The sequence below is a fragment of the Anguilla rostrata genome, chromosome 1, assembly GCF_018555375.3.
Source record: "Anguilla rostrata isolate EN2019 chromosome 1, ASM1855537v3, whole genome shotgun sequence".
NCBI lineage: Eukaryota > Metazoa > Chordata > Actinopteri > Anguilliformes > Anguillidae > Anguilla > Anguilla rostrata.
The window spans coordinates 4,553,550-4,695,678 of record NC_057933.1 but is presented as its reverse complement, the minus strand read 5'-3'; the positions used below and the strand labels follow the sequence as shown (position 1 = coordinate 4,695,678).

The 142,129-nt window shown below is 45.1% G+C and overlaps 7 protein-coding genes across 29 annotated transcripts; 4 read left to right on the top strand and 3 right to left on the bottom strand.

Moving 5' to 3' along the window:
• Positions 1-5,936: 5,936 nt before the first annotated feature.
• LOC135239323 (uncharacterized) lies at positions 5,937-11,559 on the top strand. Its single transcript, XM_064307914.1, has 5 exons — positions 5,937-6,015; positions 6,780-7,139; positions 8,264-8,713; positions 10,696-10,920; positions 11,366-11,559. Exons 1-4 carry the CDS (start codon positions 5,937-5,939, stop codon positions 10,839-10,841), a joined length of 1,035 nt encoding a protein of 344 aa, XP_064163984.1. The 3' UTR covers positions 10,842-10,920; positions 11,366-11,559.
• A 2,463-nt stretch (positions 11,560-14,022) lies between these two features.
• LOC135233372 (free fatty acid receptor 3-like) lies at positions 14,023-22,616 on the bottom strand. Its single transcript, XM_064296876.1, has 2 exons — positions 21,237-22,616; positions 14,023-18,696 (listed from the first exon to the last, which is right to left on the bottom strand). The coding sequence occupies exon 2, from the start codon at positions 18,549-18,551 to the stop codon at positions 17,589-17,591; it is 963 nt and encodes a 320-aa protein (XP_064152946.1). The 5' UTR covers positions 18,552-18,696; positions 21,237-22,616; the 3' UTR covers positions 14,023-17,588.
• A 671-nt stretch (positions 22,617-23,287) lies between these two features.
• Positions 23,288-29,697, bottom strand: LOC135233265 (free fatty acid receptor 2-like). Of its 2 annotated transcripts, none has more exons than XM_064296663.1 (2): positions 29,561-29,697; positions 23,288-26,318 (listed from the first exon to the last, which is right to left on the bottom strand). In XM_064296663.1, the coding sequence occupies exon 2, from the start codon at positions 26,279-26,281 to the stop codon at positions 25,289-25,291; it is 993 nt and encodes a 330-aa protein (XP_064152733.1). In that variant the 5' UTR covers positions 26,282-26,318; positions 29,561-29,697; the 3' UTR covers positions 23,288-25,288. The 2 variants fall into 2 exon arrangements, with proteins under 2 accessions (XP_064152733.1, XP_064152818.1); XM_064296748.1 differs by lacking the exon at positions 29,561-29,697 and adding an exon at positions 27,740-27,942.
• Positions 29,698-39,494: 9,797 nt separating this feature from the next.
• Positions 39,495-50,810, bottom strand: si:dkeyp-97a10.3 (uncharacterized). Of its 2 annotated transcripts, none has more exons than XM_064296455.1 (9): positions 50,417-50,810; positions 50,106-50,164; positions 47,912-48,259; positions 45,451-45,717; positions 44,184-44,471; positions 43,732-43,836; positions 43,135-43,196; positions 40,551-42,512; positions 39,495-40,222 (listed from the first exon to the last, which is right to left on the bottom strand). In XM_064296455.1, exons 2-9 carry the CDS (start codon positions 50,143-50,145, stop codon positions 40,193-40,195), a joined length of 3,102 nt encoding a protein of 1,033 aa, XP_064152525.1. In that variant the 5' UTR covers positions 50,146-50,164; positions 50,417-50,810; the 3' UTR covers positions 39,495-40,192. The 2 variants fall into 2 exon arrangements, with proteins under 2 accessions (XP_064152525.1, XP_064152605.1); XM_064296535.1 differs by having other exon boundaries at positions 39,495-40,219.
• Positions 50,811-53,959: 3,149 nt separating this feature from the next.
• LOC135233929 (uncharacterized) lies at positions 53,960-77,653 on the top strand. 12 transcript variants are annotated; one of them, XM_064298402.1, is made up of 6 exons: positions 53,960-54,881; positions 61,531-61,646; positions 61,807-62,136; positions 62,755-62,985; positions 64,072-64,195; positions 64,337-64,636. In XM_064298402.1, the coding sequence occupies exons 2-6, from the start codon at positions 61,628-61,630 to the stop codon at positions 64,416-64,418; spliced, it is 786 nt and encodes a 261-aa protein (XP_064154472.1). In that variant the 5' UTR covers positions 53,960-54,881; positions 61,531-61,627; the 3' UTR covers positions 64,419-64,636. The 12 variants fall into 12 exon arrangements, 11 of the variants coding, with proteins under 11 accessions (XP_064154472.1, XP_064154202.1, XP_064154115.1 ...); XM_064298132.1 differs by having other exon boundaries at positions 53,966-54,806; positions 61,531-61,605; positions 64,337-64,630; XM_064298045.1 differs by having other exon boundaries at positions 53,966-54,881; positions 61,531-61,605; positions 64,337-64,629.
• A 10,507-nt stretch (positions 77,654-88,160) lies between these two features.
• Positions 88,161-95,035, top strand: LOC135234386 (uncharacterized). Its single transcript, XM_064298993.1, has 6 exons — positions 88,161-88,965; positions 89,211-89,273; positions 91,207-91,551; positions 91,871-92,107; positions 92,721-92,823; positions 94,384-95,035. The coding sequence occupies exons 2-6, from the start codon at positions 89,213-89,215 to the stop codon at positions 94,445-94,447; spliced, it is 810 nt and encodes a 269-aa protein (XP_064155063.1). The 5' UTR covers positions 88,161-88,965; positions 89,211-89,212; the 3' UTR covers positions 94,448-95,035.
• Positions 95,036-96,146: 1,111 nt separating this feature from the next.
• Positions 96,147-110,538, top strand: LOC135233509 (hemicentin-1-like). 10 transcript variants are annotated; one of them, XR_010323915.1, is made up of 12 exons: positions 96,147-96,353; positions 96,734-96,790; positions 99,356-99,736; positions 99,977-100,273; positions 100,555-100,821; positions 101,551-101,823; positions 102,649-102,915; positions 103,957-104,223; positions 105,791-105,893; positions 108,260-108,410; positions 109,297-109,405; positions 109,591-110,538. XR_010323915.1 is itself a non-coding variant. In XM_064297426.1 (11 exons), exons 2-11 carry the CDS (start codon positions 96,745-96,747, stop codon positions 109,345-109,347), a joined length of 2,103 nt encoding a protein of 700 aa, XP_064153496.1. In that variant the 5' UTR covers positions 96,147-96,353; positions 96,734-96,744; the 3' UTR covers positions 109,348-109,539. The 10 variants fall into 10 exon arrangements, 6 of the variants coding, with proteins under 6 accessions (XP_064153496.1, XP_064153414.1, XP_064153243.1 ...); XR_010323879.1 differs by having other exon boundaries at positions 96,148-96,353; positions 109,291-109,405; XR_010323875.1 differs by having other exon boundaries at positions 96,148-96,353; positions 109,291-109,436.
• The last annotated feature ends 31,591 nt before the right edge of the window (positions 110,539-142,129 follow it).

The window sequence follows — 142,129 nt, the reverse complement described above, 5'->3', positions numbered from 1 at the left end:
AGCCGTGGAGCGTGCAGGAGTCACGCAGAAAACGAACTAATGCGCATTAATCAAACCAAACCTCAAAACAGCAGGGCGCTTCTCAGCCAATCGCAAAACAGTCGGGAAGGTGGTGGGGGGGTGAGCCCCCTGTACACCTCCACCCCTACCCTCCTCCTCCTCCTCCTCCTCCTCCTCCCCCCTATGGCTGGGGTTGAGCACAGGGAGGGGCCCAATCAGAAAAATCCCCTCTCTCGGGCTAATTATAGTCCTGCCGGCGGGGGCTCGCAAATGAACAATGTTACTCAGGATTGTTGACAGTGTCAGTGTTGACTAATGGCCCCTCTAACAGTAGGGGGTATTTACATCTTAAGCCGTCCTGCGCCTCTGGGAGGAGAAGTCGTAGTGTAATGGTTAGAGCTAATGGCTTGTAACATAGTGGTTGCAGGTTCGATTCCCAGGGGAGTCAAACACCGTTGAGCAAATGTACTTAACCTGAATTCACTACATATCCAACTGAATACATAAGTGGGTACTGTGTAAAGTGTAAAACGCTCTGTAATACTTAATGCAGCACCAGCACCCACCGATTTCAGTACAGTTGCAGGTAATAAAAAGGTTATGAATCTCGCTGTTGATTGGTTCAAGACCTGAACTGGCCTATCTCTTATTCTTTGTTGATTGGTTCACACATTGTAAACCATTTCGTTTTATTTTTTAAAAATCGGGCAGAATACCCGGTTTTAGAACGTGGAATCTTGGGCTAAAAACACATGATATGCTGCTGGAATTCTCCCACAGCAGGTCGATGATTGCTCCCAATTAAACACGACCATTCCCCGATGTCTAAAAAATAAAGAAATGTTACCTACTTTAGCTTCACTGTAAGTAGGCCATTTGTGGTGTTTTAATTAGGCCCGGATATTACCTTTCATTAGTTACTTGTTTGCTCAGCAGACGACCTTGTCCTGCGGGATTTTCACATCTTATATATTTTTTGACACATTTTCCATGTTTATTTGCTGGATATTTACTCAGTCAACTGAAGCATCTTGGCGCCTTAGGGGGTACAGTGGCAGTGCTCAAAGCTGGGAGTTGAACCTGCAACCTCTGAGGAGGAGGTAGGGGGTACAAACGCCTCCTCTTTTGGGATTTGGGCCCAGACCCTTCTCGTACATTTCAGCATGAAGGAAGAAAGGACTACTTCTTCTCATGGTTAGTTATCTAGCAATTTGTTAACTTATTCTGAAATGTTAATAAAATGTCTCCAATGCGTTTTTGGTAATTGTCCATTCCAGTAAGTCTGATGAAGACACTCAAAAAATGCCTGAGCTGAGTTTTAATCAAAAAATAATTATTTTTTAAAATTTTATATTTTAAAAAATAAAAAGAATGAAGAATGTTTCGCAGGAAGGTGAGTCCTTGGACGTTGCCGTCCAACCCAAAGTGAAACGCTGAAATTTCTTCTAAATTCTTCGCCTTTCTTTATTTGAAATACGTTAAATTGAAGTAACTGATTTATTTTTCAAACTAAATGTAACTTATTTGAGGAAAATTCAAATTTTCAGATGTGACCAGTTGAAGAAGAATTTTGTTGAATTTCAACTTTTTTTTTCCAGTGCAGCCCATGACACTTCAGTGAGGGGAAGGCCCACCTGTGGTGCAGGTCTTCCGTCTCTTGCCCAGAAAACAAAAAAAGTGGCAGTTATAGCCTGCTGCTGGGGGCCAGCTTTAATCAAACCTGCACTATGGCGGTCCGCTAGCATCAGGAAGCCATTCATTCGCTAACTATCTGGCCTTATCTTAGCGGCTTATCCTAATCTCTGCGACTGTAGTGCCAACTTGTTAAAAAAAAAAAAAAAAAGGCTGAATCGACGGCTGTATCGATGGCAGGCTGCCACTGGGTTGCTGTATGCCAGCCCGGCTGAGTACACAGTTGACTAATGCTGTACACTTCCCGTTACGGCTGTGCGGTGGGACGTCGGTTTAAATGGGGCCAAAGGTAGAATCAAAATGGCGGAGGTTAATTTGTGACGCGGTGCTTTTGTGCGATGGGGCTCGCTCTCCTGCTGAGGGGACGGATGGTTTTTAGGCCTTCTCTCCCGGTAGAAGCGGGAGACTCACTGCTGCCTGGGAGCAGGTATTCCCAGGGGGCGGGAGCTAGGCCCAATATCAACCAAGGGAATGCTCTGTAGAAGTCCGGAGTGGTAAACAGGTACATAAATATGTAATCCTATGTATTCCCCTGTGTATTCTGTTCGTCTTGTAGCCATAGACCAGGGGTGTCTAATCTTAAGGGTTCCAGTGTGGGTGCGGGTTTTTGTTCTTGCCGAGCACTATGACACCTGATTCTTGATTGACTGATTACCATGACCATGATTAGTTAATGAGTTGTCAGGTCAGGTGTCTTAATAATGGGACCGAAACGAACACCTGCACCCACACCGGCTCTTTTTCGGATACGATTGGACACCCCTGCCTTAGACTGACCTGACCCCCTGATCTGATGGGCAGAGGAGACATTGCCTAATCTTTGCTATCATTCTTTTCTCTCTGTCCTGTGACCAATTGTGCGGACAGACGCAGCCACTTCAAGGCCCGACGAGGTCACCGGCGGAGAGTGGTGTTTGAAGATCACAGTGGTGAGAAGTGATTGGTGGATACATTCTGTGGGGCGTGCCCGACGCGCGGGGGGTTCTGATTGCGGCCAATAAAAAGATGGACGTATCAGTCAGTTCTCCAGAGTTCTCTTGGAGAAGCTCTACCCGTGTGCTCACATTAGTCAGTAAATGTCACTTATGGAACCTGCTGTTGCCGTCTAATCTTTAGGGTTCTTGAGTCTGTTTTTGGGGTGTTGGTCACCACATCACTTTGCAACGGGACAGAGAAGTCTGGCCCATAGAATATAGACCAGAGTGCCCCCACGTTGGATTTAAAAAAAAGAGGACGGGTCGACCATAATAGTAAGGCTGTTCGTTTGCTTACGTATGGACTATGGATCGGGCAAAATCTAACCGGCCATTTTGAGGAATTTAAAAATCCCACCTGGACTGATATTTTCGGTCCTGAAAAGAGGACGCGACGCACGCCGTGTGTTTATCATTAGGCGGCACTTGGCAGAAAGAACTGTGTGATTACGGCTCTATGTGGGCAAACCAGCAGCAAACAGCAGCTGCTGACGGTGGGCCAGTGGTGGGCCGACGCTGTGCCGACGGTAGGCCGGTTTCTGTGCCGACGGTGGGCCGCTTGCTGTGCTGATGATAGGCAGCTTGCTGTGCTGATGATAGGCAGCTTGCTGTGCTGATGATAGGCAGCTTCCTGTGCCAACGGTGGGCCGATGGTGGGCCGCTTGCTGTGCTGACTGTGGGCCGATGGTGGCCCGACGCTGTGCCGACGGTAGGCCGCTTTCTGTGCCGATGGTGGGCCGGTGGTGGGCTGGTTGCTGTGCCGACGGTGGGCTGGTTGCTGTGCCGACGGTGGGCTGGTTGCTGTGCCGACAGTGGGCTGGTTGCTGTGCCGACGGTGGGCGGCTTCCTGTGCCGACGGTGGGCTGGTTGCTGTGCCGACGGTGGGCTGGTTGCTGTGCCGACGGTGGGCTGGTTGCTGTGCCGACGGTGGGCGGCTTCCTGTGCTGACGGTGGGCCGATGCTGTGCCGACGCTGTGCCGACGGCGGAGCACTTGTTGTGCCGACAGCGACCCACTTACTGCGCTGACATTTCAGGTAGCTGAATATACATCCTAACCTGCACCAATTTTTTGCCAGTGCAGAGCAGCTGCGCACACGCAGTGTAGACCCTTTTTTTTAAAATTTCTGTATCCATCTTCGTTTCCTGTCTAGCAGAATCAATCTGGGGCAGCTGGTTTGCGGCGTAACCCCTAACAGGCTGTAGGCGTGTCGATCTGAGCTCAATCCCAGCTCGATGGGTCACGTTCCAGTTTTTTTTCGAAGAATGAAAACTTGCTCGTGCTCCAGAGTAAAAAAAAAAAATATATTTTCTTCGACCGAGCCGCTTAACCTTTCCACCCCGTGAGTCAGAACGCTAGCTGGCGTGGTTTATAATTTATCGTTTGTTCCTAGTGTGGTTTTTGTGGCATAATTAAGTGCGGGTTTTCGTCCTAGGTTATCTAATGGGACCTGGGCTGATGTGAGTTTGGACTCCGCACCACACGCCAGGAAGGCTTGGAACCGCGCGCCGCATGTTTATTTCTCTCACGGTGATACCATTTTGTCGACGTGCCGCTTTTTCGTTTCAGAGCGTCGTGGTCTCTGGGAGCTTTATGCCTGACCTCATCAGGCCCTTGTGTGGTTTCCATTGTCAGGATGTATTGCTTCACGTCTTGCGCAACGCCCTCGAGTACAAGCTTCGCGTCCCACCTTTCTGTGCCGATGACGATTGCCGATTCGTTTTTGGCTGTTTGTGAAGTTTATGAAGTTACGATCTCGGGTTATCTGGTGCCAATGGGGGCAGAGGTAAAAAAAAGACTGAGAAGAGAAAGACAGCAAAAGCAGGACCTCACCAAAAAAACCCCGCACCTCCCCTCCCTAGTCACAGTACAGGTCAGTACAGCCCCTATCCTGGGTGCTGTACTCCTCCTCAGGTCCCACAAAGCACTCGGGAGAAAAAAAAACAGAACTTTGCCTTTCTGCATTTTGTCGTAAGTCCCTGCCGCACGCCGTGGACGTGACTCAGGGCGTCGTGGGTAGAGACACGTACAGACTCCGTCGTACACACCGCGTCGTACATCACCGCCAATAACCGGGTTCCTGAGGACATTAGAACACTTCTCGCCTCTCCTCATCATTAGGTTCTGTTCTGTTCTGTTCTGTTCTGTTGTGTTTATGTCATGTTCCTTATTGATTCCTATATCAGTACGCGGTTTCCCAGACACTGGAGCGAGCGCTGTTCACACGGCCTCAGCCGATATCTTATCGTGCTTCGGCTGAAGGAAAACATTTGGTTAAGATTTTCATTCAAAGAAAAAAATTATTTAATCATTTAATTATTCAAACTTGAGTTTGCTTGGACAATAAGTGAAATCCTCTCCATAAGAAGTAAACGTCCTTTATGTTCCTTTATCAAACCTTCTACCCCTCATCTGCACTGTATATGCACAGCTCCTCCCACAGGGGGCGTGGCCGACAGAAGCTCCACCCACCAACCCGTAACATTACATTACATTTATTTGGCGGACGCTTTTATCCAAAGCGACGTACAAAAGTGCATAACATTGCATTCATTGACTTTATATAGTGCCTTTCATCTCAGAATCTTAAAGTGCTTTTCAGTGTTATTGGGGTGGTAGCTTCTTGTGTCAATCACCAGCAGTGTGTACCGTCCACCTGAGCGATGCAAAGCAGGTATCAGAGCACCAGGATCTCAATTCTAACTTCGCTGACTCAGGTTGCTTATGTCACCCCTCCCCCCCTCCCACCCCCCTGTCCCAAAGCTCTACCACCTGCCCCTAACAACAGAGCAGTTTAGCACCTTGTTCCGGGGGACTGCTGGTGCATGACCTCTGTCGCAGTCAGCATTTATGGAGGTCACGTACGCAGCGAGGGGCTTTTTTTTTTTTTTGCAACGATCACCCAGGATGCATTGCGATCGCGCCGCACCACGCCGGCGGAGTTTTTGCCGAAGAGCCGGATACTCGGCCCACACTCGGTTTTCCGCAGAGGAGACGCGTGAGGCGTGGCGTCAACACGGCCAGCCAATCACGAGGCTCGCAGGCCGTGCTCAACAGGCCAGCCAATCACGAGGCTTGCACGCTCATAAAACAGCGCGTCTGACCCAGAAACGAAGCGTTCCCCCACTAGCCCCCCCTCCACCCCATTATTTCCTGAAATAAAAAAACACAGGCTGCTGCCGCCTCTCTGCGCAAGCGGGCGGGTCTTTAAAAAGCTGTGCAGCGCAGGGCGGGGGACCCAGTGTGCTGCAGGGTTTTTCGGGGGCGCGACATGATGCCGCGTGCGTACCTCTCCTCCCCGGCTGTCGGCTACCTGTGCCTTCTCCTGTGGGACATCCAGCCAATGGCAGGTCAGTGCCACCCCCATACCCCCCCCCCCCACCCCTCCTTTGCTGCGTTCAAAAACACCACGGATATCAAAGGGTGTAATAGCTCTGGAGTGCAGTGCTTGGACCGTACTGGAATTCCGGGCTGTGATTGGTTGAGCTGATAGTTCAGTGAAACCATGGTTACTTTTGTAGAAGTTATATCATTTGTTTAGGTGCAGAAAGAAAAGCCTGACCACTTTGATATTGACGCTGTCGCATATAATTATTTGAAAGTGCCTGATATATCTATCTATCTATCTATCTATTTCTCTGTCTGCCTGTATCTAGAAGATGATCTGGTCCAACAAACAGTTTTTCTGTAACTGTCTTCCAACAGAAGAAAAAAAACAGACAGACTTTACTTCATTAAAAATACATGCCATAGTACATGTATCCTAACACTGCAAGAATCAAGTGGGTGATGTGCATTGACATTTTTCCATTTTTCGCAAGTGTTTAAACAAAAGTTATACAGTATTAATCAGACATATACGTGCATGCATGTAGTTATGTGTATGTTTACAATTTTATGCATACAAAATGTTATGGAAAATATGAGTTTTATAAGATTGCCATGGCATGATAGCGTGGATGAAAGTTTAACATGCAGGACAAATGAAGAGATTTGTTTGTTTTGTTTCTGTCATTTGAGTGATAGTCTGACCCATGCTGACCATACTGTGTGACCCCCCCCCCACCGCCCGCACCCCCACCCCCACCCTCACCCCTCACCCCCTCCCACGTAGTCATGGAAACGAGCGGCGGGGCGACCGTCAGCCGGCACCCCCCAGTGGTGACCGCCACCAGGGGAGGGTCCGTGGTCCTGCCCTGCCGTATCCCCAGGGAGTGGACCACCCAAAACTACGGGGTGCAGTGGTACAGGACCCCAGGCCCCGCCGGGGCGCGGGACGAGCCGCGCGGACGGGGGGGGGAGGCGGCCGCCATATCCTCCCCCGCTCTCCCGCCGCGGTTCTCCCTCGTGGAGGACGAGGCCTCGCTGCAGATCGCGCCGGTGGCGGCGGAGGACGCGGGCGTGTACTCCTGCGTCGCGAAAACCTTGGGACAGAGCCCGTACCAGGGGAACGTCACCGAACTTCGAGTCCTGGGTGAGAGGGGAACGGGCCCGGTTCCTGACTGTCTGCGCCTCCTCGGATTTCGTTTGAATTCTGGGTCACAGAAAATGTGACAATGACCTTCATGTAAAAACATAGAGTAGCAACAAAAAAAAACCAAGGTTTTTCTAAATCCTACAGACCTAACTTTGATCATATTAGAGAAGAAATATAATATATAGAGATATAGATATCATTTTTATACATACGTACAGTATTTGTGTGTGTGAGAGAGATATGTATATGTGTGCGTGTATCTGCAGACTATTCAAGAAGCAAATATTTTTTCCCTCAACAGTGGAAATAGGAAATAATTATAGTTACACCTAAATGAAAACCATGTGCTTTCCTGTAGCTGTGGGGGATTTCAGCATCAATGTGAATCATTATAGACAACCACCCTCTCAGTTTCCCTCTCTACCAATCATTACACACACACACACACACACGCATGCACATAGAACCTTGAGATAAAGCCTGATAATTCACTTACTGTTTGGTGCAGTACATTATTGATTTTCACAGGAAGTCATTTTCTGCCAATCCACAAACGTTCGTCATGTACGCATAGCATGACATGCTTTATCTGCCAAATAAATGTAATGTAATGTTCGTTCATATACACATAGAATAACATCCTTTATCTGACAGATAAATGTAATGTAATGTTCGTCATATACACATAGAATAGCATGCTTTATCTGACAAATATATGTAATGGAATGTAATAACAAGGCTAGAAATAATGGCAGCAGTCATATGTGGAGACTCTCTCTTAATTGTGAGACCCAGGCTTTGCTCCAGTATGCTGGTGATCAGTTTTACCGGTTGAATATGAACATTGATGTTGTGTAATTAAGGCATGTGACTGCCACTTCAGGCCAGGGATGAGGTCAAGTTTCTGGAGCTCAATTGAAATTGAATTCATTAATTGAAAAATCCTCAACAAATGTAATTATAAAAACATATTTTAATTTTTAAAAATGTACAATAAAGTTATTTTTTCTGGTTGACGATACAGTACAGTGATTTGTACAGTACAGTGACAGTACAGTAGTTTGTAGAAGGGAGAGTGTGATGTGTTTCTCTAACCTGGTGATCCGATCTCTGCTCTTCAGCGCCCCCTTCAGTCCCGCACCTCTTCCTGCAGGTGCCGCCAGACCTGTGGTCGGGACAGTGGAACCTGTTCTGCGTGACGGGGGGCTTCCACCCAAATCAGGTCAGACTCAGCTGGACGCAAAATGGCGCTGAGTCAGAACTGCAGGACTGCACGCCTGGGTCAGCTGATCCGGGGCCTGTCCAATCGAACGGCTCGGTTCGGCAGAACCTGACACTGGAGGAGAACGATGACTCCGCCCCCAAAGTGTGGCTTCCTGTCAGCCTGGTGATGGAAGTGAAGCCCCGCCCACATCAGCAGTGTATCTTCGTGACTGACAGCTCTGGCCGGGGGCCTTATCTTGTTAGTGTGCTGCCTCTCTCCCTTGGTCCTGCTGCCGGGGTCACCTACACCTGTACAGTCCGTGACCACCCAGCACTACCGACCGCACTGTCTGCCTCCCTCAACTGGGGTAAGTGTGTTAGTCTGGGGACTCAGTGTCAACAGTTTTAACTCCAGTCCTGGAGGGCCGCAGTGTCTGCTGGTTTAACTCCAGTCCTGGAGGGCCACAGTGTCTGCAGGTTTAACTCCAGTCCTGAAGGGCCTGCAGAGTGTCTGCAGGTTTAACTCCGGTCCTGGAGGGCCGCAGCGTCTGCAGGTTTAACTCCGGTCCTGGAGGGCCGCAGCGTCTGCAGGTTTTTTTCGCGGTTTCATTCATCAGCAGCCATTTAAGGCCATGAAAACAAGCTCTGCTTGCACAGCATGTTCAGTGTCAGTGTAACTCCAGCAGAGTTTATGAATCTGAACAAGAGCCGAAGGACTGTATCAGACTGAACAGGATGCATTGCTTTACTGTTTTCAGCCAACCACTGAAACACAAAAAACAGCAGACACTGCAGCTCTTCAGCACTGCATTTTCAGATGCCTGTTGTACGTGATTGCATTCCTTTGTAAGCAATTCCATATTCCAGTGGCTAGCACACAAGGAGTAAACTCCAGCTTATTTTTTTTTATCAATTAATCATGCCTTTTTATATAACAAATATTGCATGCATTTTTATCACAGCCATTAGAGTTTAAAAGTATTATGACTGTGACACATTTTTTTGTTGTTTTGGCTCCGTACTCCAGCACAATGGATTTGAAATTAAACATGAACGCTGTCAGCAGTGACATCATCAATAAAGGACAGTGAGCCAGTTCCAGTGGCAGCCATACATGCCCAAGCCATAACACTGCCCCCACCGTGTTTCACAGATGAGGCGGTGTGCGCTTTGAATTATGAGCAGTTCCTTTCTTTCTCCACACTTTCCTCTTTCCGTCACATTGGCGTATGTTTGGTCTTGCTTGTCTGCAAGGCTGTCTTCCAGAACTCAGTTTTCTGGAAGTGTAGTTCTCAGCTAACTCAAACCTGGCTGTTCTGGTCTTGAGGATTACCAGTGGTCTGTATCTTACAGTGACACCTCTGAGGTTATGCTGGTGTAGCTTTCTCTTTATGGTAGTCTCATCTGGGCCTACGTCTTGGAGGCTGTTCTTGATGTGTTGGACAGTTGAAAGGGGCTTTTTCCTTCACAACTGATAGTATTCATCGGTCATCCACTGCAGTGGTCTTTCATGGTCTACCAGGCTGTTTGCTATTGCTGAGCCCGCCAGTGTGTTCTTGCTTCTTGGCAATTTGGGAAACAGTTGATTTTGACACAATTTTTTGGCTATGTTTCTGATCAATTTAGTCTTATTTTTCACCCTTGTGATGACCTGCTTTACTGGCAATGACACTTACTTGTTCATCATGTTGAGAGATGAGTTTCTTCTGCATTAACTAATGATGTGACAACACGCAACTGGGCTAGAAACAGCTGAGCAGCCAATTAGCCAACTGTCCAATTACTTTTGGTTCCCCAACATGGGGGCTATGTATAGAAATGGCTGTAATTCCTACACAGTTCGCCCAGTATGGATGTGCATTCTCTGAAATCAAAGCCAACAATCTGCACTTTTAACCTCATATTTCATATCCAATGTGCGGGAATACTGAGCCAAAGCAACAAAAATAAACGTGTCCAAATACTTACGACCTGCTCCGTACATATATGCAATGTTTTGGGGCGTTGTTTAGTTTGTTTGAACACGCTTCCCCGTCGCTTTTGCAATTATGCAAGTGCACAATGTGCTTCTGAGTCAGTGCTCGATCTTACCGGAATTCTGCGTTGTTCTATGGGTGGGGGGGTCAACATTGTGCAAGAACACAGAGCAACGCCGCTTTTATATAACACCGTTGTGTACTCACGTGTGTGTGGTAACTCCTACGGAATTCCCGTCTCTTCGTGCAAAGCGGAGAAAAAAACCAAGTTTCCTGCCGGGAAATGTACTGTAGATTTGCTCCAGAAGGAAGCGTGTCGAACGGTGTCTCACACCACACGCTCGTCGTTGCTTGTGCGTGTTTAATACTTACAGAACCGCCGTCCGGCGATGCCGTCCGATGCCTGAACGTCATTAAAATTTGCGTCCTCGCCGGAGTCGCCTTGGGATTCGCCGTTGCAGGCGAGTACACTTCTGCGCGGGACATAATGGCGCGTGTACCGCGGGGCTGCTCAGATTAAATTCGTGATCATATTAAATGCCTTTCGCAGCTCTGAACTGGCTGCTTAAGAAGAGGGAGCCTTGTCACCTTTAAGACAGGTGAGCATGAAAATTCCATTCACTGAAGTGGGGGGAAAAAAACCTACCAATCCACCAAAACAAATACACGCAAACTCACAAAAATGCACACACACGTACACGCTCATGTACACACAAACCCACACACACGTACACGCTCATATACACAAACCCACACACACATACACACTCATATACTCACAAACTGCCACAAATACCACACAAACCCTTCTGTATAGACACACCCATACACTAATTTGTGTTCACATGGAAACACACATGCACATACAAACACACACACCCACACACAAACGCATGCACACACACACACACACACACACACACATAAACGCATACACACGCACACACACACACATGCACACAAGCTGAAAGTCTGTAAGGCTCTTGGTATCACATATTTGAAGATGCTCAACCTAGTGATCCATAAATCTAATCTGTTTTACAGAAAACTACATTTCAAGAGAGGAACGGACCCTTTAGAAGACCCTTAAGAAGCAGCAACATCCTCGACACTCAAAACGCCTGATTTTCAAGACCCGCAACATTGTTAAGCTCCTTAGCTCCCTCAGTTATACAGAAATATACACATTCTTGTTGCTTTTAGATATTACTATATATATATATTTTTTTTTTTTAAAACAAGCCATGAAATACATATTTTGAAATAAAAATTTTCGATGGATATTCAGCATGTTGACTTCATTAGAAGTTGTCTTCCTTGGGGGGTGGGGGTTTCCGGGCTTTACTCAGAGCAGTTATCCAACTAACTCAGTAATCCTGTGTTGTGAAATACCCCCCCAGGATTACTGAGTTAGCGGGATAACTGCGCTTAGTAAAAAAAAAAACCCAGAACCCTCCCAAATCTGGAACATGGACTGAGGTAACGAGAGTTGTTCCGGGTTTTTTACTCAGTGCAGACGTCCGGCTGACTCGGTAATCCTCCTTCCTGATACGGGCCCCTGATACGGGCCCCAGGAAGCGTCAGGTTGTGCTGACGCAGTCATTCAGCCCCGCCCCCCCGCCCTACTTCGGCGGAGTCGCCGCGTTCCACTCCCCCGCCTGGAGTAGCGGATCAGCAGTTTCCGCCGTCGCGGCCCGGCCCTCCCCGGGTCCTCCCGTCTGAATCGCAGCCGTCAACGTCACCGCCTGAATAAAGTTTAATGACAAAAGTCCGGCAATAACAATAACGTCTATCTGGGGCCAAACAAGGGGCGCGCATTTCTCATTGCGTTCACACGTGGGGAAAACAATATTGTCTGCACGTGCCTGTCGTAAAAAATTTTAAAAAAAGGCCAGATTACATCCTTAGTGCTACGGCTGCATTAGCCGGCGGGAGGCGGTCTGTGTGTTTGCTGTGGTCACAACAACAACAATCACACTACATCCGAGTAATATTAATATTACCTCTCTCTCTCTCTCTCTGTCTCTCTCTCTCTCTCCCCAGTGCCACGAACGTAGACGCTTCCGTGTCTGTACCCGTAATCAGTACCAATATCCCTTTGTAAATATTTAAATATTTGATTAGATACTAACTGGCAACAGGAAAGTCACACGGTTTTCCCCACTTCCTTCCTTAAAAACCGCCTCTGTATTTTTGAGTTTGTTACTTTCGTTTTAATTATCCAAATGGTGTTGAGAAGCAACAAAAAAAAAAAAGTCTCCTCCTTCATGGAGACTCACGGTGATGTGGAGTCACTGGAGCTGGCTTTACACTTAAGTTAATGTCAGCCTGCGCATAGAAGCCCTGGGTCAAATTCTTCACTTGAAATTCAGTTGAACTTTGACCTTTTTAGACACAAGTTAACTCCCTGCAGAGCACTGCCAGTTGGGGAACAAAAAGAAATGTTACATTCACCTGTTATTCGCCTGTGCTGAAGAGCAAATATCTCTCATTTCATGTTAGCATACATTCGGGTTGGTGATGATTTCATTGCAAAATTCTCAGGCGACTGTAGGGTTCTACAGGCATCTAAAGGCTTCAGGGTTTCAAAGTACGTCATATCCAACCCAGGTCTGATATGTTAGCCAACATTCTAGTAAATGGTCCCGTTGTCCTGGCAACGGGCTGCAGCGATGCTGTACATCGGTTCAGCGTATGACGCCTTTTTTTAGCGCTAAGTATAACAGCGAAGTAGAAATGACTAGTCAGAGCACCATAAGGGAACGTTTGTCTCTTGCATTGTGGTTGTGTTATGCTGAATACTCCGAGCACAAAGAGCCCATTAGCTACAGAAACCACGAGTACAACCTGCGTAGCGTGCGAACTGTTTGTGCATCATATCATCGTGATCAAGAAACAGATTACAAGTGCACATTATAAAGAGAGAGAAGCTGTTTGTCCAAGGGCAGTTTTCACACAAGATTTTATCTTCAGCTAAGAGTTACTGAGAGTACTAATCGGCACTAAAAGTCCCTAGCTAAGATTGACCTCTTAAGGCCTATTCACAAAGCTGCTGAGACCTAACTTTTTGCAAAGGAACGGTGAGAGCTCTTACGCCCAGAGAAAGGGGCGCGGTTGACCTTCTTTGCTTACTTACTGTACCCGCAGTGATTAGTCAATAAAAGATAAGTGTCTGTGTTGGCAAATTCATCATAGAAATGCTGTAGCGGTAAAAGAGGAAAAATCCTGTTGCCATATTCAAATACAGATTTATAAATAAAAACGTTGCTAAAATTTAGCTGATTTAACATGAAACCAAAAATAATGTACTGATGTAGGAGCTGGTTTTAACCCTAAAAAGCTTTGTGAACTATTCTTAGACCAATAACTTTTGAGTCAAACTTAGGACTGACAAGCTCATTATTTTATAGAGATTCTCCTAAATCGACAAGTTAGGAGCTACGGCTAGCCATGAGATTGTGAATACGGCCTCTGATTATTTCGCTTATGGTGTCATTCCCAGTCAAATCCTTTTTTAATTACCACTCATTATTCCAATAGGAAAAAAGTGCCAATTTTATGTGTTTACCTTGAATAAACAAACAGGATTGAGTATGATTATGATGATTACATTGGTCTAACAATTACTTTTTAAACTAGATTTTAAAAAATGTGCATTTCATGCTAATTGAAATAATGCTGGGAGGAAAGATAAACTTAAATACTTGTCATCAAAAGTTTACTCGATTATATAACAATCTTTATTAATAGAGGTAAGTTCATTACAAAAGAAACAAAATGAACGATCTGCCAGTCTTGCTTGAATTGTCACAGTGGTGCATTTCTGTGGCCACACAACTGGTCTAGTGCAGCTAAATATTATTCTATTATTATGAAGAAATTATGAAGATAGTGCATAATTTTCCTTTCACTCTCTCAGACACACACATAGACTCAGGTGCAACAGAATATCAGAATCAATATAAACACAATATAAAATTTAATCTTTCTAAAAACCACAAATTTGTGGATATATGTACAAAAAAAAAACAAGGGAAAGTTTTTTTTTCATTATTCACTATCTTTTCAATGGTCAGCTCAGGGGGGAAAAAACAATAAGCATCTGCTCCATGTGTGTTCGAGGGTGTATTGCGCATCGAGCAGAACATCTCTCATGGGGTCCAGCGTTAAATTCTTATTTACTTTTCCCCTGTAAACCTCCGCAGGTATTAATATATTTTAAACGATAATAAGCTAAACCATTGATCTCTCCGTTTTTTTAAAAAACACCCTGGTGCCTTTTGAGAACAATTTCTGCCACGCAACACAGACCTATTAGACCAGTTAAAAACAATATCGAAAAGGCGGATTGAATTTATCACCAGGTAACAAACATTCTCCCCTGTGGTTCTGCTGACTCAAGCAGTATTTTGTATTTTTTTTTGCTGAGCACAAATAAATCACTACAGTAAAGTACAACATGTTTTACAAGGACCTCTAAACACGTTTAACGTGGTTCCCTATCTTGGGTTATGAATTATGGGTTATTTAGTGGTCCTGTTATTATGGGTTATTTGGTTCATCATAATAGAACCCGGTTACTTTTTGGTAGAATCAATCATTTCACTGTCTGTCAGAAAACAATACACTTAAGTGCCTTATATTGTTTTTAATCACAGCAAATACAGGCTACTCTTTCCATAACTTTCTATTGCTTCTTGGAGCAGTTTTTTTTTTGTTAATTGGTTGCCTGTCGTTGCAAGAATATGTTTACTTATCTATTCACTGCAGTGACGTATGAAAAAGCTTAAGATCATTGTGTTGTTAATATATCCTCCCACAGCCAAAGAAAAGCAGCAGTGCATTTATTCTGTTGTATTCCGATTCACTTTAAAGGCATACTGTGCAGGGTTTCAGTCCTTGCTTCACTCCCTTGTTTACAATCAAAAAACGTCTCCTCCAACATTCTCAACCCCGCCCACACCCCCAGCATGATGAAGCTCGCGCGACAACAAAACCTACGCTTGAAACAAGCCTTGTGTAACCTAAACATAATACTTATAATTGATGTACTCTCAAAGTATGACAAGGGTTATGGCTGTTATTTTTCAAGGATTCATTATTAGTGCTTCATAATTCGTCCTTTAACAAAGTCTTAGTGAAAACAGAAACATGCTTAGACAGTGAGGCCTGAGCATTAACAGAGCATAACATGCAAACATCTGCGTGAAATCCCCATCATAAAGTTACTCGTGACAGACACTGCAATATGTCGTTACTCTTTTTTTCCTGGAACAGGAAATAAATAATTAACCTTCAGAGCTACAGACTCAGACTATGTGAAGAAGTGCGTCAGCTGTTTACAAACAGGCAATCTCAGTGAACCCCTGAAAGGGTTCCATTCAAAAATGACGTTCTAGAACAGTGGTCCTCGGGAGAGCTGCAGGGTCTGCTGGCTTTTGTTTTGTTTTTGTTTTTTACTCAGCACTTGAGTAGCACAACAGTTGATCACCTGCTTTTTTGTTGAAAGCAGACGTTTACACTGTTATAACTGAGGTCACACTGAGGTTTCTTGGGTCTGAATCGGTGGCGAAAGCAAGCACCGGCAGACTGTGCGGCTCTGCCGGGACCAGGACCGAGGGCGACTGTTTCTAGAAAACGAATAACTACATCACTTTCGGTACCACAGCCTGAGTCTCCATGGCATCACTAGTTTGTAATGAGGTAATAAGTAGGTACTGTTGACTCTGTATGAACTCATACTGCAGCTGTTTTCCTTTTGTCGATTCCCTGCATGTGTTTTTCCGCAACTGAGGGACTCACACGCTTTATTTCTAAACAGCAGGTGTAGACAAGGTGGGCCGTTCTGCATTTGTTCCAGTTTAACACTCTTTATGTTTTACCCCAGCAATTATTTACCTGAACACCAAGCTTAGCCATATTCCTAGATAAGCATGCAAATTGGTGTCTGATAGTAATTCTCGTGTCCCTACCACATGTGATTGTGCTATTATCCATTACAGTAGATGTGTGAGTTGCCACTGGTGACTGCAGTATAAAGTAATTTGATATTAATTTTAGCTCAAGAAAAAATAGTCAAACAGTCATCCCTGTCCCTGCATGCTAGCCTCTCCATGCATGGCACAGAGGTTCGGAGGCAGGAAACAGGGAGAGCGGGAGGTGTTTGGGTCAGCAGGGATGCAACGATGCTGCCTTTGAATGCCATCGATTTCCCCGGGAAAAGGCTACAGGGGAATTAAAAAATGAAGTCAATCATTCAGGCAGGTTATCCCAATGAGGTGTTCATTAGCACAGAGCTGAGCTGCGTTATCAGCCTACGTGTGTCACGGCTGGGCTTTTGTGCATCTGGGGGTGGCTTTTTTTTTAAAACTGCGTAGGGTGATTTCAATGTGGCTGCGTTGCTGCCTTTCCTGTTTGCTTCCCCTGCAGCTCATCGATGGGCCGTTACGAAGAAAGGAAACAAAAATTAGACGTAATTCTGCGTAAAACTCTCCGATGCACGGGCGCGAAAACCACAAGAGTGAAAAACATATATATTAAAAATAACAGGCAGAGAGGGTTGAACCACACGTCATGTGGTGTGAACACATTTAGGGATCCAGAAAGATGAACTAGAAAGACTAAGAACTGCGTGTCATCACCTGTGCACCGCAAAGATATTTAGGGAATCGACCGATGAGAACGACAAGACAAATAACCCAAGAACGGCATGCACAAATATAAACCACCACAGAGACAGAGTTTCTTCTCCGATATGTCCGCTAACGTGTTTCTCCTCCGATGTGTCCGCTAATGCATACGCTAACGTGTCCGCTAATGCATACGCTAACATGCACGCTAATGCATACGCTAGCATGTCCGCTAATGCATACACTAACATGCACGCTAATGCATACGCTAATGTGCACGCTAATGCATACGCTAACATGCACGCTAATGCATACGCTAGCATGTCTGCTAATGCATACACTAACATGCACGCTAATGCATACGCTAATGTGCCCGCTAATGCATACGCTAACGTGTCCGCTAATGCATACGCTAACGTGTCCGCTAATGCATACGCTAACGTGTCCGCTAATGCATACGCTAACATGCACGCTAATGCATACGCTAACATGCACGCTAATGCATACGCTAACGTGTCCGCTAATGCATACGCTAACGTGTCCGCTAATGCATACGCTAACGTGTCCGCTAATGCATACGCTAACATGCACGCTAATGCATACGCTAGCATGTCTGCTAAAGCCGCTAACGCCTGCTCTCAGAGGGCATTAGCTTGCGTCGGGCCGGGGTCCCTTCCCGCGTCCTTCCCCGGGCGTTCCACCGGGGGGCGGCAGCCAGTCAGCCGCAGCCTCTGCCGCAGCCCCTGCAGGAAGCAGCTGGACATGCCCCGCACCGCCGAGGAGGAGAAGTAGAAGATGAGCGGGTCCAGGCAGGCGTTGAAGGTGCTGAAGAGCAAGGCCACGTCGCGCCACCTGGGGCTCTCCTGCGTGACGAAGCCCACGACGTGCGAGGCGTTGTAGGGCCCGAAGCAGACGGCGAACACCACCAGGGTGCCCAGCGCCAGGCCGATGGCCCGCAGGCGCCTCTTGCGGCTGATGTTGGGCAGCCGGGACAGGATGCGGATGAAGTTGATGTAGCAGAAGCAGCAGACCAGGAAGGGGACGCAGAAGAGCACCACGCACAGCTCCAGGCGAACGGGCAGCAGGATGTGCAGCTGCTCGCGGGTGAAGTTCTCGTAGCACCTGTCGTGGCTGACGTTGCCGCCCGTGGGGTTGTAGAAGGGCATGATGTAGACGATGCTGAGCTGCGTGGAGGAGAAGACCCAGAAGAAGACGCTGGCCATCACCGAGTACACGGGCCTGCGGTTGAGGTTGTGCCAGATGGGGAAGGCCACGCCCAGGTAGCGCTCCACGCTGACGGCGGTCAGGAAGAAGGTGCTGTTGTAGATGGTGGTGTAGAACAGGAAGCCGGACAGCGGGCACAGGAAGTAGGGCATGTTCCACAGCATGTCGTCGGCCGCCTCCTTCATCTTGAAGGGGAGGAATGCGAGGAAGATGAGGTCGGACACGGTGAGGTTGAGGAGGAGGATGTCGATGGGCGTGGGCCTCCGGCGCACCTTGCGGCAGAAGGCGTAGAAGGCCAGCACGTTGGCGGGGAGGCCGGTCACGAAGGTGACGATGTAGACCAGGAGCATCAGCTCCGTCGGGAGTGACTGCATCATTGTCGTAGCAGCGGGGGGGGGGCAGGGGAGGGGGAACGGGAGGGGGCAGTGGGGTCCTCTCTCCCACCCACGTGACTGTTAGCGACCGCTGTACACCACAGCTGTGGAATCCATCACATCATGACTCTCCCTCTGCCATGGGACCCTGCAAAAGCACACCACAGCATGAGCAGTTATCCACAGCATAAGCGGTTCACCACTGCATTGGCAGTCAGCCACAGCATGAGCGGTTAACCACTGTATTAGCAGTTAGCCACAGCATGAGCGGTTAACCACTGTATTAGCAGTTAGCCACAGCATGAGTGGTTAACCACTGTATTAGCAGTTAGCCACAGTATGAGCGGTTAACCACTGCATTAGCAGTTAGCCACAGAATGAGCAGTTAGCCACAACATGAGCGGTTAACCACCGCATTAGCAGTTAGCCACAGAATGAGCAGTTATCCACAGCATGAGTGGTTAACCACTGCATTAGCAGTTAGCCACAGCATGAGCGATTAACCACTGTATTAGCAGTTATCCACAGAATGAGCAGTTATCCACAGCATGAGCGGTTAACCACTGTATTAGCAGTTATCCACAGTATGAGCAATTAGTGACCGTATGAGCATTTAGCAACAGTATAACAGTTGACCAAAGTATGAGCGGTTAGCCACAGTATGAGCAGTCAGTCCCCACAGATAACTGCCTAACACATCTCACTGTTCCCATGGCTAATGCAGGCCCTCGTAGTAAAATGGTCAGAGTTAAATCAGCTCTTAGAGAGTGCATACAGTCACAAATTGATTCATACGTACTCTGTTAGAGTTGAAGTAACACTGGACACATTACAGTGCTGTTTACTAGCACTTATGGAACTGGAATATATTGTAAAATATATTGAAATAAATATATTATGCATACATCACAACACTTCATAATGTATTGGCAAATATACTAATAATTGTCTTTAAATATCGTAATATATTACACCAAATAAATAAAGCCCTTAAGTGCAGAAATTAAACATAAACCAGCAGACACCACTCAGGTTTGAGGTTAAGATGGCTTCTCAACAGGCAGAAAATACAGAAGTGTTATTTCTTCTTGCGGTTTCTCCAAGACTGTGCATTTAGACTTAAGCAAAACAATCACAAAACAATCACCAAGATTATCTTGCCGAACCTGGTCTTGTGAAGAAAGGAAAAGAGAACTCTTGCATATATTTGTAAGTAAAGATTAAGGACTGAGTCCCGTTCTCTGTCTATTCCAGGTCAATCATTTGTGCCCACCTTTACCTGGCCAATGCAGGTGTGAGTCGGTGGCTCAATAACAGGTTGCCGGTTTCAGCTGACCAGAAGCCCCTTCCCACCTGTGTCACACCTTCTGGTGTACGGCATGGATATGAGTCACTGGCGCATGAATGTGCGCGATGGTGATCAGATAAATACACAGACTTTAGATACGGCATTCCCAGTATGGGTGTCGGGGGGGGATACCCCTACGCCAAAGTGAAACCATGGCTGATTATGGATGATTATGTTCCAAATGAGAAACATGTTAAATACCCCTCCTTACCCAAAATATTATTATTATTATTATTATTATTATTATTATTATTATTATTATTATTAATAATAATAATAATAAAACAAATCATGGTCTCATATATTTAACAGCACAGAAAACACATCATCTACGACTCTTGTTCCCTTAAAATAATGATTCTCTAGCCAGTGTCCTTTCCATGAACATATTAAGATTATATATTATTCCCTAATGGCTTCCATAAGCGATGCGGTTTTATCACAGTTTAATACGCAGTACACAAAGCCATTCCTGGAAAGGGACAAAAATAAACTGCTTTAAAGAGAAATGGTAATAAGAAAACTGAATTGTTACAAAATTTTCCATTGCACTCTTTAAAAAAAAAAAAAAAAAAGTTTAATCACGTCTCAGTTAAAACCAAGACCTTTCCACACACGAGCAGAAGAAATATGGATTGAAATAGTTAACAGTTAGGTCACTGACAAATTACCCAATTCACTGTGATTACATGTCTCAGCGTCCCCGAGTGTCAAAACCGTACATTTGCAATCAATCTTGTGTATGCAGTACAGAACACTACACCACCACGCGCTCCTGAGCCTGCTTCCCTTCCTGAAAAAATGGGAAATGGTCTAGATTTTTGGCCATAAATTAAATTACGGTCATAGTTTTTCTTCAAAATATGTATGTTTATTTGTGCAATTCTCCAAACAAAAACTTACTCATTTTCATCTGTAATACTACGATTTATTTTTCTTCTCTCTCTCTCTCTCTGACAGTTACCTTCCTCGGACCATGTGTAACCCTGGCCATTTGCCAACACAGGTACCCAGGTGAAATATTATATCAACAAAGAGTTTCAAATGGTCCTTAATCCTTAATAGCGCAATCGACGGATAAAGTAGAGCTTTTATGATAGCGTGTAATGTTCTAGCAGCGATCGGACGGCTGGAGGCTAGTTTAATTAGCCTACAACGAGACAATTACAGCGGATTGCCTCAGGCGCTGAGAAAATAAAACACCAACCGATTTTGAAGGAGTCGTTCAGAAATAATGCACTGTCCAACCCCTTATGGACGTCTTCTCGGAAGCGCGGCCCTCGCGTTCTGTACAGTATCCATATAAAATCCCTAACTTGGTCACGCAACGAATCGCTCACCCGACTGAATGTTAGGCCCCAGACTGCTGCTCATCACACTGCCTCCTCAACTTGTCGTCCCGCTGGCAAAATGACTGCCACACGGAGCCAAAGCGCCGCTCCTCGCTGTTTACCCAATCGCCTCGATATTCAGCGCAGATAACGAAAATTAATAAGATTCTGCCGTAATCTGTAGTCCCGGAGCTCTCCAAACAATGTCTCTTAGTAACCCGGTGACGCTCCGCAAACAGCACGGCAGCCGTTTGTCATAATCGTGAGGGGTTTGTCGCAGAGCTCGACCAAAACTGGGTTTCTTATTTATGCGAAGAATAAAACACGGTCTTATCTACGGTTCTCGCGCCTTGCAACGATGGCGTTCCTGAGTAATATAGCGAGAGAGGAATAGGAAAATAGTACAATCAATACAGGAAACCTATTTTATATGCCCCCTCCTCTACTTTGAAAACAGCACCTCCTCCGTATGGCCAATAAGCACACACCTGTAGAGTAAACCAAACACAGGGCCATTGTTGATCTTTCATATCTGTTATTATTTCCAGCATATTCCAGGTGTGTAAAAGTGATAAGGCAAAGTGCTTATGCACACAGCATTTACAGTAGAGTTCATTTTGTACTGTTCTTGCTGATAATCGTCAAGACTATTATAAACTTTTGGGTCAAAGGTAAGGAAACTCCAATTCTGCAGGGAGAAGTGTTGATTTAGCCAGTTTTGGCCTTACTTGTGAATACAATTACTAAGTGCAAAGGATCATGGGTGTTTTCAGTTTGGTTTCATTGCTGGAGGTAAGGGATATTTATATGGCGTATAGCATGTGATGTAGGCAAAATGTAGGCATGAAGATATAGCTGCACAGGCACCATTGAGCCAGGTTCCTTTTCAAATCCGAAAAAGCGAAAGCGTGTGATGAAATGTGCAGTGAAATGGTGAAAGCAATATGGGTGGGCCTTGTTGGTCTCAAGGGAAAATTCTTCACGGTTATGTCATTGAAACAGTGAACATGTTATTGCACTGCAGTTCAAACAGAGGGACAGGGGTGGTTGTTCAACTTTTAGACCATGTTACCATGGTAGTGATTCTGAACCTGGGTTCTGGGGACACTGTCAAATATTAATGCGTTCATATTACTTTCATTTTTCAGCGAATCGCTCATTTTCCACACAAAGTTAAGATACGTCCGTTGTCAGCATGGTATCGTTCAGACTTACGGTTTGAGAATTGTTTTGTGAAGGTACAGTATTTCAAAATGTAACATGTGGAAGTGTGTGTTAATAATGAAGTAACTAAGTTCTCAAAGATTAGGTAAGGAGGGGTTAATCTGCATTCTTGTCCATGGGACAGGTAGCCCAAAAAATCCATAACAGAATCGCCATGTCTCGTTACGCTTTCAGAAAAAAAAAAAAAACCTATTCTAGGTTCGGTTAAGAAGTGACTCAAGGACAACTGTTTTGAGGGGAAAAAGTGGGGGGGGGGGGATGCAGTTAAAATGTTTATTTTAGCATTGTCTAATGAACTCATTAATAACGCTTTCAATCCACAGTTCAGACACATTCACTACCAACACACGCCAAATCTGGCATAATTTGGATTTACAGTTCATAAGAAGTTATCTTTTGGAGTTTTTTTTTTTTTTAATGTCAAAATGGTGGCCAAAAATTACAGGGAAGTTTATTGGCCTTTGAGGCGAAAATATCAAGCATGAGGAGGTACACCGATGTACCAAGTTTGACAATTCTAGGCTGAACGGGACGGGGGGGGGGGGGAGGGGGGGGGCCCGAGGGTTTGAGTTTGGGTTTGACCTGATTACTGGCTAACTCATGCCATTTCTTTCAACAAAGTTACGCGTGGCCAGTGCTATCTGTGCGTCAGAATCGGCAAAATGTCACCAATGTTTGGCCAAGTTATTGGACAAAATAGTGGATGATGATGATGATGATGATGATGGCAATTTCAGCAAATATCCCGGCTTCTCAGTAGAACCATAATTGTTTTCAGTGTAGAGTACTGGCTTAAGCGATGCTTCAGAAACAACAATTAAACAAGATGCTAGACATACAAAACTTATTGCATATTTATTAAGTTATTATGACAACTCTTACACTAGGCAACATAAAGTGCATTGGCGTTGACGTGTAGATTCCTGAATACTTAAACAAATTTACATCAATAACGAAAATGTACAATGTTAGAAGAAGCAGCATACACTGTAAAACATGACAGACCAGAACTGTGTTTGCAGTCTGTCCTATCAAGCCCCACATCCTAGGTTTTTTTATTTAGTTTTTTGTCTTCTTGGGTGAAGTTTGAGATTCTTTATTGCTTAAAAAAAAGAAAAAAAAGGAAAATATCATACAACTATTGTGCTAATATGTTACATAATCCAGCAGCAACTATGAGTAATCGCTTAAATACCCAAAGTACCCCTCTGAAGAAGTGGGATCTCCTGGCAATAGGTGATAGATTATAAATTATATTATATTTCACAGTCATCAAAGCCCTTCAGCCAATCAGCACCTGAGATTCTGAAGCAAAGGATGACTGTGATTGGTCCAAAACATTCTTTGATCTGAGGATGAATCCCCCTGATACTAACTCAGGAAACAGTCAAATACACCAGGTTACCATTACAATGAAATGTCTATTTCCAAAAATGAAATAAGTTAAATACGGGCTATTACTATCAGACTTAAAGAACCCATTTACTTGGCTTAAATGTTTGACCTGCTGGTCACTGGTGACTTTTTACCTCAGACAGCGAATGCAAAAATGTAATATTTAACATCTGTATCTTTTTATGTTTTATGTTTTAGCTTCTCTAAAATAAGTATTCTCAACTAAATAACAAATAAGGTGCACTCCGTTCTATACCTTTAACGTTTCAAAATAACCAATTGCATCAATAGATTACAATGTTAAAGCCTGGACAGGTGGAATTAGCATCAATATATTAAAACCATGAGAGCACGTTCATTTTGTATACAAATATCTGTACGCGCATACATTACAGAACCTACAGCTTATGTACACATCACATTCTGTCCTTGTGTATAAAATTGTTTTATGCGCACTGTTAAATCTCTCCTGAGCAAGTGCCTTTGGAGGACGATAAAACGCACACAAATCCGACGAGCGTTGGACACAGCAGCCGCTTCGCGCAACGACGGCAAGGTCCTCGCGCAGATAAATCTGCGGCTCACAAGCCGTGATTTTACCGACGCTCGCAGGCCGTAAAAAAAACGAACCGCCTTTTCGGAGAGAGAGAGGCGGAAAAAGTGCTGAGAGCGGGGGGTTGTAGCCGGCTGCGGGCGGAGAACCACAACTCCACACCGACAACCCGGGAGGAGCACTGTCCGAAATAACGGAGCCGGTGGCGGAACATCTTTGTTCTTTCCGGAACAAGCTTTCCAAACGAGCTCTGAAATGTACGTTAATGCTCTTCGGGTGCTACTAATGGGCACCTGCTGCAAGCAAAAAAGAAAAGAAAAAAAAAGTACAAATGAATCTGTGGCAAACACGCCTGCCACAGGCCACCGAAGTGGCTTTCCTTGGGGCCCTCCAGCACAGAGACACAGGGAGATGATGTTAAAACAGTCCACATTTATTCCACGAGGGTTTGGCAAGATGGTATAGCCAAATGAGCAGATGTTAAACCCTGTCATGACAGAGAGCTGCCTGGTGTGGGTGGGGATGGCAGATTTAACCTGTGCGCAGTGATTACCTCACTACGCACAGGTGCAGCCACTCCTGTTCCTGGGTCCAATTAGCCTGGCCAATTATCTAATTCTTCACCAATTATCCAATTGGCCAGGTCTAATTAGCTTGACCCAGGGCAGGTGTGGCTGCTTAAACCAGCCATCCCCACACCACAGAATCATTTAAACCACATTGCTTGGAGGTACAGTTTCAGTGCACCAGTAGGGTACCGTCCCAGGGATGAGCGTTGTATCTTTTCAGTCACCTTTTTGCGTCTTTGAGTCTGAGGAGTGTGTAATGGACGGGGGGAGGGGTAACCAGAGCGTACCCCATTTTCCGGCACGGCGCCGCGGCGGCGGCCTCAGGACGTCTCGTTGGAGCACTGGGTGCTCTCCTCGGTGGCAGTGCAGACCATGTGGGGGTAGCAGCGCGCCTTGTCCCCCGCGCAGGACGGGCGGAGCCGCCCCGCCGCGCCCCGCAGGACGCTCCTGAGCATGCCCCGCACCGCCGAGGACGAGAAGTAGAAGATGAGCGGGTCCAGGCAGGCGTTGAAGGTGCTGAACAGGAGGGCGTAGACGCGCCAGGGGGGGCTCTCCCGGGAGGCGAAGCCCACCACGTGCGAGACGTTGTAGGGCCCGAAGCAGAGCGCGAAGACCAGCAGCGTGCCCAGCGCCATGCCGATGGCCCGCTGCCGCTTGGGCAGGCTGATGTTGGGCAGCCGGCACAGGATGCGGATGAAGTTGACGTAGCAGAAGGAGCAGACCAGGAAGGGGATGCAGAAGAGCACCAGGAAGAGCTCCAGGCGCACGGGCAGCAGCACCTCCAGCTGGGCCTCCGTGAACTCCACGTAGCAGGTGTTCCTCTCCTGCGGGGCGGGCTGCGAGCTGTTGCCGTGCTTGAAGTACTGCATGATGTAGACGATGCTGCAGTGGCACATGGAGACGACCCAGAAGACCACGCTGGCCACCACGGCGTACGCGGGCCGCCGCTTCAGCTTGTACTTGATGGGGAAGGCCACGCCCAGGTAGCGCTCCACGCTGACGGCGGTCAGGAAGAAGGTGCTGTTGTAGATGGTGGCGTAGAACAGGAAGCCGGACAGCGGGCACAGGAAGTAGGGCATGTTCCACTGCATGCCGTCGGCCGCCTCCTTCATCTTGAAGGGGAGGAGGGCGAGGAAGATGAGGTCGGACACGGTCAGGTTGAGGAGGAGGATGTCGATGGGCGTGGCCTTCTGGCGCACTTTTCGGGTGAAGGCAACCAGCGCCAGGAGGTTGGCGGGAACGCCGGCCACGAAGGTGACGATGTAGACGCCCAGCACCAGGTCCCTGTGCGGCCTATGTTCGGTCTTTTCCATTCCGCTTCGGTCTTCAGTTTTACCTCAACGACACAGGCTACGGGGAGAAGAAGCACAGGCCGTTAGAGAGCGTGACTCAGCTCGGGGTAGGCGGCGATGCCGTATAATGGGGAAGGAACTGGACTTATAACCTTGCAGGATCAATTCCCTGGTAGGACGCAGCTCATGCTACCCTTGAGCAAGGTACTTGACCTGACTTGCTTCAGGAAAATTAACCAGCTGTATAAGTGGATGCTATGTAAAAAATGCAAAAAAAAAATGAAATAAGAGCGTCTGCTAAATGCCAGTGATGTAATGGAATGGACTCAGAGCATGTGCGAGTAGTGTATCCAGCCAAGAATACCCTATTAGGAAATGCGCAGATAATAAGTTGCGTAGAGATATTTCCTCTTTCCGAAGCTGACAATAAAATGCGTGCTTTAATGCATTTCTCAACACATTGACAATTGCATCTATTCAATAACAGTGCAAGACGAACACGCAGCGTTTTTTACGTTTTAGATTTGCACTTCCTGCAGCACGCTGATCCGCTGCGGTGCAAATGGGTGCCAGAAACACCGTGTAGACCTTGCCCAAGGATTTACTGGGCCGTTCACTTTTATATGAAGTTAATCATGAACATTGGAAAGGAGAGGCTGCCTGTTGCAACGGCACAGAGAGGTCTGTTTGTCTGAAACGTCCAACAGCATTTCACTGCTAACCTCACATTATTACCACACACATGCAAAGATTCGAAAACCCCAGAGCTCATTTGTTTCTCACTGAACAGCGTGTCTCATTTCGAATTAAACAGATGGTTCCTCCACCACGGATCACGCCGGGAAAAGCTCTTTCCGAGAGATGGAACTGACGAGATCCCGTTAAAAGCATCCCGGGACACGGCATATTCCCAAGTTGCGTTCTCAACGACCCGTACGAGCCGCAGGATGTGCACCCATCCCGCCTGGATCTGTCTCAGAGCGATCTCAGAACCAAACAAACAGATATATGCTTTTGGGAGGTGCAGTTCTGTTCTGCCCCCTCCTCCCTCAGCCTCCTTCTGCATTTTAATAATGTCTGCCGCTCCAATGTTGCAATGATGATTTTTTTTTGAAATCACAAGAAATGTCTGCTTGGTTGTGTTGAACCCCAACGGCTCCGGAGTTAAAAGAGGCCTGCGGTCACAGATACGTGATTAGAATCTTCTTAGCTGAACATTCTAATGCTGATGTCACAATCACTACTCGTAACTGAATGGAGTTCTAGAACACTGACTCAGAATTCTGAAAATACTTTTTTCTGAATTGACTTTCCTCAAGTAGTCAAATAGAAATCGAATTGACCCCAATACTGAAATATTGGTGAAAATGAAGTGTTTCCTTTAAAAGATTCAGTAATCTGCAGGAATTATATGAGTATCTAAAGGGTCACGGAATTTAAAATAATGACCTGATCAGTGCAGTTGTGGATCTGACTTACCTCAGGAGGATCTCAAACAGTTTCTGCACCGCCCCTGGTCTTTGTGTTTTTAAGCCACAACTACCGTACTAACACACCTGTCTGAGTTACACTAGATGTGAGCACTTCCTGTTGGTCACTTCCTGTGTGACAGTGGCATGAGGATCATAAAAAAAAGTTCTTTAGGAGCAGGAAGTTAATTTAGGTGCAGCCTTAAAAAAAATAAAATCAGACAATGAAAGCAACCTTTCACCCAAATTAAACAGCCACTGCCAGGACAAGCGTGTGAAGAAGAGAGACTGTGTCAGATGTCCGCCACCCCCCCCCCCAAAAAAAAGAAACAAAAGGCTTTTATTGGCTCTGGCTGTTATCAGATGTTGCTTGGAAAGACTCAAGTGCGTATAAATCCACAAGGATAGGCCGAACTATCCAGAATAATAGTTTCCTTCCTCCTGCTACCTTCTGTAAAGGCTGTTGCAATGAATGAACTTTGGAAGGTAGTACATATTCAGATCTGAGGGAAAAAGTTATTTTTTTTTGTTTGTCTTTTCTGATTTCCCCTGTGTTTTTCTTAGATCGGTATCTTGTCTTTGGCACAGATGAGAGAATTGTATTAAATACATTTTTTAATGTTGCTGTCTCATTTCCTCTGGTGTTCTGCTTCTTCACTGTTTCTGTCAGGTGTAAATGGAGTTCCATGCACAATTTTGAAGCAGGGACCAACTTGATAGCACCCCCTAGTGGCAGACTGTAATCAATGGCCATGCTAATCAATGGCTAAACCAAGGTCTCACCAAGGATACGAAGGTACTCTAATCTTAAATAAGCACCAATCATGTCAGTACACACACACACACACACATATATACAGTATGTACAGTATCACAGTAAATTTTTAATTAAACTCTTATAGAGTTCATAGGGCCCCTATTGGACTCATATGTACTCTGTTAGAGTAGAATTAACACTGCACATTTTACTGCGATATATCAAACCATCATACTTTGTATCTTGCTTTGAAAAAGAGCAAAATGATGTTGAATAATTATCTGTGATAAGTCTGTGAGATTAGAATCATTAACACTATAAGCAAAAGACCAATGAGTTTTCACAGGAAATATATCAAGCAACTATCAAACTGCATGTTTTGGTCAAAACCAGGGTTTAAAAAAATGTTTTTTAATTAATCTAATCTCATATGTTTAGGCACATTAATTCCAGTTCTTTCCATGTAATAATGACTCACAGCAAATACGTAAGATCTACATTCAATCAGTTTCCAGCAGGAAAATTAATAATATCAGTTAATTCTCTCATTGAATTCATAAGTTTTCAGGCTATCCTTCCTGAATGTTGATGAGAAAAAAATACATCTTTTCTCTCTTCTTTTTTTTCCTGGTCAATTAACGAGCAATTCAAAAACTGATCCAAGTGTCTGATTAACAATCGCTTTGTTCAGAATTTAAATAATGGGATTTTCACTGTCTCCTCCCTGCATTTTATCACATCTTTACCCAGCCAAACAAAACAGGCAGACATTATGCTCCTGTTCGTCTGTACGTAAGACCATACATAAAAGCCCGGTTAGCAGCAAAATACTGTATTTGCTGTTGTCCCTTTAAATACACTGTAATTACAGCAGTAGTTGTGAATGCATTTGACGTATGTTAACGTTGCTGTAATTTGACTGGGTGGTCTAAATTAACAGAATGAGCAGTTTTCAAAGTTTGTTTATTCTTGCCTACTGGTTAATATGACATGTTTCCCAAGATTCTTTTGTGGAGTAAAATAAAATCACGTGTGTGATAATGTGGTATGAATGTTAAGGTCATTGTAACATACCTATCAGTGTCAGCTTGTCCCACTGTCTTCTCCTAAGACGAGGTCAGTCAGCCTGTCAGTCAGGGCGTTTATAACAGTGAGAATTACAGCCACGAATGACGATAATTACAGCCTCGAATCAACATCAGCGAGAAAAAAAACACACTTGACGAAGAAAGGGCGGAGCCAGAAAAATACTAAACCACTTCCTTTATTCTGTGGAAGGAAAAAAAAGAAGCACTTTCTTCATTTATTCTCTGCGTTGCATCAGCAAGCTACTGCTTCTAGTACCACGCTGGTTCTTAGCACCACAGGGGGACCGAGGGGTTAGTTTGTGTTTGAACAAAACACATGCTGCTTGATCTACTTTCAGTCCTCCAGACAGATGTGGAGACCTGGTCCATTTAAGAGTGCTTCAGCTTATCCTCTTCACTTAACAAGGCTGCGTATAGGGGTTTTCGTTTTGGGCCTACAATGCTAGGACACACGTCATTCAGTCAGGGAGGTTTATGACATACTTGCCGTGGGTGTGAACTCTGAATTTCTAATGATTCTTTTTGTTGTTCTACCTGTTTTTTTCTTTCTCTAAATAATGTATCCGATATGTCCTAATTTGTTCACTGTAATGTCTCATAAATTGTGTTTTGCAGAGAAAATGACACTGTATGTCCATTACATGACCTCGGTGTAAGTTTAATTCAGTTTGCAATGTCTGTGTGCTCTCATGTGCTTTACAGACCAGAAGGAGATGTATACTGATAGCTTAGTGATATACAGGTATTGTTCACAGTACAAGTAACAGCGCGCATTTACAAATACATGCATTTTTAAAATGCTATTTACAAATTCCCTGTACCATTCTTTTGCTGATTAAGCTACTGGTGTCTCCCATCCGGGCTGGTACAGTAAAGTCTGCCGTGTGCCAGAGCGCAGAAGAGCTCCAAAAATAGCCTGGACAGCCCGTATTTTCTGCAATTTCAAAAGGGAATCGCCCGGGATAAAAAAAAAAAGAGAGAAACTGCTTTCGCAGTGCGGGGAATAACCGCAGCTATCTGTCGTCCGCGAATTTAAAAAAAAGCCGGGCCCAGTTGCAGTTCTTCTTTTCTGTAAGGTTGTCAGTGCAACCGCGTACTTTTTTTTTTTTTTTTTGGGGGGGGGGGGGGGGGCAACAATTCAGGAAGAAGGCGCCGTGCTGCGGCTTCCCGTACATCGGCAGTGCCGGATGGCGGTTGCCGGGAGACGGCAGCATTCCGGCAGGTATGGCGGGACCTCGGCTCGGTCCTCGTTTCGGACCCGGATGTCTATCAGTCCCGATTCTGCAGTGCGCAGCCCGAGCGCACCGTGGCGACAGAGCTGAACTGGCCCTAAAAGTGACACAATGCCTCCCATTTGCTGCTGGCAGTCATCCAAACCTATTCCTCAATTCCTCAACAACCCGCCTCCCCCCCTCCCCACCCCAAACAAACAAACAAAAAAAAAGTACACAGTTGAGTAACATGAGACTTTCACACTTTCTTAACGCGTCCTCTTTGAATCACATTAGAGTATGAATCCAGAAAATTAGCTTTATAAAGTGAGCGTTCTCATTAACAGACACTTACAATGGTTGTTGTGGACCTATACTGATATATATATATATAGTATAAGTACTCCATAAATTTACATGTCTGGAAATACATCAGATACATACAGATCACAGTTCATGTTAACTTTTTGTATTCATTGATATACTGTATATTTCATAGATTTATTTGGGGGCATTAAACCTTGCGCAAGATATTTTTGAAAGCGAAGCTGCTGACCGGTGTCTAATCAGCAGGTACACAGGTCATGTGACCGCGGGTCCTCTGGGATTCCTGTGCATACGCACACACTGTGATGGATGAAGCCCTGCAACAATTAGAGCGCCCTGCTCTCCGTACCCTCCATAATTACCCACAAACCCACGCTGATCACCGAGCCAGGAAGCTACCTTTGTGTGTGAGTGTGTGAGTATGTGTGTGTATGTGTGTGGGTGTGCATTTACATTACATTACAGGCATTTGGCAGACGCTCTTATCCAGAGCGACGTACAACAAAGTGTATAACCATAACCAGGAACAAGTATGACGAAACCCCTAGAGAGAAGTACCGGTCCAAGTACAGGGAACAACCGCATAGTTCAACTTGGACCCTGATGGTTAAACTGATTAACACTAACAACGAGAACGGCAACAACGCAGTCTATGGAAAAATAAAAATAAATAAAAATACAAGTAGTCGTTAAGACAGGCGCATCAACTAAGTCACCTATGAAACAGCTGCCTAGTTACAACCCTAAGTTTAGTCATTTACAGGGGGGAAGGGAGGGATGGGGAGAGGTGCAGCCTGAAGAGGTGGGTCTTCAGTCGTCGTTTGAAATGGGTCACAGTCTCAGCTGTTCTGACCTCCACAGGGAGGTCATTCCACCATCGTGGGGCCAGAACAGACAGGAGATGTGTTCTGGAAGTGCAGGTGCGAAGAGGGGGAGGTGCTAGGCGTCCTGAGGTAGCAGAACGGAGGGATCTGGCTGGCATGCAGGGTTTGAATATCTTGTGAAGGTATGCTGGGGCTGATCCCTTGACTGCCTGGTATGCTAGGACCAATGTTTTGAATTTGATGCGAGCTATAACAGGCAGCCAGTGGAGGGTAGTGAGCAGGGGAGTTACGTGGGAGTGTCTGGGGAGGTTGAAGACCAGACGATCCGCAGCATTCTGAATGAGCTGCAGGTGGCAGATGCCGGTAGTCCAGCCAGAAGAGAGTTGCAGTAGTCCAGGCGGGATAGAACCATTGCTTGGACCAGGAGCTGGGTTGAGTAGGTGGTGAGAAAGGGGCGGATTCTGCGGATGTTGTATAGGAAAAATCTGCATGCCCGGGTTACTGCTGCAATGTTGTTGGAGAGGGACAGCCTGTTGTCCATCATCACTCGAGATTCTTGGCGCAGGGTGATGATGTCACTACGGTGTCCCTAAGGAAATGGAAAAGTCGAGAGGGGAGAGGTTAGAGCAGGAATAAAGATTAGCTCCGTCTTTCCCGGGTTGAGCTTCAGGTGGTGATTGTCCATCCAGCTCTGTATGTCCCTCAGGCAAGCGGAGATGCGGGCAGGGACCTGTGTGTCCGATGGGGAGAAGGAGAGAAAGAGTTGCGTGTCGTCGGCATAGAAATGATAGGACAAGCCATGGGCAGATATTACAGGGCCAAGGGATCTGGTGTACATGGAGAAGAGAAGGGGACCAAGGACTGAGCCCTGGGGAACTCCGGTGGTGAGGGGACGGGGTGGTGATACTACATTTCCTTACGCCGGGTGCGAGGTGCATAGTAGAGTGTAGTGTTTTTGTAAACATTTGTATTCTGACCATGTGTGGTAATGGCTCATTTTGTAAGTGTTCATTGTAGTTTTGGGATGGCTTTGTGTTGTGATGTTGGCTGAAGGCAAAGTTTGGTTTAGATGTAAGATTACATGGTTTTGAGTGGAGAGTTTGGTATTGACATGGAAGTTTGAAGTGTGTGAAGATGAGTGTGCAGTCATGCATTTGTGTTTATAGTCTTGAGAAATGGAGCATAATTTCAAGAAATGTGTCTTGACAATCAAAAAACTAGATTGTCTTGTGGCTATTCTGTCTTCCTGTTCTCTTCGTCTGAATTTTTTTTTTAAAGCCACAAAATGACTTGACTTCCTACATTTACCACAGACAAATTCTTCAGTACTAGCAAATCAGTTGGAAATCATCCAAGTACGTGTGTTTTGGCAGTGATGCACACATTGCAAATAGTCGTGAGAAAATAAATTATAGATTAAAGCCGCAAGCGGCGTTGAGAGGGGTCCAAGCATTGGCACTACTGTGCCCCCTATGGAGCGATTTTTAAATGGTTTTGTCCTCATGATCATACACCTTCACCCAACATATCTACTGAATATCATGATGATTGTACAAAATATTGATGATTTATGGCCAATTTTGTGCTAAGAGGAGCTGTCGGATTACTTAGTTGCGTCGCCATGGATGTGTCCTGGACGCTTGCTGTAAAGGCCTTTACTATGTCGTAACACTTAGATGGTCCGGCGTGTATGTAGAGCTGCAGCGCTTCCATGCCGCAACTAAAAAAGGCGTCACGCTAGTGTTGTCACGATACCAAAATTTTGACTTTGATACCGATACCAGGTTTAGTATCATGATACTCGATACTGAAACGATACTGATTCAATACTCGGTACCTAACGGTACTGAAATCACCTTAATAGATCAGAAACGTAATGTCCACGAGGGTTGACCTCATTTTCGAATTCACGGTTTATTAAAAACCTGGTTTATTAACAACCTTTAAGTTGAAGCCTGTTCAATAAGCATAGGCCTATAGTGTTACAACACTAAACAATAGAAAAATACATTAAATATATTTCAAAAATTAAACAGTTGTAAACTAAATAATCTTTAAACTGGTCTTTCACTTTTAAATAGATCTAAAAACAGCATACTTTAATAACAATACAGCATCTTCTATAATAAAAAAATATTTTCAAATTAGAACACGTATTGCTGCTGAAGTGAACTGAGTCGAAGCTTACACTGTATCAACGAGTGCACAAGCGCAACGTCACCTCACTTGGCAACCTTAGTTGCTACTGCCATCTAGCGAAGATTCTGACAAATTACACTTTTCATCCTCTCAATCAGTCATGTGGGAGAGACATTTCCCTGGCTTTTACATTTGACACAAAACTACCGCCACCTTCCACCAGCTTCGCTGCTTGGACCCCTAATAATAATAATCCTAACAGATGCAATAGGGTTCCACCAGCTTCGCTGCTTGGACCCCTAAAAAGGAGACTTTTCTTTTTATGTAAAATGTGCTGTCGCCCTCTAGTGGCAGTAATTGAGATTTGCAGCAAAGAAAATAAGTGTTTCATTAGCAGTATGTCTGAGAGTCTCTTCTGTGCTTCATTTTACACAGACAGGCTTATCATGCATGAGCACCACCATCCTGTTATTACTGTATAATGAGGATGTAGCTAGTTTCACACACTCACACGCACACCCACACACACATACACACACACATTCACAAACACACTCGCACACACACACACACATACACACACATTCACAAACACACTCGCACACACACACACACATAATCTACAGGTGTTCAGACCCAATTCTAAGCCCTGGGTGTGACTCACCAGAGCTCACATGTAATTAATTAATCAAATAATTTATCTCTTATAAATTTTAATTAATTTCACCAGAGTAAGAGAGGACCAGGAGGACCACATCTGTTTCTGGATTTCAAAACCAACTTCTGCTCTTAATGATTTAATTTGCTCAATCACATGCATTATCTGGAATTTTAAATGCTATTTTTATTTAATTTTTACATTTTTTGATAAGCTCATGAATCACAGATGATTCTTGCGTTCGGTTCTTGAGTCCCTGCCCGAAACGTTGTCCTGAGGTTAATCTGCAAGTGAACTAGAGCAGGCATTTGGAGCCAATTAGTTAATTGAGCCAGTTTAAATGGTGGAAGCAAAAAATCTGCACAAACATCAGCCCCTTCCCCAGGCACTGAACTGCCCACCCCTTGCAATAGAGTGTGGATTTTATATCATTTTACGATGCAATTAGCTAACGCATGCATTCCCAACTCGGACTATGGAGAACCCCAGTGCATGCTGGTCTTCTCTCCAACCTCAATTGCAATTCCTCACCTTAAAAATAGCTGTCGATTGCGTTTAATTAGAAACCCATGTGTCCAATGGGGGATGATTTACTCTTCAAATGTCACGTTACGTCAGAAAAGGACATAGAATGAATTTTTCATGTTAACTTCAGAGACTTCAGTCGGATCAGTTCTTCAGACCACTAACGCTTTCATTTCCTTATAATGTTCTGTGGCAAATGCGGCAAATGGCTCCTTTTGAAGGATGTCACGTTTTGTATTGCGTAACTGATTGACCTACGGCTGAAATCAGCTGAGCTTCTAAATGCTTAAATGTCCAGTCATGGAAGCAGAAAGCCACAGTGGAAAATGAAACGCTCAAAGAAAAAAACCATTCGGTAGCAGGCCAACCTCTGGAGGCAGGACATTACTGTACACGCTGATTCTCAGCTACTTTAAATGTCTTTTTTTTTTTTTTTTCGTTTTTTTGGCCGCTAACACCCAAATGAGCCTACACGATAGAGTCGGAAGGTCATTTAAAACTCTTGTAGGTAGAGACGGGTGACAAATTAAAGGAAAAAACTGAATAAAAAATGAGTGGAGAAACATAACGAACGCTGATGCTTCCGTGCAGGTATACTGCATGATACATTTAAGCAATTATAATCTTATCGTTCTCCGCAGGGTGTATAAAAATGCTGCACAGGCCTGGTTTTGTCTCAATTTTGGATCAAGATCAAGATGGAAAGGATTTAAGTGACTTCGAAAGCGGATTATTGAGATACCTGGTACTGAAGAAAGATAAGGGTTAAGAGCGGTTGTCTGGCAGTTGGAGGGTTGCCGGTTCGATCCCCCGCCCTGGCGTGTCGAAGTGTCCCTGAGCAAGACACCTAACCCCTATTCGCTCCCAACGAGCTGATTGGTGCCTTGCATGGCAGCCTTTCACCGTTTGTGTATGAGTGTGTGTGTGAATGGGTGAATGAGAGGCATCAATTGTAAAGCGCTATATAAATGCAGTCCATTCCATTTAAGAGCCAGGACCTTCTTGCTGTGAGGCGACAGTGCTACCCACTGCACCACCGTGCTGCCCACCACTTGTCCATTTAATAGTCAAGCTAGCTTAGTTGGCTATCGACAGCCAGAGACCTCATTTAGGTATGGCAAGCTGTGGTGCTCACCATACCTTGGACTCCTAGAGCCTGGAGGGGATCATGCGTTGTGCGCGTGTGTGTGTGTGTTTGTGCGTGTGTGTCTTTGTGTCCCTGTCTGCAGATAATCTCGCATACTACTGGGCCGATCAGCCTAATATCTGTTGTGCATGCTGACAGCAGGCCAAGGACCTGAATTCTCAAATATTTTGCTAATCGGTCAACGACAAGTGTTTTATTTGAATTAATTTCCATCATTGTCCATTGAAATAGATTGAGTGCTAACTCTACACTCCTCCTAACCGGCCGGTAGGGGCCGCAAGTGATCAATCAACTGCTTCCAAACGCACAGACACGCCTGGCGGAGATCTGCACCCTACTGAGTGCCCTCTTCTAGTTTGTTATTGATTCATAAATGTGGAGAAAAAAAAAGTGATATCCTTTTGACTTCAAATAAGGAGGAAGCATCGTCTGAAGCCTACGTGAAAACAGGGCCCCAGTGCCATTTATGGACAAAAAGTCACGGGTCAAAAGATTGCAATTTCTGAAAACCCAGGGGCCGGCTGAATTGGGCTTGTCTAGTCTTGTTTATAACGCATCAGTGAGTTGCATCGGACAGATTTTTGGCGATACGCCACGGCAGGGAAGCGGGTTGGGCCACAGTGCACTTCACATTACAGATTACATTACAGGCATTTTAGCAGACGCTCTTATCCAGATCTATTTAGATAGCATTTACATTGCATCCATTCATACAGTTGGATATGTACTGAAGCAATGCAGGTTAAGTACCTTGCTCTAGGGTACAACCTACTGGGGAATTGAACCTGCCAACTTTAGGTTACAAGGCCAACTCCTTAGCCATTATACTACACTGGCACCTAACTAGCCAATCAGGAATGCCGAGATAAGCATTCACTCGTGAGCGGTACGACAGCTGGCAACTTTGAACAAGGCGGCATTTTTGCAATATCTGATCCAGAGTGCATCTGGCCTTCCCCCCGACTGGGGCGCATGCAGTAACCTTCAGTGATAAGTCCACCCTCACCCTCACCACACCACCGCAACGCACTCTCAGAGGAATGTATTTTTCCCTGTTGGAGGTCGGTTACTATGGAAAGCTAATCTGTTTGTAGCATCATCGGTGATGCGCAACACCGCGCTAGTTTGCCAATGACAGCTCCTGGAAAAAAAAAAAAAAAAAAGGACAATGCACTTAAATTCACGAGAAGTCTTTAAGCTACAAGTAACTGCTAGAGAACCCGGTGTGTAACTCAGCTGGTTCGGAGCCTGCAGGTTCAATTCCCACTGGAGTCCTGCCACTGTACCCTTAAGCTAGACACTTAACTGGAATTGCATCAGCAATTATCCGGCTATAAATGGATTTTATTTAAGTCGCTCTGGATAAGAGCAGCTGCTAAATGCCTGAATGTAAATGTGGACCAGTTTGAGTTGGTGCTACAGTAGTTAATGGTAAGTGCACAGTGGCAAACCACATCAGTACTGTGCACACTTTATATTTACATTGCGGTAAAGGACGAACAAACAAAAGTAACCACCCTTCTGCCTTTCCCACACGCAAATACCCGGTAAGTCTTGAAACTGGTTCATTTCTGCAGTGAATTATGGGTAATATCCCCAGAAGATCTCTCTCTCACACACACACACACACAAATACTCACAGAACAGAGGTCTCGGTGGTCACACACACGCATACCAAGTGAGGACACCGCGCGTGTGTAAAACAGCCACAAGAGCTTTATTAATCGCGCTCGCCATTTTCAGTCTCCGCAAAAAGACACACACCCCTGTCAAAGAGATCACAGTCGCACACCACTGAGAGCAGAGATCGCAATCACCTCTGTACTGTTTTCCCTGCTCGAGATAAGAGTGGCAAACTTGGCTCCCTGGCTGCTCTCTTCGCTCGCAGGTCGGTGCTCGTCGGCACTGGAACACGTCGTGGGTTCGCGCTGTTGCGTTCGCATTTATTTAACGCAAGCTTTTAATCTACGCGTATCCGGTGAAGTCTGAACGTATCTAAATGTTTTCATTTAGCATAATAGGGACATGGGGGTTAGGTTCACGTAGAGCTAACGTATTTCGTGAATGGAAGAACCGATGAGGTTATTTTGGTCATCGTGTGGCTGGAACTGCTGGCGTACGCTGACACACAGCCAACCATCATTGAATGGAATTCTGCAGACGGAATACCACGCCACAATTCCGTGAGTGATGTGACAGCCCACCAGCATGGAATGGAACTCTGCAGATGGAATACTACGCCACAATTCCGTGAGTGATGTGACAGCCCACCAGCATGGAATGGAACTCTGCAGATGGAATACTACGCCACAATTCCGTGAGTGGTGTAACAAACTAACAATCAGTTGACGGAAGCGTGCAATGCTCTCTCTCTTGGCTGACCTTCCATCTTGGACATACATGCAGGCCACACATTTGTCACGTTGCCCCTACACCCTATTGAATTACTTTAAATTGGGGTAACACACACACACACACACACACACACACAGTACAATGACCAGTGTTAATTCAACCCTAACTGTTAATTCAACTCTAATTAACACAGGACATTTCACTGTGCACACACACACACACAGTATAATGACCAGTGTTAATTCAACTCTAATTAACACTGGACATTTTACTGAGCGCACACACACACACACACACACACACACACACAGTATAATGACCAGTGTTAATTCAACTCTAACTGTTAATTCAACTCTAATTAACACTGGACATTTTACTGAGCGCACACACACCACCGAAGGAAATGAAGAACTATACAGCACAGCAGTAAGCATTTTTTATTATTAAGTTATTGTACCTTGTACATGTCTGCAAAATCGTAGTACTTAGCAAAACCGTTAGCAAAAATCTTAGAAAACATTATTTTGTAGAAGGTCAAGTTTTTGGATTTAGACTTCCAGTTTGTCAAAATACTTTTCCTGAGTTAAAGTATTGGAAGTTACAAGAAAATCACAATTATCATGTAAACGATGATAAAAAAAATCATATTAAAAATATATTGCACATGTAGTGTTACTATACATACATATATATATATATAATGTATATATATATATAATGTATATATATATATATATGTATATATATATATATATATATATATATATATATATAAACCTAATACATATATTTCATTTATATTAAATTAACTCCCTTTTGGTTGAGAAAGTGCCAAGAACAGACCCAGTCCCAAAGCTGTACAATCCCTCGGAATATCCTCCATTTCCATAGAAATCTACAATGAGCGCGTGGCAGTGCAATTCTTTCAACAATTCCTCCGCGGGAACGCCCATTCAATCAGCTGGAAGCGTTTCACATTTCCATCTCTCCTTTGTGCGGGTCTATTGTCGAAGTCAAATATTTCCGCGGCGAAAACACAACGGGCAGTCCCGGGCTGTCTTTATCCCCGCGGTGCAAGTTGAAATACGCGGAACCCAGACGGAGCGCACGTCGCGCGCTCGTTTGTTCTAAACGAATTTCTTTCAAATTGCGACTTGACAGCTGGGACGCCTTTATAAATTTTTTTTTTTTTTTTAAACACCCTGGCCTTTCTTTCCGTTGTATTCCGACATTTAGTCTCACTGTCACTCGACAATAAAGCCGCGCCACGGAAGAAAAGCGGCGATCCAGGCGCACATCGTCTCCGATTTCCCAGCGGCTCCGGGAAAACTTCGATTCCCGTGACGCGTGCGTGCGTGCGTGCGTTAGCCGCCGGTCTTGATGCGGGAGACGGGTCGATGCTGCGCGCCGCCGTCCAATCCTCTCTTCTCTTTCAGCGTCTCGCTCTGCCCCCGGCGGCCTGCTGTGCGGGAGACAAACGACACGTTTAATTTACACGTTAAAAACAGCACGTGCCCGCCCGCCCCCACCGCTGCTCTCCCAAACAGCTGGCTGACACTTTTAAAGTGCTGCGCTTACGTGGGGGGAAGGAGGGGTGGGGGGGGGGCACTGTCAATCAACTACACGCTCTGCCTCATCTGTAACGAGGAAGACGCCGGGGCGCCGCGGCTACTGAGACAAAAGATGTGCGTTTGTGGACGGCTAGCCGCCGAGACGCTGCACTTCGCTGCGCCGCGGAGTGGCAGCTGCGGTCCCAGCCGAAGCGCCGCCTCGTTAGGCGGCTGACTCACCTGTCTGTGTGCGTTGGGGTGCCCGTGGGGGGGGTGCCCGTTGGGGGGGTGCCCGTGGGCGGGGTGCCCGTTGGGGGGGTGCCCATGGGCGGGGTGTCTGGGCGCGTTCGGGGGGTGCCTCTGTCGATTCGGTTGGGCGGGGTGCCTGTGTGGGGCAGCGGCGGGGACGGGGACAGGCTGGGGTCGAGCGGCAGGCACGGGGAGGTGCTTTTTGGGCAGGGCTTGGAACTGGGACAGGGGCATGACGGGAGGGAGCGTGGGGGGGCGGCGGTCTACGGCGGCCGCCTGCGGAGCGGTCGGAGGGGCGGGGCCGGCGTTCGGGGGGCGGGGCTGAGCAGGGGGCGGGGCAGCCCCCCCGGGGTTCCGCAGGGCGGCGGCCGTCTGCTGGTTGCGGCTGCGGAAGGGGTTGTTGCGGGTTTGAGCCGTGTGCGCCTGCAGGGCGGACTGCGTGAGGGAGTTGGAGTTCGGTGCCGCGGTGGGCGGAGCCTGGAGGACCTGCGCGGGAGCGGCGAGTTGTCTCGCCGGAGGTGCCTGGGCGCCGGGTCCGAGCGGCGCCCCCTGCTGCTGGTTTCCCTGGCGTTGTGGGCCTGTCTGCGGGTCTAAATTCCACGTCCCGGCACGCGCCGCCACGTCAGGGGTCTGCAACGTTTGCGGTCTCTGCTGCGGTGCATTGTGGGTAGCAGCCTGGCCGTGACCGGCGGGAAGCGGCTGGCCGATCGGCGTCCTCTGGACGTCCTCGCCCTGAGGGGCGAAGCGCGTGGGGCGCGCGGTTTGGTTCTGGGGGAGGACAGGGGCGTGAGGGCCTGCCTGGTTGTACGGAGGGGGCGGAGTCGAGGGGTCGGGCTTCAGGGTCACGGTTTTGGCACGTGACCTGGGGCTCCGCTCGGCGGTCCGGGTCTCCACGGGGGGCCTGCTCCGGTCGTTGGGGGCGGAGTCGGGCGGCGGCCTCCCGGGGTCCGAGCGGTCAGTCTTGCCCCGCCCACGGGGCTGGTATTCGTCGGTGGAGGTGTCCGAATCCCCCCGGAACCCGTCGTTGGGGTACGCCGGGGTGCCTCGCAAGCGGTCCCAGGGCATTTGGGAGCGGGCGGGGTCACGCGAGTCACGCGAAACGCCGCGGGTCCCCGCAGGGTCGCGGTCTCGCCCGGGCCTCGGGTTCGAGTCCCGCTGGTAGGTCTGCGTGTCGGCGTTCCTCCTGCTGGCAGGGGCGGGGTTGACCAGGTGCGAGTATCCGGTCTGAACCAGATCGCCGTGGCCCAGCGCGTCGTCGTCGCGGTCGCTCGCGCGGTTATGGGACGCTCTCCGAGATCGATCCGTGGGATGCGACACCCCGGTTTGTACAAGAGGAGCCCTGTCCGAATGCACGATCTGAGCCATGCTGTCCATGTTTTGATGGTTACTGTGTTGTAGCGTGTGATCAGTGTCCTGGTTATTGTGTTGCGGTGTGCGGTTATTGTGCTGGCTGGCGTGCGGTTGTGTATCGTTATTGTGTTGTAGCGAGTGTGGGTCCTGTTGGCCTCCGTTGGGATACGTATTTAGATTCACGTGGACAGTGTTGGGCTGTTGACCTGCGTTGGGCAGCGTGTTCAGGTTCACGTGGACTGCGGGGGGCAAGCCGCTGGGGTGCGTCTGCCCTGTCTGTATGAGAACGTTTGGGTTCTGTTGGCCATTTTGCGGGAACGCGTTTGGGTTCTGCCATCCATTTTGCCAGAACGCCACGCCGTTTGGCGGAAAGGCACCGCCGTTCGCCACGCCGTTTGGCGGAAAGGCGCCGGTGTTCAACTGGCCGTCGAGTTGAGGCACATTGCCGTTGCCTTGGTGATGATGCCGGCGTATGTCGACGCCGCGATAGCCGTCCGGTGGGAGCGCGTAGTCGCCGCGGTGGAGCGTGTCCAGACTGTGTAGCCGCTGGTCACCGGGGCGACCGTTACGAGGGTGAGGCAGGGCTGGCTGGAGAGGAGGGTCCTGAGAGAGAGAGAGAGGCAGAGGGAAAGAGAGGAGAGGGAGGGGAGAGAAGGGGAGAGAGAGAGAGAGAGGGATGGGGGAGGGAAAGAAAAAGAGAGGGGGAGAGGGGGAAAGAGAGGGAGAGAGAGATAAAAAGTTATTGAAAGGAATCCTTTCTGTTATTTACTGGTAGGGATCTTGGTGTGGTCTGACAGCTTGGAGGATGGCGTGTAGAACCAGTTTTTCTAGGCATTTCATTATTATTGAGGTGAGTGCAACGGGCCAGTAGTGATTGAGTTCTGAGGGGCGGGGTTTCTTGGGGACCGGTATGATGGTAGAGGTCTTCCATATTGAGGGTACTGTGGCAGTCCTAAGTGAGGACAGTAACTGGACAAAGTAATAACAACAAAAATAACAACGAGACTATACCAGACGATTGACTAGACTTCACTTCACACAGGTGCGAGGTGGACGAGAGTGCAAAACTGAGTCGTCGCAGCAGAGCATGCGCCGTGCCATTGAATTTTAGGCGAATTTAATTGAGAGAGCGAGAGAGAGCAAAGAAAGCCAGGCGTGAATGACAGAGACAGAGTAGAAGGGTGACACCGGATGACGGACATGGAGCGTAAAACACGTCTCTTACGTGGCGCTGAGGGTACCCGTCTGGTTTAGGATTTTCCGCAGCTTGTCTGAGCCTCCGATCAACTGTCACGTGACACAAGATATCAAGCATGTCAATGGCACTCTTTCATATAAATACCATCAAATATCACACACGTACACATGAGATATCCAGCATGGCAACGGCACTCTTTCATATCAATACCATCAAATATCACACACATACACATGAGATATCAAACATGTCAACGGCACTATTTCATATCAATACCATCAAATATCACACACATACACATGAGATATCAAGCATGTCAACTGCACTATTTCATATCAATACCATCAAATATCACACACGTACACATGATATCAAGCATGTCAACTGCACTCTTTCGTATAAATACCATCAAATATCACACACACACACACACGAGATATCAAGCATGTCAATAGCACTCTTTCATATAAATACCGTCAAATATCACACACACACACACACACACACACAAGATATCAAGCACTAGCATTCGAAAGCGCCGTTTCTCAAATCAATGGCACGAAATATGACGCACGTGAACACGGCGGTCTTAGCGACAGAAGGAGCGCCGGGCGCGTGGCCTACCTTTCCGCCAGCGCACCAGCAGGAAGATGGCGATGATGATTAAGATGAGCGCCAGAATGCAGCCAATCACGATCCCCGCCACAGCGCCGGCACTGAGGCACGTGGCTGCGGTGATGGAAAGAGAGGGGAAGTGAGAGGAAGAAGAGAGGGAGGGAGAGGGAAGGAGGGCAGAAGAGAGGAATGAGGAGATAGAGAGAGAGAGAGAGAGAGGACAGAGAGAGGGCAAGAGAAATAATGGAGAGGGGTGGGGGGAGAGGGAGGGGGCATGAAAGATAAAAACAGAAGGAAAAAACAGATAAAGAAATTTGCAAACGCTTTTCGCTTTTCACACAACCCGCTTAGCGGAGCAGCTCCTAAGGCACTCCCAGAGCTGAGCGCCGCTCTATTTCGTCATGGCAACAACGGAATCGATCGGCGGCAAGGAGCGCCGCGGGCGGGCGGCCATGACTCACTGACGATGACGACATCCGTCCCCTGCTGAGACGTCCCCCCCGTGACGGCGTTCCTGGCCGTGCAGACGTAGCGGCCGCTCTGATTGGTGGAGAAGGTCTGGATGCTCAGCACGCCGCTGTCCGGTTGGCCGGACGCCACCGGCACGCCGTTTTGTTGCCATGAGAACAGGGCGGGGGGCAGGGAGTCGGACGTGCAGGAGAGCCTCACCGTCTGGCCCACCAGCGCTTGTCCCCCACCGACGCAGTCCGCCTGCAGCCCCCGATCCAAAACAGGGGTGTCCGGACCATCTGAGGGGCGGGGGGGCGACCTCATCATCATCATCATCATCATCATCATCATCGGCATCATCATCATCATCATCGGCATCATCATCATCATCATCATCGGCATCATCGGCATCATCATCATCATCATCATCATCATCATCATCCCCCCTTCCCTCCCCCCCCACAAATGAAGGGAGGTCCTGGAGAATCTATGTGAACGCTTTCACGATGCAGTGAAAGCGTTTTCCCCAACGTAGTAAAGTCAAGTTAACGAAAGTGAGGGCAGAACAGGTGAAGATCAGGGGGGTGTGGGGTTGGTGAAGCCCGGGGGGGTGGGGTTGGTGAAGACTGGGGTGTGTGGGGTTGGTGAAGACTGGGGGGTGTGGGGTTGGTGAAGCTGGGGGGTGTGGGGTTGGTGAAGACCGTGGGGGTGTGGGGTTGGTGAAGACTGGGGGAGTGTGGGGTTGGTGAAGACTGGGGGGTGTGGGTTGGTGAAGACTGGTGGGGAGTGTGGGGTTGGTGAAGACTGGGGGAGTGTGGGGTTGGTGAAGACTGGGGGGTGTGGGGTTGGTGAAGACTGGGGGGAGTTGGGGTTGGTGGGGTGGGGGGTGTGGGGTTTGGGTTTGAAGACTGGGGGTGTGGGGTTGGTGAAGACAGGTGGGGTGTGGGGTTGGTGAAGCCGGGGGGTGTGGGGTTGGTGAAGCCCGGGGGGGTGTGGGGTTGGTGAAGACCGGGGGAGTGTGGGGTTGGTGAAGACTGGGGGAGTGTGGGGTTGGTGAAGCCGGGGGAGTGTGGGGTTGGTGAAGCCCAGGGGGGTGTGGGGTTGGTGAAGCCCGGGGGGGTGTGGGGTTGGTGAAGCCCGGTGGGGTGTGGGGTTGGTGAAGCCCGGGGGTGTGGGGTTGGTGAAGCCCGGGGGGTGTGGGGTTGGTGAAGCCCGGGGGGGTGGGGTTGGTGAAGCCCGGGGGGGTGTGGTCTGACGGGACGGTTTCTGGGCACTCACAGTAGACGGTGAGGCTGTTGGTGGCCGTTTGTGCGCTCACGAGGTTGCTGACGGTGCAGGAGTACTGCCCAGCATCCCCCCTCCGGGCGGGGTTTATCACCAGGAACCCCCCCGAAATCGTCACACGGGAGTCCGGGGTGAGGGCCGCGCCCCCCTTTCCCCAAATCACCCCGGTGTCCGTCCCCTGAGTCCAGGTGCACTGCAGGGTGACGTTACCCCCCTCCATGGCAACGGTGGGGACGAGGAGACGCACACCTACCACTGCATCTGAGAGAGAGAGAGAGAGAGAGAGAGAGAGAGAGAGAGAGAGAGAGAGGGAGGGATAGGGGAGAGAGGAGGGAGGAGGAGGAGAGGGGAGAGAGAGAGAGGGGGAGAGAGAGGGAGGGATAGAGGGAGGAGTGAGAGGGAGGGAGGGAGAGGGGGAGAGAGAGAGAGGGAGGGAGAGGGGGAGAGAGGGAGAGAGTGAGAGTGATGAAAGAGGGAGGGAGAGAGAGAGGGAGGGATGAAGGATAGAGGGAGGGAGGGGGGGATGAGAAACATGAGTTTATTTCAATTAATTTGTTTCATAATCATCACCACCATCGTCATCATCAATTGTACTGAATTTGTTGAACTGTTCTGAAACATGCTGCTGACTGAAATGAAACTGGAGTTAGACCTGTAGACACAGCGCCCCCTCCAGGACTGGAGTTAAACCTGTAGACACTGCAGCCCTCCAGGACTGGAGTTAAACCTGCAGACACTGTGGCCCTCCAGGACTGGAGTTAAACCTGCAGACACTATTGGTCCTTTTTTTTCCAAAAACATGCTTCATATCATCACTAGTTTTCCCCACCTCTTTTTCTTATCACTCTTTATCTTCTCTAGTCCCGTGTTCCCCACACTGGCTTAAATTCAATTGAATTTAATCCATTTTTTTCCATAACAGTTACAACGTACCTGCGGACTGTGGTTGCTGTCTAAAGCATAACAATTAGCTGAGCAAGCAGGCTTATTTACTGCTAGTGCTTCGCGAACAAGAGAAATCAGCAGGGTACCCTTTCGAGAGATTAGACAATTTGCAAGAAATTAAATGGCTGCTTGTGGCAATGATTAGTGGTTATTCAAAAACATAAATAATGGTTATAACGATAACGGCATCGAGGATTATTGCACGCAAATACGAGCAACGCTGTGAAAATTTACCATAACAATAACTCTTTAATAACCGTAATTACAGTACTCATTCGTTCACAATGCGCAGGCTTCGTCATTCAGTGTTTTCCTCAGTCTTTCACAGTTGGTTACGAGCAGCAGTGCCAGAAAAGGCGCTTCTTTCAGTCGAAAACCCGCGAATTGCCAGATGGGGGGCGCCGTGGGGGTTCGAACAAACGGACACGAGGCCGTCCCGGGAACGCGTTCAATTTAAACTCCGAAACGTATGTTTTCTTTTTTTTTCTGTTGTGTGTGTGTGTGTGTGTGTGTGTGCGCGTTGCTCAAAAGCGTTGGGTTCCCAACACACCATGGGTGTTAGAAACAGAAGTTGCTTCTAAACAGTCTGGATGATAGATACTGCTTATACTCCATTTCTAGTGTAACTGACACCTGTTTGGTGTTTAAAAAATTTTATTTTTAAAAGGTAGGACACCTATTGTGTAGCAGTGACACTGTATGAGCAGTAAAAACTAGTCCTTTCTTTAATTAAAAAAAAAAACTCTGTGTAACTGAATTTAGTTTAATCCATGCAGAGTACATACATAGCATATCTCTGTGTGCCAGTCTTTTGCTTCTCAATTTGAAAGGATTTCCCCTGATCTCTTGTGTTGTTTTTGTAGCGTGGAATTTGGCCTTGTCCTTGTCCTTGTCCTTGTCCTTGTCCCTAACCCTAACCCTAAGCCTAAGCCTAACCCTCCCTCCTAATAATAATAATAATAAGATGAATCATCATCATCATCATCATCATCATCATCATCATCATAATAGTGGCAGTGACACTATCAGTATTATAGCCCCTGCGATAGATTGGCGGCCTGTCCAGGGTGTATTCCTGCCTCTCGCCCAATGCACGCTGGGATACGCTCCAGCACCCCCTGCGAACCTGACCAGGAATAAGTGGGTATAGATAATGGCCGGATGGATGGATGATCTCTTTCCCTCCCTCTCTCTCACTCACTCTCTCCCTCTCTCTCTCTCTCCCTCCCTTGCTCTCTCTCTCTCCCCCTCCCTTGCTCTTGCTCTCTCTCTCTCTCTCCCTCTCCCTCTCTCCCTCCCTCGCACTCTCTCTCTCCCTCCCTCCCTCCTCCCTCCTCTCTCCCTCCCTCCCTCCCTCCTCCCTCTCTCCTCTCCCACCCTCTCTTTCTCTCTCCCTCCCCTCCCTTGCTCTCTCTCTCTCCTCTCTCCTCCCTCCCTCCCTCCCTCCCTCCCTTCCTTCCTTCTCTCTCTCTCCTCCCTGCCTCCCTCTCTCCCTCACTCACTCACTCACCGAACACCCTGAGCTGCACGGAGCGGGTGTTGGGGCCCAGCCCGGTGGTTGCCATGGGGTCGACGGTGACGGTGTAGTTCCCGGTGTCCCGCAGCTGGGTGGCGGCGATGCGCAGCTGGGTGGCGCTGATGGTGAGCCTGCCCTGGTACTGAGCCACCGGGTTAATCACCGAGCCGCTAGGCACCCACAGGCCCAGCGTCTCCCTTGCGGGGGACATCCAGGTCACGGACAGCACCTGCGACACCGTCACCACGGTCATCACCGCCTCCACGCCGGACGCCACCAGCACCGGGGCCGGCTGGAACTGGATCGGGACCGGGTCCTGGGACCGGACGACGGGGGGCAGCACTGGGGAGGGGGAGGGGGGGGGGGGAGCGGGACGGGGAGATGGCTGGTTAATGCAGGTCACAAGGCTGATTACATTACATTACATTTATTTAGCAGGCGCTTTTATCCAAAGCGACGTACAAAAGTGCATGTCAAGGTCATTGGAACAGCTACAAATCACAGGTTCGATAAGGTACAATGCTCATTTTGTACAGATTGGGCGGGAGGGGGGGGGGGTAGTGAGTGGTTAATACTGATCAGATTTTAGGCTGGAGGAGTGGTTAACATGGGTCACACGGTAGATTGGGGGAGTGGTTAATTCAGGTAACATGGCAGATTGGGGGAGTGGATAATACAGGTCACATGTTCGATTGGGGGAGTGGTTAATACAGGTCACATGTTCGATTGGGGGAGTGGTTAATTCAGGTCACATGTTCGATTGGGGGAGTGGTTAATACAGGTCACATGTTCGATTGGGGGAGTGGTTAATTCAGGTCACATGTTCGATTGGGGGAGTGGTTAATACAGGTCACATGTTCGATTGGGGGAGTGGTTAATTCAGGTCACATGTTCGATTGGGGGAGTGGTTAATTCAGGTAACATGGCAGATTGGGGGAGCAGTTAAACAGAGTACAGACTTGAGTTTTGTTCCACAGCTGTATTAAAATTAAGTATGAATAGCCAGTCTGGGAGCAGCAAAGTCCTGGCCATTGAGCTCGACCAATGGCCGATTATGGGGCCGGCCTTTCCTGACAGAGCCACAGTCATAAAACCCTGGAATATTAATAAGTGTGGTGTGCACTGTCTGTCTTCATGTACCGCCTCGAAGCACTTTCCCACAAAAGCCAGCTTTTTTTTGCTAAATAAACGGTGGTCTTTAGAATGCCTGGTTAAAGAAAGGTTTAGCATATCTACGAAGAGACAGAGGAAATACATTCCGATTGGACCAGTCGCAGTGCGCCATTTTGGATTCCTCCGATGTTTTTACGGACCGATTGATCCAACGGCATTAGGGCAAGGGTTCGGAAAGCTTCCGGAATGCCCAGCCTGCTCAACAAGTTTCGTACTCTGCCACATCAACTTCACTGATTCAAGTGCACGGAAAATATTAATCTATGAACCAAAAATAGGGAAAAAAGCTGATGGAAAGCCGTTGGAAGTGACTTTGAGGACTGGTTGTGGCCCGGGGCGTTTGAAAACACATGTCTCACCTCTCACCGGCGCTGCTTCAGCATACTAAACCTTTATTTACCCCCCAAGTCTGAAAGCTGAGGTTTATTTAGCGAAACTGTGACTTGGTGAGAAAGATGCGGCGTTTAAAAACAAACAGACCGTGCACAGCAATTTTCCCTCGGCGAGCTAATAAAACTGGACCTTGAGCTTTGAACGGGTTACTGGTTTCATAGAGCCAAAAAGAAAAAGAAAACATTGACACTATGCAGTAATGTATTGTAAAAAAATAAAGGAAATGCAATCATTTAAATTTTGCTCTCGGGTTTTTTTTTTGTTGTTGTTTTTTTTTAAACAAGGTGTCTGTCATGCCTGCTCTGACCCCGCCCCCCTCCGTATTTCTCACGCATACAGGTTTACCCACCCATCAGCCCAGAATCCAATGAATGTGGTCGTGCAACATATTAAAATTTTTTTGGTCTGTCCTGTTTTGCGCACTGTCATTCTCATCGCAGCTTTTTATTTTATTTTTTTTTCCTCTTTACTCTTTTAGGAAAACCTCCTGAGAACAACAAAACAACCGAAGCACTAACAATGACTGAACCCATGATCGGAAACCTCCTATCCATTCTGAGCACTTTTCAGGCAGGAAGACGGGGGGCAGGAGGGCAGGAAGAAGGGGGGGGGGGTGTCTTACCAGCGGACACAATCACGGCAACAACAGGAAGCAGGTTCATTTCCTCTGTTCAGGGAAGCCTGCGGAGAAATAAAATACAGGGAATAAAAATCACAACCTGAAGTCACGTAGATTATGGGAAAATGAGGCCGGACAGGCTGGAGATATGTAGTCCTGTTCAGCAGTGGTCATTGGAACACACAGGAAAACAGAAACGTTTTTGCTGGAACATACACACTCACAAGCAACCACACATTGGGACTTGTGTGTCCACAGCAATCTATTCAAGTCTATACATTCAACACACGTATATATTTATATAATACGCTTACCAGACAACTTCCTCTTTCTCCTCATTGTAGAGTTTTTGAGTAGTTTTTTTTTCCCCCCACTTGTTCGTTTCTGTATACTGAAGAAGGTTCTTTCTAGCCCTTTCTATGGGAAAGCGATTCTCCCCTCCACTTCCTTATTCTCTCCCATACACCTGTTCGTAGGTAATACCTGTCATCTTAAAAGGGCAACAACCCTAGTCTGGTCGTTTGTGAGCCCCACCCATGAGCTTGATGCGCTCTTAAAAGGGAAACAAATTAGCTCCTTTGATTTTTGTTGCAGTCTGAACTGCTGTTGTATATTACTTTAAATAGCATTTTTTTTAAGGCTATGGTGAGCGTGGGGCATAGTCTTTTTTGGATAAGAACTGTCTGAAAACCAGGGAGATGGTCATTCTACTACTACTTCGAAGATATTTCTGGAAGTTTTATCAGTGATGAGCATGCCCGGCACTCATTTAATTAATTTATAATATTACTAATATTTATATTATTTACTGATTTTCTTGGTAACACTTCCATTACAAATTTCGACTATTTATTTATTTGTTTGTTTGCTATGCGGCCAAAGTGGCAGGATTAACAGGAGATCCTCAGTGTGTTCTGTCTAACCGCGATCAATATGCTGACGGTGAACTTCTCTCGACAGAACCGGTTTGTCGGAAACGGCGACGCCCAGGAGCTGCCGAGCGACGGAATGTGCGCTCAGCTCCAGAATGTTTTGAAGATACCTTGCGGTCCTTCCTGCGTAAAAAAAGCTGGCACGCCCGGCGTGTGGCGGCCGTGGCGAAGACACGCCCTCCCCGGAGGTGGGACGGGCGCTCGACTGGCGAATCGACGGAGAACGCGGGACGCAGCGGTGACACATGGCCTAACGCCTCCCCCAGTGGAGTTTCCCCAAATTTTGTTTTCAATCGGCCCTTGAAAACGGGCAAATGTTTTAGTCCACTCCTAGGATATGGGAGGGGTGGGGGGCTGGGGAGGCGGGCCAAATTGATAGGGGGAACATTATTTCATCCTAGCCCAGAACTAAAACCCCAGTGACTCAACTAAGCTTTCTCGAAGGCGAAAATTTAGTTCATTAGTTAAAAATTGAGTGTGGCAGCACTGAGCTAGAACACAAACTTGGTGGCCACACGAACCCCTTTAAAGATAAAAAAAGGACACTCCTTGTAGTGGTTTCGTATTTTAAAACTGTAGCCACTTCTGACCTGGGATAGCCATTAAGTCTACAGGCATCCTTCCCAATGAAGAGTTCCGTCCCGAAAGTAAAATGAAACTATCATTTTATTGCTTTCTTTTAGTTTAAACAAACACAACGAAAAAATACCCTTTGTCCCGTGCAGGTGCATACGTGGTACGGTCGTGCGTTAGAAAACTTTTTTGCTTCCCCGGTCTTACCCCCTCCCACATCCGTAACCATTATCATCCACGTAAGATATACAGGTAAGCATGACGTAACCAGGCCAGGTAAGGTCTTTTGACGGGTAATTATAAGGCATAAATGCATATCATATAATAAATCAAAAGAATCCCAAAATCTAATGCTTACAGTTTCATAGTTCAGTAATTATTAATAATTTTCATTTACAATAACAAAAAACAAAAATAAAAATTCATAAACGGCTCCTACACTCCCATCCTGCATTCTCCCTGTGCAAACAGTTTATCTCTCTGAATCTCACAGCCTCAGCCCGTTCTGTACACAGTCCACACCTCCCTGCTCTGTGGAAAAGCAAGGGAGCCAGTGCTCAAATAGAGGCCGAAGACTTGGTAAATGGACTGCATTTATATAGCGCTTTTATCCAAAGCGCTGTATAATTGATGCCTCTCATTCACCAGAGCAATTAGGGGTTAGGCGTCTTGCTCAGGGACACTTCGACACGCCCAGGGCGGGGGATCGAACCGGCAACCCTCCGACTGCCCGACAACCGCTCTTACCTCCTGAGCTACGTCGCCCCCTCAGTCGAAGAAAATGTGTACGGCCAAAGGCACAACCGACCAAAAAAAAATTAAAATGGCGGAAGGCGTCACCAGCGGGACGGAGCCGTTACGTACAGCAACATCGCCCCGTCATAGAGGCCTGCAACCCGACCCGAGCTTGACGGGACGCCACAAAGCATCTGATTTTCGGGTCGGGTTTTTGGGTCGTTTTTCTTCCCCACCATGCATCTTCTGACCCATTGTCACTGACCCATTTCAAACGACGACTGAAGACTCACCTCTTCAGGCTGCACCTCTCCCCATCCCTCCCTACCCCCCTGTAAATGACTGTAAGCTTAGGGTTGTAACTAGGCAGCTGTTTCGTAGGTGACTTAGGTGCATTAACTGTCTTAACTACTGCTTGTATTTTTTCCATAGACTGCGTTGTTGCCGTTCTCGTTGTGTTAGTGTTAATCAGATTAACCTACAGGGTCCAAGTTAAACTATGCGGTTGTTCCCTGCACTTGGACTGGTACTTCTCTCTAGGGGTTTCGTCATACTTGTTCCTGGTTATGGTTATACACTTTGTTGTACGTCGCTCTGGATAAGAGCGTCTGCCAAATGCCTGTAATGTAATGTAATGTAATCAATAGCTGCCCCAAGCATACTGCTTCTTCTGATGCTTATATGGGTGGGCCGCACCCAGGGTAGCGGCGTTAATTCCTTTATTTATTATTATTATTATTATTATTATTATTATTATTTAAAGGCAAACAAGAACTGCGCCCCGAATGTGGAATGCTGCGTTATCGTCAGGATTCACGGAATAATCAGACGAGATCGCCCAGTATGAGCAGAAACCATGAATGGATACAAATTTTTGTGGCAAAAACGTAACAAAGTTCCAATAAGGTTTCAAAATGAAGAGAGGAGAAGAGGAAAAAATTCAAAGCAGCTTCCAAAAGAGGATAAAAGTGTCCTCAGTTTAAAAAAGGTCTGTGTGGCCTGGGCAACCTCAGTCTAATTCCACTGCAGATTGCAAGTGACAAAATGGAAGACTGTAAACCAATCAGCTGATGGCCTGATTTTAATGAATCAGGCCATAAATATTTTAATGTTAATAAACAAGCCCTTTTTTGGAGATGCTGCTTCTTTTTATTCAGTCTTTTTAATGTTTTTTTTTAAATTTTATTTTATTTTATTTTATTTTTTTAGCAGGCTGCAAATTTATTTGTAAACCGGTACTTAAACCAAGGCCGGATTTAACCTGCTATATTAGGGTGGGCTGGTAGAAATAACAGGTGTGTGGAGTTTGCAGAGAAAAACGACTGGCTTGGTTTTCAAGTGTGCAAAAACAACTTTATTCGAGCAGATGGCTCTGGAAAACATACAATCAGACTGCCACGTCAGGAAGCTCTCCTCTCCCTCGCTAAACCCCCGGCTTATCTCTACCTCCCGGCTGACACGTCACCTGTCAGGTGAGTCTGAGAACGTGGGCGTGTTGCCACAGGGGATTCTGCCTCTCTCCCCCCAGTGCTCACTACAGGTGGCCAATTTGGGCGTAGTTGCGGGCGGGGGGGGGGGGGGGGATATAATGTAGCTGGTCATTGCAGCAACTTCATTACATTGCATTATCATCACTTAGCAGATGCTCTGCTCCGGGTGCGGTTACTTCAGAATAAAAACAGCTGGCTGATATGATGGCAGACATTAAACAATAAGAAGCCAAAGGTTAAGGAGAGGCCATAAGGATAAGGAGAAGGATACGCCGATGGAGAGGGAGAAGCCGAAAGATGAAGAGAATGAGAATTAGAAGAAGGATGCCCCTAAGAAGGAGAAGCCTAAGAATAAGGGAGAAGAAACAAGGATAACGGGCTTTGTAAAAAAAAAAAAAACGGCAGAATTGACGTAGCCTACGCTTTGGCCACGCGCTCTGCCTCCCTAGGTGGAGTCACTTCATTTGCGGTGTCCTGTGAAGGACAGAAGGGCGGCTGACGGTGGCGCGGTGCGTAGCGCACTCGCCTCAGCTGTGCTAGCTGCCGCTCTGTAGGCTCCAGCACCTCCCGCGACCCTGCCCCCGGATGAGCGATAAGTGATATTAAAAAGAGATGACATGAGGAATGGAAAAGAGAAAGTAAAGGTCGCCATTTAGGCTATTTACTGGTTGGGAATGTAAGGTCTGGAGTGGAGAAAAGATCAAAAATAATTCCCCCTTACAGTTTTTATTTATTTATTTATTTATTTATTTATTTTGTCAAGATCACCCCCGCTATGTAACAGTATCGAATAGTCACTATACCCAAGAAACCAAGTGAAACAGAAAGCCAGTCGCAATCCCAATCGTACAGGAACGCTTCTCGTTTTCGTCCTGTTATGTAATATTTAAAACGTATACCTATGTCAGTAGTCTACTTATTTGCCTAGCTACCTGAAATCTGACACGCCAGGAAAGAGGAGTTCCTCGGAGGAGGTTGGTTCGCAGTATCTTAGAAACAGAGTTAGTGTAACAGCCTTATTCTCACCTGTGTGTTTTGTACCTCTTCAAGTAAGTGTGTTTAATTGTTGTCTTTAATTCTGGGCAATGACGCTTTAACACGTTAGTAAGTGTGTTACTAGGGTGTGCCGTGAAATGTTTTTAATTTGATATAATTTAATCTTGGTTGTTTAATTTCCGCCATTCGCTAGTGTTATAGCTAAAGTAGTAGCCTGATGTGGACAGTTTACTCGGTAAATTGGGTGGCCAGGCTTGGTTGAAGTTACATATGTAGGACAAGCCACACTGCATGCACTGAAATTAACTAAGATTTGGGAATTTTGTCGGAATTATTTTAAAAGATCAGACCCAGGGGTGACATTACAAGGGAAGGTATTAATTAATTAAACCACAATTTATTGTGTAAAATACAGCCACAAATTATGGAAACACTGCATTTATTAACAGAGTTTTACGATTGATCGGCTATAATACTTCGCAACCGTTTCTCTTTTTTGGCATAAGACACGTAGGCCAAATATCTAATAAATGTAATATCAACCCTGCTTAAAAATCCAGCTAAGACCGGCTGGGATTCTAACATGGTTGTCTCATTGCTTGTCTGTTGCTGGTCATACCGGGTTTGTGGCTGGTCAAAGCTGGTTACGATGCTAGCTTATATATATGCTGCTGGCTTTAAGCTCAGTGTGGCCATCGCCAATTTGCAGTGTGCTTTTGATGGTTTTCAGATGTCCCTCATAGATCATAAACTTCTTTAAAACACTGATAAAACAAAGTGTACCTATTTCTCAAAGACTAAACAAAAGGTTTCCCCCTATGTTGGTATTCACATTCTCCATGGTGCGCAAATTGAGACTCTTGATTCTTACGAATATTTAGGCTTTTGGCTGCATAGTACACTGTCCTTGAAGACACGTGTGGACAACCTTGCTCAGAAACTTGAAATTAAATTGGGATTCCTTTGTAAAAACAAAGCATGCCTTTCTCCTGCCAATAGGAAAACTATTATACAATCAACTGTTTTGTCTGTATTTGATTATGGGGATATTATCTATGGGCATGCTACTGCTACCACTTTAATACCTCTTGATGCTGTCTATCACAGTGCCTTGCGCTTTATTGCTGGGTATGGTTATCGTACTCACCACTGTTTACTTTGTGATAAAGTTGGATGGCTCTCCTTAACAAAAAGAAGAGAGTGGCACTGCATTTTGTTTATTTATAAGTCTCTTATCATGAAACTTCCCCCTTACCTCTCGACATTAATCACACTGAAGGTCAATAACTATTCCACAAGATCTGATTATTTGATTTTAGACACACCACATGCGAGAACCAAGTTTGGTCCGTCCTGTTTTAAATTCTTTGCCCCTTTTATCTGGAATTCTTTTCAAGACGCACAAGCGCATACACAAACTAACATTCTGTATGTAAATGTTTTGATTGATTGTATGCTGTCTGTTTGTTAATTGTAACATGTGCCTGAACTGTATCTGTCTGTTTCTATGCCTGTATGTGTTTCTTACGTATGTATATAGGTCTCACTTGAAAAAGAGATTCCAATCTCAATGTGATCTCCTATTTAAATAAAGGATTAATAATAAAAAAAGATGGTAGAGTAAGCAGGTGGCCAAACTGGTGGACTGGCTGATTATATAGGCCGGTCAGCCAGTAAACAGTTGGTTGACCAGCTAAAAGTGCCAAGACACTGTGAGGTGGTGGCACCTCTCACTCTGATTTCTGTGGGTTAATTGTCCCTGATGAGGGGCAGGTGTGTGAGTGATATAGTGAGGTGATGGCACCTCACAGGCATTGGCTCTGAGTTAATTGTCCCTGATGAGGGTCAGGTGTGGGAGCCCTATATCTAGCACCTGATTTCTGGGATTCTGTGCAGACTCATTGTTTGTCATGCTCTTGGTGTGTAAGAATCGGCAGAAGTTGCTGCATTGAGCCTATCTGCAAGATTCAATCACCATTTGGTTTCTTCTCTGAGTTGATTACCTCTTAGCGCTGTGGAGGACATTTTGCCCTCGTCTCTTTAGTCTTCCTTTTGTTTTCTACCCGCCAGGCTGCGAGTGTCATTTTGCTTTTGTAAGTTATTCCACTCTGTTTTTCTAGTGGGGTTGTACTTTCTGTGTAGCTACGCTGTGGCAGTGTTTAGTTTCTTTTAGTTTTCTGAGTCCACTGACAGAAGTTTCAGTGAGTGGAGGGAGTGATTATTTAGCTCTTTATTATTTGGTATTTCCCCTGTCCCTTTCTATCGCTCGGCGGTTTTGTGGTTACCCCTCGGGGTTTACTTTTAGATCCCCTCGGTCCGCAGTTGCGTCCCACCGTGACAGACACGTCTTAAATCACCTTATTTGAGTTGGAGTTTTCCGCAGGGAACATCAAACAAAAAATAATAAATAATTCGCATTTATGTTAAACAAATAATAATCACTACATCTTCTTGTATAGTAATTCATGCCTACATAATTGAGCAGTTTTATGTAGAGTATCTTGCAACTAGACATTTTATAATCATTTTTCTAAAAGTTTATTAACAATAATAATAATAATAATCTTGAACATATTTCTTTGTTCAGTATTTTTCTATATTCATGCAAATAAAACTCTTGGCTTTAAGAATTAATTTTAAATTACTGGTGGTCATTTACTTTTTTTTTTTCATTTACATTTATTTGGTCGACGATTTTATCTAAAGCGACGTACAATAGGTCTCTACTCGTGGTTAAGAAGGTAATAGTTCCGTATACATTTTTACAGGGCATAGATAAAACTTAATTGTACTAATCTTCTTCTTTAAATCCAATGTGTCCATAATTTGTCCCAGTACTGTTTAAGGATGTCTTGCATCGCTGAAAACCATCAGACTGTATGTAAAGTGAATAGTTTTGAAAGCGTGTGGAAAGAATGAGTTGAGATTTATCAAAGCAAGATAACAAACACTAAAACACCTTTTACATATTTTATTTAATGTTTTCAAGGCTCCGAGTAGTCACAATTGTTGCCCTGATATCAATGACTACACTGGAAACACTCATTGTGGGCTACGTTTTAACCGCGGGTCTTGGAGACCAGTCCCATTTCCGTTAATTGTGTTAACACTGTGAACACTCTTGAAAGTAAGTGTTTGGTTTACGATTCCAGACGAAACATCCACGCCACCACGGCCATATCGCCGTCTCCAGTAGACACGAAACGAGACAGACACAGTATTCGTCCACTTGTCTGAGCCTTCGTCAGTCAGGTAACTTTTTTAAACATTTAACATTGCCAGCGGAGAGTGGTTGTGCGCGTAATTGCGTTACACTTCGTTTAAATGCTGTAATAGGCTATGCGAATATCGCGGTTTGAATGGCGTGCGAATCGCAATGACCGGGAAATTCCGATCAGAACGTTTAGATGACAGTCGCTGTTGATGACCGTGCAAGCTGACTCTTTTACACGTAGGCCTATTTTAATTCTTCAGAGCCAAATCAAGTTATTCGGAAACGAGAGAGGCACTGCATTTTGGTCATTAAGGTTGAAATTGAATTTAAACTTTTCTAATTTATTTTTTATTATTTTTTTAAAATTTACTTTAACAACATTGAACAGAGACTGCAGCGCCTTTCACGGTATGGGTTTGTTTGAATCAATGAAGCTAACAAAATGCTGTTGCTTTAAATTTCTTTAAGTTTCTTTTCACCTGGGTAAACGAAACCGTGGTTACTACTCCACATTCCACTTGTCAAGGCTGCTGTTCCGCATACTTTTTGAGTTTTGGATAGTTTCTTAAGCACATCGCTAGGGAAGAATCATTCTACGTTCTCCTTAATGTGACGATGGGCACGCTGTGCACACACTTAAAGCCGGGCACCCACCGCACGCGTATCGACCGCGAGCGCACTACGCGCGTATTACGCGCGTAACTGAAGCGTAGTTGAAGTACTGTTATTACAACGGCAGCGGGCGACGTCGTCTCCACCAGATGCGAACGCGTCGCGTACCGGCTGCGAAGCTCGCGCGACACAAGCGAACTGAAGCGTAGTTTTTCGCTTCAGTTCTATTTTTTCGGCTTGTCGCGCGTCACGATGGCCTGTTTATACACAGAAATATGCTCTAAAATGCTAGGTATACATGCTCTGATTTATATTTCATCCTTATATTACTGGGGGTGTGTCCCTAGTTACATCCCAGATATTTTATAAGCAGCTAAATAAATACAAGCCTTTTCGTTTTGTAAAAATAAATAAATAACTGGAACCTGGGGAAAAGGCAAACTTAGTTTCGCTGTCTTATTTTGCGGAGGGGGTGGGGTAAATTTGAAAATACACCACAGAAAGACGTAGCCTATTGAATGACGTAGAAGTGAATGCACCGAGCAGCGGTTTGTTAGCTTGAGTGTTGGAAGGTAGTTTTTAACCAACCATTGCTCAGCCTATTTGACTTATCCGATGTCTTCGTTCGCCGTGCTTTCAAAAAGGGCTTGTTAATAAAAATCAGATAACCACAGAGCTTTAAAAAAAAATCAGATTATCAGAAAATGCACCTATTTTATAAATGAAGTTGTAAGCAAGCCTTTATTGCACTTGTACTTCAAAGCTTCCGGTGTTCATGGCGTTGTGGTGTTCATATCCCTTCAAGATTAAACTGTTACTGTCTTTTTCATGATTAGCTGATTTTACTAAATCTGATCCTATAAATGTTTTGACGTGAATGACAAGACAACACGGGAATTCCCAATGGTTGATTACAGATTATTTATTATTATGATCATTACATATTCTTCATGAAATTGGCACGCTTGTTAACCAAGCAAATAAATGAATACAGTTATACTATATTCCTAGTAGTTCTCGCAGTCTGCAGTGGGATTACATCGTGTATTTCACGTTTGTTCACGACTGTTGATTACGGGTTAAGTGAATACTTTGGTGAGAGACCCTTTTCAGTTTGTTAATTTGGTAATATTTCGTTAACTCGTAAATACGTGAGAAAGTAAACGCTTTCAAGAATTACCATAAACTTAAATCGCAACGTAGCCTGCATAACAATAAAACTCAAACTGTATTCATTTATTTGCTTGGTTAACAAGCGTGCCAATTTCATGAAGAATATGTAATGATCATAATAATAATAATAATAATAAATAATCCGTAATCAACCATTGAGAATTCCCGTGTTGTCTTGTCATTCACGTCAAAACATTTATAGGATCAGATTTAGTAAAATCAGCTAATCATGAAAAAGACAGTAACAGTTTAATCTTGAAGGGATATGAACACCACAACGCCATGAACACCGGAAGCTTTGAAGTACAAGTGCAATAAAGGCTTGCTTACAACTTCATTTATAAAATAGGTGCATTTTCATCGGCAAGACCACTAAATAATCTGATTTTTTTTTTTTTAAAGCTCTGTGGATTACCTGATTTTTATTAACAAGACCCTTTTGAAAGCACGGCGAATGAAGACATCGGAGAAGTCAAATAGGCTGAGCAATGGTTGGTTAAAAACTACATCCCAACACTCGAGCTAACAAACCCCTGCTCGGTGCATTCACTTCTACGTCATTCAATAGGCTACGTCTTTCTGTGGCGTCATTGAGTGGAATGTTGTTATTCTGAAGCTATTGTTAGACAATTGTTTACCTCTTGGTCATCCTCCTATATATTTTGGAACAATAGAACACAGTTACGCCCCATATCTTGGGGCTCCCCTTGGGTCCGGGGCAATTACTTATTTTGTACAGCCATTTCTAGCCGAACAATGAACACTATTCTGGTCTAACATCTGCAAAACCGACTAGGCAGAAGAATAAGCTACAGAGGCAGAAGAATAAGCTACAACAAGATTACCTGCAGGGTCCAAGTTAAACTATGAACAAAAAGCCTCGCAGGGCGAAATTCACAAACAAAAAATTCTCAAAAAATTCACAAGAAAACAAAAATACAAAAATACAAAAACGAGGGAAAACAGGGCGGGCGGGCAGCAAACCGAACAAACCAAACCAAAGCAAAAGATTCCAGCGCCTGAGTCGGCGAGAGGGAGACTTAAATAGAAAGACGGAGACGAGACACAGGAGGGCACGATGAACAATCAAGCCACAGAGAGGGAGGGGAACACGAGACAAAACGCAACTAATAATTAGATAACGAGAAACAATAAAACAATCAACTGAACACAAAACAGAGGTACCGCCATCTGGCGGGCCAACAGAGAACAACAAGGGGGAAGACAACAGAACCCTGACAGGTTTAGCCTCATATTGTAGCTTTATAAAGCACAAACACGTGTGATGTGTATTTTTTTTCTTCCGTAAAAGCAGTAAAAAAAATAAACAAGTTGTTTTGAACTTAAATGTGATAACCAATTTTTCAGTGTGCCTTCGTCCATCGCAGAGTGTGCATAATTAAATACTATTCAAAAATGTGAAGTCACATGACTGATTTTGTGTATGGTTGCTGAAAACAATGGGGTGAGTCAGCTTTTTCAGTGACTCGAATCGCTCAAATGCCCTCCGTTTCTGTTTCTACTTCAATAATACACAGAGGTGTTATTCATTTTAGTCATGTATTTAGAAACTTGTTCTGTAAGTTTTTTGTTGTTGTTTTTTTTTTTTTAAAGGTCATGTTACCGCAGCTTTACATTTCAGTGCAGAAGGACACGGAAAGGAGGTGTAACTATTGTAACAGCCATTTCTCTGGTCTTCTCAGGTGCATGAATGGAATTGCTCGTGAGGCGCTGGCATCTCGCTCCGGTGCTGGCACTGCTGCTGGTGCTGGTGCAATGTGAGTTCAGCTCTGTTCACAGATGTGTCTGACTGAAGGAAGTTAGGGCATAAAAAGATACAAGTTCATGGTGTAAACTTTAATCAGCCACATCTATAGTCACTCTTTATAGTCCATTTCTTAAATGGAACGTATCGCGAGGTGAAATTGTTGACGGTAGATGTTCTTATTGTTTTTTTGTTGTTTCTTAATTCTGCTCAGGGGCGTGGCCATGCGTCTGTTTGACGGTTGAATTTCCGAGTGAGCGGCCGCTCAGCGTGGCTTTGAGCCGGACCCTGGTTCTGAAGGCGACGATCAATAAGACAACAGTGGAGAAGGTGCGGGATCTGGCGTGGAACATAGTGGAAGGTCAGACTGGGTCAAAGTTCAGAGTTTACCCCCCCGCCCGGAATGCCCGTGTGTCCGTCGAACAGGACGGAGCAACACTGAGGGTGCTTAATCTCACCAAGGAGGACTTCGGAAATTACACCATAACCGTCACGGACGGCGATGGACATCAGACGTCCGCCCGTCGAACCGTGACAGAGAGCGGTGAGCTGGCGCCCGGTCGGCGGTAGAGTTTCGTCTTTTCGGCGACTCGCGGGGGGCCAAACGGCTTCTCCTGTCTCCAGCGCCAGTTACACCGCAGCTGCTGTGCGGCTCTGACAGCTTCTGATTCATGCTGTTTATCTCTCTCTCTCTCTCTCGCTCCCTCCTTCCCTCTCTCTTTCTCTCCCTCCCTCTCTCTCGCTCCCTCCTTCCCTCTCTCTTTCTCTCCCCTCTCTCTCCAGCCTATCGCTAGGCTGTCCTCACCGAGTCTATCGCTCTCTCTCTGCTGCTGTTCCCTCTGTCTCTCTACCTTTCTCTCACACACACTCTCTCTCTCTCTCTGTCTCCCTCCCTCTCTCTTTCTGTCTCATTCAAAATGACGATGGTCTGTTGGCTTGCTTTGTGAAGCAAATGAAGAACACTGACTAACACGCGATGAGTCAAATTTGAATGTGTTTTCTCTGTTTTACATGTTTTGTTTTCTCTCTGTCTCTCTCACTCACTGTACACACACCCACAAACACAAGTCCACACACACACACACACACACACATGCACGAACGCACTCACACAAACACTCACACACACCTATGTAAATATTTGTGCATATTTTATTTGCAGAAGTCGCACCCAGTGTGTCAATCCGTCTCCTCTGTGAGGTATCCCATGATTCTGAGCAGTGGGACATTCCCAAGTTTGTGTGGCTGGCGGACGGGGTTGAAGTGCCAAGCTCGACCCCCAATCTCTCGGCCAACGGCAGTAAGCTGTCTCCATTTGAGACCTGCGTGCGCAATTACACGTGCACCGTAAGCAGCAGTCTGGGGACCAGCTCAAACCACTTCTACAACACAGGTACGGCTCCTGATTTCCTCTCCACCAATCCGTACACCGCATTTACGTAAATACTCGGTGCACTTTTAAAATTTTTATTTGTTTATTTCAAAGGGACAATTGACGGTAACTTAGTAACTGCCCCAGAATGATCTTGATAGCTCAATTTTATATGAGGTAATGGAGGCAGCAAATTTAGGCAAGGTAAAAAGCAGGCAAATTTACAAAAAAAATATGTACAAGCAGCAATAACCAGTCCTTGGTGAAACTGAAATAGAAGAGTTGGCAATCTTACCTTCGCACCATCACTCAGCATTATATTACTTTAATGCAGCAGCGCCATTTATCCTGACGGACATACCACGCATCCACTTCAATTATATGGCCAATAGTATCAGGCCTGGCTAACAAGCGTGTGTATGTACGTCACTAAAGTGCTAAATATAAGTTAACTATGCTAACATAGAACTGTAGCACAGCTCATAAATACATACAGATGACACCCATTGTCTCATCCTGTCGTTGGACCACCCATTTTAATGAATTGATCTTGGTAAACATCCATGCCAGTTGTCCGATTAAAGTAATTGAATTAAATACTCTCATCTTTCAAATGCCATGTTATATGTATAGCCATGTATGTGAATTGCATGAATGCAGTGTAAGCAATTAATTTCAAATAAGTTTCAGTTGGGCTTTACTTATTTGTGAACCGGGCCGACAGTTGGCGCATGGGTGGTATATTCCAGATCCCAGATATCAACTGTAGTATCTTCTCAGTATAACTGATCTTCACATTGTCCCCGAATGTTCACTGAAAGGGTACATTTATCCACGAGATGAAATAATCTGTGGATATGGGCAAACAAATGGGAAAACATTTTGCCACGTCCTTGTTTAAGAAATCTGCAACCGAAGCCGGCGATTAAGAATAATTAAATATTGATTAGGACGTAAATTAATTGCTTGATTGCAGAGTCAGGAGGAAAAGAAAGGGAAACCGATGAGGGCAGTCATTTTAAAAGTCTGTCTGCTTTAGTCTCCTCTCACTGGGCATCACTGCTGTTGTTTTCAGGCTGCTCATGGTTTTTATCTGCTGTGCTCTAGGCTGTGATACAAATCCGGACAAACCGGAGAACGGAGGCCAGGATTGTACCACACTCCGGGTGCTTGTGGGAATTCTGTCTGCCATCCTGGTATCAGTCATCATTTACTGCGTTTGGAGAAAATGGTATTTGACTGGCTTCTTGTAATTTTGAAGGCATTTTTTTTTTTTTAAACATTTTTTTTTTCTGTTACTCATTTCTGTTACTCTGTTATTCTTAAATTTATACTGTCTTAAAATTGATCTCTCTTGCTGTTCACCTGTCAGTAGGCATAGAAACACTGACCCACCAGCTTCCATCCCGGATCAGGAACTGAAACTCCAGGGTGCCTCAGATGCGGACCGATGACACGAGGCTCGGCTTCGACTGAAATGGCCGTGGCGTTCCTCAAACAAAACGTTAAAAACGAGGAATGGTAAATGGTAAATGGACTGCATTTATATAGCGCTTTTATCCAAAGCGCTTTACAATTGATGCCTCATTCGCCAGAGCAGTTAGGGGTTAGGTGTCTTGCTCAAGGACACTTCGACATGCCCATGGCGGGGTTTGAACCGGCAACCCTCCGACTGCCAGACAATTGGTCTTACCTCCTGAGCTATGTCACTCCTGTGTCTGTGTCTGTGTCTGTGTCCTTCATTTGCTTCACAAAGCAAGCCAACAGACCATCGTCATTTTGAATGAGACAGAAAGAGAGAGGGAGGGAGACAGAGAGAGAGAGAGAGTGTGTGTGTGAGAGAAAGGTAGAGAGACAGAGGGAACAGCAGCAGAGAGAGAGTGTGTGTGTGAGAGAAAGGTAGAGAGACAGAGGAAGACTCCGCATGCTGCTCTTCAGCGCCCCCATTTACTCAGTGAAGTACAAACGGGCCTCTGGAGAGCAGATTAAGAGGGCGGGGCCAGTCCTGTATTTTTTTATAAAAGCTCAGGAACATTGCAGACCTCAAGATGCTCTAGTGATTGTAACTCAGGGTGGCGGCGTAGCATGATGGGTAAGGCGCTGGTCTTGTAAACTGAAGGTCACAGGTTTGATTCCCCGGTAGGACACAGCCATTGTACCCTTGGACAAGGTGCTTAACCTGCATTGCTTCAGTATGTATTCAGCTGTATAAATGGATGCAACGTATAATGCTGTGTAAATCACACTGGATTGGTAATATAATGCTTGTAGTGTAATGGAACTCTCTTGCTTTATTTTTATCTTGGCTTCTGGCGTTTCAGAATGCTGCCACCAGGCTCTAGCACAACAGAAAAGATGACATCACTCCTATTTTCGCCCCTTTTTGCATGGGCGAGGCGTGGGTTCGATTGCCAATAAGATGTAGGAGTGAATTTAAGATTTTACTGATCACTTCTTTAAAGTACTGCATTGGTTTAGCCGCTGTTTATGTTCCGAACCTTTTATCCCCCTGTGAGCCAGCCTGAGATCCTTAAGGCAGAGGCAAGGTGAAGGCAAGAACATTCTGGCTGTTCTAAAATCTAGACTGGAAAACAAACTGTGACTGGGCCCCTCACTGTTAAGGCCTCTGAACTCTGGAGCAGCTTGGGCGAGGTCAGGCCAGCCGAATCATCGTAACCGGGTTTAAGTTACTTCTTAAACCACATTCTTTTCAGAAAGGCTTCTTATTGATTGTTGTTTTTTTTTTGTTTTATGTGCAATTTGTTTATGTGTGAGAAGTATATCTGAAAAGACTATGAACTGCAATCTGATTACCTAAGACCTTCTACCACAAAGACGTCTACTCCAAATCAAATATTATCAAAATAAAATCTAAATGGTATGGATGGGACCCATTAATATTTGGTGCAAGCACAAGTGAATGCATGACTTATGCCATGCTCTACTAACACCTCTGGACATAGTATCCCTATGGTGTGGGGGAATACCATTGAGACACTAAGTCCAAGAGAGGTAGCAGAGCATGATATATGTGATGCTTTTCACCTGTACAAGCAATATGTACTAATAAACTGTACAAATTATCTTTGCCGTACCAGAGTAATAACAAGCCACATTTTCTTTCATGGCGTTTATTCAATTTAAGTTTAAGCTTAGTTGATGAATACTGAAAAACAAACTGGGGAAAAAGGGAAGACATTATTTACATGTCATTTTGGTAAAACTTTTTTTTTATTTTTACAGCTTTATGTCTTGAGTTTGTTAGCTGTCTTTTCACCTGTAATGTTTATCAAACAGGTATTCTACCTGATCGGCCCACGCTGGTGAGGGAGATTCTGCAGAGCCTGGGGCATTTGGTCAACAGTACCACCTACAGTCCTGCCCTAACTGACGCAGAGCCTGGGGCATTTGGCCAACAATGTAATTTATGCCCTAACTGCGATGGCCAAGCAGTTTGAGAGGATTCAGCACAATCCTGCTGGACTGCTGACTGGCATACCGTTCCTTTGGTAAAGGAGTAACCCAGATTGGGGTGACATAGCTCAGGAGGTAAGAGCGGTTGTCTGGCAGTCGGAGGGTTGCCGGTTTGATCCCCCGTTGTGCCGAAGTGTCAAAGTGTCCCTGAGCAAGACACCTAACCCCTAATTGCTCCCACGAGCTGATTGGTACCTTGCATGGCAGCCTTCCACCGTTGGCCTGTGAGTGTGTGTGAATGAGAGGCATCAATTGTAAAGCACTTAAAAGCGCTATATAAATGCAGTCCATTCCATTTAAGAGCCAGGACCTTCTTGCTGTGAGGCGACAGTGCTACCCACTGCACCACCGTGCTGCCCACCACTTGTCCATTTAATAGTCAAGCTAGCTTAGTTGGCTATCGACAGCCGGAGACCTCATTTAGGTATGGCAATGCTCACCATACTTTGGATTCCTAGACTTTTTTTATTATCTCCGCCAGGCAGAGCCTAAAAGGGAACATTCGTTTGGTCGCGTGCGTGTGTGTGTGTGTGTGCGTGTTTGTGCGTGTGTGTGTGTGTGTGTGTGTGTGTGTTTGTGCGTGTGTGTGTGAGTGTGTGTGTGTGTGTGTGTGTGTGTGTTTGTGCATGTGTGCGTGTGTGTTTGTGCGTGTGTGTGTGTGTGTGTGTTTGTGCGTGTGTGTGTGTTTGTGCGTGTGTGTGTGTGTGGGTGTGTTTGTGCGTGTGTGTGCGTGCGTGCGTGCGTGCGTGCGTGCGTGCGTGCGTGCGTGCGTGTGTGTGTGTGTGTTTGTGTGTGTGTGTTATAAATGCAGTCCATTTGCCAGATTGCGAAGTGGGCAGCAGCACTTAAGCACGCCGCCAGACAGCCAGGCCCCATTATTGGCGGGAAACTAAACGACTAGCGATAACAGTCGCCCGCAGAACCACAAAAAAAAATAATAATAATAATAATAATAATAATAAAATAATAATAATAATAATAATAATAATAATAATAATAATAATAATAATAATAAATGGTTCCAAGAGGCCTCTGACGGCTGGACGTCCCAGGATAGTCAGTAGTGGTCCTGAGCGTGAGTACAGTAGGCCTGCAACAAACAATAAAAGGGAAACGGGCAGCCGAATTTAAATTACCGGAGTCGGTGGCAATGAGCTGCTCACACCAGACGTAAGCGATGCATCGGCACGATCATAACTTATCTCTGAGAAAAGCAAAACAAACAGCAACAAAAAAAATATTAAAATACAGACAAAGTACAGTTGGTGTGTGTGTGTGTGTGTGTGTCGGGGGGGGGGGGGGGGGGCTGCATTGGGAGAGGAAGATTTTGGACAGACAAATGTTTAGTTTAGACATATTCCTGTTGTGTATTTGTTTGTTTGTTTGCGTGTGAGAGAGAGAGAGAGAGGGAGAGTGTGTGTGTGCATGCGTGTGTTTGTCTGTGTTTCTTTCATGCGTGTGTCTTTGTTATACAACAACTTCAATGCACAATACTTCATTAAAATGTATTAAATCTGTCACTGCACAACAATTTAATTACTGTTATTACTGTTACATCATTTATTACTTTACTGTTTACTGGTGTTATGCCAGTGTAGAAAATTTTACATTTTATAACGGTGAACTTTGCTCCGCCCACAATCTAAATTCTGGGGGCATTTCTGAAAATGGCTCTAGTCATTAGTGCATGAAATCATTTTTCATCTTTACATTTAAACAAGCTCTTACATTTACATTTAAGTGAGAAAAATAAGAAAAGAAGTAGGCCTGGCCTACAAAACCACAGACGATACAAAAATTGTCAGTGGCATATTCTTGGGGCGTTTTTGCCCCCTTTAAAAAATGTAGGGGCATTTTAAGATTTGTATTGGCCTTTCCCTTTGCTCCCCTACATTTCCTAGTACACTGTGCTATGTTATTAACTGCTTTAAGCCTAAACACACATTTTGAATTGTCATTTGCAGCCAAGCAAATCAACAGAACGGTGAGACACACTGACTACCACGAGAAAGCTGACGAACCTGCCTACATAAAGTACCAGCACCTTTATAACACGTGATAACCACAAACAAGAATGTAGCGTACATTACATGGCAGTTTACTCAAACGTCTTCAAATGCAGTTGACAGTCACATCAAATCGTGGTAGAGATTCCGTTAATTCTAGCCAGACAGCACGCGTCATTAAACTATACATATTGCAGAAAAGACGAACTTCAACCTCCAGGTCGCCGCTACGTTGACAAAAAACAAGCCAATAACAAACGCCGCCGAGCGCCGGCTCATATCTGCCCCTCTCCGCACGCTGCAGCGAAAACCTTCCGTCAACTGCAGCAGAGAATTGCAACCGTAGCTTGCCACAATATTCCAAAATATTGTTATTGTTTTTTAATCGAGGATCAAGAAAAGTGACTGGCTCGTTTCTCTTGAATTCAGGTAAGGTGCTGTAGAATATTTAGCTTGAATGGGAAAGGAGACTTTGGTGCCAATACACTGCTACTGCATCGTAGCACGCAATTTGTTCATATACGGTGAGACATCAAACTGAAGATCTGATGCTTATATGGGTGGGCCGCACCCAGGGTTGCGGCGTTAATTCCTTTATTTTTTATTATTATTATTATTATTATTATTATTATTATTATTATTATTTAAAGGCAAACAAGAACTGCGCCCCGAATGTGTGGAATGCTGCGTTATCGTCAGGATTCACGGAATAATCAGACAAGATCGCCCAGTATGAGCACAAACCATGAATGGTTACGAATTTTTGAAGTGGCAAAAACGTAACAAAGTTCCAAGAAGGTTTCAAAATGAAGAGAGGAGAAGAGGAAAAAATTCAAGGCAGCTTCCAAAAGAGGATAAACGTGTCCTCAGTTTAAAAAAGGTCTGTGTGGCCTGGGCAACCTCAGTCTAATTCCACTGCAGATTGCAAGTGACAAAATGGAAGACTGTACACCAATCAGCTGATGGCCTGATTTTAATGAATCAGGCCATAAATATTTTAATGTTAATAAACAAGCCCTTTTTTGGAGATGCTGCTGCTTTTTATTCAGTCTTTTTAATTTTTTTAAAATGTATTTTATTTTATTTTATTTTTTTAGCAGGCTGCAAATTTATTTGTAAACCGGTACTTAACCAGGGCCGGATTTAACCTGCTATATTAGGGTGGGCTGGTAGAAATAACAGGTGGCCAATTTGGGGGGCGTGATGTTCTTGGGGGGGGGGGGCGGGGGGGTTGTGCAAATTTCTTAATTTTTGATTGGGTGGGCGGGGGCTGTTGGAGCTGTCGAGGGGGTGTTGTTGGATGAAAATTTCTTACATTTTTTGATTGGGTGGGCGGCGGGGGGCTGTTGGATGAAAATTTCTTACATTTTTTGATTGGGTGGGCAGGACGCTCGTTTCCCAATAACTAAACCCTCATTGGTAAGTGCACTTAATTCTTTGTTGAGTGTTGAGTTAGTTATGATGGCTGGAGTGCCTTTAAAATGGATTAGAGATTCCATGAGGATTTAATGTAGCTGGTCATTGCAGCAACTTCATTACATTGCATTATCATCACTTAGCAGATGCTCTGCTCCGGGTGCGGTTACTTCAGAATAAAAACAGCTGGCTGATATGATGGCAGACATTAAACAATAAGAAGCCAAAGGTTAAGGAGAGGCCATAAGGATAAGGAGAAGGATACGCCGATGGAGAGGGAGAAGCCGAAAGATGAAGAGAATGAGAATTAGAAGAAGGATGTCCCTAAGAAGGAGAAGCCTAAGGATAAGGGAGAATAAACAAGGATAACGGGCTTTGTAAAAAAAAACAAAAAACGGCAGAATTGACGTAGCCTACGCTTTGGCCACGCGCTCTGCCTCCCTAGGTGGAGTCACTTCATTTGCGGTGTCCTGTGAAGGACAGAAGGGCGGCTGACGGTGACGCGGTGCGTAGCGCACTCGCCTCAGCTGTGCTAGCTGCCGCTCGGTAGGCTCCAGCACCTCCCGCGACCCTGCCCCCGGATAAGCGATAAGTGATATTAAAAAGAGATGACATGAGGAATGGAAAAGAGAAAGTAAAGGTCGCCATTTATTTACTGGTTGGGAATGTAAGGTCTGGAGTGGAGAAAAGATCAAAAATAATTCCCCCTTACAGTTTTTATTTATTTATTTATTTTGTCAAGATCACCCCCGCTATGTAACAGTATCGAATAGTCACTATACCCAAGAAACCAAGTGAAACAGAAAGCCAGTCGCAATCCCAATCGTACAGGAACGCTTCTCGTTTTCGTCCTGTTATGTAATATTTAAAACGTATACCTATGTCAGTAGTCTACTTATTTATTTATCAGGTGACAGGTCCGTATTTCGAATTTTGAGCACGGTCCCACCTTCCGCAACCGTGACAGACACGTCTTAAATCACCTTATTTGAGTTGGAGTTTTCCGCAGGGAACATCAAACAAAAAATAATAAATAATTCGCATTTATGTTAAACAAATAATAATCACTACATCTTCTTATATAGTAATTCATGCCTACATAATTGAGCAGTTTTATGTAGAGTATCTTGCAACGAGACATTTTATAATCATTTTTATAAAAGTTTATTAACAATAATAATAATAATAATAATCTTGAACATATATTTCTTTGTTCAGTATTTTTCTATATTCATGCAAATAAAACTCTTTTGGCTTAAAGAATTAATTTTAAATTACTGGTGGTCATTTACTTTTTTTTTCATTTACATTTATTTGGCCGACGATTTTATCTAAAGCGGCGTACAATAGGTCTCCACTCGTGGTTAAGAAGGTAATAGTTCCGTATATATTTTTACAGGGCATAGATAAAACTTAATTGTACTAATCTTCTTCTTTAAATCCAATGTGTCCATAATTTGTCCCAGTACTGTTTAAGGACGTCTTGCATCGCTGAAAACCATCAGACTGTATGTAAAGTGAATAGTTTTGAAAGCGTGTGGAAAGAATGAGTTGAGATTTATCAAAGCAAGATAACAAACACTAAAACACCTTTTACATATTTAATCATTTTATGTCACAATGGTTGCACTGATATCAATGACTACACTGGAAACAAACTCATTTGGGCTACGTTTTAACCGCGGGTCTAGGAGACCAGTCCCATTTCCGTTAATTGTTAACAGGAGGGGTCTGGCTGGCATGTATGGTTTGAAAATCAGAGACGGGGAAGAAGCAAGTGGGCTTGGTAACATGATGAATGAGGAGGAATTTGTCACCGGGGCTGGTGCTGTAAATGCAGCTGATAATGCAGCGGGTATGCTGTGTAAAAGCTGCGTATGTCGCTCTGCATGAGAGCATCTGCTAACTGGCTGCACTGTGATAATGTCATGTAATGCAGCCCCTCCCATGTTAATCTTTCACCATGTCCGTTTCAAAGATCACTTCATCCAGGATCCACTAGTCATGAAACAAACTCTGGATGCAGTGAACTCAGTCCTGCTCCTGGAGTCCATCACACGTCATACAAATTTCTCCACTGACCACCAAGGCAAGGGCGTAATTTATCATTTTAAAACTTTGCCCCGAACCCAAGGGGAGCCCCAAGATATGGGGCGTAACTGTTTTCATTTGTTCCAAAATATATTGGAGGAGGACCAAGAGGTAAACAATTGTCTAACAATAGCTTCAGAATAACAACATTCCACTCAATGACGCCACTGACTATGGGAGTGCCGAAGATAGCCTGAGTGACAGCGATAGATTATTTACTGGTGACGTCATAATTGTAAAGAAGAGTATGTGCACAGCGTGCCCATCGTCACATTAAGGAGAACGTAGAATGATTCTTCCCTAGCGTCATGTTACCGCAGCTTTACGTTTCAGTGCAGAAGGACACGGAAAGGAGGTGTAACTATTGTAACAGCCATTTCTCTGGTCTTCTCAGGTGCATGAATGGAATTGCTTGTGAGGCGCTGGCATCTCGCCCCGGTGCTGGCACTGCTGCTGGTGCAATGTGAGTTCAGCTCTGTCCACAGATGTGTCTGACTGAAGGAAGTAAGAGCATAACAAGATACAAGTTCATGGTGTAAACTTTAATCAGCCACATCTTTAGTCACTCTTTATAGTCCGTTTCTTAAATGGAACGTATCGCGAGGTGAAATTGTTGACGGTAGATGTTCTTATTTTTTTTTTTTGTTGTTGTTTCTTAATTCTGCTCAGGGGCGTGGCCATGCGTCTGTTTGACGGTTGAATTTCCAAGCAAGCGGCCGCTCAGCGTGGCATTGAGCCGGACCCTGGTTCTGAGGGCGACGATCAAAAAGACACCAGAGGAGAGGGTGCTGGATCCAGAGTGGAGCATGGTGGAAGGTCAGACTGGGTCAAAGTTCAGAGTTTACCCCCCCGCCCGGAATGCCCGTATGTCCATCGAACAGGACGGACTAACACTGAGGGTGCTTAATCTCACCAAGGAGGACTTCGGAAATTACACCATAACCGTCACGGACGGCGATGGACATCAGACGTCCGCCCGTCGAACCGTGACAGAGAGCGGTGAGCTGGCGCCCGGTCGGCCGTAGAGTTTCGTCTTTTCGGCGACTCGCGGGGGGCCAAACGGCTTCTCCTGTCTCCAGCGCCACAGTGCCAGTTACACCGCAGCTGCTGTGCGGCTCTGACAGCTTCTGATTACTGCTGTTTATCTCTCTCTCTCTCTCTCTCGCTCGCTCGCTCCCTCCTTCCCTCTCTCTTTCTCTCCCCTCTCTCTCCAGCCTATCGCCAGGCTGTCCTTGCCGAGTCTGTCGCTCTCTCTCTGCTGCTGTTCCCTCTGTCTCTCTACCTTTCTCACACACACACTCTCTCTCTACTGCTGTTCCCTCTGTCTCTCTACCTTTCTCACACACTCTCTCTCTCTCTCTCTGTCTCCCTCCCTCTCTCTTTCTGTCTCATTCAAAATGACGATGGTCTGTTGGCTTGCTTTGTGAAGCAAATGAAGAACGCAGACTAACACGCGATGAGTCAAATTTGAATGTGTTTTCTCTGTTTTACATGTTTTGTTTTCTCTCTGTCTCTCTCACTCACTGTACACACACCCACAAACACAAGTCCACACACACACACACACACACACACACACACACACACATGCACGCACGCACTCACACAAACACTCACACACACCTATGTAAATATTTGTGCATATTTTATTTGCAGAAGTCGCACCCAGAGTGTCAATCCCTCTTCTCTGTGAGGTATCCCATGATTCTGAGCAGTGGGACATTCCCAAGTTTGTGTGGCTGGCGGACGGGGTTGAAGTGCCAAGCTCGGCCCAAAATCTCTCGGCCGACGGCAGTAAGCTGTATCCATTTGAGACCTGCGTGCGCAATTACACGTGCACCGTAAGCAGCAGTTTGGGGACCAGCTCAAACCACTTCTACAACACAAGTACGGCTCCTGATTTCCTCTCCACCAATCCGTACACCGCATTTACGTAAATACTCGGTGCACTTTTAAAATTTTTATTTGTTTATTTCAAAGGGACAATTGACGGTAACTTAGTAACTGCCCCAGAATGATCTTGATAGCACAATTTTATATGAGGTAATGGAGGCAGCAAATTTAGGCAAGGTAAAAAGCAGGCAAATTTACAAAAAAAAATATGTACAAGCAGCAATAACCAGTCCTTGGTGAGACTGAAATAGAAGAGTTGGCAATCTTACCTTCGCACCATCACTCAGCATTATATCACTTTAATGCAGCAGCGCCATTTATCCTGACGGACATACCACGCATCCACTTCAATTATATGGCCAATAGTATCAGGCCTGGCTAACAAGCGTGTGTATGTACGTCACTAAAGTGCTAAATATAAGTTAACCATGCTAACATAGAACTGTAGCACAGCTCATAAATACATACAGATGACACCCATTGTCTCAACGTGTCGTTGGACCACCCATTTTAATGAACTTATCTTGGTAAACATCCATGCCAGTTGTCCGATTAAAGTAATTGAATTAAATACTCTCATCTTTCAAATGCCATGTTATTTGTATAGCCATGTATGTGAATTGCATGAATGCAGTGTAAACAATTCATTTCAAATAAGTTTCAGTTGGGCTTTACTTATTTGTGAACCGGGCCAACAGTTGGCGCATGGGTGGTATATTCCAGATCCCAGATATCAACTGTAGTATCTTCTCAGTATAACTGATCTTCACATTGTCCCCGAATGTTCACTGAAAGGGTACATTTATCCACAAGATTAAATAATCTGTGGATATGGGCAAACTCTGAAAACGTTTTTTGCCACGTCCTTGTTTAAGAAATCTGCAACCGAAGCTGGCGATTAAGAATAATTAAATATCAATTAGGACGTAAATTAATTGCTTGAATGCAGAGTCAGGAGGAAAAGAAAGGGAAACCGATGAGGGCAGTCATTTTAAAAGTCTGTTTTATTTATTCTCCTCTCACTGGGCACCACTGCTGTTGTTTTCAGGCTGCTCATGGTTTTTATCTGCTGTGCTCTAGGCTGTGATACAAATCCGGACAAACCGGAGACCGGAGGCCATGATTGTACCACACCGTGGGTGCTGTTTTCTTTTGCCATCCTGGTATCAGTCGCTGTGTGCTTTTACTGCATTTGGAGAGAACGGTATTTGACTGGCTTCCTGTAATTTTGAAGACATTTTTTTTTTTAAATTCTGTTACTCTGTTATTCTTAAATTTATACTGTCTTAAAATTGATCTCTCTTGCTGTTCATCGCAGGAAACGCAGGAATCCCAGAGGAGGATGATGCCTGACGACACTGGGCTTCGCTTGAAACTATTCAGGAATTCCATCTGATGTCTGAGCGGGTGTCTCTGAGCAGATGTCTGACTAGAGCTCTCGGTTTCTGTTGCGGACTTCTCTTCACGGACACCATTCTTGCAGCAATGTGTAGAGCTCACCATTTACCGGGAGTTCAGCTTCCTTGCTTTTTGGGGGAATATGTCTCCAGTTTTGTTCTGATTCTCTGTTTTTTAAAAAAACTCATATTAATTATTTTCTATTAATTTATTAAATACAGGTTTGTTTGTGTAAAACGCTGCATGTATGTATCAGAGAGCCAGCTGCTGTGTTTGTTTGAAATAGCCATACTGATTAGAGCCCTACCGATATATCGGTTTGGCCGATATATCGGCCATTATTTGACTTTTTTGACGACGTCGGGATCACTTACGCAGCCGATGTGTCCCGATTTTTAAATAAGTATAATAAACAAAAAAAAAAACATTGATTATTTATCTGTACTTGTCTGTTCGAACGTTGTAATTGCTATTTACTAGAATTATCCAGTAGAGGGAGCTCTAATACAAGTGTGAACTGCAGTAGCTGCCGCGCTACTTCTGTAATAAGACGTTTGTTACTCGTGCCTCATCCAATATTCTCCACTGCAAGACTTGTCTGCACAGATTCAATTGCCGCAATAAAGGTATGTATATTTAGTGAAAGTTTTTAATTAAATGCGTTTATACTACCACTATGTTTATCAATCCTCATTATCAAGCGAGCGAGCTAGCTAGCTAACATATTTGGTTCACTTTAGCAAGCTAGCTTTAGGAAGTGGTAGTGAGCACATAAGCAGCGTAGGATCTACATTTACTTTATGAAGCGGTAGTGAGCACATAAGCAGCGTAGGATCTACATTTCCAGAGGACATCGCTGTAGGCTGTTCTCAAATAAATAACCAGCCAAAATAAAATGGTGATTGAATGCATCACGCATTTGTTTTTTTATCTGAGATAATGATATTAGCTACTATATGATGCTGTGTCAATAGCCAACAATTATTGCAAGCGAGTGTGTCATCTAGTCACGCGTCATCGTATTAAGCTAACCAGATAGTAAAAACGCAGATAAAACACTTCTAACGTGGATCATTTTAAGCCATGTTATCTAGCTTTGTCGTGATAACACGAGAGAAGGATTGCTGTTGGAGAAGTGAATCAACCAACACTTAGCGCGGGTAATCTGCACGAAAGTGCATTGTAGTTTTTTTCACCACCGAATTCTTATGGACAAGCCTCACGTTACATATTTTATCCAGTCAATTTAGTTTCATCTAACGTTACACTTGATTCACTCATTAGCTCCGCTAGATAAAGTCTTACTCTTTTTCATGTAGTAGGAATAAAATAATAAAATATAATTAATTTAACTTACTGAGAATAAATAATAAGAAATAATGAGGCTACGTCAACAGCTAATGCGTTATTGCAGTGAGTGTGTGTCATCTAGTCACGCGTCAGAGCGCATTGTAGTTTTTTTCACTACCGAATTCTTATGGACAGGGAAGCTCGCTAGATAAAGTCTTACTCTTTGAGATCATGTAGTAGGAATAAAATAAGAAAATTTAATTCATTTACTGAGAGTAGATACTAAGAAATAATAACAAATGAATAACAACAACAATAATAATATTCATAAAAATACATGTTTGAAACTGGAAAACAGATTTTTTCGTAGATGGCTGGAAAAGAAAGGAGTAAAAGCAACATGTGGAGTTGTTTTGAATTCACACCACTTGAAGATAGTGTTAATATATATAATTAATTTAATATCATCTTTTACATTTTTTTATCTATCAAAAAGTTCTTTGTGTGTTTATTTTTATTTATTTGTTTGCTTATAAGTTAAAAGTTCTAAAATATAAGTGTTTAAAATTGATTTGAAAATGTTGCACTTTTTGACAAAATATCGGTCAAAACATTGGTAATCGGTGGGCTAGGACTCTCAAAAATCGGGATCGGCATCGGACCCAAAAATCTGGCATCGGTCGGGCTCTAATACTGATGTACTGTGAATGCTCTCCACGATACGTGTAATAGAGTGCCTTATCACTGCGGTCTTTCTAAACTAAACAGGGATTATTTTCTCAACAATTCAGACTATATTTGTTTCCTTGACATAAGACTATGTCAGTTAGTGATCTTGGCCTTGCACCTCTACATCATGAACCTATGCACTTGTTGTACGTCGCTCTGGATAAGAGCATCTGCTAAATGCCTATAATGTAATGTAATGTAATGGCCTGTTACTCAAATGGTTGTGAGTTCAAATCCCAAATAGGGGGCTGCTGCTGTATCTTAAGCAATGTTCTTGGCCTAATTTGTTTGTATAAACATCCAGCTGTGTTAAGGGACTGTATGTAGAACACTGGATCTGTATTCTAGATAGGAGCATTCGTTAACAAATAAATGTAATGTTATTTAATTGAGATGTTAGAGAGCCATTCGTCATTTCCTTCGGTGATTTCTCTTGATTGAGAAATCTGGTTTCTGGTGAAACTGTCTTGGTTAAAGTAAACGTCAGGAACCAAATAATCTACACATTTGGAGCCAGGCACTCCAGCATGCTTTTTCACAAGGTTTTGCAGTGTTCTCATGTACTGTTACATGTTGTCTTTATTTCTTGATTTTGGGCTTTAAGCCAAATCTTCCATTGTAAACAGGTATGTTGACTAAACGTTGTTAATGCTGTTCAGCTGACTGCCAGTGGAATTCCTTCACAATTTGTGAAGAACAATACTTGTTACTTTAAAAAAAAATGAAGCAAACTCACTAAATATTTGCACTTTGCTTGCAACTCCTGTAAGATTGACTTCTGAAGCAAGACCCAAGGAAGTATCAGCTGTCACAACATGACTGCGATGTAGATAAGAAGCTTAGCATTTAATCATTGCGGTTGTTTTTTTTTTATCTTCCACACCCTCAAATATAATAAGATATGTCGTGTTTGCTTCCCTGAATAGTACAGACTGCACGCTCGCAGTCAGTGACACCCTTCGAGAGGTCCACACCTTTTATTCAGTACTAAATTAACTGTGTGCCGAGACAACCATCTGTCCGCTTTTATTTCGCTGATTTCGCTATCAGACATTATTATCTTATTCTTTTAATTAAGATCCATTGGTAAATATAAAAATGAATCAGATAAATTTGTTTTATGACGCTCTTGTACTGAGCTCTTCAGCTACGTTTTCCTGGGGGGGGGGCCCAGAATCTTGTAAAAGACTCTTAAAAGGTCAGACATTTACAACTTACTACTGAGAAAATAAAGAACGAATTAAATGCACATGTGCATTAAAAAGTTTGCCTTCTGAAAACAGGCAGAGATATTATTTATTTATTATTGTATCATCGGTGGGGACGAAGGCTCGCACTGTACGGATGCAGACGTAGACATCGTCAAATTTTGACGCATCTGAATAATAATTTAAAAATATGTTCACAATGATGAAAGATCAAAGGGTTTGGTCTCCCGGGTGACACGTCGTATAGTCTGTAAACCAGCCTGGCAGACTGGCTGTGGACTAGAGGGGCGGGGTGGTTGGCCACTGACCATGATGGATGCAGCACATTTATGTTTGCATCCATCCCCGCCCCCCCCCCCCCCATTTAGCCGACCACCCCCCGAAGGCTGGCTGCCGAGGGTGCCGCCATCTGACTCCAAAGGTTGGAAAGAACCCTCACCCTGACATCGTGCTGACCGCACCCACGACTTGCGCGATTGGCCACAGCACCCGATTGGACAATGGAAGCTCCTGGGGGGTCATGAGAGAGGACCGCACAGCTGGCCCCTGGTGGACTACGGGGCCGGATGAGCACACCGGGGTCCTTCCAGCCTACAAATACAACTCACCCTTCCACACTCCACTGTCAGATTTACCCCGTGAACTAGGGGAACAAACTGACCTTTTTAAGAAAATCTACATTTGAATAATATTATTTTCTGCACCAGCGATTGTTTCAGCCATTCGCCTACGACAGACGAAAATTAATTTCGCTTTCGTTCTCATCACAGTCGGATTCTGTTGCTTTGTCTGAATCCGCAATGAGTTTTGTTTTTTCAATCGGACTGGTTTCCAGGCATTGTTTTCCCTCCCCAAGAAAGTACGGATCACACGGTACGTCACTGAATGGAACTGACAGCAAAAATGTGACAATAACTTCGCAAATGTTTGGCTTTATAAATGATGATGATGATTATTATTATTATTATTATTATTACTATTATTACTATTATTATTATTGGCTACCTGACTCATTTGGACTTGAGGTCATTCGTTGTAAGTGGGTCCTGAAAAGAAAAGAACGTTGTCGGCATTTTTCCGAAGCCCAGCGTTGCCTGAGATGGCCTTTTCCTTTCCCTTTTATACTCCATGAATCTTTCCGGCCCGTGCTTTAATCCAAGGGCAGCCTCTCGGCTCGGTAATAACTTTTTATCGACTGCAACCCTGCCGCTTGGACATTTATTGTGTACTCTGGCCCGTGTAGTGTCAATCTTTATCTGAACATCATTCTGTCATTTATATAGCTGGGTACCTCCAGCTGAGACCATACAAATATACTTAGATTTATCTAGATAAACAGATCACACTGCGGCACCTTCACACACAAAAACAGATCACAGGACGTACTGTGAAGAACAGAACTTGTGGACCTTGTTGAATTTGGTTTTTAGTTGATGAAGATTTCGATGAAGAGTCTGATGACAAACATAATGGCAACAATGATGATGATGGTGAGGAGGACATGATGAAAGTGATTAAAATGATGATGATGATGGTGGTGGTGGTGGTGGGGATGAAGAAGACAGATTGATGGTGATGATGATGATGGTGGTGTTGGTGGTGGTGGTGAAGAAGACAGAATGAAGGTGCAGGTGATGATGATGATGATACTGGTGCTGGGGATGGTGATGGTGATGATTGACCACGCACACAGAGCAGAGAAAGGTAGAGGTTTAGGTGAGGACCATGAGGACGTGCGGGGCATGGCAGTTGCTGTGCAATGCTATCCCTTCATCTTCCTCAGTCTCTGTTCTCATAAACAGGCTTATCTCTCCCCAGCGGAGGCTTGACAAATGCCAGAGAGCTTCATTCCACTAAAATTGAGAGCTTCCTCTCCACCCTTCCCTATCTCTCTCTCTCTCTCTCTCTGTCTCCACTTTCTCTCGCCATCCTTAGCAGTACCACAGAAACCCACCACTTTTTCCAATAAAAGTTTTCCAAGGAGTGAACGCAGTGATGTCATCACTCTCACCAAGCCACTGATAATACCAGATTTCCCCTTTAATTCAAATTCAAATTCAAAATGCTTTATTGGCATGAAATACACTTGTACTTATTGCCAAAGCGTACACATAGAAACAGGAACAGGAAACATGAAATACGAACAACATTGTGGAAACGACAACAATGCAATCAACAGTGTGGCAATGGCCACAACGAGTAGGCTATACAATAATAACAGTAATAAAATCATAACAATAATAATAATAACAATAATAATAATAATAATGTAAAAAAAAAAAAAACATTTTTTTTAAAAGATAGAAATTAATAAATAATTAAAATAAATATATTTGTGGTGGTCAACCAGTGTCCCTCAGATTATGGCAGGCCGAGATGTACTTTGCTGCTAGTGGAGCCGTTGGCCTTTCTCCTAGCAGGATTTGCATTTTTTCCTCATTTGTTTGGGAAAGGAAGTCTTTTATAATTAGAGAAAATTTGTTGAAATAATGTGTCCTAATTTCTGAATATTTTTCACAATGTAGGAGAAAGTGCATCTCTGTTTCCACCTCTCCTGTCTTACAGTGACCACATATACGTTGTTCTTTTGGTAACCATGTATTCCGGTGTCTGCCTTTTTCAATTGCAAGTGCGTGGTCACTGAGCCTGTACTTGGTCAGGATCTGCCTCTGCTTTGTATCTCTGACAGAGAAGAGATATTCAGCCAATTTGTAGTCTCTTTTTAGGGTCCGATAGCAATCTAGTTTGTTTTGTGTTTTGGTTACATTATCCCAATATTCCAGATAAGAGATTTTGGTCTGTTTCATTACTTGGTTTACTTTGATTTGTTGGTAAGCAGTGCTGGTATGAAGCTGGTCTGTGATTTGTGTTAGTTGGGTTAATGGGTTAGTCAGCTTCATTACCAGCTGACTGAGGGGACTTTTTTCATGACTGAGCTCTTGGGCTTTCATTGCCTTAAATTGTAATGTGTCTTGAGGACTTGAATTGAGGTGCATCCAGAATTTTAACGCTCTTTTTTGGATGTGAATCATTAATGGATAATGGCCTAATTCTGCCCTGCATGCATTATTTGGTGTTTTCCTTTGTACTTGTAGGATGTTTCTACAAAATTCTACATGCAGGGTCTCTATTGGATGCTTGTCCCATTTGGAATAGTTCTGCTGGCTGAGTGGACCCCATACCTCACTTCCATACAGTGCAATGGGCTGAATTACGCTATCAAATATTTTTAACCAGATTTTAATTGGTATAACAATTTTTTGAAGTTTTCTTTTTATAGCATAGAGTGCTCTTCGAGCTTTTTCTTTTAAAGCATTCACTGCCATGTTAAAGCTCCCTGATGCTGTAATTGTCAGACCAAGGTACGTATAATTTAAAGTGTGATCTAGGGCGGTGTTGCCTAGAAAAAACTGGAACCTGTTTTCCTGACATCTGGCTTTTTTCTGGAAGATCATTATTTTTGTCTTTTTTAAGTTTACTGTCAGTGCCCAGTTCTGACAGAAATCCTCTACCAGAGCTAGGTTCTGCTGTAACCCTTCTTCAGTGGGAGAGAGCAGAACCAGGTCATCTGCATAGAGTAAGAATTTTACTTCCGTGTCATGTAGAGGAGGCCCGGGGCTGTAGACTGTTCCAACTGCACCGCTAACTCATTAATGTAAATATTGAACAGTGTTGGACTCAGACTACAGCCCTGCCTTACTCCCTGTTTTGGTGTGAAGAACTCTGTTCTTTGGTCGCCAATTTTCACTCCACATTTATTTTCTGAGTACATTGATTTAATTATATCATAAACTTTACCCCCTACACCACTTTGGAGAATTTTGTAGTATAATCCGTCATGCCAAATCGAGTCAAATGCTTTCTTGAAATCAATGAAGCATGCAAAGATTTTACCATTTTTTGTTTTGTGGACGTGTTTATTTATTAGGGTGTGTAGGGTGTAAATATGATCGGTGGTACGATGATTTGGGAGAAATCCAATTTGACTTTTACTCAGGACATTGTGCTCGTTAAGGAAGGTTACAATTCTTGAATTGATGATACTACAAAATACCTTCCCCAGATTACTGCTTACACAAATGCCTCTGTAATTATTGGGGTCTAATTTGTCTCCACTTTTATAAATTGGGGATATAAGCCCCCGGTTCCAAATGTCAGGAAAGCATCCTGAACTCAGTACTTGGTTGAACAATTTAAGCAGAGCGTCATGCATTTCTGGGGTGCTATTTTTTAGCATTTCATTTCTAATTCCATCAAGACCACATGATTTTCTTGATTTTAGAGACTGGAGCTTTTCGGTCAGTTCTTTGTGGGAAATTGGTTTATCCAGTGGATTTTGATTATCCTTGATGGTTGATTCCAATTTGTTTAGTTGTTCATTAATCATAGTATGGTGTGTTTTCTGACTGATTTCACAGTATAGATTTTCAAAATATTGTTTCCAAATGGCTCCATCACTAATGGCTAATTCGTGTTGCTTGCTGTGCTTAAATTGTTCCCACAATCCCAAAACTGGTTTTGATTAACTGATTCTTCAATATCATTCAGAGTTTTATTTATGTATTTTTGTTTTTTCTGTTTTAGGGTGTTTTTATATTCTTTAAGAGTTTGACAATACCTGAGGCGTAAATCAGAGTTGTATGGTTGGTTATGTTTTTGGTTTGATAATTTTCTTAGGTTTTTTCGAATATTTTTGCATTCAATATCAAACCAATTTTCATTTTTGTTCAGCTTCCTTTTATTATGAACTTTTAGTTTAGCTTTATTTGCTGTTTTCTGGAAAATATAATTGATATTAGTAACAGCCAGATTTAAGCCTTCTCTGTTATTTTGGTAAGGAGTATTGATGAATGTGTTAATAGAGTTAGTTAATTCAGCGGATCTCATTGCTTTTGTGAATTCATCTGTGCTTGTTTCAGCCCATCTGTATGATTTATTAAGTTTATACAGCTTACAGGGCTGTGTGTTTGAGTTTCTGGATTGTCCAAATCTTTTCACAAATACACTTATTTGATTATGGTCTGAAAGGGGGGTTTGTTGCCTGACAGTGAATGCACTAAAGGAGGAAGGGTCCATGTCAGTGACAGCATAGTCCACAGCACTAGTCCCAAGAGCTGAGCAGTATGTGAACCTTCCTAAAGAGTCCCCTCTGATCCTGCCATTAAGGATGTACAGGCCTAAGGCTTGACAGAGATGCACTAACTCCCTACCATTCTTATTTATTATATTGTCCGGATTATTTCTTTTTGTAGTGGTTGGTGTAATGTACAAAGGGGTGTTTCCAAATATATGATTGTTTCCTTGGGGATCGATACAGTCGGGTTCTGTTCCTGTTCTGGCGTTAAGGTCGCCACACAGTAGCACATTTCCCTGGGCCTGGAAATGGCATATTTCTGTATGCAGAGCATTGAAGAATTCCTCATTATAATAGGGGGATTCATGTGGGGCAGCGTAAGCTGCACACAGGAATATATCTTTTTCCCAATCTGCAATTTCTTTGTTCAATTTTAACCATAAGTGGGATTGTTCTTTTTTGGTTACTGTGATGAATTTAGCCAGTTCCGCTTTGTACCACACCAGTATCCCTCCGGAGTCTCTGCCATGTCGCACTGTTTTTAATTTTATAGAGGGCACTATAATTTCGCCATAACCTGAGGGGCAGTGGGTGACGGTATCTTCTCGGCACCAAGTTTCAACAAAAATTAAAATGTCAGCATTAGAAATGTTTTTGAGGAATTCAGGGTCTGTGCTTTTCAGCCCAAACACAGAAGACCACAGACCCTGTATGTTCCAACAGCTTACACAGAATGAACTCATTTTAATCATTCACAGCATTTCGAGTGAAACAAAATACATAGTTGATAATAAACTACTGTCTTTTTAAAAAAAAATTTTTTTTTTTTTTTTTAAACTTACTATTTGTATAGTACACAGTATAACTGGTTTATACTGTATACTCACATATTAGATTATATATTCACATCACATATATATTCACAGATATGAATTCATATTAGTTTAGCAACCTATCGCACAGCACACTGAGCAGGTGTTTGATCTCACCTAGCTCAGAAGGAGGGGCAGGTGGGACAGGGGCCATTGTGAGGGCTGCAGCGTAGCTGGGCTGGTGTTGGTGGGGGTGAGGCCTGGGGGTCGGGGGCCTTATGGGGGACTGCGGGGTGCTGGGTGGGCGCGGGGTTTTGGAGTGATGACCGCTGCTGTCAGGCCGATGTGGGGCCCGAGGATGGTGACCGATGGCGTGGGGGGGCTGATGCCTGAGATGGGGCCTGTTGATGGTGGAGGCGGGGCTGGATGGATTGCGTCCCAGTGCCACGTCTTTTAGCGTTTTAGCAAAGACTTTGATACCTTCCTTGTCTAGATGCAATCCATCGTAGAGGTACCAGGGGCCGATAGTGGGGTGGCGAGCCAGGTGCACATTGGGCAGTGCAGCGCAGCCTCTGGCGATCTCCGCATTAATGTCCCTGATGACATGGGGGGGGACATCATTCCGTGGCAGCAGTCTGGAGATGACCACGCGAGATTCAGGGAACTCTCGGGAGGCTTTCTCTGCCATCCTCCTCACTGCGTGGGCGGTGTTTTGGCGCAGGCGGGGCAGGTCGTTGGTGCCGGTGTGCAGTATGACATAGTGAGGGCTTCCCAGCGTGTCCCGCTTGAGCAGCTCCAGGGCACGGGCTGTGTTACTGCAGCGGGTCGCCTTTACCTGCTTACCAGGAAAAAGCCTATTGGGGTCAATAAACTTCCCATTTGAGTCCATGAGAAGGACCACTTGTGGATCAGGTGTTCTGCTGGTGGGGGGCTGTGTTGCAGAAGGGGGCTGTGCCTTGGGGGTGGGCTGTGCGTCAGAGAGGGGGGAGTGTCTGAGGGGGTGTTGGTCTGTGTGCTGGGGGGTTTTCTGGCGCTGGTGAATGTTGTGAGTCAGGGGGGGCATCAGTATGAGCCTGCAGGTCAGCTGGGGGGTCGGCTGTGGTTTGGAGGGGAGTGGAGTGTTTGTCAGTATCTGCGTTTGAATGGGCAGTACAGGGTGTGCATGTGTGTGTCTGTAGCTGCTCTCTCAGATCCTGTAGCTCCATGATGAATGATCTTTCCCTGCGCTGCGTCTCCTCTTTCACAGAGGCCAGCTGGGCTCTCAGGGCCTGGTTGTCCTGCCTCAGTTCTGCGGTCTCTGCTCTCAGGGCAGCGATGGCTGTGCTGATCTCTCTGCTCTGCTGGTTCTGCTCTTCCTGCTGCTGCAGAGGGAGATATGCCTCGGAGAGCCTGGCCATAGTGAGCTCTCTGAACTCTGCAAACTCCAGCTCAAGCAAGGCCAGGGTCTCCCTCATGTGCTGGGTGTCAGATCGGGGAGAAGCGGGGGCAGCACAGGGCAGGTTAGGTACAGTGGTGGGTGTGGTTTCCTCTGAATCTGAATCCTCTCGCTCTGTGGGGAGCGTGAGGGGACACTTTTCCTTCTCTGCCTTCTCTTTCAGGGCAGGGAAGTGTTTCTCAAAAGCATCCAGGTTGGCCTCAGTAGCACTTTGTATGAGAACAGTCCCGTTTGTGTAAATGTTCACATTTAGCACTATACTGTCCAAATGTTCGTCTTCACAAACTGTTATTTTTCTCCCCTTTCCTATCCCTCCCTTCTGAATATGAGGGTAGTGCTTACATACAACACTGTGCCAGGCCTTGGTGTTATTTGTGAAAAAAATTAAATTGTTTTTAACCTTATTGTTTGCCTTTTCAGCAAAGTCCACATATAGGGTTTCGGGGTTGTTTCTCATAACAGTTAGTTTATGTTTCTTTTTAGCCTTTGCACTTCTCAGCTTAGGAGGGTACGGAATCTCCACAGCAGCGTGCTTGGTTACCATGGTGACAGCTCAGAAAATTGATACTTTTCAACAGCTTTAACTGCCACTCCTTCTAGCCTTGGGTTGAGCTATTGAGCTATGCTAATGCTATCAGATCAGATTTTTTCTTTTTACTGTATTAAATATTATATTACTACTTTAATTAAAGAAAATATGTATATAGTTATCCAAATGTTCTAATTTATGACTAATGTATACAGTTTATCCCAAGGCTTACCTTTGCTTTTTATTTCCTTTAACTTTGGCTTAGCTTTGCTCCTAGCTTTCTCCTAGCTTTGTACCTTCCCTTGTTATGTCCGTATTTAAGTTATTTTCTATTCTTCTTTTGTTTTTTTATTATATTCCCTCCTTCTATGTTCTTCTTCTTTTCTTTAATTCTGCTTTTTTATCAATTATATGTATTTTGTTTCACATCTAAACACTATTTGTTTGATTTTTTTTAAGAGCTCATTCTTTAAGCAGCCACTCTCTAAGCAGTCCTCTTCCTCTCCTCTTAATACTCTCACCATAAATCAGTCTGTTTTTGTGTGCGTTGTTTGAAAAAAAAAAAAAAAAGGGTGTTCTAAACAGTTACCGGCATTTTAAGAGTTAACAATATTGTTGTTTCATAATTAACTGAACTCTAGCTCTGTTATCTCTTGGCTGAAATCCTGAGAACATTATGTGTTGACTGGAGCATAGCTACTGTTTTTGCTATCGCTCTGTGCTAACAGTTTAGATGCTGCTCTTCCAGCATTGACTATTATAGGCCACTGAAAAAAGACTTTATCCTCTGTCCATTTTTTCATATCTTGTCATGATTTTAATTTATCTTGTATTGTTTTTATTTTGTGCACGATCTGTGCTGTACAGCTGGGAAATTGCTATTAAGATAAAGATGTTATTATATAATTACATATCAAACATTCCCTCTCGGGGAAATTTCGCTGTATCTAATTGATCTGATTGCGCTACCAGGACGTTAATTGCCAAGTGAACATCCGTCTGATTTGATCTGTTCTTGATGTCGAGCACCACCTACAGGCACTCATGTGCAATGCACTCAATCTCCTGAGCCGATTTTGAGAGTAAAAGTTTATAGACAATGCTCTCGGTCGGGTTTAAATCTTATTGAGGATCGATATTTCATTTTTAGAATCTGATTCAAAAAGACTGCTTTCAGAGCAGATGGAGGCACGACAATAACCTATTAAAGTAAGCATCCAGGTTGGGTTAATTGGACAGTCTAAACTAAATTGCCCCTAGGTAAGTGTGTGTGTATGTGTGTGTGTGTGTGTGTGTGAGAGAGAGTGAGTGAGAGTGAGCGTGAGAGAGAGAGAGAGAGAGAGAGAGAGAGAGATGCGTGTGCACTGCCCTGTGAGTGCCCTCGCGAACTCTCAGGGTGTATTCCTGCCTCCCGCCCAATGCATGCTGGGATTGGTTCCAGTACACCCCCCCCCCCCCCCCAATCAGGAATAAGCGGGTAATAATAATAATAATAATAATTGTTGTTGTTGCAGTAGCAGCAGTAGTAATAGTAATAATGACTTTTAAAATATGCAGACAAAACAGAGCGGAAGAAGCTCAGAAACAACTTGTATACTTAAATAGTTACCGCATCTTATCCGGTCCCCAGTGTGAGGACAGGGTTTGAGCCTACGCGGTCACGAGAACCCTCCTTTCAGTCACGTTTGGAGGTTTAATAAAATTGTACTCTAATGAATAAGAAAGTTTTCTTTATTTTAGCGTTGTAATTTTCTAAAAACTGAAACAAACAAAACAGTGCAAACAAACGAACACCCCCCACCCAAAAATAATAAAGAAAAAATGGCAACAACAACATGACGGAAAGGGGGACGAAAGTGAGTTTGTTGAAGGACTTTATATATAAAGGGTTGGCCGGGGGGTTAGTTAAGGATAGCGTAATACAGGTCAATACAGTACACCGCTGTGTGACGTGCCTGTGTATTGTTCTGCCTAGTTAAATAGATCTTGTTGACATCTTCCGTTCCAGGAATGCGGTGGTCGTTTCGTTTATTTTTCTATTCCCTGTGTGGCAATGATAATGCACACGCATACTTTTTCCAGTAAAGAAAACGAGCCCGGTGTGTGTGTGTGTGTGAGAGAGAGAGAGAGAGAGAGAGAGAGAGAGAGAGAGAGAGAGAGAGAGAGAGCATAATTTCTATTTTAATTTCGAAATAGAAAGGACAATTGTTCAGGTACAGAACAGCGGTATTTAGAGCGCAGGAAAACGGAGACTGTCGAGGTAGAAGAAGAAGAAAAAAACACGGTGACGCCTAATAGTCTCATTCAGTGCGTCTGGCACGGCAAGCACAGACAACCTCCTCTTGGGACGATAAAGTTTCCAGCTCTGTTTCCCACACTTTCGCACAGCTCCGGAAAGCTGCTCGCGACGTTCGCGTTTACGTTCCCCTCCACACCCTAACCTCTCGTTTCAGGAAACGCGAAAACGCCAGCTGCTGCGCCTCGGTTTTCGCTCGCGGTGCTTTATCGAGAACCGTGGGCCATGCTGACGACTGGGCGCCCCTTCCCGCAGGAGTGTTCCCCTGCTTTGGGCTGAAGTGCCGAAGCTGAGCCCGAAGCGACCGGAGCAACTGAAAGGAACGGAACGGCGTCATCGAAGACTTGGCGGTAAGGGAATTCCAGAGCACGGGCGCTGTCACTCTGTTGGTTTTCATTAGGACGTGTCTTATCTCTCCATTCCGTGTCACGTTGAGCTGAGCACACAACCATTCTGTATATTTTTCTTTTTGTAAAGTTCCCGTTGTCATACACTGAGTAAATTGTGCATTGTCATACACTTTCTCTCTCATACACATTGTCATGTGTCTCTCTCTCGCTCTCCCTCTCTCTCTCTTTCTCTCTCTCTGTTTTAGGAATGATTCGTTTGAGGCAGCAGTGGTGTCCTGTGTGGGTCTTTTGTCTGTTCTTGGTGCTATGTGAGTTTCCGCTATCACTGGGATGTTTGTTCGAGATAATTTTTTTTCAGCTTTGTCACCTGCAAACTGCGAACCATCTTATCATGTGTCTGATCATTAGTGCAAAGGTCAAGGATAACACAAAAAAAATCTCTGCACATCTGAAAGCGTAGTCTGTTCCCCCAGCAAAGTGACGGGTGACCCCTGAATGGAATTTCCACGCAGGTCATACTGCGTTCCGAGCCCCCTGTTAGACACCTGGACTGGATCTTTCTCATTTCCGGAGGACACTCTTCCGTCCAAATGTGTTCGTGGTTCGGGCTCGGCCAGGGGTCATCACCGTGTCGGCTTGTGACGGACGTTTCGGTCAAAATGCGATTTTTATCACGGACATACAAAACTTGAAGTGGTCAAATATTACCAGAAACACACAGTTGCATGCTAGACCTCACAATGTGCCATAGTACATATTTTAATATGCTACACAATTTATGATGATAGTATTTCTAACATAAAAAAAACAGTGCCCTACCTTGTTGTGATGAAAACTTGGAGACTGGAAAGTCAGCCGTTGTATTTGGGCAGGTGGCAATCCTAAACCAGGCATCAACGCGGCATTTCGTGTTTGGGATTTAATAGCGTTCATATGACTGAAACCTCGCTCACAGCTGCAGGTGTCTGGGCTTGATGTGAGCAGGAGTATTGCAAGTTTACTCACTTCATTGTACTCCTCGCTGTTCTCAAACAGATTGCAATGTATATTATCATGGGAAAAAAATGAACTTTCTTTCCCAATCAATTTTTTTTTTGTTGCCACGGACACAGACAAGTCTTGCCACGGACACGTTTGTCTGTGTATGGACATGTTGATAAACCCTGGGCTTGGCCCCTTTGTTCCACTGAAGGACAATCTCAATGCTACAGCACACAATCACATTCTAGATGATTCTGTGCTTCCCTGACAGTTTGAGGAAGGCCCTTTCCTGTTTCAGCATGACAGTGCCCCCGGACACACAGCGAGGTCCATACAGAAATGGTTTTGTCAAGAACGGTGTGGAAGAACTTAACTGGCCTTCACAGAGCCCTGATGACAACTGTGTCCAACACCTTTGGAAAGCCAACTGTGAACCAGGCCTAATCGCCCAATCAGTGCCCAACCTCACTAATACTCTTCTTGCTGAATGGAAGCAAATCGCTGCAGTAATGCTCCAGCATCTAGTATAAAGCCTTCCCAGAAGAGTGGAGGTTGTTACAGCAGCAAAGGGTGGACCAACTCCATATTAATGCCCATAATTTGGATGAGATGTTGGACGTCTGGTGGCCACACACTTTTGGCCATGTAGTGTATGAGGGCTCTTTAACTTTGGGTAAAAGCGCTATATAAATGCGGTCTGTTCAGCATTTAACTTCAGACTGCCCGTGTGCGCAGCCATGAGGAGGAAACAGGAGCAGCTCCTGTGTCCTTGGAATTTAAACTCAGATGTTTTACTGCTGCCCCAGATAAAGGTCAGAAAAAAAGGCTGTATAAATGAATCAGGAGTAAATAGCTCTATTGTACACACTGAAAGAAAGTTGTTCTGTATGAATACATTCTTATTGTGGTAGCAATCGCAAATCTGTCGTCACCAATGAATGCCCTAATTATTGTAGAAGCAAAAGCTCTGTAGGGAAAAAAATTCTGATTTGTAAAAGTGGTGAGCAGTACCACCAGAAAAAGACAGGAGCCAATCGAATTTCCGGTATTTGCTTAATTCCACCTGCTTCAACTCAGTAAAAAAAATTATTAAAATTTTAAAAGAAAACATCATAAAAACACACCTCTTATATGATGATGTGTTTTAAATATACGTGTTTAAATTTTTGATGTCCAGTTTTCGAATGGTTTAAAAAAAAAAAATGTTTTATGGTATAATTAGAAGTGAGATACAGAGTTGTTCTGTTCCTCTCTCTGTAGGTCCGGAGCTGTACCCGAGCTTGTTGGTCCAGTTCCCGAGTGAGGAACCGGTCTATGTGATTCTGAGTCAAACCCTGTTTCTGGAGGCTCGGCTGGACCTGGCCAATGGAGAGCAGGTCACCACGGTGACGTGGGAGAGGGAGGCGGAGGGCAGGACCAACCGGGGGAAGGTGAAGGTGGCGGAGTTTCCGGGGAAAGCGGCGGACGCGCGCGTCACCACCGAGCAGCAGGGGGCGACGCTGAGAGTGACGGGCTTCAGCCACGAAGACCGAGGGATCTACACGGTCACGGCGACCGGCACGGCGGGGTCCAGGAGCTCCGCTGCACGTACCGTACGAGAGTACGGTGAGGAAGGGGGGGGGGGGGGGGGGGAGGGGGAGGAGAGGAGAGGGAGGGGGGGAGGGGGAGGGAGAGGAGAGGGAGGGAGAGGGAGGGGGAGGGGGGAGGAGAGGAGAGAGAGGGAGGGGGAAGGAGAGGGAGAGAGGAGGGAGGGGGAGGGAGGGGGAAGGGGAGAGGGGAGAGGGAGGGGGAGGGGGAAGGAGAGGGAGGGAGAGGGAGAGAGAGGGGGAGTGTGTGTGTATGTGAGTGTGTGTGAGTGTGTGTCCGTGTGTTTGCCTTTCTTTGTAAAACTTGTCTCCCACCTCCCACCCCCCCCCCCCTCCAGAGGCGGTCAACCATGTTTCCGTGGCGATAAACGTGTCGCACTGGCTGCTGTGGTGCGGGGAGGCGTGGGGCACGGACCCGCGGTACAGCTGGCTGCACGAGAAGGCGCCGGTGACGGAGGAGGTGGGCCGCGCTTCGCCCGACGGCACCGAGCTGCACCTGTCAGGCCGACCCTGCGGACACTTCACCTGCATCGTCAGCAACCGGCTGGGACACAGCTCAGCGACCTACACCGCAGGTAAGCCCTGACTGTACACACCTCAACACACACCTGTCTGCACACCCACACCGCAGGTAAGCCCTGTCTGTACCCACCTCAACACACACCTGTCTGCACACACCTGAACACACACCTGTCTGTACACCCACACCGCAGGTAAGCCCTGACTGTACACACCTCAACACACACCTGTCTGCACACCCACACCGCAGGTAAGCCCTGACTGTACACACCTGAACACACACCTGTCTGCACACCTGACTGTATACACATGTCCACACACACCTGTCTGCACAGGCCTGCCCACACACACCTGTCTGCACACACCTGGACACACACCTGTCTGTACACCCATACCGCAGGTAATGCCTGTCTGCACGTCTATCTGTACACACCTGTATACACACACCTGTCTGCACACCTGTAGTGTATAGACACCTGTCTGTACACACCTGTATACACACACCTGTCTGCACACCTGTAGTGTATACACACACCTGGCTGCACATATCTGTCTGTAGCGTAGTCAGGGGTAAGAGAGGGAAGGCCTGCACTCACTGATGAGAAGTTTCCAGAAGAACGGAGATACGTGTGTGTGTTTATTCTCGCCCGATTTCGTTCTGCTCGCCAGAGCCGTGTGAGCGCCAGGGGGGCGGCACCGCGGTGGGCGTGGCCCTCCTGGTCCTCCTCCTGATCTGCGGCGGCGGCGGCGTCCTGGCTTTCCTCGCGTGGCGGTAAGAGTCCGCGGAACGCTCATCCGCCAGTCCGCTTCGCCGCGGCGAACAAAAGCACCGCAGCTGCCAAAACTCCCCCACCACCTCAAAAAAGAAAATAAATTAAAATCAGACAAATAAAGAGTGTTGGCTGCAGACAACCCTAACCCCTCCACTCCACTAAAGAAAATATGTTACTTTTATCAGCAAAACAAACACATTCTGTCACAGCAAGGAGATCACTGTTAATAATAATAATAAACATTATTTATATAGCACTTTTCGTACAATGGTTTGCAGCACAAACTGCTTCACAGAAGACCATTCTCATCGGTACACAAAGATGGTGGGATTTTGACACAAGAGAGGCGTGTTATAATGCAAATCAAGGGAGAACAGTGTCTGCTAGTTATGATCCAACTTGTATTCTTGTCAGGGAACGTCCTGAATACGCACTGAGGCTGAACTATCTTAATTATATGTATATTTACATTCATATTTAAGAAGCATGTGGGTGTTAAGAAGCAAAACAGTGATTATGAGATCTAGCTAAAAAGCAAGTATTTTCCTGCTTGCTTAAAACAGTGTGAACGCATTCATTAGGTTATTCAATCTGGTGAGTTAACTTCCCGAGGAAATGTCAAACCTGCTTCATAAATATGAATAAGGATGCACCATCCAGAACGGAGGTAATGTCACATAAAATTATTTCTCACAACATTATTGTCAAGCTTGCATTTTCATTACAAAATTTCCTTAACCACATAGGCATTGCCAATAAATTATTCAAATTTCTTATTCAGCCTCTGGGCTAAGTATCTCATTTTGGGGGCAAGATTGGGAACATTCCTATTTATTCTCATTCTAAACAGAACTGCTTCCAAGACATAATTTGCCCACCAACAGAAAATCCATCTCTGGACATCTCTGGGGCGACATAGCTCAGAAGACCAATTGTCTGGCAGTCGGAGGGTTGCCGGTTCAAACCCCGCCCTGGGCGTGTCAAAGTGTCCTTGAGCAAGACACCTAACCCCTAACCTCTAACTGCTCTGGCGAATGAGAGGCATCAATTGTAAAGCGCTTTGGATAAAAGCGCTATATAAATGCAGTCCATTTACCATCTCTCTGGCATTCCTTCACCAATTCACCCTCTTCGGTATACAACATTGGCGGTGACCAACCTTGTTCCTTGTGATGTAACATCCTGTAGTTTCACACTCCAGCCCCAACAAAGTGCACCTAACTCAACAACTACAACCCTGTTCTGGAGATCTGCCGTCCTATGGGTTTACATTCCAACCCTAACAAAGCACACCTCACTCACCAGCTGGAGATCTTGATTGAGGTGCTAATTAGTGGAGTCAGGAGTGCCAAATTAGGGTTGAAATGAAAAGCTGTGGGATGGCAGATCTCCAGGAACAGGGTTGGTGACAGACTGGCTTAAATAAATGTAGTTTAGGGCCAATGTGATTGTGTGGCCTTGTCTCCTCCGGTCTGGTGGTGGGCCTGTCTCTTAATTGGCTGAAAGAATTGTGAGGGCCTGCCATTGGTCAGACAGACGTGTCCAAATCTGTCTCGCAGGCGACGCAGGAAACGGCAGAGGGGGGTGGAGAGGCTGCGCGAGCCCTGGGAGGACCAGCTGTGAGGGGGCGTGGCCTGTGGGCTGTGGGCTGCCTCCCGCCCAGTCGGTTTCCTGCTGGTGATTGACAGGGGGCTGGGCGAGTGAGGCGACACCTGTTAAGTGACTTCCTGGTCAGCTGTGGGACAGCAGGGGCCGAGCCGGTCACTCCTCTGCGATTTGAGGCAGTGAAACAAAAGGAGAGATACTTTCAAAAAAAATAATAAATAAAATTTGTATTGTTTTTTTTTTGTAACAGTGGTATTTTAATTAAAAAAAATAATAATATTCCTTGCATAGAAGTGTTAAAGTCAATGTAATGGAAACTCTTTTTACTGAAAAGGCACATAAGGTTGCATAAAAACTGCGTTGCATTTTTATATATGATTGATGCTGAGAAGACTCAGTCAGGACTTTACAGTGTGTGAATTGTTATTTTAAAAAAGCGCATGCCAAGCTGTGGAAGGAAATAAAACTGGACCTACATTTCTTATGACCCGTAGGAACTGATCTTGTTTGTTCATTTGTTCCACTGGGTGCCATATGGACCGCAACATTGTTTGTATTGAAAAGCACTTATAAAACACAATAAAGGCCTCTGAAGGATGCATTACAGACACAGGGTCTGTGTTGTGATTGGTGGCCAGTGCCACTGTCCGTCAGCCAATACCTGATCACGGATACCTGACTGTTGCAAGCATGTCCAGGTGCTCTCACTGAAACAATGATTGTAGCGTCACCCATAGCATTCCTAGGGAATTACACATAAATGTGACTGTATTTCCCATAAGGAAAAATGATACATAGAAATGATGTATTGGAACTACATATGTTTATGTAATGTGTAATAAATACATCTCTCTCTCTATATATATAGATATAGATATAGATACACCTCAAATATATTGTGAAAATATATTTAAATATTAAAAATAGGCTTATTTTGCATATTTATGACATGTATTTACATATATTGATATATAATGTTGTGAGGCATATGTGCATTTCATACATATATTTAAAATAAGTTTAACTACGTATTAATTTATGTATTTATACATATATTGCACATTACATTTAAATTGATTTAGAATTTCCCGGCAAAGTAAATACATTACTTTTCCAAATGGGATCACTGCACTTGAGAGCTCTTGCATTTTCCTGGGCAAGTATTCTTCTTTTACATCTGATTTTTTTTTTTTCTCCCCCTGAATTTGCCACTGCTGGCTTCTCCCCGTTTAAGAGGTGGATCTTTTTTTTTATGTGTGTGTGCTAATTTTTGATTTTAAAACATCGACATGGAACAGTAGAACCCTCCTTGTTTACTTCTTGAGTACTGTCATGGGAATAACAATGAGCGGATGAATGAGGGTGTGAGGCGGTTCTTCCTACCGAAAACCCCGGCCAGCCCCCCTCCCCCCCCCCCCAAACAGCAACTCCTCACAGACCAAAAATAAGCCTCGCCCAGTTTAAGTGAGGTCATATTTTCTCATGCAGAGAACTTAATTTGATCGCCCTACCCAGTGTACCATCTCCATTTTGCATTAGTTTACAAAACAAGTGTTCATAGGAATCACCGGATTTTTGAACTACATTCCAACATTAAAATAAATAAAATAAAATGCACAATACTGTCTAGAAGAGGGGGGTGGGGTGGGGTGGGGGATCTATCTAGGGCTGGGGATGAGGGTATGAGCTAACCCCCCCTCCCCAATCTCTCCTAGGGTGGTGTAAAGACTAGAGCTGGCCGCAGCGATTAATTCATTGCTATCTGAGGTCACGGTTTTGTGTCGTAGTAGTCATGCCCTGCAGAAGATAATCTTCAGCTCTGCATCAGTCCTGACGTTCTGAAAGAGGAACGCAGCACTGTGCGTGACCCGTGCAAACCACACGCACTTCTCAAAAGCAAGACGACAACTTCAAGATCCTGCAGGTTCGTAACACAGAACGTTATATTTATCGCTCGGCTACTCATAATATTTCTGAATGTGATGGTATGTCAATTGGTTTGACAGAGGAAGTGACTTATGTGGTGTCTTTTTTCAACTAATTAAAAGTATCTTTCTGAGGAAATGAATGTTTGTCATGTAGCAATCAACTGCATAAAATGATGTGTCTTCAAAGTTGAACCTCGAAGTAACAGTTTTTCAAACTGTACATTTGATAAAACACCAGGGATTAGTACCTCTTTCTTCTGCTGCCAGACAGTCTAAAATCATTTTCATCCAGTAAATAATCACATCTGTTTCTATTTTTTTTTTTTTTGTTTTGTTACATTTGACCCATGAAGTCAGTGTCTTTTTCTTACGTTAGATACAGAGCTCATGGGTTCCTTCAGGAGATCATCTGTTCTTTGCAGTGTCATTCAAGGTACTGTAACATACGCCAATTGGAATTGCTTGCATTTATGGATCTTGGTGATTAAACTGCAGGGATAATGAGGGGTTGTTCAGTTAAGTATAGATGTAAGTACTAGCGTAAGCATTGAGTGCAACTCTAGCCCAGGGCAGCTGGTTGTGTGTGCTGGTTTTTGTTGCAGCTAATTGCATTACATTTATTTGGCAGACTCTTTTATCCAAAGCGACAATACGTGGATACCAAAGGTCATTTAGCTTACCTTAGCTTCCTGGACAACTAGTGTACAGTACATACACTAATTGAATAATTAAGAGTAAGAGTTGGCACCCTTGGGGCAGGTGTATCAAGGGCGAGTGTGGGTGCAGGCAGAGATGGGCAAAGATACATCAAATTGTATCTTGTTACAAAATACAAAATACCCCTCAACTAAATGCATCAAAATAAAATACCAAAATACTGGAGCCAGAAAATATATCTAGATAAAATACATGTATTTTGTATTTTCAAAATACAGGAAATTGCATTTGTAACATTGGGTATTCTGAATTTGATTGTTTTTATCTTTAGCCTTTACCTGTGGCTTTCAACATGTGTACGTTCTAAAAAGTAAGATATATTTTATATAGTTATTGCAGTTCAGATAAAATGTTAACCTTGATGGACAGTCCACTGCACTGGCAGGAGGAAGCATGTGCTAGCTTCCTTGAGGGTGGGGGCTTAAAATACCGCAACCTATCTTTTGCGGTTTCCGTCTTAAAATGTGTGAAAATGCATTGGCCGCGGTGTTTCAAGAGAGCCGTGAGTGCATAAGATATTTTTGGACGCTATAGTGTGGGAAATAAATATGTACTCAAAAAGCACAAGCCCAATGTATATGGGAAAGGAATGTATTCAAGAGCACTAGCCGCCACCTCCATGATGCATCATACGGCTAGCAAAGGAGGGAGGATGCAGAGTGGACAAAGGTCAACCTGAGCCATAAGATTAACAACCTGCAGCAGTGAGTGCTTCATGTTAAAAACGTGCAATTAGAACAAACACGTAATATACACACAGTTTCTGCCCTGCGAATTAAGCATTGTACGCAAGCATATACGTAGAACGAACGGATATGTCAGGGTGCGTGGGGGGTTTGGACCCAAACGCAGAGGGGGACAAACTCAAAACTCCAAAAGATCAGAAAAGACTTTACTTAAGGAAAAGGTAACAAAAGGCCTCGCAGGGTAACTCTCAACAAACGAAGGAAAACTTCAAAACAACACAGGAACAAAGAAAATCCAGAAAATCCAAAAAAACAAGGAAACCAGAACATGGGCAGGAACACATGGAGCAGGTACATGAGTAGAGGCATACGCACAGACACAACCAAGGATCCAGCACCTGAGTCAAGGAAGAGGGAAACTTAAATAGAACAGACACTGACGAGACACAGGAGGGCACCATGAACAATCAGGCCACAGAGAGGGAAGGGAAAACGAGACAACCAGCAAACAATAATAGGACAATTGAGAACAATCCTACAATTACACAGGGGGACCAGGACACAAAACAGAAGTGCCGCCATCTGGCGGCCCAACAGGGAAAACACAGACAGGAACACAGAACCATGACAGGAAGCTTCTGCCTTATACGCAAATGTATCGTCAGAATATATGATTTGTGATAGAAGGGGGAGGGAGATTCATGTGGGAGATGAGCGCCAGCATTTTTTTTTTTTAAATGAAGAAGGAAGGGGCTCATAAATATTGGTGTCAAAGAATTGGGAAATAATGGTGTCAAAAAGTGGGAAGTACTAAATTTAAGCTCCACAACAGGAGGAGTTAGCAAAAATTGATAAAAGAAGCTGTGGCCCCAGGGGATTTTAGAGTGTGTCTTGGGAATGCTTGGAGAGTGTTAGGAGAGCGATTGGATGCATTGTCTTTACTTGTGAGTGATTGTTAGTTGTACTGAACTGCGCAGATCAGCCCGGGTTCTTGTATGTAATTTTTGATTCACTAACAATAGCTCACCATTTTTAGGTTAACCCCAATACAGCTCAAGTTTTACCAGAAAATGTCCTGGCTACGTCCTTTCACTTTTCAACCAAATGTAGTCGGATTTAAACCTGAACACCAAGAGGGCGTTTTACGGACTTAACACCGACTTTTCAACACAAAAACGTTCACTGGGATAATTTACTGTGGATTTTACGAAGGCTGCAGTGAAATAATAATAGAAATCAGTCACAGAAATGGAAGGAAATCAAAGGTAACAACGAAAGTTTTAAATTAGGTCATAGAGGTGAACTGAAGTTTCCTGATGACAATGGACTGCTCTCTCTCTCTGATGGTGGTGCTTGTTTTAAAAAAATCACCACCAGATGTTTTTGTGTTGTTGTAGCACTCTCCCATAAATGTAATGGGGAAAGTGCTTAATTGGCTGAATATTAGACAGCGATGACCAGATAATACTGTGTACATAGCAAAAAAAAAAACATATATCAATATTACCCATCGTAAAAATATGAAAAGGATATTTATGACCTTGGGTGTTTAGCCTACCGCATTGCAATTCTTCTGTCTCTGTTATTTTGAACAGGTCTGGCGGTTTGGAGTGTGGCTGCGGCTGGACAGCCGTGGTCAGTGACGATTCCTAACCAGATGTCCGCTCCGGTCGGGTCTTGCATCGTCGTTCCTTGCTCCTTCACTCCCCCGATCGCTAACGAGGCCGTTGAAGTCACTTGGTACCAGTACGTCAGTCGTGGATACCCGCTGGTATACAGCGAATCCAAACCGGGGAACGTCATAGATAAGTTTCGTGACAGCACGGAGTTAATTGGCAGAGCGAGAAAGGGGAACTGCAGTCTCAAAATCAACCCGACACGAGAAACACATAACGCTGAGAAGATCTATGTGTGGATTACGCCAAATCAGTTGGACGGCTACTTCTATGATCAGACGGTGACATTAAAGGTTACAGGTACATAAAAAAATAATAAACCAGCAGTTGTGATTAAACTCTTTTTCCCTTCTGTTTTTCCCCCGCGTTTTCTCGACATGTTGGAATGCCCAAACATGCTGAATTGCATCTTGACTTACAAATTGTTTTAATCTTTATTTCATTTTTATAATTTTTTTTTGGCTACCAAGTGTGTTGTGTTGGTGAAGACAAACCCCTATCACTTTAAATGTGCATGTGCGCGATTTGTTTTATCCGCAGAGAACGCGCCTCAGCCGGAGATAAGGGTGCTGCGCAGTGACCTAACAGAGGGGGATGTGGTGAGACTGTCCTGTGATGTCATCCACACCTGCCCCCCTTCCCCCCCTTCCGTCTCCTTCCGCAACCACAGGGGGGCGCTCAGTTGGAGCCACAATAAGGAAGAGGCGGGGCGTTGGCGCATCTCCGTGGAGACGTCCTGGAAAGTGAACTCGGTGGACCATGGGAGGGGCGTGGTGTGTGATGTCACACATCCTGGGGGCCGGACAGCCAGCAGAGAGATTGTGCTCCATGTTACCTGTGAGTTGCCATGGTTACCGCAACCTGAGCATAAAGCATACCACTTACCAAAGCACTATCAGGCAAAAGAAAAATTTCATGTGGAATAATGGAGAAAATAAATTTAAAAAAAAATGTTTTATTTATATAGTTGTGTGCCCTAATTTTGCCAGTCACAACATCCCAGCAACATTCCAGCAATGCTCCACCAGAATGCCAGCCAAACATTGGTACCCTCTACCTGTGGGCCGACCAGGCATCCCTATTGGCCCAATTACACATTTTTGTTATCCTTTCCCCAGATCCCCCGAAATCTGTGAGTGTCCATGGACCCCCAAACGCACTTCCACCTGGTGGAAGCGTGTCCCTGTCCTGCAGCAGTCAGGCCAACCCCCCTGCGACCTCCTTCCAGTGGTACTTTGTGGATCAAGGCCAGCCCAAGCTATTGGAGGCCACCTCTAAGGACATGACAGCAACAAATCTGCGCCGCGACCAGAACCTGTTCCGCTGCAAAGCCAGCAACAGCGCGGGGAGTGGCAGCTCGCCTGACTTTGAAGTCATCCAAGAGTGTGCGTACTTTGTGTCTTTGGGATTATGGGATTACAGTGTGTGTGTGTGTGTGTGTGTGTGTGTGGAGAGTGTGTGTGTGTGTGTGTGTGTGAGTGTGTGTGTGAGTGAGTGTGTGTGTGTGTGTGTGTGAGAGAGTGTGTGAGTGTGTGTGTGTGTGTGTGTGTGTGTATGTGTGTGAGTGTGTGTATGTGTGTGAGTGTGTGTGTGTGTGTGTGTGTGTGTGTGTGAGTGAGTGTGTATGTGTGTGTGCGTGAGTGTGTGTGTGTGTGTGTGTGTGTGTGTGTGTGAGTGTGTGTGTGTGTGTGTGTGTGTATGTGTGTGTGTGTTTACTGTCATCTCTTTTTCAAGCGGTCCTCTTTCACAAACATACACACCCCACCTCTATGGGCCCCCTAGACTCGGTAGTGCCTGGGAAAGCTTTCCGTGTTATAAGCTCTTAGCTCCACCCCTTTCTCTGTTATACTCCCCTAACTCCACCCCTTCCCCAAATATATCTCCTTAGCCCCACCCCTTTCCCCTGACATAGCCCCTTGGCTCTGCCTCTTCCTCGATGTACCACTTAGCTCCGCCCATTTCCCCTGATGTACCCCCTTAGCCCCACCACTTTCCCTGACGTACCCCCTTGGCTCCACCCCTTTCCCCTGATGTACCCCCTTGGCTCCACCCCCTGGTGAAAGTGAAGGCTGCTGCTGCTGCTGTCTGAACCCAGGCCTCTGCTTCCCCTCCAGACCAGCCCAACATATCCGAGGCCTCGGGGTGCTCCTTCTATGCTGGGGCTGTGAGCTGCTGGTGCGAGGCTACGGCCAGGCCCTCGGCCTCCCTGCAGTGGAGGGTGGACGGGGTGACCCAGGAGGCCAGCCCCGCCCAGCCCAGCACCACCAGCGTGCACACGGTGAGGGGAGAGTGGGCCGGCAAAGCCGCCACCGAGCAGGTGAGCGTCACCTGCGTCTCCAGCAACCAGCACGGCCAGAAGGAGCGCCTCCTCAGGGTGTATGTGAAAGGTGTGTGTGACTGCCTCCCACACGCACATGCATGCGTACACACACACACACACACACACACACACACACGCACGCACGCACACATGCACATGCAGACATACACGTGTACACACACATGCACCACACACACACACACACACACGCACATACATGCACATACATGCATGCACACGCAGCTCACATGCATGCATACAAACACACACGCATGCACGCACACACGCACATGCATGCGTACACACACGCATACGCACACGCACGCACAGGCGCACACACACACGGGCACACACATACGCACGCACACACAGGCGCACGCACACATGCACACACGCACACGCAGACATACACGTGTACACACACATGCACCACACACACACACACACACACGCACATACATGCATGCACACGCAGCTCACATGCATGCATACAAACACACACGCATGTACACACACACGCACATACATGTGTACACACACGCATACGCACACGCACGCACAGGCGCACACACACACGCGTACCTGCACACACACGCACATGAACACAACCACACACGCACACGCACACGCACACACACACACACACGCACATGAACACAACCACGCCCCTGCATACATGCACATGCACACACATGCATATGAACACATTCATGCACATGCATGTGCACGTGCACACATAATGCATGCATACTCAGACACAAAAACACACATGCATGCACTATATAAGTTCTTTAAGAGTTATTTAAAGGGATATTTAAAATACACAAACATTTAAAAGTAACACCATGCAATTTTCGACACAGTTTCTAAATACATATTTCTTTTGTTTCAGCGCCTCTCTCTAATGTGATGGTGACCCAGCACCCGTCCCGCCCCCGTGAGGGAGAGGGGGTGACCCTGTCCTGCACTGGACAGGGCTACCCACCGGCGTCGGGATACCGCTGGTACCTGGGGCGGGACGGGCAGGAGATCGGGCTGGCGGAGGAGTCCAGCGAGCTGTCGGTCCGTCCCGTGGCCAGAGACTCCGGACCCTATCGATGCACCGCCCGGAACCAGATGGGCGAGTCCAGCTCCCCCGTCACGTCGGTCAACGTGGAGTGTAAGCGCGTCCCTCTCTCTGACCTCTCAGTTTAGGGCAGGGGGTGTCCAGTCCTATCCGAAAGGGGGCTGGCGTGGGTGTGGGTTTTTTTGTATGAGCCCAGCACTAAAGTCACCTGACTCTATTTCTCTAAGTTCTCGACTGAAGTGCATTTTGGGAGATTACGTGGGCGAGTGCATTTTGTTGGGGAATGGCTATGCAATTGCAGTAATGGGCTATGGCCAGGGGCAATGTGGGCCAGTGCAGTTATGATGATGTGCCTGCGTACATTTTATAATACACAGGGACCCATCATAAGACCCCTGACTCTACTTGTCAAGGTCTTGACTGAAGATCATGATTGGTTAATTTGTAGAATCAGATGATGTAGCGCTGGACTACATCAAAAACCTGAACCCTCACCGGCCCTTTTTGGACAGCATTGGAGACCCCTGATTTAGGGCCCTGTGTAAGACACATAGGGCAAGTGTATAGAGCAGGGCTACTGATTTTGAGGGCCAGATTTGAGTATCCCGGTTCGTAAGGACATGACGCAAAAGTGCATTCATGACTCATCATCTATTTACAGGCCAGAGTCTGCAAAAATCTCTTGTGTGAAACCTTAACTTTAACACCTATGGTGTGAATCATAACAGGTGTTTTTGTATGTGCAGTTCCCATATGTATGGTTTGTTTTTGCTGGTTTGGTTTGTATTGAGGAAGTATCAGCATTTTGACTGGAGCTCAGTCTTGCATTTAACATTGTTGTTGCAGAAAGGGGGTCCTCTTATGTTTTACAGTTATTGTTTGAAAATGACTTTCAATTAAAAATAAATTTTAAAAAAGTTTTATCAAATGAAGTTTTGAAAATGATCTTATCTCAGATGATTTATTCTGAGACCCCCTGACTCACAGACCCGCAGCAGTGCGTTGTGGGATTGAACATCCATGAAGGGCTCCTGTGTACATGTTTATTATGTGTATGTTTCAAACCCTTTTTTTTAGCGTGCATCTCTTTACCCTTTCAGGATGTGCACGCATGTCTGTCTGTGTCTCTTCCAGATGCCCCTCTTATTCTCTGGAACTCCAGTTGCACCCTGGGTAACGGGCAGTGGAGGTGTGAGTGCATTGTGGACTCCAGCCCCCCAGCGAAGGTCACCTGGTCCTCTGTGGGCTCCTCCACTAATGAGAGCGGCAACACGTCGTCCACGCTCAGTGGGCGGGTCCTAAGGTCTGTCCTCACTGGACCAATGGGAGACGGGGGCCACCGTTTCTACTGCAATGCCACCAATGAGCACGGAGACGACTTCTACCTGCTACCTATCACAGGCGAGTGTGGCTAGCACAAAAAAAAACGCACTTTAATGATGTCAGTCCCTCAGTTGGCTCATTTAATAATAATAATAACAATAATAATAATAATACATTTATTTTATATAGCGCTTTTCATGGTCTCAAAGATGCTTTACAATACATGAATACATACAATGAATCATACAATGCAGGAAAAAAAATGCAGAAAATGCAGGGGTGGTGCAGTGGTGGTAGAAGGGGGTGTGAGAGGGGGAAGACAAACATCAAGGGAAGGCTAGGGAAAAGAGGTGGAAGGCTAGGGAAATGAGCCCGGGTGACATCTGCACCTTGCATTGAATTGAGCTCACGATAATATACACATTATAGCAGTTCACATTGTGAGACAAGTGCAAAGACTGTTGAGTATTTTTATGATTGCAGTTACAGGGACAGAGTGCTCGAATGTGCGAATGTGTTACTTAAGTCTGGGTAGAACTGGATTGATTAACGGTGAGTTAATGGCTTATGTGCAATTTAACGATCTTATAAATACACTGCAACTTAACGATCTTATAAATACACTGCAACATTACAATACGTTACATTACATTTATTTGGCAGATGCTTTTATCCAAAGCGACGTAGGTCAGTGGAACAACTTCATAACACAGGTTCGATAAACATCAATTTATCTGTGAGTACAGTTGTGGTACTAAACAGGAAGTGCTGCAATTTATTTGTCAGTTAAAGAAGTATAGTCTGACTGCATTTTTAAGGAAGTAAATAAATGCGTGTGGCCAAAACGTTCATTTTTGGTCTCATCTGACAATAGCGTCCTCTTCCAGTCATAATTCCAAAGAGGTTTGGCAAGCTCCAGATTCTTGGTTTTGTTTATTGTGCTCAGTAAGGGCTGTCTTCGTGCCACCCTTCCAAAGAGTCAGTTGGTATGGAGATACCATTTTATGTTTTGTTTTTTTTAACTTGTTGAATGCAAGAAACAAACTAATCTCTGCAATTCTTAAACAGTGATCCTTGGGTTATTAATGGCCTCCCTCCCCATCTTCCTCACCATTCGTGGGGACAACATGCACTTGCTTCCTCTTCCTGGCAAATTTGCAACCATTCCATATGTTTTACACCTTTTTATTATTGCCCTTACAGTGCTAAGTGGTATGTTTAACCATTTATATAATTATGGAGCTTACTGTGTCTACATACCAGAGTCTGCAAAAACTTGGGTGTGAAACCTTAACTTTAACATCCCAAAAGTCCCCTACTGTGGGCCTCTACCACATGATGTTATTATTAGTTAAACACTAGAAGTGTGAATCATTTGTTTTTGTGTGTGTGCAGTACCCATATGTATGGTTTGTTTTTGCTGAACTGAATTGAGGAAGTTTCGACATTTTGACTGAAGCTCAGTCTTTCATTTAACATATATGGTAATGTAATGGCAACCTCTCAGCTGCAAGCCCAGTTTTCCTAATCTTTATACTTCACAGCCTCAAAATGCGTGTCAAACTCAAAGAGTTTGGGTTCCTGTTACTGTGACTACTGTTGCCATGGCTGATAATAAAGATGATGATGCCTGTATTTCTGACAGTGGAGCACTTTGGAAAGTGGGGAATTGTCCTTGGAGCAATCGGTGGAGCTGTGCTCATATGTCTTCTATTGGGAGCATTTTTATATTGTAAACGCACTAAAAGGTACGTTTGAAATTTACCCATTTGCTTAACTGTCACTGTATGCACTGTGTGTCACTTTAATTGGGTAATAGTAACTTGAATACTCATATTATACTCGCATAAATGGCTTGCTCATTTAAACGGATTACTTGAAATCTAAGCATATATTAACGGAGACTTTTGAGGTCATTTTATTTGCAGAAACAGGCTATATGCCCAGTATTACAATTGCAGTGCATTAATCTAGGAGTCTGTAGTGAGCAAGAGTTAATTCAAGATTTATACCAAGGCGCTTTTAAAGTAATAATCTCGAAGATTTTCATTAAAATAAATTTCAGTTAAGTCACTATCTATCGCTGAGTTAGGTAACACAATGGTGATTGAGCCTATTATTATTATTATTATTATTATTATTTATGATTATAGAACTGGGTGTCTGTGGTGACATTCCCGGGAAAAAATCACAAGCGGCGCATAGTTAGTGACGCGTTTTCCATCACCCATCAGTGGTTGGTCCGCCAGAGAGGGTAGGTGGACGCAACAGGCTTGCTCTTCAACTCACTTGTGTGTGAGCGGCGTACTGTTTTTTCCGGTGTCTGCTAGCGTTACAATAACAGAGAAAGGCAGCGGGTTATGGAACCCTAATAAATTTTTTGTGTAACATGAGAGGTCATATTATTTGTTGATGTAGATTTCGTATTACATTTGATGACAATGTAACATTACTAAATTACGCTATAAATTAAGCTATTTGCACAGCTGACGCTAGCTACCGGACCATGTCAAGAAAGGCAACATTAGTTTAGACAACGTTGTGCACAGTATCCATCTCTCATAGCAGGTAACGTTGCGTTAGCTAGCTAGCTAATGTAATTAACACAATCTAATGTCAGCTAACAATTAAGAAAAAACGCTAGCTAACGCTACCGCCCGGTACCGACCTCGCAAACCGTCTCTCGAATGCAATGCTACCTTGTTGCAACGTTGCAGTGTAGCTAACTAAAGCCAAGGCCAGTTCAGATCTATGATTCGCAACGAGACTGGATGCAACTTGCAAAATTCCAAGACGTCTGATTGTAAACGTTCTAAAACTGCACTTGGCGATTTGACAAGGTGGGTCTTTTGAGACCCTAGGCAACGGCTATTTTTTACAGTCTCTGCTTCAGACGCTCTGCAACTAACCAGTTCACACCGCTGCAATTTTCTCTGCAACATTCTAAAACCGTTTCGTCTCGTTGCGAATCATTGATCTGAACTGACTTTAACGTTACCGTTATTTACATTGCCATCAAGTTCATCAATATATTGATCGCAATAAAGCCGGGGTATAGGTGGAGCAGAGCCGGGTCTGATTTCTGTGTAAAGATGTCAAGCCGGAGAAAACTAAATAAAAGAATACGGCAGTATGGTTTAGCGTTGTTATTTTATTATGCTTCCTCATATGTTCCTACAGCCTTGATATTTCAGAAATATCACACAACAATCATTCACGAAAAAGACTGTTCATTGTGCACGAGATACATAATTGCACGAGCCACAGCGAATCCCGCGAATTCTTCTCTGCAGTGTAAAGATGTTCATACCGAGCAAAAGGTGGATAAAGAACGTTTGTGGAAATTGATCATCACTAATTCTACCCCAGGTCTGCTGCAGCATTTTAACCCAGCTCAGCAGTGTAAAGACATCTTAAGTTAGTCTAATGTTAGACAATGAATGAGTATGTACATAGCGTTGTTGTATAACAACCATTTTTTATTCAGTAAATAATAAGTGTAATAGTTGGCGTAGCCCAGGTGCCAACTGACTGACGTCACACAGGCGACACTGGTTGGGTCCGGTTTGGTCTATGGGAAGTGAGGTACAAAAACACACCTGCAATTACCGCTTCTCGCCATTGGCACCGCCAAAGAGAACGAAACGGAAATCTTCGAGATTGTAACTTTAATTCTGATAGTGTCATAATGCTTAATGAATTTAATTCTTGCACAAAGGTCATTTATTTACATGGGGAAAATTAAGATGATACCAGGATTTTTGTGCGTTTAAACAAAAAATTAATTCTACAAATTCAGTCGCTTATCCAGAATGCAAGCAAATGTTGCATGTCTTTTTTTTTTTTTACCAAAGTGCTGTTCCTTTTAGCTTAACTTCCTTTTATTTCACTCTATTTCCTTCTCTCTCACTTTCTCTCTCACCCCTCCCTCTCTCTCCCTCCCCCTCCCTCTCTCCATTCTCCCTCTCCGTTGTCCCCCCTCTCTCTCCTTCCCCCTCTCTCCCCCTCTTCGTTTTCCTCCCTCTCTCTCATTCCCCCCTCTCTCTTTCTCCCTCCCCATCCTCCCCCCCTCCCCCTCCCCCTCCCCCTCTCCACCTCCACCTCTCTGTGACAGGCGCCCCAAACACGCAGACCTTTCCCTAAAAGAAGTGAAATGTGCTGGAGAGGAGGAAGTGAAGATTGACAGTTTGTACTCAAATATAACAGCATGCCCTCCTGCCCATGCACTGCCAGAGAGCATCTACGAGGTGGAAGACGCACCCAGGGTACAGTGCATCCTTCAAAAGACACTTTCACACATCTCTTGCATAATGAACGTGTCTTGAGGATTTTGGTACTTTGTGGAAAGGATTTAAAAGGCCCTGTGATGAATTGGTGGCCTGTCTAGGGTGTATTCCTGCCTCTCGCCCAATGCACGGTGGGATACGCTCTGCTCAGGATAAGCGGGTACAGATAATGGGTGGATGAATGGATGTAAAGGTTAGCCATTAGACATTGATTTTTAAAATCAAGGAAAGGCGAAGTGTTACGGATATTTTCCATTCATGCAGTCATGACACGTGGAACGTATTTCATGAAAGCTGTCAAATTAGACAATGTCTGTGGAACTTATGTGGACAGGAGTCATTGGAGTTTTTGCTTGCTGAAAACATGGGTATGAAGCTGTCTTGTCCTATAATTTTTAAAGTCACTCAGGACAAGAAAGTCTGTTAAATGATATTAATAGAAATGTCAGCATGAATGTGTATATGTGCACACTTCAAAACGTGCCCAGTGGGCACATCGTCTGCAAAACAACAAAACCAGAGGTGGAAAACCCAGGTCCAGGTAGTAAAAGGTCTCCCCGATTATTTTGTTCCAATCACATGGATTTGCAAATTAGCACAATTCTTCAACCAGGAAGCAGAACTAATTGGTGAAATCAGCTGGCTGAGCTTGTAGGTAGGACAGGGCAGGACTTTTTCTCTCTGACCCCTGGACTTTCCACCTCTGGACAATACTATTGTGTGAAAATCCGCAATGCACATGCTCCTTATCCAGACGAAGTCTCCCAGCATTTTTGGGAAGACATTTTCTGCTGTATATTTGTGCTAATTTTCTTTTTGTTTGTTTGTTTGCTTTTGTGTGTGTGTGTGTGCTTTGAAGTATCAGGAAATGAAGAGACAACCTTCATATGATGACGATGTGTACCAAAATGACTGAGATCTGCAGGACAATCACAGCTGTCGGTCATCTGCTTCCAGATCAAAAGCGCTTCAGTGTACTCATATTTTATGCATTCATATTTTACGGTATTCTCTGAAGTAATCAGTGGACACTCATTTCATGCGTTTATGACCTTAGTTCCAATGGGTGCCATTTTGGTTTCAGACACCAGATGGCGCCAAAGGTACAGGCCCCCCCCCCCCCCGCCTGTTCATTTAATCTGTTTATTCCACCCCCCAGGCCCCATCAGAGCGGTCCTCCACACTCCCCTATGAGGTGTCTCCCCCAGCTGTACGAATGGCCACCACCGTCTAAGTGCAGCACTCTTATGTACAGACCCCTCACCTGTCCAGTACTGTGTATATGTTACATTGTGTTGTCTTTTATATTATTTTTGAACTTCATTTTCCTCTTTTTTTTTCAAAATTTTCTGTAATGTTTTTTTTTCTTTCTTTCTGATATGCAGTATTTTAATTTTTTTTTTTTGCAGTACCGTCATTTTATATATGTAAAATTGATTCCAAAGGGCTTGATACATTTAATATCTGTAATGTCAAGATAAATAAATATTCAGTACTGGTTGAAGCCCATAACTACTGGATGCAACTCTGTTATAAAAGGACAAGACCTGTGATGTGTCTGTTTATAAAATGGCTCCCACTGAATTCAGGTAATTTATTTATAAATTTAATTGCAATAAATTTACTCACAATGCTATTGTGAACAACTTAAGAGATGTAATTCTTTTGTAGATATTGTATGTTAATTTAAATGAATGTCCAAGAATAAAATCATGTATGTATTGGATATAGTCATTTGAGAACTTTTGGATGATTAGTCACTCGATCAACTGAGATTCAAGAAGCAATGGTTCCCCTTTCCGTGTTGAACTTTTTTAGGAGTGCTCGTTTTCTCTATTGGGGTAATCAGAGAATCAGAAGTACAAACTTTCACTCTAATATGTTTGTAGAAAAGTGCATTGCCTGATTGCCTGTTCTCAGGTGTGTGTGTGTGTGTGTGTCTGTGTGTCTGCGTGCGTGTGTGTGTGCGTGTGTGTGTGTGTGAGTGTGTGTGTCCACAATGTTAAAATCATACCCTAGAGCGTGGAGTGCAGTGGTGGTAGCTACTGTAGGTTCACTGAGCGTCCAGGTTTTAGCTGTAATAAAGCACTTTGATTAGCTAAAACCAGTCAAATATATGGTTGGCACCTGTTTTCTTGGGTATGATCATGAAATGAGACATTTTAGAAATTAAATCCCTTATTAATGGCGACATTATACATTACTTAAATCATGACACACAGTACAAGATCAAAAAAAAAAAACCATCAATATAGCACATCAACCCGACACTGATTTGATTACCATTGAAAAACCACGCTTGTGGGTAATGTAGGCCCCTGGTCTTTCCCCACCCTGACCTCTCTGTTTGCATGCTCTCCCCTCCCTCTCATTGTTATTGTGTTCGACTTCCTTTTCCCCAGGCGGCGACGATGGAAATGCTGTGATGCTGTTGTTTTCAGCAGATCTTCTGGGGTCTCAGGTCAAACCTAATTTCCAAAGTTGAACAAAGTTGACTTTTCAACACTGGCATATAAAACGGTGAGGCGTAGGTTTTGCGGACCATTTTGCTTATAGTCGTGTTTTTTGATACGGTATCGATTCTGACTCCTAAGAACACCTTTTTTTAAAGGTTGTTGGATCAAATCAGGTCAGATAAATTTTATTTGCGCGCCGCTTTCTACAGGCAAACTGCCTATGAGACGCTTTACACAGTAGCAGAGGGAGAAGTAAAAACCAGGCCTGAACCCCCAAAGAGACAGCAAGTGAGGTAAAAACAAAAACAAAAAAAAATACTCCCCAAGCGGGGAGAGAGATGCTCAAACAGTGGTGAGAAATAACTCCCCAAAGGGAAGAAATCTCGAGAGGAAGGAAAGCTCATCCTCCACCTGCCGGCTCGGCGGTCTACAATGTAATGCTTTTATAGGTTTATGATTTATAAATTGAAAAAGTAAAGAAGGGTTTTATATGTATATATATATATATATACACATAATAATAATAATAATTATTATTATTATTTTATTTTTTTGGTTCGTTGATGTGTTGTGTTCACAATCTGAATTGGGAGGGGGTGGGGGGGGTGGGCTGGAGGGTGGAGACAGCAGGAAAGCAGATGACTATGGCTGTCGTGTACCAAAGTTTCTATGGAATCAGTCTCCCAGGCAACAGGCCTCTGGCACTGTAACCTGGAGGAAGGTGCTCACCCTGGGCCACCTGAACAGTTATCCAGCCGTATGAACACTGTTTAACACAGAACAACATGAGCTGTCAACATAAGCTGCCAATCACCCTCTGCGTCAGGGGAAAAGAATGGCTGGTTAATCAATAAATGCAGAATAATTTGAGGAGATGGCACTGAAGATGAAGAAGACAAAGAAGAAGATACAATGAATAAGAAGACGAATACAATGGATAAGGTGAAGAGGAAGATGAAGATGAAGAAGACAAAGAAGTAGTAGACAATGATGAAGATAAAGAAGAAGAACAAAGGTGTAGATGTGTGTAGAGAGAGGGATGTGGAGCTGAGACCAGGGTGGAGAGAAAAGAGGAAGAGGAGATGGTCGGGACAGTGGTGGGGAAGACAGAGAGACATCCAAAGATAGAGTATTACCCATGATCCTCTCCTAGGTGTGTTTGCTCAGGGGAAAGAGTCATGTGATCAGGTATGATCATGGCGAATCACAGGTAAACATGAAATCAATGAAGTCACAGTGCCTTATGAGAACTCAGCTAAATATCAGCTGTTATTTATTTCAGTGTAAAAGCCAGACATGCAGTGCCCCACTTCTCTGTTTATCGCTGGGGTATTTTCAGATTTTTAAAAGAGGATTTAAGCTGTGTAGACTGATCCTGGATCAGGGAAAGAGCAGGGTGTACCAGAGCCCTGCTGTAGATCTTTGCCCCATCAGCATAGGGGCGACATAGCTCAGGAGGTAAGGTTCGATCCCCTGCCCTGGGAGTGTCAAAGTGTCCCTGAGCAAGACACCTAACCCCTAATTTCTCCCAACCAGCTGATTGGTACCTTGCATGGCAGCCTTTCACCGTTGGTGTGCGAGTGTGCGTGTGTGAATGGGTGAATGAGAGGCATCAATTGTAAATCGCTTTGGATAAAAGCGCTATATAAATGCAGTCCATTTACCATTTACCAAGCTGTGTGCTGCCTGTCTCTCCTGAGGTCGGTTCACATTGTGGCCGAATGCCTCCCGCTGCTGGCAAGAAGTTAACCCTCCTGTTCTGTTCATTTTTTAGGTACAGCAAAAATGTTCCCGGGTCAATCCCAATACAGGGGGGGTTTGCAAATACATGAAATGAACCATTTTCATTTAAAATGTTGATTACACTAATTAAGGCCAGTAGAAGAAGTTTCATACTGAAAAAATAATTTTAAGTATTTTTCCTAGATTTTCAAACTTTAAAAAGGGTCAATTTGACCCGCAACATAACAGGAGGGTTAAACTGCAAGCAGTTTTTTCCAACTGCGACACAACTGTTCAACAGAGTATCACCACCATGGCCAATGGTGGCTATGGACAGGGGTGGGTGCGGTGCGTCTTGCCCACCCAATCAAAAGTTAAGAAAAAAAAAATTCTTTTTTTTTTTTTTGTTCAGCCAATGGAAAAATAGCACAGAAGATTTCAGTACTGTTTCCATTTCCGTGTGCAGGCACTTCCTGGTTCTGTGGTAGAACTTTTTCTTCTGTACATTGAAGCCATCGAAAGCCATAACCGTAAGTTTTTCTGATATCTCATAAGTCTTTATTCATCTATTGTGATTGTGGAACGTAAATATTGTTAATTTGTACATCATTAGAATTGCTGTTTTCTCAGTTAGCATGAAGCAAATCTGTTAGTTTAGCTACCAGTCGGTAGCCTTCGTCCTTTTGGTTAAAGGACGATGTATGTAGGAGCCTTTATTCATGGACTTTTTTGTATTGATTTCTGTAACAGTTTCACAGTCTAGTTATGTCTCTCAGTAAACCCAAAGACAATGCAACCCCCTGAGAGTCTTTCTGGGAATACTTGGTTGTTTAGCTAGCTAGATAAACTGCTTCGAACACGGAGAGGGAGGCCAGCATAGGAGGTTTACAAAAATTGTGCGTAAACTCTAATGAATAAGAGTAATCTGTCATTTATTTTAGCGTTGCAATTTTCTAAAAACTGAAACAAACAAAAGAGGGCAAACAAACAACAGCCCCACCCAAAACAAAGAAAGAAAAAAACGGCAATAACATGATGGGAAAGTGAAAGTGAGTTTGTTGAAGGACTTTATATATAAAGGGTTGGCCGGGGGTTAGTTAAGAATAGCGTAATACAGGTCAACACAGTACACCGCTGTGTGACGTGCCTGTGTATTGTTCTGCCTAGTTAAATAGACCTTGACATCTTCCGTTACGGGAATGCGGTGGTCGTTTCGTTTATTTTTCTATTCCCTGTGTGGCAATGATAATGCACACGCAAACTTTTTCCAGTAAGGAAAACGAGACCGGAATGTATTGAGAGAGAGAGAGAGAAAGACAGCATACTTCTATTTTAATTTCTAATTAGAAAGTACAATTGTTCAGGTACAGAATGGCGGTATTTAGAGCGCAGGAAGGAAACAAAGGAAACCGTCGCGGTAGGGGAAAAACAAACACGGCGACGTCCATTCAGTGCGTCTGACACGGCAAGCAGAGACAACCCCCTCTTGGGACCATAAGGTTTCCAGCGCTGTGTTTCCCAGAAATTCCCACACTTTCCCACAGCGCCAACAAGTTGCTTGCGACGTTCGCGTTCCCCTCCCCACCCTAACATCTCATTTCAGGAAACGCAACAGGGTTTCCCCCAGAAAGGTTGCTAGGCCCGGTGGCAAGTATTTTTTGACAGGGCCCGGCAGGCAAGCAGCCAAGTGTCTTTTTTGACGGGGGCCCGGCGCGGGCCAGCGACCGACTGATGGCAGCATTAAGGTAGGGCCCTATAGACAGGCTGTGGCAGCATTAAGGTAGGGCCCTATAGACAGGCTGTGGCAGCATTAAGGTAGGGCCCTATAGACAGGCTGTGGCAGCATTAAGGTAGGGCCCTATAGACAGACTGATGGCAGCATTAAGGTAGGGCCCTATAGACAGACTGATGGCAGCATTAAGGTATGGCCCTATAGACAGGCTGTGGCAGCATTAAGGTAGGGCCCTATAGACAGACTGATGGCAGCATTAAGGTAGGGCCCTATAGACAGACTGATGGCAGCATTAAGGTAGGGCCCTATAGACAGGCTGTGGCAGCATTAAGGTAGGGTCCTATAGACAGACTGATGGCAGCATTAAGGTAGGGCCCTATAGACAGACTGATGGCAGCATTAAGGTAGGGCCCTATAGACAGGCTGTGGCAGCATTAAGGTAGGGCCCTATAGACAGACTGATGGCAGCATTATGGTAGGGCCATATAGACAGACTGATAGCAGCATTAAGGTAGGGCCCTATAGACAGACTGATGGCAGCATTAAGGTAGGGCCCTATAGACAGACTGATGGCAGCATTAAGGTATGGCCCTATAGACAGACTGATGGCAGCATTAAGGTAGGGCCCTATAGACAGACTGATGGCAGCATTAAGGTAGGGCCCTATAGACAGGCTGTGGCAGCATTAAGGTAGGGCCCTATAGACAGGCTGTGGCAGCATTAAGGTAGGGCCCTATAGACAGGCTGTGGCAGCATTAAGGTAGGGCCCTATAGACAGGCTGTGGCAGCATTAAGGTAGGGCCCTATAGACAGACTGATGGCAGCATTAAGGTAGGGCCCTATAGACAGACTGATGGCAGCATTAAGGTAGGGCCCTATAGACAGGCTGTGGCAGCATTAAGGTAGGGCCCTATAGACAGACTGATGGCAGCATTAAGGTAGGGCCCTATAGACAGACTGATGGCAGCATTAAGGTAGGGCCCTATAGACAGGCTGTGGCAGCATTAAGGTAGGGCCCTATAGACAGACTGATGGCAGCATTAAGGTAGGGCCCTATAGACAGACTGATGGCAGCATTAAGGCAGGGCCCTATAGACAGGCTGTGGCAGCATTAAGGTAGGGCCCTATAGACAGACTGATGGCAGCATTATGGTAGGGCCCTATAGACAGACTGATAGCAGCATTAAGGTAGGGCCCTATAGACAGACTGATGGCAGCATTAAGGTAGGGCCCTATAGACAGACTGATGGCAGCATTAAGGTATGGCCCTATAGACAGGCTGTGGCAGCATTAAGGTAGGGCCCTATAGACAGACTGATGGCAGCATTATGGCAGGGCCCTATAGACAGACTGATGGCAGCATTAAGGTAGGGCCCTATAGACAGACTGATGGCAGCATTAAGGTAGGGCCCTATAGACAGACTGATGGCAGCATTAAGGTAGGGTCCTATAGACAGACTGCTAGCAGCATTAAGGTAGGGCCCTATAGACAGACTGATAGCAGCATTAAGGTAGGGCCCTATAGACAGACTGATAGCAGCATTAAGGTAGGGCCCTATAGTTTGTGATAACAGAATGACGGGCGGAATGGCGGAATTGAGAATTTAAAAAAGCTATAACACAGATTCCATAGGGCCCTACATGAAGTCAGTGCTAAAAGCTGACTGGAGATTTGAAAATATGACTATGTAATGTGAATGTTGTTATTAATGTCATTTATTCAACACACATTTTTTTTTAAATCAACAACTATTTACAGCATAGCAGCGTCTTACAAATAATCTGACAACAATGTACAGTCTTGGAATGTTGTGTTTTCAACAACAACAAAAGAAATTAAATTCAAATAAATAATATCAAGGTTTTTGCACTCTATAAAAAACTTGTATTCAAGTCCTGATTGGCTACTGAATCTTACAGCAAGCCTTGGAATGCTGCGCACATTTAAACATTTAGATTAGATTCAAATTTATTGTCATTGCACGGAGTGCAAAAGAAGCAGTAAAGTGCAGTAAGGTGTATGTACATATGTATAATATAAATATAGAATATGGAATGAAAAGCTAAAGTATATACAGTATGAAAGTGAATAAATATGAATACAATATGATAAATATGAATACAATACAATGTGGTATAAACAGTACAAACAGTTATAAACAGTATAGACAGTGGATAGATATAAATATGTTAAATATATTATCAGCAAGGTTGTTGTTTGCTAATGGCGGCCTGTAGTTCTTTCATAGCATGCTTAGCATTAGCGCCCGGGGGTATATATGCTGCAGTCACAACAGCAGATGTAAACTCTCTGGGCAGATAAAAAGGTCTGCACTTAACCGTGAGATGTTCTAGGTTAGCAGAGCAGTGACTCTCGATAATGGCATTGTCCGTGTACCAAGCTTTGTTGACATAAATGCACAATCCCCCACCTCTGGTTTTACCGGAGTCATCACCTGTTCTGTCCGCCCTGAGGATGTAGGATGATACTTGTAGAAGTATGATTTCTAAGCTACTCATGCTTGCAACTCCATACTTTATTCCACCGCTCACACATGACCTGCGCATAGAACTACGGCAACCTTTCTAGGGCGTACAAGACCGTGCCTATTACTACATCTCCCCTTCTCGGACACAGATTGAAAATGAACAACTAGCTACTGTGAAGTGTTATCTTTTAAACACATACACTTCCTTTTGTTAACATTTTTTTTTTTTAAAACACCTTAACCTCCCCTTCTAGCTCTCTCTCCTCCTCAGTGAGAGTGCGCACCAACAGTGCCCTGGACAGTGCATCTGCAGTAATGAGGGCTTTGCCTGGCACATGCACTATTTTGTAGTCATATCTGAGCAATCTCAAACGGAAGCGTTGAATTCTGGGTAGCAACTCGTCCAAATTTACAGCTCGAGAGAGAGCAATGGTTTGTGATCGGTTTCTAACGTGAAAGAGAGACCAAGCAAGTAGGAGCTCAGTCTCTCACATGCCCAGGTGGCAGCCAATGCCTCCTTTTCTATTTGTGCATACCTTTGCTCTGTTTGCGACAAGCTCCGTGATATGTATGCAACAGGCTGCCATCGGACTGCCCCAATACCAAATGACGACGCGTCGGCCGACACCCTTGTTTTTGGGGGGGGACACCAGGGGGGACACGAGGCAGCTGCGGAGGCCCCCCTGGGGCTTGAGGCGGCTCCGGAGGCCCCCCCGGGGCTCGAGGCGCAAGTAAAGCCCGAAACTTGGGTGTAGAAGGCGGCCTCCGCGGAAGGGTCAGAGCAGGCGGGGCCTCTGGGGCTGGAGGCGGCTCTGGGGGCCTCTCCGGGGCTCGAGGCGGCTCTGGGGGCCTCTCCGGGGCTCGAGGCGGCTCTGGGGGCCTCTCCGGGGCTGGAGGCGGCCTCTCCGGGGCTCGAGGCGGCTCTGGGGGCCTCTCCGGAGCTCGAGGCGGCTCTGGGGGCCTCTCCGGGGCTCGAGGCGGCTCTGGGGGCCTCTCCGGAGCTCGAGGCGGCTCTGGGGGCCTCTCCGGAGCTCGAGGCGGCTCTGGGGGCCTCTCCGGAGCTCGAGGCGGCTCTGGGGGCCTCTCCGGAGCTCGAGGCGGCTCTGGGGGCCTCTCCGGGGCTCGAGGTGGCTCTGGGGGCCTCTCCGGAGCTCGAGGCGGCTCTGGGGGCCTCTCCGGGGCTCGAGGTGGCTCTGGGGGCCTCTCCGGGGCTCGAGGCAGATCTGGGAGCCTCTCCGGGGCTCGAGGCGTATCTGGGAGCCTCTCCGGGGCTCGAGGCGGATCTGGGAGCCTCTCCGGGGCTCCAGGTGGCTCTGGGGGCCCCTCCGGGACTTGGGGCAGTGCAGGCCGTGAAGGCCCCTCCGGGACTTGAGGCAGAGCAGGCCGTGAAGGCCGCTCCGGGACTTGAGGCAGAGCAGGCCGTGAAGGCCGCTCCGGGACTTGAGGCAGAGCAGGCCGTGAAGGCCGCTCCGGGACTTGAGGCAGAGCAGGCCGTGAAGGCCGCTCCGGGACTTGAGGCAGAGCAGGCCGTGAAGGCCGCTCCGGGACTTGGGGCAGATCAGGCCGAGGGCCCTGCCGTCTGGGCTGGGCAGGGGACAGGAACACAGACCACAGCTGTAGGGAACCCGGCTGGGCAGCCGGACGGGACCGGCGGGACCCCCGCGGGCCGGACCCTGGAAAGATCGCCAGTCGAGACCCTTCAAATGACGCAGGGCCGGGAACCGCTGGCTGGGCAGCTGGAGGTCTGGCCAACCGGGAGGCAGCCCGACCACGGCGCCTCCGTGACCGCCCGCCCCGGGCGCTGGGAAGCTCAAGGGCGAGGGACTCCCAGTCGCTGGGTGGCGAGTCCTCCGGGTCACTCCACCACCCCGGTGGCATGATAAAAAAAAAAAAAAAACCTCTGCTGGGTCCCGCACTGGCTGGTTCCTTCTGTCACGGCGCGGGTAGGGGGAACCCAAACGCAGAGGGAAAGAAAACACAAATCCAAAATGGGAGGGGAACAAAGACTTTACTATAGACAGGCAAACAAGCAGGGAACAGACAAGGCCACAAAGGGAAAAAACACGAACTCAAAAAATCTCTAAATAGAACAGAAAACAAGAGGAACTCAAACACGGGCAGGGCAGAACACGGTCAGGGCAGAACGCAGGCAGGCAGAACACAAGGGCAAATCAACAAGTCAGGAACAAAACAAGTCAGGAACAAAACAAGTCAGGAACAAAACAAGTCAGGAACAAAACAAGTCAGGAGCAAAACAAGTCAGGAGCAAAACAAGTCAGGAACAAAACAAGTCAGGAACAAAACAAGTCAGGAACAAAACAAGTCAGGAACAAAACTAGTCAGGAACAAAACTCGAGCAGGCAGGTACATGGAAGTCAGGGAACACACACAAGTAGGCAGGTACATGGAAGTCAGGGAACAAACACAAGCAGGCAGGTACATCGAAGTCAGGGAACAAACACAAGCAGGCAGGTACATGGAAGTCAGGGAACAAACACAAACAGGTAAAAAAAACGCAGGCAGGTATAAATGGTTTGAACATTAATAGGCAACAAACACAAGGAACCAGCACCCGAGTCAAGGGAACAGAGAACTTAAATAGACAGGGGTAACAAGACACAGGTGAACTCAAAAAGCAATCAAACCAAAAGGAGGGGATAAGACACAGGTGGGAACAATGATGGGATAACGAGACAATGAAACAATCATACAATTAACAGGAGGGGAGCAGGACACAAAACAGAGGTGCCGCCATCTGGCGGCCCAACAGGGGAAACACAGACAGGAAAACAGGACCATGACAGTTCTGGCCAAGACGCGATTCCGAATAGCAAAATGTTAAAACAAAATCTACCAAAAGGAGTCACAAAAGTGGAAAGCTCTCTGCTTTCTGGTGCCAACGGTATTTGCCAAAAGCCTGACCTGGCATCCAGTTTAGTGAACACCTTAGAGCCGCTAAGCTGAGCCAAGGACTGTTCCACTGATGGCACACCACCACATTCAATTTTGTCAAGTCAACACATAGGCGACATAGCTCAGGAGGTAAGAGCGGTTGTCTGGCAGTCAGAGGGTTGCCGGTTTGATCCTCGCCCTGGGCGTGTCGAAGTGTCCCTGAGCAAGACACCTAACCCCTAAATGCTCTGGTGAATGCGAGGCATCAATTGTAAAGCGCTTTGGATAAAAGCACTATATAAATGCAGTCCATTTACCATTTACCAACACAGATCCTAATCTTATCACTATTGGCCTTGGGCACTACCACCATGCCAGCACACCAGTCTGTAGCTTTTTCAATCGGTGAGATGACCCCTATGTCTTGCATCCTCTCCAGTTCGTCTTTAACTTTACCCATCAGTGGGATAGGGACTCTCCTTAGGGTGGTCAGAGCATATGGAACAGCATCAGCCTTTATCCTGATCTTGTAATCCCCTTCCAGCTTGCCAAGCCTAGAGAACAGTTTAGGAAACTGTTGCTTGTATGCCTGCCCTGGCTCCGCCACCTCATGTGCTTTTTCAACCAGGTGCAGTGCCTCTATAGCCGGAAGTCCCAGTAAAGGTCTAGCTAACGAGCGAACAACATAAACTGGTTGTGTGGTGGTTTTTGACTTGTGTTGCAGCTGACACTGAATTTGGCACATGACCTGCAATGCTTTATTATTATGCCCTAAAAGTATTTTCTTTGTAGCTAGTAGTGGTCCATCTCTGCAGTAGCTGTACATGCTGCCAGGGATAGCAGTAACCGCAGCCCCCGTGTCCAGTTTAAACGACACTGTTTCCCCATTAAACGGCACTTCGCTATGCCAGCCTGTCTGTCCATTGTGTACCGTCCCAATAAAAATACTGTCCTGTTCTAAGACGTCTCTCTCTAGCCGATGCACTGCCCGTCTCGCACACAGCCTTGCAAAATGGCCTTGTTTACGGAATTTTTGGCATGCGGCGTCTTTGGCTGGACATTCGCGCCACGCATGGAAGGGAGTTTTCCCACATCTGCCGCATGTGTTTGGGTACACGCCTGCCGCTTTTGGCGACTGTACGGGAGCAGCTACCCTGTCGCTTGTGTATTTTGCTCTGTCAGCACTGCTTTTCTGTCTGCATGAAACATTGTCTATGTAACTGGCTGTCATTGGAGTGGGGTTACTGTGTCGCATTAATTTATGTTGCTTTTTGACAGTCTCACTTTGTCTGACCTGCTGAACTGCTGTTGTTAAAGTTGGCTTAGAGTCCAACTGTAATTTCTCAGATAAAACACTGTCTCTGATCCCCACGACAATCCTGTCCCGAATGAATTCCTCCTTCAGGGCCCCAAATTGACAATCCTCTGCTAATTTGTGAACCGCAGTTATAAAACAGTCTGCAGATTCCCCTTCATCTTGTGTTCTCACATTAAATCTTGCCCTTTCAAAAATGACATTGTGTTTCCCCACGAAATGTCCATCAAAGTAGTCTTTTACCTTGGAATACACAAGTTTATCCACTTCCGACAACGATGACGTTTCAAGAATGTCCTCCGCACCATCTCCCATTGAGTACATGAGCGCGTTGACTTGAAATGCATCATCCTTTTTGCTGAGACCTGATGCATTGCGATATCTGTCAAATCTTTTAATCCAGCTGGACCACTTCTCCACCTCTGCACAGTTGAAATTTTCGGGGGTGCAATCTGAAAGTTCTCCGCTGGCACTTGGACTTGATCCATTTCTGTTTTCTTTTCCCTTTTTTTTTTCTTCTCCGCGCGGGCCGGTCGCTCGCCTGGCTAACTATCTAGCAACTGTAATTACAATCGAATGGCGTTGATAATGCCGTAAAGTCAATCGAAGACTGATTTTAATGAACCACCGTAAGTTTCGGTGACCATACCGCCGGGAAGCATTAAAGGCGACCTATTCAGACACCATGTAGAAGTATGATTTCTAAGCTACTCAGCCGGAGACTTTCATGCTTGCAACTCCATACGTTAGCTTGATGACATTGATGTGTATGACAACGTGTCATAAAATTTTTCCAGACCGTGAAAACTGTCTGACTTGTTTACATTTTGGACAGATGTGGCTCCTGAGTAAATCTATCGTTGTTTTCGTCGCAGCCAACTGCTGCGCCTCGGTTTTTCGCTCGCACCTCTTTTGAATCGAGAACCTGCTGACGGCTGGGCGCTCCTTCCCGCAGGAGTGTTCCCGGAGCAACTGAAAGGAACGGAACGGTGTCATCAAAGACTTGGCGGTAAGGGAATTCCAGAGCACAGGCGCTCTGTTGGTTTTCTTTAGGACGTGTCTTATCTCTCCATTCCGTGTCACGTTAAGCTGAGCAAACAACCATTCTGTAGTTATCTTTTTCTTTTTGTAAAGTTCCCGTTGTCATACACTCTCTCTCATACACATTGTCATGTCTCTACCTCTCGCTCTCCCTCTCTCTCTTTTTATCTCTCTCTTTTAGGAATGAGTGGCAGGAGGCATCAGTCGTGTTCTGCGTGGGTCATTTGTCTGTTGGTGGTGCTATGTGAGTTTCCGCCATCACTGGGATGTTTGTTGGGGATGATTTGTTTCAGATGTCACCTGCAAACTGCGAACCATCTTATCATAAGTGTCTGATCGAAGGGCAACGGGCCAAGGATAACACACAAAAAAATAAATAAATAAAAGCCTTTAAGGTACATGGAAAGAAAATACAATTAAAATACATTAAAAAGTAATAAAAGTTCAATAATTAAGAGCAAAGGCAGAGATGGCCCAGAAAACCGTGAAACAGATATTTAATTAAAAGCCTGCTCGAACAGGTAGGTTTTGAGCATTTTTTTGAAAATGTTCACAGAGCTTGCATCTCTGATGTGTCTATGTAAGGTGTTCCACAGTTTTGGGGAGTAATAGCTGAAAGCGGCTTCCCCACTCATTTTGTGTAGTACTATGGGAATGTTTAAAAGGTCAGCACCTGAGGACCGGAGGGCTCTTGTTGGCTGATACAAAGCTAGAAAGTCAGAGATGTATGTGGATGCTGTGCCATTTAGAGCTTTGAAGGTGAGTAAAAGTACCTTGAAGTCAATTCTAAATGAAACTGGGAGCCAGTGCATTTAGCATAGAAATGTGACATCCTTGCTGCAGACACTAGAGTTGTTATACTGAGACACACTACAGAGGGGCTAGACACAGAGGCATGCAAACTACAGACACAGTAATGGCAGAAACGGAAACACAACACACTACATAAAATATATATATGTATACCAAATAAAACTGGGAACCTATCACATGCAAATTCCTCACATTTCAGAGCAGAGGTTTGACTGATTGAGTCAAGGGGGCTTGGATTTAGTAGCCTGTCAATGATAGAGAATAGAACCCTAGAGTTTCCGCTATTTTCAGTGATGACTTTTGAAAAGTGGATCTGTCTCTCAGTGCGAACAGCTTTGTTACGAGTCGCAATGCGCTCTTTCAGAATGCTACGGTGGGCCTCAAGTTTAGTTTTTCTCCATGTTCTTTCAGCTTTTCTACAGCATCGCTTCAGGTCACAAGTAGCTCTGTTCCTCCACGGTGCTGCCTTGAGGCGTCTAATTATTCTTCCGAGATAAAATCATTGATTGTAAATGTTTTAGTGGTGAGTGATCCTACATGTAGCAGAGCCATGTTTATTGTAGGTGTATTTAGAGGTGGAATATGACTAGGTATTGTAGAGATATTTGTTTGGTTTCTGATGTTACAGGTTTTGTCTCTGCTTTTCAATTTACGCTGGGTGGAGATCAAAGTTGGGATAGGACTTGGAGATATAGATTCTAAATTAAAACCGGAGACATAAGCGCTATTACATAACATAGGTACATGTTGCTATAACTGTTACTGTATTCAAACTTATTTGTAATTGGATGCAGTTAAGTGAGATTCTGTACAGTAGAAACACTTCAAAAGGCTTGGCTATATTTTTTTCAGTAATAATTGTTAAGTTGTCCCATTTTGTAATCGCACCTGCAACCCTTGAGTTACTAGCTCCAATTTTTAAATGGGTTTCCACACTTACAGTGAAATAAAATTCTTAAAGAAGTTGGCGCAGTACCAGTATTGCATGCTCGTTTGAAGTCATCACCCTGCTGGAGGCACATGCATGTCCTGAACGCGGAGGACAAATTTGGACAAACTTGGTCTTCCACTTCCCAGCACACCAACATTACCTTATTGCCTCACCTCAGTACACAACTTGGTCAAGTGAAGATCCAACTGGAATCAGAGTTAGATTCAGGCGGTACACTTTATGACCTGAAGTATCTGGACACCCCTTGGTCTGAGGCTGTGTTTAATGGTTTGGGCTTGGCCCCTTTGTTCCACTGAAGGCAAATCTTAATGCCACGTCATATAATCACATTCTAGTTGATTCTGACAGTTTGCGGAAGGCCCTTTCCTGTTTTAGCATGACAGTGCCCCCGGGCACACTGTGAGGTCCATATAGAAATGATTTTGTCGAGAACGGTGTGGAAGAACTTGACTGGACTGCACAGAGCCCTGACCTCAAACCCATCCAACACCTTTGGGATCAGTTGGAAAGCCAACTGTGAGCCATGCCTAATCACGCAATCATGCCCAACCTGACAAATGCTCTTCTTGCTGAATGGAAGCAAATCCCTGCAGCAGTGCTCCAACATTAAGTATAAAGCCTTCCCAGAAGAGTGGAGGTTGTTACAGCAGCAAAGGGTGGACCAACTCCATATTAATGCCCATAATTTTGGATGAAATGTTGGATGTCTGGTGTCAGAATACTTTTGGCCATGCAGTGTATGAGGGCTCTCTCTAACACCACACTGCACGTGTGCACAACCATGAGGAGGAGGAAACAGGAGCAGCTCCTGTGTCCTTGGAATTTAAACTCAGATGTTTTATTGCCACCCTAAATAAAGGTGAGCAAAAAAGGCTGTATAAATTAATCATGGGTAATTAGCTGTATTGTACACACTGAAAGAAAGTTGTTTGTATGAATACATTGTTATTGTGGTAGCAATCGCTAATCTGTCATCTTCGATTTGAAGGGTAAAATTATTGTCAAAGCAAAAACTCCCTAGGGATAAATTTAGGGCGATTTTTAAATTGGATGCATAGTCTAACCTTTCAGAGTTATAATAGCAGTGACCAGTACCGCCAGGAAGAGACAAAGAACCAATCAAATTAGCGGTATTTGCTCAATTCCACCAACTTGCACACAATAAAAATTAAATACATTTTATGTAAAGAAAACTTAACATAAAAACAGACATAGTGATGTATTTCTAATGTACATATTTACATTTTTGATGTCCAATTTTTGAATTATTTTTTTTAATGGTATAATTAGAAGTGAGATACAGTGCTGTTCTGTTCCTCTCTCTGTAGGTCCGGAGCTGTACCTGAGCTTGTCGGTCCAGTTCCAGAGTGAGGAACCGGTCTATGTGATTCTGAGTCAAACCCTGGTTCTGGAGGCTCGGCTGGACCTGGCCGATGGAGAGCAGGTCGCCACGGTGACGTGGGAGAGGGAGGCGGAGGGCAGGACCGACCGGGGGAAGGTGAAGGTGGCGGAGTTTCCGGGGAAAACGCCGGACGCGCGCCTCACCACCGAGCAGCAGGGGGCGACGCTGAGGGTGACGGGCTTCATCCGCGAAGACCGAGGGATCTACACGGTCACGGCGACCGGCACGGCGGGGTCCAGGAGCTCCGCTGCACGTACCGTACGGGAGTACGGTGAGGAAGGGGGGCGGGGGAGTGAGGGGGAGGAGAGGGGGGGGGGGGGGGGGGGGGGGGGGGGGGGGGGAGAGGGGGGAGGGAGAGGGGGGAGGAGGAGGGGGGGGGGGGGGAGGGGGCCATGGGTTTGGAGAGAATGTGTGTGTGTGTGTATGTGAGTGTGTGTGTGTTTGTGTGTGTGTGTGTGTGTGTGTCTGTGTGTGTCTGTGTGTGTCTGTGTGTGTGTGTGTGTGTGTGCGTGTGTGTGTTTGGCTTTGTCTTCCTTTGTAAAACTTGTCAACCACCTCACCTCACCTGTCTGTACACCCACACCGCAGGTAAGCCCTGTCTGTGCACCTGTCTGTACACACCTGTCTACACACCTGGCCACACACCTGTCTGCACACATCTGTCTATACACACCTGCCTACACACACCTGGCTGCACATATCTGTCTGTAGCGTAGTCAGTGGTAAAAGCTGGAAGGCGTGCAGTCACTGATGAGAAGTTTCCAGAAGAACAGAGATGTGTGTGTGTGTGTTTAATTTCGCCCATTTCATTCTTTTCGTCAGAGCCGTGTGAGCGCCAGGTGGACGAGATCGTAGTGGGCCTGACCTTCCTGATCATCTTCCTGATCTGCGGTGGAGTCCTGGCTCTCCTCGTGTGGCGGTAAGAGTCCGCGGAAATCTCACTCGTCAGTCCGCGTCACTATGATGAACAAAAGCACCGCAGCCCCACCCCCAAAAAATCTGACAAATATGGCTGCGGACAATCCTAACCCTAACCCCCCCCCCCCCCACTCCACTAAAGCAAATATGTTACTTTTATCAGCACAAACAAAAACATGAATTTCACCGCATGTATTTGCAAACAAAAAGGCGGAGTCTGCCACAGCAAATACCAAGCAGTTTGCAAACTAATAATAATAATAACAATAATAATAATAATAATAATAACAATAATAATAATAATAATAATAATAAACATTATTTGTATAGCACTTTTTGTTCAATGGTTTACAGCACAAACTGCTTCACAAAAGAACATTCTCATGGGTACACACAAAGATGGTGGGGGTTTGACACAAGATACACATGTTATAATGCAAATCAAGGGAGAACGGTGCAAGTTGTAAGTTATGACCCAACTTGTATTCTTGTCTCACCTCTCTTACTGAACCTCTGTTTGCATGCTCTCTCCTCCCTCTTACTGTTATTGTGTTTGACTTCCAGCTCCGGAATCTTCTCTGCTCAGGGCTGCAGTGACGGGTTTCCCTGGGCAACGACGTCGGAAACGCTGTGATGATGTTCGTCTCAGCGGATCTTCTGGGGTCTCACTTCTAGATTCCGGGTGACACCCCAAGACAACAGACCCACAATTGTTTAACAGTCTGTTACCTAAAATGTCACGAGTGGTTGTATTAGGCAGCTTCCATGACTTGTGATGAGAATAAAGTCTGGCATTCTGAAGATTCTGCCTCATCCTCTTTATTGAAAATATTGAAGAAATTCTGCACAAAGATTGAAGACTTTGTCGTTTTGGAAACCACGACACTTTGTCTGAAAACTTGAAAAAGTTGTCTTTTTAACATTGCATATAGTACTGAATCAACACTAGATAAATTAAATGCTTGGAAAACTGATATACAAGAAAACATTGACAATACGGATTGGAATGATGCATGTTTAAAAGCGTAAACACATATAATAAATACAAGGTTTAAATTACGTCAATATAAATGGTTCATGAGAATGTACATAACTCCTGCAAAACTTCATCATATGTCTGCTAATATTCCAGATGTTTGTACTAAATGTTTAGACGAGAAAGGTACTTTAATTCACTGTCTATGAATGTCCGAAGATCCAAAACTTCTGGAAAGATGTTATAAAATGTTTGTCAGAGATGTTTAATACCAAAGTTCCTTTGAATGTCAAACTCTGTGTGCTTGGAATATAACCAAAGGACTTTATGCAAACATCGATACAGGCTAAACTTATGGATTTTGGACTTCTTCAAGCCAGAAGAGCTATAGCACTATGTTGGAAGAGTATAGACGCTCAGGGTTTTCGCCAGTGTATTGCAAGTCCGGCGGCCCGCCGGGCCTAAGCATCGGAGAGATTTTACTTTTTTATTTATTTATTTTTTAAATGTATTTTTAAGATGTTTTTTAAACTACAGTTACATTGGGGCGGCTTGGTTGGAAAGCTCACCAGTGACATTTTTATATCTATGTGTATGGCTCTGCTGCCCGGTCTGTCTTGCCACCTAAAATATAATTTCACTTTGTGATCTGTTTTTAACACAGTTAAAAACGGGGACATTTCCGGGGACAGCTCCAGCCGGGGACAGGCCACCAAAAATGGGGACGTCTGGTCACCCTACCTAAAAGTGATCAGTTGGGATCTCTTGGTTGATCTAGCACAGTAGCCAATCAGAACTTGAATACAAGTTTTTTGTAGAGTGCAAAAACTTTGATATTATTTATTTTAATTTAATTTAATTTAATTTCTTTTGTTGTTGCATTCCAAGACTGTACATTGTTGTCAGATTCTGCTATGCTGTAAATAGTTGTAAGACACTGCTATGCTGTAAATAGTTGTTGATTTAAAAATGTGTGTTGAATCAATAAGCACTGACTTATAGGGAAATGTAGGGCCCTATGGAATCTGTGTTATAGCTTTTTTAAATTCTCAATTCCGCCATTACGCCTGTGAATCTGTTATCACAGAAACTACAGGGCCCTACCTTAATGCTGCCAGTCTGTCTATAGGGCCCTACCTTAATGCTGCCACAGTCTGTCTATAGGGCCCTACCTTAATGCTGCCACAGTCTGTCTATAGGGCCCTACCTTAATGCTGCTATCAGTCTGTCTATAGGGCCCTACCTTAATGCTGCTATCAGTCTGTCTATAGGGCCCTACCTTAATGCTGCCACAGTCTGTCTATAGGGCCCTACCTTAATGCTGCCATCAGTCTGTCTATAGGGCCCTACCTTAATGCTGCTATCAGTCTGTCTATAGGGCCCTACCTTAATGCTGCTATCAGTCTGTCTATAGGGCCCTACCTTAATGCTGCCACAGTCTGTCTATAGGGCCCTACCTTAATGCTGCCATCAGTCTGTCTATAGGGCCCTACCTTAATGCTGCCATCAGTCTGTCTATAGGGCCCTACCTTAATGCTGCCATCAGTCTGTCTATAGGGCCCTACCTTAATGCTGCTATCAGTCTCTCTATAGGGCCCTACCTTAATGCTGCTATCAGTCTGTCTATAGGGCCCTACCTTGATGCTGCCACAGTCTGTCTATAGGGCCCTACCTTAATGCTGCCATCAGTCTGTCTATAGGGCCCTACCTTAATGCTGCCATCAGTCTGTCTATAGGGCCCTACCTTAATGCTGCCATCAGTCTGTCTATAGGGCCCTACCTTAATGCTGCCATCAGTCTGTCTATAGGGCCCTACCTTAATGCTGCTATCAGTCTGTCTATAGGGCCCTACCTTAATGCTGCCATCAGTCTGTCTATAGGGCCCTGCCATAATGCTGCCATCAGTCTGTCTATAGGGCCCTACCTTAATGCTGCCACAGCCTGTCTATAGGGCCATACCTTAATGCTGCCATCAGTCTGTCTATAGGGCCCTACCTTAATGCTGCCATCAGTCTGTCTATAGGGCCCTACCTTAATGCTGCTATCAGTCTGTCTATAGGGCCCTACCATAATGCTGCCATCAGTCTGTCTATAGGGCCCTACCTTAATGCTGCTATCAGTCTGTCTATAGGGCCCTACCTTAATGCTGCTATCAGTCTGTCTATAGGGCCCTACCTTAATGCTGCCACAGTCTGTCTATAGGACCCTACCTTAATGCTGCCATCAGTCTGTCTATAGGGCCCTACCTTAATGCTGCCATCAGTCTGTCTATAGGGCCCTACCTTAATGCTGCCACAGTCTGTCTATAGGGCCGTACCTTAATGCTGCCATCAGTCTGTCTATAGGGCCCTACCTTAATGCTGCCATCAGTCTGTCTATAGGGCCCTACCTTAATGCTGCCATCAGTCTGTCTATAGGGCCCTACCTTAATGCTGCCACAGTCTGTCTATAGGGCCCTACCTTAATGCTGCCACAGTCTGTCTATAGGGCCTTACCTTAATGCTGCCACAGTCTGTCTATAGGGCCCTACCTTAATGCTGCCATCAGTCTGTCTATAGGGCCCTACCTTAATGCTGCCATCAGTCTGTCTATAGGGCCCTACCTTAATGCTGCCACAGTCTGTCTATAGGGCCCTACCTTAATGCTGCCATCAGTCTGTCTATAGGGCCCTACCTTAATGCTGCCATCAGTCTGTCTATAGGGCCCTACCTTAATGCTACCCGAATGTCTCCCTCTGCTGGCAAGAAGTTAAACTGCAAGCAGTTTACAATCGCAGAAATTTTCCCCTCCGAGCTGTGACACACCTGTTCAATGGAGTATAACCCCCACGGCCGATGGTGGCTATCGGCAGGGGTGGGCTCAGCCAACCCAAACGTGCGTCTTGCCCACCCAATCAAAAGTTAAGAAGAAGAAAAAAAAAGAAAATGAATTTTTTTTGTTTTGTTCAGCCAATGAAAAAATAGCACAGAAAATTCCAGTACCGTTTCTAACTTCTGATTGGGTGGGCAGCTAATTTCTCTGATGCAGTGTACTGCCGGTTGATTTAATTAGTGATATTAATGTGACGAGAAGCGCTTTGTCATTTGAATGCACGACACGCAATTCCTTGTGCATTTGTCAGAGAACAACGCGGGAACAAGTACCTTGCTCAGGGGTATGATGGAAGATGTCCAGCTAGGACCTGAGTTGTACTATAAACATGGTTTCCCATCCTCTGTCCCATAGTCATCACCAAGGTAACCCTGGCCCTGAGCCTATGCGGTCACGACTCACGAGAGTCACGTTTGGAGGTGTCATGGCCTCTGTATGCCATGTCCTAAAAGAAATACTCATATTCTTCAATCTAATACTGACATCTAGTGACGCAGAGTGGAAATGCGGTTTTAGTCTAGACTTTAGTCTAGAGTAGTTTAGTTTCTGTTTCAGCACGTCCCCGGTGCTGCAGTTACTTGCATTTTCTGTGCTCTGCGGGTTACTCGCATTTACTGTGCTCTGCGGTAGAACTTTTTCTTCTGTACATTGAAGCTATCGAAGGCATTATCCGTAAGTTTTTCTGATATCTCATAAGTCTTTATTCATCTATTGTGATTGTGGAACGTAAATATTGTTCATTTGTACATTATTAGAATTGCTGTTTTCTCAGTTTAGCTACCGGTCGGTAGCCTAGATGAAGAAATACATGCTGTTTTATGGCATTTGTATACATTCGCTTACTCTGATTTCAATATTTCTGTGAAGATAATTTTGGCTAAAGGACGATGTATGTAATTATATTCATTGACTTTTTTGTATTGATTTGTGTTTCAGTTTCACAGTCTAGTCTAGTTTCACACGTCTCTCAGTAAACCCAAAGACGTACGCAACCCCCTCGGTCTAAGAGTCTTTCTGGGCATACTTGGTTGTTTAGCTAGCTGGATAAACTGATTCAGACACGGAGAGGGAGGCCAGCATGGAGGTTTACAAAAATTGTGCTAAACTCTAATGAATAAGAGTAATCTGTAATTTATTTTAGCGTTGCAATTTTCTAAAAACTGAAACAAACAAAAGAGGGCAAACAAACCAACACCCCCACCCAAAACAAAGAAAGAAGAAAACGGCAATAACATGACGGGAAAGTGAAAGTGAGTTTGTTGAAGGACGGGGGCTTAGTTAAGGACAGCGTAATACAGGTGAACACCAGGGGCGTTTCTAGGATTCGAAGACATCAGGGGCTTAACCCCAAGGGGAGTTTTTGTTTGCAAAGGTTTCTGGGGCCCATTTATTATATTATTACACATACAAACATATTACAAAAAATAATACTGACAGTGCTATATTAATCTGGCTAGTATAGGGATATAATGTTGAATGGATATAATGTATGTATGTGGCTATATTGCAAAGCAGAATGAAGACTAGAAGCTAGATGTAGTTACACAATTAATGTAACTGCTTATGTTACAGTAGAGAAACAGACGAACAGAGTAAATAGCTACGTGATTCAATATAACTGGCTATACAAACTCACTTAGTTACCAGAATATGTATTTATATACTGTAACTAAATTAATGAACAAAATATTAGCCACAAATAGCTAGCTAACCTAGCTGCTTATCCTATGCAGCTGTGAGTGATGATATGTAATGATGATATGCAAACTAAAACTCCCCTTGGGGTTAAGCCCCTGATGTCTTTGAATCCTAGAAACGCCCCTGTGCCTGACCCTCAACCGTAGCGTTTTTTCCCCAAAGATGGTATTTCTAGATATAGCCTAATTTTGAACGTCGTCATCGAAGACTTGTCGGTAAGGGAATTCCAGAGCACGGGCGCTGTCACTCTGTTGGTTTTCTTTAGGACGTGTCTTATCTCTCCATTCCGTGCCACGTTAAGCTGAGCAAACAACCATTCTGTATTTCTTTTTGTAAAGTTTATCCTTTATTTTATTCCTCATTTTATCCTATTTATTTTATTTTATTTCCTGCTTATTTCTCCAATTGTGTGTTTATTTTGCAATGTATTTCTTTTGTCTGTACAGCACTTTGGTCAGCCATGGCTGTTTTAAAGTGCTTAACAAATAAAATTGGATTGGATTGGATTGGAAGTTTCCCGTTGTCATACACTCTCTCTCTCATACACATTGTCATGTCTCTCCCTCTCGCTCTCCCTCTCTCTCTCTCTCTTTTTATCTCTCTCTTTTAGGAATGATTCGTTTGAGGCAGCAGTGGTGTCGTGTGTGGGTCTTTTGTCTGTTCTTGGTGCTATGTGAGTTTCCGCCATCACTGGGATGTTTGTTGGAGATGATTTGTTTCAGCTGTCACCTGCAAACTGCGAACCATCTTATCATAAGTGTCTGATCGAAGGGCAGCGGGCCAAGGATAACACAAAAAAAATAATAATCTCTGCACATCTGAAAGTGTAATCTGTCCCCCCAGTAAAGTGACAGGTGACCCCTGAATGGAATTTCCACGCTGGTCATACTGCGTTCCAAGCACCCTGTAAAACACCTGGAGATCTTTCCCACTGCCGGGCGACACTCTTCTGTCAAAATGTGTTTGTTTTCACCTTGTGTTGTAAGGAAAACTCAACGGGTCCACGAAAACCGTCAGGAATGCAGATGCATTCCTGAAATCGGAACACTGACTGCCAGGATGTATCAGGCTTTGCTGCGCACCAACCTGAACTTGTCTGGTCCGGAAATGTTTCCAAACTTCCCTTTAACATCGCCTGTATGTTCATGTTAATAATAATAACTTTATTTGTATAGCACTTTTCATACATGAAATGCAGCCCAAAGTGCTTCACAATGTAGCAGATCAAAATTAAAATATATAGATAATTTAAGATAGTAATAAATGCATAGGTAGAGGCATTTAATTTAATAAAAATGTATTTTTATGTTTTTACTGTATTCTATGTTTTTACTTGTATTCTTTTTTTTTTCTTTTTTTTTTTTTTACTGCATTTTATGTTTTTACTTGTAGTCCATGTTTTTACTTTTTATTATATGTTGTATTTAATTGCCTTGGTACTGTTTTCACTGCTGCACAACCAATTGCCCCACTGGGGACAAATAAACTTCTACTTGACTTGACTTAATGTACATGAAACAGAATACATTAAAAAAATTGAAATAAAAGATCAATTAAGATGGTAAAAGTGCATAGATACAAAAATAAATTTTAAAAAATAAAATAAAAAAGTGCATAAATAAAAGCCTTTAAGAGGCTCAACAAAAGTAGCTCCTTCATACATGGAAAGAAAAATACAATTAAAATACATTTAAAAGTAACAAAAGTTCAATAATTAAGAGCAAAGGCAGAGATGGCCCAGAAAACCGTGGAACAGATATTTCATTAAAAGCCTGCTCGAACAGGTAGGTTTTGAGCAGTTTTTAAAAAATGTTCACAGAGCTTACATCTCTAATGTGTCTAGGTAGGCTGTTCCACAGTTTTGGGGAGTAGTAGCTGAAAGCGGCTTCCCCACTCGTTTTGTGTAGCACTATGGGAATGTTTAAAAGGTCAGCACCTGAGGACCGGAGGGCTCTTGTTGGCTGATACGAAGCTAGAAAGTCAGAGATGTATGTGGATGCTGTGCCATTTACAGCTTTGAAGGTGAGTAAAGCCGCGTTTCCACCGCAGGAACTTTACCCCGGAACTAGGAACCTTTTGAGGAACTCAGTGCGTTTCCTCCGCAGGAACTAGGAACTAAATTTAGTTCCGGGGGCTTTATTTTACCCCCAAAAAAGTTCCTGCTCGGGGGGTAGTACTTTCCGAAAGTACAGGAACCTTTTGGGTGGTGCTTGCAGCGCTGAACATTTCTGATTGGTCGAGTATTCGCAGCATTTTTAAAAATATGCAGCCGCAAATTTATTTTCATAATAACTTCAAATAAACTTGCATGTTATGCGGCGCAGTAGCCTACTTTTGGTTATAGCCTGCCAACGTCTTGGAATTATAACGTGTGCTCTTCTGTTCTTTTCTTGCTTTAGTATTCGTTTTATAAAATGCTAAGCATTCATGATGGGACAGCATATTACGTACCAAAACATTCTGTGGTTTCAGACTTAATCCTTATTGTATCCAGTTGAACATTGAAAAATACAGAATAATGATCAGATACATTGATATCGGATACCAGTAGATCGGAGACAGTAATCCCTTTTGCTACCAAAATCAAGAGTGCTACCAAGGTAGTGGGTAGGCTCTGTAACGTGCTGGTTTAATTCTAGTTTAATTGTTAAGTTGTCCCATTTTGTAATCGCACCTGCAACCCTTGAGTTACTAGCTCCAATTTTTAAATGGGTTTCCACACTTACAGTGAAATAAAAATCTTAAAGAAGTTGGCACAGTACCAGTATTGCATGCTCGTTTGAAGTCATCACTCTGCTGGAGGCACATGCATGTCCTGAACGTGGAGGACAAATTTGGACAAACTTGGTCTTCCACTTCCCAGCACACCAACATTACCTTATTGCCTCACCTCAGTACACAACTTTGTCAAGTGAAGATCCAACTGGAATCAGAGTTAGATTCAGGAGGTACACTATATGACCTGAAGTATCTGGACACCCCTTGGTCTGAGGCTGTGTTTAATGGTTTGGGCTTGGCCCCTTTGTTCCACTGAAGGCAAATCTTAATGCCACGTCATATAATCACATTCTAGTTGATTCTGTGCTTCCCTGACAGTTTGGGGAAGGCCCTTTCCTGATTTAGCATGACAGTGCCCTCGGGCACACTGTGAGGTTCATATAGAAATGATTTTGTCGAGATCGGTGTGGAAGAACTTGACTGGACTGCACAGAGCCCTGACCTCAAACCCATCCAACACCTTTGGGGTCAGTGTGGAAAGCCAACTGTGAGCCATGCCTAATCACGCAATCATGCCCAACCTGACAAATGCTCTTCTTGCTGAATGGAAGCAAATCCCTGCAGCAGTGCTCCAACATTAAGTATAAAGCCTTCCCAGAAGAGTGGAGGTTGTTACAGCAGCAAAGGGTGGACCAACTCCATATTAATGCCCATAATTTTGGAGATGTTGGATGTCTGGTGTCAGCATACTTTTGGCCATGCAGTGTATGAGGGCTCTCTTTAACACCACACTGCACGTGTGCACAACCATGAGGAGGAGGAAACAGGAGCAGCTCCTGTGTCCTTGGAATTTAAACTCAGATGTTTTATTGCCACCCTTAATAAAGGTGAGCAGAAAAGGCTGTATAAATTAATCATGGGTAATTAGCTGTATTGTACACACTGAAAGAAAGTTGTTTTGTATGAATACATTGTTATTGTGGTAGCAATCGCTAATCTGTCATCTTCGATTTGAGGGGTAAAATTATTGTCAAAGCAAAAACTCCTTAGGGACAAATTTAGGACGATTTTTAAATGGGACGCATAGTCTAACCTTTCAGAGTTATAATAGCCAGTACCGCCAGGAAGAGACAAAGAACCAATCAAATTAGCGGTATTTGCACCAACTCGCACACAATAAAAAATAAATACATTTTATGTAAAGAAAACTTAACATAAAAACAGACCTCTTACATAGTAATTAAGATGTATTTCTAATGTACATATTTACATTTTTGATGTCCAGTTTTTTAATTATTTTTTTTTTAAATGGTATAATTAGAAGTGAGATACAGTGCTGTTCTGTTCCTCTCTCTGTAGGTCCGGAGCTGTACCTGAGCTTGTCGGTCCAGTTCCAGAGTGAGGAACCGGTCTATGTGATTCTGAGTCAAACCCTGGTTCTGGAGGCTCGGCTGGACCTGGCCGATGGAGAGCAGGTTGCCACGGTGACGTGGGAGAGGGAGGCGGAGGGCAGGACCAACCGGGGGAAGGTGAAGGTGGCGGAGTTTCCGGGGAAAGCGCCGGACAAGCGCGTCACCACCGAGCAGCAGGGGGCGACGCTGAGGGTGACGGGCTTCATCCGCGAAGACCGAGGGATCTACACGGTCACGGCGACCGGCACGGCGGGGTCCAGGAGCTCCGCTGCACGTACCGTACGGGAGTACGGTGAGGAAGGGGGGGGCGGGGGGGGGGGAGAGAGGGAGGGAGTATGTGAGCGTGTGTGTCTTTGTGTGTGTGTGTGTGTGTGTGTGAGTGTGTGTTTGTATGTGTGTCTGTGTGTGTGTGTGAGTGTGTGTGTGTGCGTGTGTGTGTTTGGCTTTGTCTTCCTTTGTAAAACTTGTCAACCACCTCACCTCACCTGTCTGTACACCCACACCGCAGGTAAGCCCTGTCTGTGCACCTGTCTACACACACCTGCCTGCACACACTTGTCTGCATAGCTGCCTGTACACACCTGTCTACACACACCTGCCTGCACACACTTGTCTGCACACATCTGTCTATACACACCTGTCTACACACACCTGCCTGCACACACTTGTCTGCACACATCTGTCTATACACACCTGTCTACACACACCTGGCTGCACATATCTGTCTGTAGCGTAGTCAGTGGTAAAAGCTGGAAGGCCTACAGTCACTGATGAGAAGTTTCCAGAAGAACAGAGATGTGTGTGTGTGTGTTTAATTTCGCCCGTTTCGTTCTTTTCGTCAGAGCCGTGTGAGCGCCAGGTGGACGAGACCGTGGTGCTTCTGACCTTCCTGGTCATCTACCTGATCTGCGGCGGAGTCCTGGCTTTCCTCATGTGGCGGTAAGAGTCCGCGGACCGCTCACTCGTCAGTCCGCGTCACTATGATGAACAAAATCACCGCAGCCCCACCGCCAAAAAATCAGACAAATAAATAGTTGTGGCTGCAGACAACCCTAACCCTAACCCGCTCCCCCCCCGCCCCCCCACTCCACTAAAGCAAATATGTTACTTTTATCAGCGCAAACAAAAACATGAATTTCACCGCATGTATTTGCAAACAAAAAGGCAGTGTCTGCCGCAGCAAATACCAAGCAGTTTGCAAACGAATAATAATAATAATAATAATAATAACAATAATAATAATAAACATTATTTATATAGCACTTTTCGTACAATGGTTTACAGCACAAACTGCTTCACAAAAGAACATTATCATGGGTACACACAAAGATGGTGGGGGTTTGACACAAGATACACATGTTATAATGCAAATCAAGGGAGAACGGTGCAAGTTGTAAGTTATGACCCAACTTGTATTCTTGTCTTACCTCTCTTACTGAACCTCTGTTTGCATGCTCTCTCCTCCCTCTTACTGTTATTGTGTTTGACTTCCAGCTCCGGAATCTTCTCTGCTCAGGGCTGCACTGGTGGGTTTCCCTGGGCACTGACGTCGGAAACGATGTGATGATGTTCCTCTCAGCGGATCTTCTGGGGTCTCACTTCTAGCCGGCAGATTCCGGGTGACACCCCACGACTGAGAAAACCAAAGCGCTCACTTTTAATGGTTTAAGTTTTTGAAAAAGCCTTCTGTTGGAAAATTCCGATACGTTATTTATTTTTACTTACCACAGCAGAACCACTATTGTTTAACAGTCTGCGACCTAAAATGTCATGAGTGGGTGTATTGGGTAGCTTCCAAGCTCTGTCAAAAGATACTTGCCCCCGGGCCTAACAAACTTTTCTGGGGGAAACCCTGGACGCTCCATCATTGAGAATGTGGATGTGGGAGCTAGTGGATTGCATCGCTCTGGAAAGACTAACTAACTTACATTGCTAAAGGCAAGCAGAAAGACTTTGTTCAGCTCTGGGCACCATACATGAACACATGGAAGGTGGAAATGCAGGCTTTACCTGAAAAGAAATTGTAAACAATGTAGATAAATATTTTGCTTTATTTATATTCTATCCGATGTAGGTGCATGTTGAGTGTGTGTGCATGTGGGTCTGTGTGTGTATGTGTAATGTACGTGTTGGTCTCAAACTGTTGTATTGTTACTGTATGTTGATGTGATGTCATAAAATAAGAAAATGACAATAAACATATTGTAAAAAAAAAAAAAAAGTTGTCTTTTTAACACTCATCTGGAGAAAAAACAGCGTAGGCCATGGAAACATTTGCAGTTTGGAACACTTTGCCCCTAGCAATCCTCTCCCTAAGAATTCAGTCCAGAATTGCATATATCTGTGTTGCATAGTATGCAGTTTCTTTGGTTTTAATTCCAGTAACTTTTTTTTCAAATTTATTTTTGTATGCTCATCCTGGTTTAGGCAGGTGTCAGATGCTGCCTGTGTCAGCGTGTGAGGCTGTAGTCACGACTGACGTCAACTTTCATGACTGACAAACAGATAAACTGTCCCAGTTTTCCTAGCGCCTCCTCGTTCTCTCCTTTCCCCTCCACCCAGCTCCTCCCTTCCTTTCCCCTTCCGGGCAGGAGAGCAGGACTGGAGGCCTGGAGGCGTGGAGTGAAAAGTAAAGTAATGGGACGCTCCCGTACTCAACAGGGTGCGAATGATCCAGACGGACGGCAGTCCACTAGGCCCAAAAACCTTAGGTTTTCCCGTTCAACATCAGCTTTACCAGGGACCACGGGTAAAGCAGGACGGTGATGGACAGAGACATCTCCAGCAGAAACATGGCTTTTTTTTTGCGTCCACAGACTACCAAGAATGCAAGAATGTTGCCCCTGCATTTCTAGCATTTTTAAATGGCTTCTGTCTCTCCAGATGTTACTGATACTGTAGATAAGTATACATTTATTCAGTTTCTGGGCGTATTTAACAAATGTAAAAATATTTAAAATGTGGTATGTGTAAACTAACCATTATCCTTATTTAAATTTTCTTTTATTAAATCATTAATTCTACAGATAGTATTTATTTATTATTTTAAGGCAGTGAGGCTTGTGTGTGTGCACCAAACTAAAGCCTGAGAAGGATCAACGAAAGCCCCAAGGAGATTAAAGCAAAGCTTTTTATTGCAAGTATTAGTGAAAGTTACACTTCAAACTGAAGCAAAGCAACACTAAAGGCCTAAAAAGAAGACTATAAAATAAGACATTTAAAAATAAAAAAACACCTGTTGGTACAACAGAGAATCTTTTGCGACGTAAAGACAGGGGATAGGGGTGTAGAGGGGGAACACAGAGACACGGCGCTCCCCCTGGTGGTCAGGAGAGGGAGGACGCGAGCTCTGCATCCATGAGGATGGCCTCTAGAGGGCAGTGGCGCCCTGCTCTTGCAGTTTGAGGAATCACATCATCTGGAACTGGCTTATTTTTATTTTTTTATTTTTGTGACAGAGCCACCAGGGCCTCCCTGTATTCCCTTCTCTGTGTGGTTGGGTCGGTGGGACATGTAGCCAATAGGCTCACGCTACAGTCTGAGGGGGGGGGGGGGCAGGTCCACACCGCTGTCCTGACCAATGGCAACGCAGGACCACACTTTTTGGTTCTACTGAGGCGGTCAGATGAGTAGCGAGACAAGCAAAAAGCAGACAGAGCCTGAACAAGCGAAACCCGTGTGTGTGCGTGTGTGTGTGTGCGCGCGTGTGTGCGTTGTACGTGGAGCAAACGCCCAGGTCTTTCACCCATGGCAGAACTATCCAACCGGAATATAAGGACCGCAAGGGATAGTGTTTTCTACAAGGTAAGGTGAGGGGAGGGGTGGGGCAGGCAGGAGGGGCGTAGGAGGGGGGTAGAATTATATAGCATATGGCTATATTCATCACACAGGTTCTCCTACGGGCCAGAGTGGGAACAGCCAACTCGAATACACAACTTTTGACGACTGGTGCGGCTAATCTCAGTTAACAGTTCTGGTTCGGTCTCCTCGGAATGCTGATTGCAAAAAATCAAAATGCACACTTGAGGTGAGTGCGTGTGCATGTGTGTGTGTGCGTGTGTGTGCATGTGTGTGTGTGCGTGTGTGTGCATGTGTGTGCGTGCGTGTGTGTGTGTGAGTGTGCGTCTGTGTGTGTGTGCGTGTGTGCATGTACATGCGTGTGTGTGTGTGTGTGTGTGTGTGTGTGTGTGTTTGTGTGTGTGTGTATACGGTACAGCTCATTACGGCACTGTTTGTGCCCGTTTGTTTTTGGGCAAAGGGAAACTGCGGCTGAACGTGTTTTTTTTTGGTTCTGACCCCCACGGCCCACAGGAGCGGTGCCTCTGCGTGCCTCATGTTCTACGGGCCAAAGAAGACCAAACGGAAGGAACCGGAAAAACACGGGAACGAGGAACGCCAGACAATACTAAAGATCATAATACAGGCACAGGTCTCCGTACGAACACACACACGCACGCGCACACACGTGCACGCACGCATGTCAGCCTTCAGACCCATCGCGTTCTCTCTCCAGAACGACCCGGGACAGCGAAAGGGTTTAACCCGGGACAGCGTTAGGGTTTTACCCGGGACACGATGACACTAGTCTGCCCTCCAAATGGCCCCGTTACTGGTTTAAAATAAAGATAAAAAAAGAAAAAACTATGAAGATGCAAGTAGCGTCAGTACAGTTCTTCTCTCGCCTGTACCAAAGTAAGGCTTTTAAAAAGTTCAAAAGTTATAAATAGATTCAAGGATAACAGAAGAGCATGTGAAAGACGAAGTCTTGTTTTTCGTTGTTGAAGAGTGGAATGGGATTTCGTAGCTTTTTGTTTTCATCAAACGTGTTCGGTTTTCACTGCGAATGGCTCTCGGACGTCGGACATGGAGGACTAGGAGGGCCAAACAGTTGCGCCTCCATACTCTTCCTCCTACTCCTCCTCCTCACACCCAACCGTCTGCTTGCTCAGCATCTTAATCACCCCCCCTCCCCAAAATCCAAATCAAGGCCAAACAGGAAACCATAGCAGCTTCTGGCTGTTTGGGGAAGAGGAGAACCCAAAGTGTGTCGAGGTTTTTGCGATATTGACTGCAGCTTTTCCCCATCTTATAAAATGCAGCCAGAATCTTTCGACCCCAAGATATGGAGTGGGGTACCCCCCGCCCCCCCCTTTTCGCTACTGGTGGTGAGATGGAGCCGGTGTGGGAGGGGACAGGGGAAAGGGGTGGAAGGGGTGGGGCGAGAGGGAGAACAGAGGAAGGGCTTGGAGTCTTCCTCCTGTACCGACGTGCGCCGCTCACTCTGTCCTTGTACCAACCTCCCCGACCCCCCTCCACCCCAGCATGTGCTTGTGCTTGCGTGTAGGGGATAGTTTGGTGGAGGGGAGGGAGGCTGACCCTCCACCCAAATCCTCCACTCTTCAAGGAAATTGGGAATCCCCAGTCCACCTGGCTCCGCCCCCCAGCACCACCCACCTCCCCCCCCCTCCCCCCCCTCCCCCCCACAGTCCTGTGGCCCATAGAAGTAGAGACTCAGGACATGCCACCCCCTCTCAATAAATACACCATAAAATATTTTGTATATATATAATTAAAACAACAACAACATTTAAATAGGACAACCAAATAAAAAGAAGGCTCAAAAAACAAAGGACAATAAAATAAAATAAAAAAAGTCAGAGAAGTGTTAAGACACAAAAAAAAAAAACAAAAAACAAAATAAGAAAGATCCTCTTTTACAGTTCTCTTACTCTAAAACAGCTATAAGGATATCATAATCAGGCAATTAATCAAGCGCAATGTACTGTAACCAAAGCAATGTTTACCTTTTTTTCTCATTTAGTACAATATATGCAGCATACAAAGGTCAGTGAGGTGCAATGTTTCCAGATATCTGTGGTACATTTGTCCCTCCCCCCCCCCCTCCCCTGTCCCGGTTGAGTGGGCACTCACTTGACATGGCTTGGGCCTTGTGTATCAACACCCCAACCCCCCCACCCAACCGCCCCCACCCACCACACAGTTTCCCCCGCCCTCCCTTGGAGGCACGCCCATTAGAGGTCAAGTCAAGGTCAAAGCCAATGCGCTGCCCAAGATTTGGATGGGGTGGGGCTGGAGGAACCATTTCGGGAACCACTGGGAGGCATTGCACAAGAACAGCAAGACTGGCGCCTGTTGGGGGGAGAAGTTACACAAGCAATGTCGCCCCCATCAGGTCAAAAGCAGTTAAGGCCTTTAAAAAAAAAAAAAAAAACAACAACAAAAAAAAAGATAATTTCCTCCTCTTTTTTAATGAGATTTGTTCAGGCACAC

What these genes read in the sequence shown, in the direction of transcription:
- LOC135239323 (XM_064307914.1), top strand. Translation starts at nt 5,937, where the DNA reads ATGATGCCGCGTGCGTACCTCTCCTCCCCGGCTGTCGGCTACCTGTGC. An exon ending in GGACATCCAGCCAATGGCAG is followed by an intron (nt 6,016 to 6,779) that starts GTCAGTGCCACC and finishes CCTCCCACGTAG; the next exon opens with TCATGGAAACGAGCGGCGGG. An exon ending in GTCTGCCTCCCTCAACTGGG is followed by an intron (nt 8,714 to 10,695) that starts GTAAGTGTGTTA and finishes TAATACTTACAG; the next exon opens with AACCGCCGTCCGGCGATGCC.
- LOC135233372 (XM_064296876.1), bottom strand. Translation starts at nt 18,551, where the DNA reads ATGATGCAGTCACTCCCGACGGAGCTGATGCTCCTGGTCTACATCGTC.
- LOC135233265 (XM_064296663.1), bottom strand. Translation starts at nt 26,281, where the DNA reads ATGGAAAAGACCGAACATAGGCCGCACAGGGACCTGGTGCTGGGCGTC.
- si:dkeyp-97a10.3 (XM_064296455.1), bottom strand. Translation starts at nt 50,145, where the DNA reads ATGAACCTGCTTCCTGTTGTTGCCGTGATTGTGTCCGCTG. An exon ending in GCTGGTGCGCTGGCGGAAAG is followed by an intron (nt 43,197 to 43,731) that starts GTAGGCCACGCG and finishes GTCACGTGACAG; the next exon opens with TTGATCGGAGGCTCAGACAA. An exon ending in ACGGGTACCCTCAGCGCCAC is followed by an intron (nt 42,513 to 43,134) that starts GTAAGAGACGTG and finishes TCTCTCTCTCAG; the next exon opens with GACCCTCCTCTCCAGCCAGC.
- LOC135233929 (XM_064298132.1), top strand. Translation starts at nt 61,539, where the DNA reads ATGGAATTGCTCGTGAGGCGCTGGCATCTCGCTCCGGTGCTGGCACTG. An exon ending in TCGAACCGTGACAGAGAGCG is followed by an intron (nt 62,137 to 62,754) that starts GTGAGCTGGCGC and finishes TTTTATTTGCAG; the next exon opens with AAGTCGCACCCAGTGTGTCA. An exon ending in AAACCACTTCTACAACACAG is followed by an intron (nt 62,986 to 64,071) that starts GTACGGCTCCTG and finishes GCTGTGCTCTAG; the next exon opens with GCTGTGATACAAATCCGGAC.
- LOC135234386 (XM_064298993.1), top strand. Translation starts at nt 89,213, where the DNA reads ATGATTCGTTTGAGGCAGCAGTGGTGTCCTGTGTGGGTCTTTTGTCTG. An exon ending in TTGTCTGTTCTTGGTGCTAT is followed by an intron (nt 89,274 to 91,206) that starts GTGAGTTTCCGC and finishes CTCTCTCTGTAG; the next exon opens with GTCCGGAGCTGTACCCGAGC. An exon ending in CTCAGCGACCTACACCGCAG is followed by an intron (nt 92,108 to 92,720) that starts GTAAGCCCTGAC and finishes TCTGCTCGCCAG; the next exon opens with AGCCGTGTGAGCGCCAGGGG.
- LOC135233509 (XM_064297344.1), top strand. Translation starts at nt 96,745, where the DNA reads ATGGGTTCCTTCAGGAGATCATCTGTTCTTTGCAGTGTCATTCAAG. An exon ending in GATTGTGCTCCATGTTACCT is followed by an intron (nt 100,274 to 100,554) that starts GTGAGTTGCCAT and finishes TCCTTTCCCCAG; the next exon opens with ATCCCCCGAAATCTGTGAGT. An exon ending in CTTTGAAGTCATCCAAGAGT is followed by an intron (nt 100,822 to 101,550) that starts GTGCGTACTTTG and finishes CTTCCCCTCCAG; the next exon opens with ACCAGCCCAACATATCCGAG.